We start from the raw sequence: 111,527 nt of genomic DNA, 5'->3' as shown, positions 1-111,527 counted from the left end.
CTCTCTGTGAACGTCTCAGCACATCACAGGGCCCCTACAGTCATTCTTTCTGTTGGGACTAACAACTTTTTTTTTCTTCTTCTTTGAGACAGGCCTTCATTCACAGACAGGGAAACTGAGGTGGGCTGGAATTTACAGGGTTATGCTCATAAACTTCTGTGCTTTCAAATTAATCAATCAAGTAATCCTGGAGGGAGGACCACCACTCTATTTTGATGGTAGTCCATGACCGTGCCTTTTGAGGTGAGCCCCACACAGGTGACGCCCCATTCTTCTGGTAGAAATGTTTATCAAATGCTGGATGGTTCAGAATCTGTACCAAACGTGTCTTGAGTTTGGATGGGCTTAGACGATAAGAAGTGCTTATCTCGGTATTTGGGTTAGCTACCCATGGGAAGATTAGAAGAACATAGGGGGACGTGAACACTTCCGTGTCTGTGGTGCTCTCTGGTCCTCACTTCCGCTCCTGGGCAGGCAGAGTAGGTGTCAGCAGGTGCGTTTCTCATGTGATGGAACTCAGGCTCTGCAAGGTCAAGTCATTTTTCTCCCCTAAAAATCTCACAGATCGTGAGTGAGCAACAGGGCTAGTAATTAGATTAGTAATCTAATCCAATCCTCCTGGCTCCAGATCAGTAAGCTTTCCTTGGTGGTTAACCCCATCCCTGCAGGCTGAATTTTGCTGTTTCCCTGGCAACCAGGTAGAACATTGAGTACCTGGAAACCATGACATTGTCTTCTCTGTGAGTCGCCAGGCTTAAATGAGGTCATCACCTGTCCCATTTTTTTGTGTGTGTGTGCTTCCTTTTAAGGTTTTTGAGGTTGGTGGCTTGGTCACCAAAAGCTGATTGATTCCTGATGGGCTTTTTGGCACATACAGCAAGTGCACTGCCATTTCTGGTCATGGTCCAGCCATCCTGTTTGTCTTGGTCCTGGGAAGTGGGCATAAAACAAGAAACCCCGAGACAGAACAGTGGTCTGAAGGGAGGCTTTCCCCCTTGGTCTTCAGTTTCCACCTCTTTTGTTATAGCCATTTGCCACCGAGCTGCTGTTGTGGGGGTAACTATCAGGCACAGGTAGTTAGAAGGTGTGCCTTTCTATTGGCTCCCAGTGGCAGACAGCCATTATCAATGGGTCTGTAACCCATGGCTATCCATAGGAGTCGGGTCAACTCTAGGGACACCAGGGTGCTCAAACCATTTGAGATCTTGCCAGCAGGTGGCACTTGTTCCCTGCTCTTACCTAATACAGTCTGTTTATTTATTACTGCTTTGTTTAACTAGGCTTACGCACTTCTCCTTCCCTATTGTAGTGTATAATATAAAATATAATATAATATAATCCCTATTGTATAACCACGGTGTCTGGTTATATATTGCAATACATTTATACTCTTCCCCCACAGTGGATTTGAAATGGTTTACTTATTTAGTGTATAATAGTAAAATTTGAAAGGAAGGGGACTATCACCGTAAGGAACATCCGATTTTATTAAGGTCTATTTGTAGACAGGGATAATATGGTTTCGTTGCGTCTTTTCCGAATATTTATTTTTGGGACAGGGTCTTGTTTCCGAATATTTATTTTTGGGACAGGGTCTTGCTGTGCTCTCCTGAACTCAATAGATCAACAAAGACAGACCTCCAGCTTATGGCCCTCATCAGGCCTCAGCTCTGGAATGCTTGGCCTGCAGTGTGGGCCACCCCGCTCCATCCTCGGGTCTTTGGATGAACGGGAAGGAGGGGACAGATGGCTTTTCTAGGATCTGAAATAAAGACGGAAGTGCACACCTAGGCACGTTTCTGATCTGCTTGTCCTCTCGCTAACCTGATGTACCGCGCTCTTCCTGACCGGCTCTTCATCTCTAGAGCTACATAGTCCACATCTTTCGTCCCATCAGCTTCAGTTTCCAGAGGGCCCTTCAACCGTGCTACTCATTTTCCAGATGGTTCTTGGGAACACAGGCGCACGACTTGGACGGGCCTGCGTTACCGGAGCAATCAGTGGGTCCCTTTGAGACAGAGTCCAGCTTCTGAGACAAAGTTGGAAAGTCAGTGTTACGGTCCTTTCTAGGCAGTGTACTGGTCAAATGTGAAATCTGCCATTACAGGATTCTCACATCGGTAAAACTCCATGCTTCAAGTTTCTCTGTAACAGGAAATCAGATTAAAACTGGCCTCTATTATCAATGGAGTTTGTATGTGGCTCAGTAGCTGGACGGGGTGGGGAGTGAGGGGGGGACTAACTATTCCTTCCCTTGAGAGGTTCTCGGTTGTCAATCAACCCTGCGAGAAAGACCTTGGTCTTGCCCCGCCCATCGCCGTGTAGGGTGCGGACAAAGATTAGGGGCGGGACCAGGCGGGGCAGGGGGCTCGGAAACCAGACGGCGGCGGAGCGTGTTCCCGGAGCCTGGGGGTCGGCTCCCTGCGTCCCGGCGCGGTGGTGGCGGAGGCGGCTGGCGCTCGGCTTTGTGGCGCGCGCGGGTTCCACCGGGCGTCGTGGAGGCACAGGCACCGGGGGCACTCTGCCTGGCCGCGGGTGCCGCATGGCATGGCCAGCCCCGCGCGGTCCGGCTTCCCGGCGCGCACGAACAGCCGTCTGGACGCGTTCCTGCGGCGGCACCTGCCGCCCGAGGTCTACGACGCCGTCCGCGCCTACGAGCCGTGCATCGTGGTGTCCGACGCCGAGAAGCACACGTTCAGGTACGTGGTGCTTAGCGACCGGCTCATCTACCTGACGGAGAACCCGCCCAAGTCCATCCGGAGGGTCGTGGCTCTGCGGGACGTCGTGGCCATTGACTTGGTGAGGATCGCGGGCGGGCAGGCTCCTTCCCGGGCTCTCGCATCCCTCCTCCTGCACCAGAGAAACGGGGAACACCTTCCCCGTCCCGCCCACTTCTTATTGTCAGTGAATGCTGCTGCGCGGGAAAGCTGGGGATGGAGGAAGAATTTCAAAGAACGATGTGCCCGGCTTTCCCATCCTGTCCACACCCTGCTTCCCCCGTTGGGCAGCAGATCTGACAACTGATCCCTCCCTCTATAGAAACACGCCTTCAAGCCAGCCTCTTGTTCATTAATCACCCAGTCTGTGCAGTGCGTGTGGGAGGAACCGCAGCTCACACCCGCGCAAACAAATGCGGCCAGTTGAGTGCTGACCGGCCCTTGTTTACTTTCTAGCCGCTCGGGGTTAGTTAACGTGTGACTGGTCCAGAATAAGTGAGGGAAGGAAGGAATTTTCGTGATGTGCAGAGGATGCTTGCTCCGGGTCAGGCTGCCACTTGATCCAAACGGGATGGGGAAGCTTCCTGGAAGGAGTGTCCTCAGAGCCGAGTCTCCGGAGATACAATCTGGCTGAGCTTGCCCCAGTTTCTAGTGTTGCCAATGTATCCCTGTCCTCTGGGAGGAGGCTGACTGTAAGAACCAGCAGCCGATTGGAGGCCCAGCCTAGCCCCCCCCCCCGTTACCCCTCCCGCTGCCTCCTGGTCTCTAGTCCGCTCTGCTTTCCAGGTGTTTCTTCCTTCTCCGCTGGGACAGGCGTCTCGCCTCCTTTTACTCTCCCTTGCTCAGTCTGTGGCCCCCAGGGAGAAGCTGGCGAGGCTCCTCATGGAGCTGTTTTGCCTAGCGAATCGTAACGGTTTCAATATATTTCTAAGAATAATAAAATTAGATGAAGTGTTTTTTTGTTTGTTTGTTTTTTGAAGTTCAGATTTCCCTTGTCAGCTGTGGCCACATTTGGTTTTTTTAAAACTTTTATTTAATACTCTTTTATTTTGTGTGCACATGTGTATGTGTGTGAATGTGTGTGTGTCATGGCGAGAATATAGAGGTCAGAGGACACCTAGTGGAAGTCAGCTCTCTCATCTTGTGGGTCCTGGGTTTGAACTCAGGTGGTTCAGTCTTGGCATTGAGAGCCCTTAGCTACCTCATCAGCTCTGTTTACTACTACTGCTTCTTCTTCTTCTTCTTCTTCTTCTTCTTCTTCTTCTTCTTCTTCTTCTTCTTCTTCTTCTTCTTCTTCTTCTTCCTTCTTCTTCTTCTTCTTCTTCTTCTTCTTCTTCTTCTTCTTCTTCTTCTTCTTCTTCTTCTTCTTCTTCTCTTCCTTCTCCTCCTCCCCCTCCTCCTCCCTGTCTCCTTCTCTTTCCTCTTCCTCTTCTCCTTCCTCTCCTCCTCCTCCTTCTTTCTCTCTTCCCCTTCTCCCTCTTCTTCTTCTTCCTCTTCCTTCCCCCTTCCTCCTCTTCTTTGAGTAAAAGAAACAAATCTTTGTCATTATTTCCAGTTTTTTGAGCTAATTTAAAAATTTAAATTGCCTTTACATTTTTTTTAATTGAACAGCCCAGCCAGAATGCAGAAGAATATTAATGCATGTTGACTAAGTTCAGTCTCCCATTTTGTAAGCAAGATGAAACAACTCTCTAAAGCAAACAACCAAACCTCCCAGAAGAAAATGTAACACGTGTATGTGGGCTGCACAGATCTCAGATTTCAACAGTTAGTAGGGCCATTGTCCCTCTTGAGTATTGTGGGTTAGTGTTGGAAACTGTGAAAGCAATTCCTCCCCCAGGATAATCACAGTCCAAATCTGTGACTATGGTTATAGCACATGACAAGGGAAAGGGAGAATGCCACTCACCTGACTTTAAAACAGGAGTCTGGGGGCTGGAGAGATGGCTCAGAGGTTAAGAGCACTGACTGCTCTTCCAGAGGTCCTGAGTTCAATTCCCAGCACCCACATGGTGGCTCATAACCATCTGTAATGAGATCTGGCGCCCTCTCCTGTATACATAATAAGTAAATAAATCTTAAAAAAAAAAATAAAATAAAACAGGAGTCTGAACAGGGCTTGGTGACCCATGCCTGTAACTCCAGCCTTCCAGAGATAGAGGCAGGAGGATCATGCGTTTGGGGCTAGCCTGGGGTACAGAACAAGACTTTGTTGAAAACGTAGATAAACAGGGGCTGGAGAGATGAGTGCTTACTGCTCTTGCAGAGGACCCGAGTCAGTTCCCAACACCCACATCCCACGGTCCACAGCCTCCTGTAACTCCGGCTCCAGGGGATCTGAAGCACTGCACGCTCACATATACACCCTCCCTCTCACATACACACATAATTGAACCCTTTTTTAAAAAGTAAATACATAAAATTAGATCAGGCCCAATGTAAGTGAAAGAGGGAGAGGCAGCCTGAGGAAGACCCGGCCAGCCATTGTTCGTTTCAGAGGAAGAAGGGGTTGGGAGCATGGGGAAGGAAGCTTCATGGAGAAAGCTGAAGACGTCAAGGAGACAGACTTCCCTAGTGGGCCTCCAGAAGGCCTACAGTCCTGCCAGTGCCCTGCCGTGAGCTCGGCAGGACCCTCTCTTGTCTCGGTGTTTGTTTCTCGTTGCTGGGGACCAAATGCAGCTCTGTGCATCCCAGGCAAGTGCTCTTCCCCTGAGCTCCCACTGACTGATCCCCACAGGGCTGGGGGCTCCTGGATGTCTCACCTCCAGAACTGCAAGGAAGTAGATTTGTGTTGCTAAACGCCAGCCTGGCTGTGGCAGTGTGTGATATCGGCCATACACACCATAGGCAACCGATTAAACAGTGTATTCCTTATGGCATTTCAAGTGAGTGAGCTGTTAAGATTCTTCTTCTTGAGAAATAACCCAGATTTTATAAGATAGTTCTCCGATTATTATGGTCAAGAAACTTACACTGGACGCCATAGGTTTCCCCTCTGAAATTTATTTTGGTTTTTCAAGACAGTGTTTCTCTATCTAGTCCTGACTGTCCAGGAACTCGATCTGTAGACCAGGCTGGCCTCGATCTCAAGAACTCACAGAGATCTGCCTGCCTCTCTGCCTCCCGGAGTGCTGGGATTGAAGGTGTGCATCACTGCCGCCTGGCAATTTATTTTTAGTTATGTTTATGTGTGCACACGAGAGCAGGTGATTGTGGAAACCAGAGGCATTGGATCCTGCTGGAGCTGGAGTTACAGGTGGTTATGAGCTGCCCAGCATGGGTGCTGGGAGCTGAACTTGGTTTCCCACAAGAGCAGAGCGTGTGCTCTTAGCCTCTGAGCCATTTTTCTGGCCCCTAACTCCATAGGTTAAATGAAAAATGCCCATCACAGAATTGCTTTACCTGATACCAAAGTGACTGGCTAATATAAAATGTGTAGAATTAGCCGGGCGGTGGTGGCGCACGCCTTTAATCCCAGCACTCGGGAGGCAGAGCCAGGCGGATCTCTGTGAGTTCGAGGCCAGCCTGGGCTACCAAGTGAGCTCCAGAAAAGGCGCAAAGCTACGCAGAGAAACCCTGTCTCGAAAAACAAAACAAAACAAAACAAAAATGTGTAGAATTATATATATATATATATATATATATATATATATATATATATATATATAATTTTATTTTTAAAGAAAGGGTCTCACTGATTTGCCCTGGCCAGCCTGGAACTTGCTATGTAGGGCTTGCTATTGTAGGCTGGCAGTCAGTTCCAGAGGTCAGCCTGCTGCTGTCTCCCATGGGCAGAGGTGTGCACCACCACACCATGTTCGAGTTTTCCAGCTTTTAAAAATTTAACATTTTTACTAGTTCTTTGAGAATTTCATAGTCCCTAACTTCTTGTGATCCGTGCCGTCACCCTCTGAGTCATGTCAAGGCAGTCACACTGGGACAATAAGTCACTGCCAAGCATCTTGAGAACCAGCCCTTCTCTCCCGAAAGCTAAAGTGGTCCCCTCTCTCCTCGCTCCGGGGCCTTCGTCCTCCCCATTGTCCCCAGACTTCTCCCCTTACTCTACAAGCTTGCCTTCTGGTTACTGAACGTCCGTCCGCTTGTCTCGGGTTCCCTGTCTGCGTTTGTCCTTCTGTCACAGGGACATCGATAAGTCCCAGAGCAAGCTACCCTCATGCTTCCGGGCCCCAGCTCTCCCTATTGGCTGTGTGGCTGGGCGCCTGTGGATCTAAGGTGTAGTTACATTTCAGGAAAAAACAACCACCCAGCCAACCAACCAACCAAACAACAACCCTGCAAGCAGGTAGATGAGATCCCATTTTCTCTTCTAAAGAAGAAAATAATAATAATTTTTTTTAAAAAAAGGATGGAGGCAGCAGCTATAAAATGTTAGATCAGAAATCTACACATGTTTTAGATAGGGTGAGATTTCTCTTTTAGAAAAAACAAAAACAAACAGACAAACAAACCAGAGTTTAAATGCACTCAAGGTCTTTACAGGTGTTTGGTATGGCTCATCTCAAAGTTTCCTAGAAAGTTTGGGTTAGCCTGTCTAAAGTGCTTTTAATGTTTTCATTAAAAGCTATTTTTTTGTTTTGTTTTTGTTGAGACAGGGTTTCTCTGTGTAAAAGTCCAAGCTGTCCTGAAACTCACTTTGTAGGCCAGGCTGGCCTTGAACTCACTGAGATCCACCTGCCTCTGCCTCTCAAGTGCTGGGATTAAAGGTGTGCGCCACCACCGCCCAGCAAAAGCTACTTTTGAAGGCATTCTCTAGAGTTCTGTCTTGTATAGACTATATAATTAGTTAAAGTCTTTCTAAGGCTAGACACATTCTTTTCTTTATTTTTATTTTTATTTATTTGTGTGGATACCCGGGAAGCCAGAAGTGGATGCCAGATCCCCTGGAGCTGGGGTTACAGGCAGTTGCCAGCTTCCAGTGTGGTGCTGGGAAGCAAACTTGATTTCCTATAAGAGCCTCGGCTACTCTTAAGCACTGAACCATCCTTCAAGCCCCTAGATACATTAAAATAATATTTAAATACAAAAACTATTACTTAATGCAAATAAATACGTGTGTGTGTGTATGCATGCTTTGTGGAATAATACTCTTGTACACTGTAAAGATTTATTACTCTAATTGGTTTGATAAAACACTGATTGACTAGTAGCCAGGCAGGAAGTATAGGTGGGGTGGCCAACTAAGGATGATGGGAAGGAGAAGGGCAGAGTCAGGAGTTGCCATCCAGAGACAGGACCTCTGGAAGAGCAGGAGATGAACCTGCCATGTTAATAAAGGTACCACTGGGCTGGAGAGATGGCTCAGAGGTTAAGAGTACCGACTGCTCTTCCAGAGGTCCTGAGTTCAACTCCCAGCACCCACATGGTGGCTCACAACCATCTGTAATGAGATATGGCACCCTCTTCTGTATACATAATAAATAAATAAATCTTAAAAAAAAAATAAAGGTATCACCATGTGGCAAAGCTAAATAGAATTATGGGTTAACTTAAAATGTAAGAGGTAGTTAGTAACAAGCCTGAGCTATTGGCTGAGCATTTATAATTAATATAAGCCTCTGTGTGGTAGTTTGGGAAGCAGCTGCTGGGTATTTGGGAATAGACAGTTGGGACAGGAAAACATCCACCTTTGTGTATGCATGCTGAGTGCATGGACCTGGGTCTGCACAGGGAGGCCAGAAGGATGCATTGGATGTCTTCCTGTATCACTTCCTGTCTGCTCCTCTGAGGTATGGTCCCTTCTAGAACTTGGAGTTCATGTCTCAGCAACCTCTGGAGACCCTCCTGTGTGGGGCACATTTTTTAAAATGACAAATAAAACCACAGAGATCTATGACTTCCCCACAAATTCATTCTTCTTCAAAGCTAGCGAGAAAAATTCTGCCAACCCCAGCAGCCCTTACCCCTCCTCCCTTTTTGGCTTTTCATTCTTATCCCATGACTCTGTGCCCCCCCCCCCAGCGGTCCCAGGCTCTAGGAATGAGAATAAAGGCTGACAGCACGTACATATGAAATCGCCACAACAAAACCCAGTATTTTATATACTAACTAAAAAATAATTTAAAAAAAAACTAACATGCGTATCAGTTTAAAAAGATTGGGGATAAAAGTGGGGCTGGAGAGATGGTTCAGTGGCTGAGAGCACTGGCTGCTCTTGCAGAGAACCTGGGTTTCGTTTTCAGTACCCATGTGCTTACAACTACCCATAACTCCAGCTTCAGGGGACTCTACGCACCTTTCTGACCTCCGCTGGCATCTGCGCTTATGTGCACACACACACACACACACACACACACACACACACACACACACACCACAAGTACACGTAATTAGAAATAAACTAAATCTTTTGAAAGAAAATGAAATACGTGACAAAGACATGATGTAAAAATTTAGTTTTGTTTGGAAAAACAAAAGATACTTCCTTTGCAGTAAGTTATCAGGAAGGCGGTTTTCCCAGAGTGAACTTTATCCTTTACAGTCAGGCTGCTCTGACTCCTATGAGTTCCTAAAATGTGGGAAACTCGGTTGCATATTCTGTGTTAGTAGGTGTCTGGTGGTTTGGATGAAAATGGTCCCCATGGGCCCATAGAGAGTGGCATTGTTAGAAGGTGTGGCCTTGTTGGAGTAGGTGTGGCATTGTTGAAGGAGGAAGTGTGTCACTGGGAATGGATCTTGAGGTTTCAGATGCTCAAGCCAGGCCCAGTGTCTCTCTCTCTTCCCACTGCCTGTAGATCAAGATGTAGAACTCTCAGCTCCTTCTCCAGCACATGTTTGCCTGCATGCTGCCATGCTTCCTGCCATGACAATAATGGACTAAACCTCTGAACTGTAAGCCAGCCCCAGTTGAATGGTTTTCTTTATGAGAGTTCCCATGGTCATGGTGTCTCTTCAGAGCACTAGAACTTTAACTAAAATGGGGGGCTGCATTCCTGCTTTTTCCTAATCAATCAATCAATCCGATTTTAAGTTGGGTCCAACTCAGGCAAGGTAAGCACATGTCTGTAGTTCCACTACTTGGAAGTGGAGGCAGGAAGGCTAACAGGACTTTGAGGCCAGCCTGTTGTCCATAGCCAGGGATAGACAGCAAGACACCATTTCAAACACAACCCAACCCAACAAAACATGTAAGAATGTATGGGGCTCAGGGTTATATTTAATAATAGGAAAGCAATAGGAACGAGAGACATTAGAGTAGTTATCATCTCTGGGCTGAGAATTTGAGGCCAAACAAAACAAAACAAAACAAACCAGGGTGTAAGAATCTGAAGTACTTGTGGCAGAATATCTGTTGGGTGGCAATACAGGACTGTTCATTCCACTCCTGTAATTTTCCCTCCTTCTCATGTTATCTTGTTTTATTTTTTTATGGTCTGATCATTTATTTGTTATTTTTAAAAATTAATTAATTTCAAGACAGGGTTTCTCTTTGTATCCCTGGCTGTCCTGGAACTCACTCTGTAGACCAGGCTGTCCTGGAACTCAGAGATCCGCCTGCCTCTGACTCCAGAGTGCTGGGATTAAAAGGTGTGCGGTACCTCCGCCCAGCTTTTTTTTTTTTTTAAAACTATACTTGGACTTAGAAGTAGAAGCTTTTACTGGGGACAGCCTGTGTCTCCCGACAATGTGCTCCGGGCATCTTGGCCCAAAGTTTTAGCACATTCTGCAGCCTCCTCCTGCTTGTTTTTTCAAAGCGTTCTATCACCGTCTTTGTTGCAGGACGTGGAGTAACAAGACACGGAATCTTGGGTGCTTTGATCCTCGGCTTCTTACTGTCTTTGTTTAAGGGTTTTCTGATAACGTATTGGACTTAATCTGCTTTAGAGACAAAGGAAAAAATGTTGGATTCTGCTAGTTCTTTTGGAACCCAACCATTGAGGAACAGTAGTATCTGTCAATCCAGGACTCACTCTCTCTCTCTCTCTCTCTCTCTCTCTCTCTCTCTCTCTCTCTCTCTCTCTCATATATATATACATATATGAGAGCTATATATGTGTGATATAATGAGAGATAATACACACACACACACACACACACACACACACACACACACACACACACACACACACGCACACACAATTAACCAAGTTGAGAACACTGAGAATGATATCCACAATGTGACAGACCTGCATTCCCACTTGTAGTGATAAGTTTCTCTGGTCCCGCCCGGCCCGCGGTCCCATAGTCGCGTATAAAATAAAATAATCACTCAGAGGCTTAATATTATTTACAAACTGGTCTATGGCAGGCCTCTTGCAAATTAGCTCTTATATCTTAAATTAGCCCATTTCTATTAATCTATGTTTTGCCACATGGCCGTGGCGTTACCAGTCTGCTGGCATGTTGCTCCTTGGGTATCAGGCTGGTGTCCCGCCTTTCTCTTTCCTGTCTCTCTCCTTGGATTTCCCGCCTGCCTCTAAAGTGCCTTGCCATGGGCCAAAGCAGCTTGTTTATTAACCAATGGGAACAACATATTTTCACAGCGTACAGAAAGCCATCCCCCAGGACCCCCTCTCCAGTTCACATTAGTCTCTAACCAGAATGCCCTTCACTCAGCAGCGGGCATATTTTGCTGTGAGTCGAGATGCCTTGCTTCATGGGAAAACCTTGTTCATCATTCCCACCACTGACTGGACCACACGACCTTACACGGAGGCTTTTCTCTCTCCTGTCCTGTTCTGCAGCTATTTCCAAATAGTCACTCAGAGGCTTGTATTGATTATAAATGCTTGGCCAATGGCCCAGGCTTATTACTTAACCAGCCCTTACCTTTAAATTAATCCATTTCTATTCATCTATGCATCGCCCTGTGGCCCGTGGCTTACTGGTCCTTTGGCACCTTGCTCCTTGGGCAGCTGGCTTGCGTCTACCCTGACTCTGCCCTTCTTCCTCTCAGTTCTCAATTTGATTGATTGTCCTGCCTAACCTTATCCTGCCTCACCATTGGCCAGACAGCTTTATTTATCAACCAGTGAGAGCAATGGATGTTCACAGCATACAGAAGGACTATCCCACAGCCCACAACCTTTTGACTCTTTACTTTTAGCATCAGTAACTATGCCTATGGCCATGCACGTCTCATTAAAAAGTACAAAGTTTGTGTTCATCCCAATTCAGTAGGTTTCTGACAGATGGTGGCTGGGAAGGAAGCAGTCTTGACACAGACCACCACAAAAAGCTATTTTTTAAAAAATCTATTTAATTTTATTTAACATGCATTGGTGTTTTGACTGTATGTGTGTCTGGAAGAGCATCCAGTGCTTTTAACTGCTGAGCCATCTCTCCAGCTCCACCCCATCCCAGGGTATTTTTTTTTTTTTAGGTATATGCGAGTGCCATAATGTATGTATGTGCACCATGTGTGTGCAGTGCCCTTGGGGGACAGAAGAGGGCGCCTGATCCCCTGGAACTGGAGTTATGGAGAGTTGTGGGCTGCCATGTGGGTGCTGGGAGCTGACTTGGGTCTTTTGCAGAAGCCGCAAGTACTTTTAAGAGCTGAGCCGTCTCTCTAGTCCATCTGCTCTTTCTCATGTTTGCTTTTTTTTTTTTAAACATAATTCTCTATTTGCCCTTAAGTTGTATTTGAATTCCTATTGGATGACAAATATTTTAAAATTAAATGTAGGTGTGAGGAGTCAGCAAAGCTAATTATGGAGTACATTGCTGGCACAGCTGTGCAGAATTAAAAGGCGAATTTCTTTGATTCTCTGGCTCTTGCACACTCCTATCTGGTCCTGTGTGGGAGAGGGATGAGTGGAGGCCATTGCTGTGGCGATATTTTGTGTATGCTCTAATAGATGAAGCTTGTCTGGCGATCAGAGGGTGGGGCTAAGCCACTAGCTAGCCATAGAGGCAGGCGGTGGTGGCAAACACCTTTGATCCCAGCCCTTGGGATCTCACACCTTTAATCCCAGCGCTAGGGAGGGTGAGACAGGAAGTGATAGGGGAGGGCGGAAAGAAGAATTTAAGGCGGGAGGAGACAGTCGCTCAGTCTCTCAGTCTGAGATTTCGTAGAGGTAAGAACTGGTGGCAGGCTGCTCTGCTTCTCTGATCTTTCAGCTCTCACCCTGATATCTGGCTCTGTGTTTTTATTATTAAGACCAGTTAGGATCTGTGCTACACCGTGGTCTGGAGCCTCAGTGCTTTGGGGGTTCTGGCATTTGGGGGAGGAAGGTTGTCGGTCTTGGTAGTTCTCTCCAACCCCTTCAGCTCACCATCGCCTCTTCTGGTCCCGTAGGTCGGGTGGAGTGAGGAGCAGTACTTCTCTTTCCGCTTCTGTGGGCCAGCTCTGGGTTTGGCTGACTGGAGTACAATGGTCTGTCTTCAAGTACTGTCACTTCTTTAGCTACCTGAAGCCTTCCTGGTGACCAGGCACATAGTGATTCATCGGCCTCTACTTGGAGCCACCTGTTTACATTTTCTTTTCCACTGCATTAGGCTCATGGAAGCTAATTAAAATGTGCTGAGGACCAGGCATGGTGGCGCACGCCTTTAGCCAGTCCCAGTACTTGGGAAGCAGAGGCAGGCATATCTCTGTGAGTTCGAGGCCAGCCAGGACTGTAGAGTAAGACCCTGAAAAAAAAAAGTGCTCTGGTCTATAGCTTATGTGACTGTTTACATTGTTATGTTTATCCTGTGACCCAATCAATCTTCTAAAACTTTATCCTAAAGTAAAAAGACACAGATCCAGGGGGAAGATCATAAAGTCTCAGAAAACCTTTTAAAAAAGATTTATTTTCATTTTATGCATATGAGTGTTTTGCCTGCATGTATATAAGTGTACTGTCCACATTCAGGCCCAAAAGAAGTCACTGGAGCTCCTGGAACTGGAGTCACAGATGGTTGTGAGCCCCCACGTGGTTGCTGGGAATTGAACCTGGGTCCTCTGGAAGAGCAGCCAGTGCTCTTAACCACTGGGCCACTTCTCCAGCCCCTCACTGGGTTTTCAATGGAAGGAGCCATGAGTGGAACTTCTGGGCTCCAATTGTGTCCTGATTTATTGCTAAAAAGTATTTCTTAAGCAAAGTATGTAAATGAATATGGAATATTTTCCACAGCCTGGTGTGACAACACACTTTTCTCTGAAGTTTTGATAAAATACTTATTCAGCACATTCCTGGTGAACTCCTACTGTGCAGGCAGTTGGTTACAGATCTAGGAATTAATCTGACTTGGAATTTTACAGGATTTATTTTATTTTACTCTATTTTTTGGAAACGAGGTTTCCTTATGTAGCCCTGGCTGTCCTGGATCTCACTATGTAGAAAAGACTGGCCTCGAACAGGGATCTGCCTGCCTTGGATTAAAGGCATGCACACTATACCTAGTGGGTTTTTTTTTTTAAATCTAAATGTATTACTTAAATTATCTGACACTATTGATATTGGGGTTCAGAGGACATCCTGAGGGGTTCCACATTCTTCTATTCACAAACAAGGAATTGGATAGTGAGTGATACAGTGGCAGAAGAAGCAAGGACAGTGTATTAAGAAAAAAAATATAGCTGGGCGGTGGTGGCGCACGCCTTTAATCCCAGCACTCGGGAGGCAGAGCCAGGCGGATCTCTGTGAGTTCGAGGCCAGCCTGGTCTACAAAATGAGTACCAGGAAAGGTGCAAAGCTACACAGAGAAACCCTGTCTCAAAAAACCAAAAAAAAAAAAAAAAAAAAAAGAAAAGAAAAAAATATTTTATATACTATATGTACTAGCTGGGCGCTGATGGCACATGCCTTTGATCCCAACACTCAGGAGGCAGAAGTAGGAGGATCTCAGTGAGTGTGAGGCTAGCCTGGTCTACAAAGCGAGTTCCAGGACAGCCAGGACTGTTACATAGAGAAACCCTGTCTTGAAAACAAAACAAAACAAAAAACAAATAAACAAACAAAAACCAAAACAACAAAAAAGAACAACAAAAAGAAAATATACACTACTGAAGAAGGGAGAGGGCCGGAAGAAGAGATAAAGGTTGATAGACCAAATAGCTACCCTGCTCAAACGGACCAGGGCTTGGCTAGCTCATTTGTAGAGCGAGCTTTCTTCTATTTCAGTTAGTGTGTGTGTGTGTGTGTGTGTGTGTGTGTGTGTGTGTGTGTGTGTGCGTGTGCGTGCGCGCACGCGCATGCGCGCTCGCGCACGCACAGTATTCATGCCTATGCATATGAAGTCCAGAGACCGACCTCAAGTGTGGTTCCTCAGCTATTTGTTTTTCAGAAAGGGTCTTTGTCTGGCCCAGCACTTGAGAATCAGATTGAGGAGACACAGGGAGCTGCCTTTCCCACCTCTCCAGTCTTGGGATTTTCCCACACCATCTTCTTCCTGAACAGAGGCATGTGCTGCTGAGAGAAGGTGAGGCCTGGCCTCTGGAAATATAATCTGCGGATTCACAGCTAAACATTCCACAATCGCTCCCATTCCGCTGCTGAGGAATCTCCTCCGCTGGCATGCTGTATTGCCTCTACTCCAAAGGGTGCAGATCAATATTCCTTCGGGCTTTGCTCTCGTCCTGCAGGTACTGAAAAATCATCTTGAGGACATCTGGTCTTTCCTGTCCCATCGAATCCAGATAGACAATATGCTTCTTTCTTAGGTCTACTACCACCAGGCTCCAGTGCACATCCAGGTGAATCGGAACCAGAATAGGTTCCTTGGCGAAGAGGTTTACTGCCTGGGTCCACCTTTTGACTGACCTGTAGCCTCCACACTTGAATTTGGTGTAAAAGAAGGTATTAAATGCGTGAACTGATGGGTATCCCTGATTTTGGTTTCTCTCCATGAGAAGATTCATGTAAAAATTGATGACCTCATCGTTGAGCCACTGGGTCTCCTTCAGAGTCTGGATGTCTCCTCGCGTAATTCGAAGTTTGAAGGCACAACTCAAGATCTCATCTTCTGGCCCTGGGCCTAATGCACTCCTAATTTCCTTTTCCATGTCTGCTGTGACATCAGGGCCATGGTCCAGTCCTCTGCCCTTCTCTTGATGTCAAGAGCCTTTTCCTTGGCCTTGGGTATTTTGTTGTTGAGAATGTGGTTGCTGACACTGTCTGGGCCGATTTGGACCTGGGCTCCTCCCAGAAAGTCGGGCTGGGGGTGGTGTCCTCTGCTGTCATTGTTGAGGTTTGTTGCAACTATCTCCTCTGCGTTGGAAATTTTCTCCTCTGAAGACCTCTTCTCACTCTTCACTGGTGACTGATCTTCTCTCGTGACAGCACAGGCAGATTGCTCTGGCTCAGAGTGAGTTGGTTCAGATCTGTGAATCTGTCCCTCCACACGGCCTTTGATCTTCTTCGAGGTGTCCACAGGGCTCGTGTGAGCACTGTGAGGGTCTGAGCTCACATGATCACCGGGTTGAGCAACAACCCGGTACTTTTCCAACAGCCTTCGGTACTTTTCTTTGTCATGTTCCTGAACACCATCCTCTGTGTTGCAGCAGGAACGTTTGCGACCCTTCCCACCATCCTCAGACTTCACCTCAGTCAGGGCCTCTTCCTGAGAGTCTTTGGCGCACTCTCCGGGCTTTAGCTGTGATCGATCCTCTTCCTGGGGTTTCCGTATCTGACCCTTGCCGGGTTCTTCACACTCAAGCTCAATTTCACCCCGTTCCTGTTTCACCCTCCTCCTAGGCTCAGCTGGCTCTTGAGTCTGTACAAGGGTTCCCCACTCTTCCTGGCGTTTCCTCTTTTGCCCTTTCCGGGGGTGTTCGGGGCTCATCGTTTCACGCTGCCGGCGAGGTTGCCACCCACAGGGACGACGTGCATTGTCTTTGCTCAGGTGTCTTCTGTCTGCTGTGGTGCAGCCTTCTGATTTCCAAGTTCAAGTGCAGGTCCTCCGGAGTCTCGGTGGGTGCTCTCGGGTGGTTGCCCTCTGGATGACTGAAGGATCACTTAGTCCACTCGGAGATGTCGTGTCCACCCTGGACATGTTGGTCCAAGGTCAGAAAGCACCAGGTGAAGAGCTCAGATTTCCTCTTTATCAGAGGAGGTCGCCTTGAGTGTGTGTGTGTGTGTGGGGGGGGGCAGTCTGAATGTGAAGTCACATGGAGGCGACAGTATCAAAGGGTACTTTTCACTCGGTGACTCAATCAATCTAAGGCCATCTTTAAGGTGACGGTTCACCAGTTCCCACCGTGGGAAAACTCCGAAGAGTCCAGGCCCTTGGGGACACAATCCAGAAATCACACCAAACCAACTAGCTAGTCGCCTTAAGGCACCAGGCCTTGGCAATGCAGCCAGCACACTGGAGACATGCTCCAGGACTGATGACCAGATCAACAGTTGTCTTGGCCACAGCTTCAAGGATCCAGAGCTGGTCATGATGCCATCTGACAGATCACCAATCCATGTTCCATACTGGACTGAGGCCCTGCATGGAGGTTTGAAAGAAATGGCCCCCCAAAGGGAGCTCTATTAGGAGGGTGGCCTTGTTGAAGTAGGTGGGGTCTTGTTGGAGGAAGTGTGTCACTGTAGGGGTGGGCTTTAAGATCTCCTATGCTCAAGCTACACCCAGTGTCACAGACTGCTTCCTGTTGCCTAAAGATATAGGACTCTCCAGTACCATGTCTGCCTGCATGCCACCGTGTCCCCCCATGATGACAATGGACTGAACCTCTGAAACTAAGCTGCCACCTCATTTAAATGCTGTCCTTTATAAGGGTTGCTCTGGTCATGGTGTCTCTTCACAGCAATAGAAACCCTAACTAAGACACCCTGCCTACTACCATCCAGGTCCAGGATCTTAAAGCTCTCCCCCCCAAAGTGGCACCCTAGTACTGTCTGCCCATGTCTGAATGGCCAAAGCTATTCCAAGGCCAAATCAACACAGAGAGCAGAGGTCAGCTCTGCCTTCAGAGAGAAAATATTGAGTAGTTCAACTTACTACACTTGGTTTGCATGGGATCTGAGGTCTGACAGATGGAATTGGAATCCTCACACTATACACACATTCCTATTTCTTTTCTTTTTTTTTTTGTTGTTTTTTTTGTTTTTTGGTTTTTCGAGACAGGGTTTCTCTGTGTAGCTTTGCGCCTTTCCTGGAACTCACTTGGTAGCCCAGGCTGGCCTCGAACTCACAGAGATCCCCCTGGCTCTGCCTCCCGAGTGCTGGGATTAAAGGCGTGTGCCACCATCGCCCCACCCATTCCTATTCCTCTCTGTTGAGCTCAGGTAGGGTTACCCTTAGACTCCTTCAGGTGAATCTACATATGTGTTCTACCTTGCCCATGAAGGTGCAGTGCAGATAATGTGTGGTTCTCCCAGGCAGAGGCTTAAGAGCCAAGCCATAATTCATCTCAGTCCCTTTCTGCTCCCTCAGCTATGGACACTGGGTCAAGGTCAGTTCATTCCTTGAGTGAGCGGTGACCCCTGACCTCTGTCAGTGAGCATTAAGGAGATGAGCTTCAGCTGTGTAGAGACGCTGAGCGTTGAGGGTGGTTTGTCCTCTCTATCATGACCTAGCCCACTTGTGTGGTGGCGCACGCCTCTAATCCCAGCACTCGGGAGGCAGAGGCAGGCGGATCTCTGTGAGTTCGAAGCCAGCCTGGTCTACAGAGTGAGATCCAGGACAGCCAGGACTGTTACACAGAGAGACCCTGTCTAGAAAAAATAAATAAATAAATAAATAAATAAATAAATAAATAAAAGAAAAGCAGGTGTCCCCCAGACTTGCCTCCAGCCAGTCTTATGGAGGCATTGTCTTAACTGAGGTTCCCCCCTTCCCAGATGACCCTAGCTGTGTCCAGCTGACAAAGCAAAGAGCCAGCATGCTAGGAAAGGCGCTGGAGTGACAGAGAGTTAAGGGCTTAAAGCAGTTCGTCTCCCGACTCCTACCAAGTGGTGGAATCAGAGCTTGAACTAGATGATCTGGCACCTTGCCAGAGAGATGGCTCAGCAGGCGCTACCCATCAGGCCTTACAACCTGTGCTCAAGGACCCCACATAGCAGAAGGAGGGAACTGGTTCTCCCAAGCTGTGGTCTGGCACCACCACCACCACCACCACACACAAAGTGGCACATGTCCTTCCTCATCAAATCAACAAACAAAATATTTTTTTTTTTTTTTTTTTTTTTTTTTTTTTTTTTGGTTTTTCGAGACAGGGTTTCTCTGTGTAGCTTTGCGCCTTTCCTGGAGCTCACTTGGTAGCCCAGGCTGGCCTCGAACTCACAGAGATCCGCCTGGCTCTGCCTCCCGAGTGCTGGGATTAAAGGCGTGCGCCACCACCGCCCGGCCAAACAAAATATTTTATAAAACCCTTCTGCAGATCAAAACAAGAGAGTTCCATGCTCTTGCTGTCTCTTTTTTCAGCTGCCTCAACATCTAGTTGGGAACTGGATCTTGAGTCTAAGCCCTTTGGGAGTAAAATCCCATTTTACAATTGATCTATCTCAATTTGGGGCTTTTTGTAGATGCTCAAGAAAATATGTGTGACAAATTAAACAAATTAGAAAAAAGATAATTAGCTGTCAAAAGGTTAGAGGTATTTTTTCCCCTAGTATTAAATTAAAATCTGATAGAAATCTAAGACCAGGATATGAGACCACTATGAAGGAATCAGGGTCATTGTGGACTGACTTGCTCACATCGAGAAAAATGTACTTGGTGCACTGTGAAAGCAGTACTTTAATACTAATCAGATAAATCAATACCAATTGTCAACATAAATCGGATAAAATAATATACATAGGTTCTTAATAGTTTAGTCAATGAACCAACCAAGGAGTATTGGGAGATAAATACCATCTCCTCATGGTAAGTCAGACTAATTTGAGATAGAAACAGACGGCCCCTCTGTCCTCTTCCACAGTTCCCTCTCGGCCATCATCAGAGACAAATGTGCTGAGGAGACCAGGAAGGTGGCTCAGAATTGCATCACCGTGGTTCTCATGAATACTCAGTGGTCATCGATGATAGCAAATGTCACTTGGGCATGTACTCTATGTCAGCCACATGCAAAGCACCTTAAAGGGCGCTTAGGTATTATAGGAAAGGCAGTACTATTTGTCTCTCACATAGGAAGAGATGGAGACTGAGAAGGTGATAGGGGGTAAATGCATTTGAAACACATGAGCTGGAATTTATTTACGCAGCTCTTTTGACCTCAAAGTCAGCTTCTTTAACTACTCAGCACATAACCATAGCCACCCCTCTGCAGAGGTATGTGATAGCTTTGGAAGGTTTGGGGGTTTGCAATAGGAAAAACATAGTTACCTCAATAGGCAAGTTATGGGGTTCCTGGGCATGGGGTACCAAAGGGAGAGGGGTTGAAGTTGGTGACTGAATCCCAAGACTAAGCCCTTTGGAAATAGAATCCCATCTTACATTTTATCTATCTCAAATTGGGTTTTTTTTTGTAGATGCTTTAAGAAAATATAGGTGACGAATTAAACAGACTAGAAAGTACATAATCAGACTTGCTGGCTCACTCTGTAATTTCAGCTACTTAAGGGGCTGGGAGGGGGTACAATCTGAAGGCAACATAACAAAATACTCCCATCCCATTAAAAAAACAAATCACCAGGAGACAATAAGAAGTCCTTTTAAATTCCTCCATACTGCAGCTCTCTACTCAAGGTTTTTGGTCTTCAAAGCCTGAGACAGGTCTCTTGCTAATGATGAAGTCTAAGGGCAGGCTAATTTGGAAGGCTCTGTTGGGTGTGGGAATCACGCAAATATTGAAGACAAGGTCACTAAAGTTAGATGAGCAGAAGCAATTTAATTTCATCTCTGTGGGGTACCAAACCTAACAAGTTAGGGCCCCAGTCAGGTGGATCTTGGCGTGAGGCAATTTGACTGAGAGCTACACCCTGAACCTTAGCGTGAGGCAATTTGAAATAGTCTAAAGGAGTCATCTGTATTTTAATGGACACAGCTCCATTCACAAAACTAGTCATTCTTTTTGGAATATGTGGTGGATTACTTTGTGCTAGCAATTTTCATAGATTTCAAAAGTAGCTCATCTGCTAAGACTTCCTTAGGGATTGGTAGACTGGAGCCCAAGTAGAGTGTAGTGGAAAAAAAAACCACCTGGTAGGGACCATAGTGAGATTTCTAATTACCCACTGGGTACATCTGTCACGTTCCAAATGTAAAAATAGCTTCTACTTAGAACTAAACTACAGATGGTGAAATGTAGGTAATTGTGGACATCGGGCATTTTGGAGAAAATCCACTTGGATATCTTCATATTTTGGACATTTTATCAGTATATTCCATGCTTTGGACTGGCTGTTTGTCCATCTTTTATACTGTCTTAGAAATACTCTCAAATAGGCAGTTAATTAAGCTGTAATTATCTAATTGCTGTCTTTCCCCGTTGCAGGTGGGAGGCTTAAAGTTGACTGTGCATAGAGAGTGTTAAGTCCTGAAAGGAAGTTGGCAAACGCTGAACATCTTAGCTTTTTCTAGCCTTACTTCTACTACTCAATGTCCCATTAGATACGTGGACCAACTGGTCCACGGTCATCTACCTGTACATGTCTATTAACTGGGTGGTGGATTTTGTAATGGGCATCCCACCCATATTTTCAATTCCCATGAAGTAAAAAATGAGACCTGATTTTGAATTATTTCAAGGGAGAAACAAGCAGGGAAGAAGAAAAGAAGTTATAACTAGTTATCTTAATGGAAGGTGAAAACATACACTAAATAGCATATTCCAGGAGCCCAGAAGAGGAAGTGACATTCTGTCAAGAAGACGCCATGGGCGCTTTCATGAGAAGGTGAAAATCTTTTTTTTTTTTTTTTTTTTTTTTTTTTTTTGGTTTTTCGAGACAGGGTTTCTCTGTGTAGCTTTGCGCCTTTCCTGGAGCTCACTTGGTAGCCCAGGCTGGCCTCAAACTCACAGCGATCCGACTGCCTCTGCCTCCCGAGTGCTGGGATTAAAGGCGTGCGCCACCACCGCCCGGCTTGAGAAGGTGAAAATCTTAAAAGACAAAGTGACTTTTCTAAACAGAATGAAAGTGTGTGTGTGTGTGTGTGTGTGTGTGTGTGTGTGTGTGTGTGTGTTCCAGAAGGAGAGAATTCCATGCTGGCACTTAACCCTGTAAGCCCAAGTCCGCAGAACCAAGGAGGGCCTCTTCAGGGATGGCCTGTGGCCTTTCTATTTCAGGATGATTTTACAGGTGGTTTGATTAAACTAGAATCTAGCCAGGAAGCATGTATTATATGCTGGATGCTTCCGTCCCTCCCTGCCTCCTTCCTACGTGGTGTATATATGTGTTTGTGTGGGTGTGTGCACAGGTGTGTGCGGGGTATAATATGCGCACATGTGTGTGGAGAAGCTGATGTTGCCAGGTGGTGGCCTTTAATCCTGGAACTTGGGAGGAGGATCTCTATGAGTTTGAGGCCAGCCTGGGCTACAGAGAGAGTTCCAGGCCAGTGGGCTACACAGATTAACCCTGTCTTGAAAAACAAAACAACAATGAAGTTGGTGTTGAGTCTTGATGGCTCCACCCTGAGCCTGGAGCTCACAGATGTGGCTAAGTGGATGGGCCAGTGAGCTCCAGGAATCCTCCGCTTCCCAGCAGTGGTGGGTTTGCAGGCGTACACTGTCAGACCCGGCTTTCACCTGGATTCTAGAGATCTGAATTCAGCACCCCATGCCTGTGTGGCAAACACTTCACCAAATGGACCACCTTCCCAGCCTACATATCGCTCACTACCCTTTTCATACAGACAATGTAACCCTAAACCAAATAAAACAAAGAGCACAGCGAACCTCCCAATGTCCATCATCACTTTATAATGACAGACAGCTGATCATTTTACCTACCTTCGTCTAAATATCCCACTGGAGTGTCATTTTAATACAACTCAGACCTCTTAGTATATCATCTGGAGATACATCGGTGTTGGACAGTAGAAGGACAAAATTCTAAAGCAACTGCAGTGCCAACATCACACGAAAAAACAACAGCAAAAGGCACATGTGTGTGCTTTAAATCCAGCATTTGGGAGTCAGAGGCTGCAGATCTCTGGGAGTGCGAGACCAGCCTGGTCTACACTGAGTTCTGGGACAACCAGGGCTGCATAGTGATACTGTCTCAAAAAAACAAAACAAAACAAAACAAAAAAATGGTTTCTTTCTTTCTTTCTTTTTGGTTTTTCGAGACAGGGTTTTTCTGTGTAGTTTTTGCACCTTTCCTGGATCTCACTCTGTAGACCAGGCTGGCCTCGAACTCACAGAGATCTGCCTGGCTCTGCCTCCCGAGTGCTGGGATTAAAGGCGTGTGCCACCGCTGCCCCGTCTTTTTTTCTTTTTTAAATCCCCCCTACCTAGTGTGTTTGTGAGTGCACATGTGTGTATTCGTGCTCTCCTGCACTCGTGTGTGTATTGATGTGAACACGTCACGCCATGTTCAGAGAACGGCTTACTGGATTTAGTTCTGTCCTTCTGCCTCGGAGTTCAGGAGTTGAACTCAGGTCGAGCTTTTATCCACCAAGCCCAGAAGTGTGTTGTTTTGTTTTTGCAAGTGAGCGTGTGTAGAGGGGGATCCAGCAATGCTTGGTTGGGTTTCTCTCTCAAGTTCCCTTTACTCTATGACAATTCTTCTTTTGCTTCTGTTCATATATTTGCTAGTAACACTGGGTCACGTGTCCTGCAAACCCTTCCACGTTCTGAAAATGCCCGATGGCTCCTTTATTGAGGCCTCCAATACTTTTCTTTCTCTTCATTTCCTATAAAGTAGGATGGTAGGGGGCAGGTTTGATGGTCTGGTGGAGAAAAAGGGAGCAAGTATATGCTCAGTTTCCACAGTAGTTACACGCCATTTTTTTTCCCTCCAATACTGAGAACTGACAAAGGCTAGGCAAGTGCTCTCCTATATGCATACATGGAAAGTAATTTTTTTTTGTATTTTGAAACAAGGTCTCATGTAATGCTGACTGGCCTTGAACTCACTATGTAGCTGAGGCTGGCCTTGAATTCTTGATCATCCTGCCTCTACCTTCCAAGTACCGGGATTAGGGGTGTGTGCCACGTGCCTGGCTCCTCAACGTTATAATTTTTATAAATTGAACTTGGGTAGATCCTGGTAACTTTTCATTGGTGTATTTGCCTCTCTTCAATACTCTAAGTTAAATATAACTTTTAAAATATAATTTTTAAATTTATTAATTTTCATTTTAGATCTTTAAGTTTTACGTGTGTGTGTGTGTGTGTGTGTGTGTGTGTGTGTGTGTGTGTGGTGTGTTTCGCCTGCATGTGTGTATGCATGCCACCACTTGCATTCCTGTTGCCCATGGCCGTCAGAGGAAGGCACTGGATTCCCCGGAACTGGAGTTCCGTATTGTTCTAAGTGACCACGTGGGCCCAGGGATCTGAACTCAGGTCCTCTGCAACAGCAGCCAGTGCTCTGAACCTCTGAGCCACCTCTCCAGCCCTGCTATTTCCTTTCTGTATTTGTGAAGAGAGAAGATGAAACCGCGTGTTATCAGGAAGAATTTTTATCTCATTTCTTAGTGCTGGAGAAGTCTGTAGCAGAATCCCTCCTGAGTTTTGAATGAATGGTTGGGGGTGTGCCTCTAATGATTCTCTGCTTTTGTCCTTGATTTTCCAGTCACATACACTTGCTGCTGGTCATTAAGTGGGAGGAGGTTAATAAATAAAAGTTCCAAAAGGATACATTGAGACTTTTTTCTTTTCTTTCTTCTTTTTCTTTTCTTTTCTTTTCTTTTTTTTAAATAGGAAACAGAGCACTTTGGAGAAAACAAAAAACAATTTCTAAAGCTTCAGACCTAGATTCTGTATTCATAGACTAACTATTGTGGCTCATCGTCTCCTGAACAGAAAAGTCTAAGTTTAAGCCAGTTAATCATGCGGTTTTGAAACATTTTGTTCCCTAAAGAATCTATTTTCAGCCGAGCATGGTGGTGCACACTTTTAATCCCAACACTCAGGAGGCAGAGGCAGGCGGTGGATCTCTATGAGTTCAAGGTCAGCTTTGTCTACAGAGTGAGTTCCAGGACATCCAGGGCTGTTACACAGAGAAACCCTGTCTCAGAAATTAAAAAAAAATTATTTTCAAAATGAAGTTGAAGGGCTGGCAAGACAGTTTAGTGGGTCAAAGTGTTTGCTGTGTGAGCCTGGGGCCGACGTTCACCCCCAGATCCCACCGTGAAAGAAGAGAAGCAACTCCCAAAAATTGTCCTTTGCCTTACACACATACACACACACACACACACACACACACTCACAGATACAAACACAGACCCACAGATACCCCCACACAGACACAGACACACACATCCACAAACATATATACACCCACAATAAACACACACTCACACACCCATACACAGAGATACACACACACACACACACACACACGCACACGCACACACACACACACGCACGCACACGCGCGTGCACGAAGTGGAGATGCACACAGACATGCACACACACACACACACACACACACATTAAAAACAATGAAGTGGAGAGGGATGTGTTTTAACAAGAACACCATTGCTATTTTTTGAATAATTCTGTAGTGTAAATGGTTTCTTGGCCTCTGTGGCCTGTTGTGTTTTTCGTAGGAACCAGAACAAATAGAGGAAGAATTGAGAACAAGAAGAGAAAACATGTCCCGGTGGAGAATTGTGAAAACAACTCCCATTAAATTTGCCCTTAGTATAGGGGATCTATTTCCCCAAATAAGTAGGCGTTGTGTTCAATGAGATCAACTTTTTTTTCCAGATTGACGATTACCCAGAGTTTTTGAATTCTCCAGATAGAGAAATCAACCAGCACATTCGTATTGTCTACTCCTCAACGGTCTTGAAAAAAGAGCGTGGAAAACCCAAAGGTGTGGGGAAATTCCTGTTTTCACTACACCACAGCAATGTGAACCCAAAAGGTAAGTAGTCCATGATATGAGAAAAAAAAAATCAGCTGCCTTTTTTTTTTTTCTTTTTTGAGACAAGGCTTCTCTACCTTTTGATACCCATAGCTTTTAAAAGTACAGCAGAGCCGGGCGGCGGTGGCGCACGCCTTTAATCCCAGCACTCGGGAGGCAGAGGCAGGCGGATCTCTGTGAGTTCGAGGCCAGCCTGGGCTACCAAGTGAGTTCCAGGAAAGGCGCAAAGCTACACAAGAGAAACCCTGTCTCGAAAAACCAAAAAAAAAAAAAAAAAAGTACAGCAGGTAACGAGAAAGCTTATGAACTTGGGTCTAGACTATCCACTGGCCATCCTGTGAGTCTTGGGTCTCCCACCAGGAAGGGAGGGTCATTTAACAGCTTTTGTTCTTCAGAAATAGTGTTTGGAACTGGGTGTGGGGGCACCTGCCTGTAATCTATTAGGTATTTTCAGAGACTTAGCATCTAGGATGGAGATTAACTCTGGCTGTGGCATGGACAAAGGGGATTTATAACCAAGGATCAGGATGGGGTCATTGGATGGGAAACTACTAAGAAGAAGCATCCAAGTCAGGGGCGTTCAGCTAATTTGACCAGTCAGGGGCGTTCAGCTAATTTGACCAATCAGGGGCGTTCAGCTAGCTAATTTGACCAATCAGGGGTGTTCAGCCAATTTGACCAATCAGGGGCGTTCAGCTAGCTAATTTGACCAATCAGGATTCTTGCTGAAGGAAGGCTGGGGTGGTCAGACATTCCCTGGGGAAATATGGAAGATGGGGGAATCAAATCAGATACACAGAATGACCAAAGATAGAAGATGAAGGGTTCTGGGATCCTTAGTTTTGAGATAGTTTTTGCTGCATAGCTCAGGTTTGTGGTTGAGAGTACTTGCTGTTCTTACAGAGGACCATGGTTCGGTTCCCAGCACCCACAGGTGGCTCGCAGACATCCGTAACTCTGGTTCCAAGGGATCCAGTGCCCTCCTCTGACCTCCATGGGCATCAGACAGAGAGGTGGTACACATACATACTTGCAGGCAAAACACTCCTGCACATTAAGTAAGTAAACAATAAAAATGATTGCATCCTTAGCACAGGAGGAGATTTGGAAATGGAGGTCTGAGGTGACCTGTGGATAAGCCCTTCTTTGAGCACCCAAGTAGAGCAACCTAGTCACTGTCCATTGACTCCACCCCGAGTCAGGAGGAGAGCCTTCCAGAGTGTCAGCGGCTACACAGTGGAAGGAAGTCGGATGATGTTTTTTTCCCTTTAATGGACCAGCCGCTCTGCACAGGGATAGCTACAGCATGGAGACTGTTTGTCCCCGGCATAATTAGCAGGGTAATGAAACCCCTGGTGGCTCACCTGGTCTCTTGTCACACTAATTAGGGTATCGAACTGGTGTTGCTTGCCTTAAACGCATATTCCACCCGCCTACAAGCACCGTTTTCTTGGCTCTTTTTCAGCATGGGTAGGAATGTGAAACCATATTAAAAGAACACGATGAAGTGGGTTGACGTTCAGTGAAATTGAAGTGCCTGGAAACTTGGCAGACGGTATTAAACAGTGAAGAAATGATGTCGTGTACTTGTGTGTGGCTAATCACAGAGTCCCTCTGTCATCTGCTCTTTACTTTCACCCCCAAGATATTATCTGACACATTTTTCATCAAGCTGGCCTCTGCCTCCTGAGTGCTGGGATTAGAGGCGTGCGCCGCCACCACCATTCCGGGCCCCTCTGACATTTTTGTGCAGATGTTCTTTGAAACGTCAACCAAAGAAAAGATGATACACATTAAAAGATAAAAACCATTCATCATGCCTACATTGATGTTCTCTGCATTTTCTGTTGTCCTGTACACTGTCTGGTTAGGGTATTCCTTTATTGTAGGACCCCATGGTTCACCTCCTGTAGGACTCTGTGGTTCACCTCTTAGATGCTGTTATGTGGTCCTACAGTAAGGGGTAGACTCACGCCTCTCTGACCAACTGTGTGAAAACAGTCATTACCAAAGTCTTTCATGTTAGGGATGATGTCATTCATGCCAAGAGAAGCAGCAAGCATTAACTACTGAGAAGTTAAAGGTAATCATTAGGACTAACACCAGCCTCTTGGGGGAAAGCCTGGGGAGTATTTTTATCATATGGCAAAGGTGTCCACTCTCCAGTCACCTTGATTATCTGAACAAAGGAAGCTCCAAGTACAGATCATCTGTAGAAAAACTACTCGGTTTAAATCATCAGACATGGTTGTTAGGCCCAGCTTCTTCCGGGGGTACAGAGAAAAAGCAGTTTTTGCCTTATGAGCATGCCTGTGTCCTTATGTGGGCCACAGTCAGCATTTGGAATTTTCTGTTTACATGCAGGGTGGTTGTTAAACGTGGCTCGTCGGGCAGTGATGGCACACATCTTTAATCCCAGTACTGGGGAGGCAGAGGCAGGTGGATCTCTGTGAGTTCGAGGCCAGCCTGGTCTACAGAGCGAGATCCAGGACAGGCACTAAAACTACACAGAGAAACCCTGTCTCAAAAAACAAACAAACAGGGCTGGAGAGATGGCTCAGAGGTTAAGAGCACTGACTGCTCTTTCAGAGGTCCTGAGTTCAATTCCCAGCATCCACATGGTGGCTCACAACCATCTATAATGAGATCCAGTACCCTCTTCTACTGGGCAGGGATACAAGCAAACAGAACATTGTATACATAATACATAAATAAATCTTTAAAAAAAAAAAACAACCAACAAACAAACCCAAAACAAAACAACAACAACAAAAAAAAACCAAACCAAACCAAAAACATGGCTCGTCAGCTTTCCTTTACTGACCCAGTTCATCTGAGATAAAGGAACTCTAAGGCAAGGCTTAGTTTGGTGCACACTTTCTGTCCACGGCCAGCTGATCCTCGTGTTTTGGGCCTTGGCATGGCGGCATGGGGTGAAAGGGACCATGGTAGAGCAAGTTCGGGCCAGTCCAGAAGGGCAGAGAAAGGTAGGAAGGGGTTCGGGTCCCGGTATCCCCTTCACGGGCACACTGTCATTTGTCTCTTCCCAGGCCCCACCTTGTGAGAATTCTAGCACCTTCCAGTAGTGATGCTGGCCGGGAGCCAGCCCTTGGGAGACAGTGCAGCCCAAACTCCGAAACTGTAGCAAGCTCCGCAGGAACAAATCCTCTGGTAACAGAGTGATGATGATGAGCCCTTCTGAAGTTCTGGAACAGACTGGACCAAGGATTACTTAGTTTCGGGTACATTCTAGCGCAGCATCAGCAGCAAGGCTTACTACAATCATGGGCATACTTTACATCGCGTTGAACTATGTCTAACTGCCACATTTGGCCATCGAACGTGAAGGCTGTTGAGTAACTGAATTTTGATTTGGGTTTAAACAGCTCCTTGTGACTAGTGGTTCCATGACATAGCTCTAGGATCACAGAGGGCATCACAGAGGCGTCAATAAAAAACAAAACAAAACAAAACAAAACAAAAAACAAAAAAAAAAACAGACTGACTCCCAAAGCAGAGTGAAATATAATTTAATGAAATGGAGCGGAATGAGGTGTGGTGGCTCATGCTGTGGTCCCAGCACCTGAGAGGTGGAGGCAGGAGGATCAGGAATTAAAGGTCACCCTTATCTGCATAGTGACTTTGAGGCAGGCCTCAGCGACCTGAAACTCAGTCTCAAAAATCAAAAGCAGGGGCCAGAGAGGTGGCTCAGCAGTTATGAGCACTGGCTGTCCTTCCAGAGGACCCAGCACCCACATGGCAGGTCACAGCTGTCTGTAACTCCATTTCTAGGGGATCTGATACCTTCACACCAATGCATATAAAATAAAAGCTAATTAAGGGGTTGGGGATTTAGCTCAGTGGTAGAGCACTTGCCTAGCAAGCACAAGGCCTTGAGTTTGGTCCTCACCTCTGGAAAAAAAAAAAGTTAATTAAATTATTTAAAAAGAAAGGAAAAAAAAAACCAAAAGCAAACAACAAAACAATACAAAAACAAAAAGAAAAGAAAAAAAAAAAAAAAAAAGAAAACTCCACATCCAGTGTGGTAGCACATGTCTGTAACCCAGCACTTGGGAGACAGAGGCAGGACAATCATTGCAAGTTCCAGGCCAGCCTGGTCTACATAGCAAGTTCCAGGCCAGCCTGGGATACACAGTGAAACAAGAACAAAAGAAATAGAAATGGAACAAAAAATTTGTATGCGTCTATATTTGTACACACACACACACACACACACACACACACACACACACGTGCATGCTCTCACACACACATGTATATGTAAGCTAAAACCTGGGACATTTCCTAAAGCTAGTGATATGGGGAAGATCTAAAATTGGAACCAGGCTATGCGGACTCTCCCAGGTTGGATGGGAAGTTTTTACATCAGTTTGACCGTCTTCACAGGAAGAGGATTTTTTTTTTCAGTATGATAAATCTCTTGCAACAGAAAGCACATTTGCTGTCCTGCGGTCTGCTCTGTGTCTGTGATAAGATGACAGAGCACTTAAGGAGAAGGACTCATTTGTCTTACAGTTCCAGGCTACGGTCCATCACTGGGAAAGCGAAGGCAGGAACTGGAAGCCAGTAGCCACACCCACAGGCAAAAGCAGAGAGAAGGTGCAAGCATGCATGCCCACGTTCAAATCAATTTTTCCGTTTCTAAGTCCAGGACCCAAACCCAGGGCATGATGCCACCCACAGTGGGAGTGTCTTCCCACATCTGTTAACATATCGAGACAACTTCCCGCAGACATTCTCACAGGCCAACCTGAGACTTCTTTTCCAGGTGATTCTGGGTCCAGCTGACAGTCAAAACTAGTCATCGCAGAGTCTCTTCTAAAAAGTGTCGTGTGTGTGTGTGTGTGTGTGTGTGTGTGTGTGTGTGTGTGTTGGAACTTCTTTGTACAAGTCTCTGTGTGTGGTATATGTACATGTTTCTGTGGGTGTATGCATGCGTGTACATACATGTTGAGACCAGAGATCTATATCCAATGTTATGGAATATTATTTTAACTAGCAAAGGTGTGTTACATTTGTTTATGCTGCAGAATATGACTTTACCTGTGTAAAGGTGTGTTACTTTTGCTTAGGCTGCATTTGTTTAAGGATGTGTGTTTAATGATGTACAGATGTGTGGCATCTGTTTTACCTTGCCTGCCTAAGGCACCTGATTGGTCTAATAAAGAGCTGACCGGCCAGTAGCGAGGCAGGAGAAAGGATAGGCAGGGCTGGTGGGCAGAGAAATTAAATAGGAGAAGACCTCTAGGCTCGAGAAGAAAAGAGGGATGAGAAAAGAAGAAGAATGAGAGGAAGAGAGAATGGCAGAGACGCCTGGGACAAGATGCCAGGCAGACACCATCCAGCCAGACACTGAGACGCAGTGAGAAAGTAAGATAGACAGAAGGAAGGAAGGTACTAAGCCCCTAGGCAAAATGCAAAAGAGAAACAGGTTAATTTAAATTAAAAGAGAAATATGCCCAGGCTAGGCTGAGCATTCAAAACTCATAAAAAGTCTGTGTGTCATGATTTGGGAGCAGGTTGGTACCCTAAAAGAAAAATCTTGGTATGTATTAGGTGTCTTCCTTGGTTTCTCTCCACCTTATTTTTTGAGACAGTGCCTCTCACTGGACCTGGAGTTCACCGATTCAGCTTAGCTGGCTAGCCGATGAGTTCCAGGGATCCTCCCCACAACCCCCCTCCCAGTGCTGGGGTCACAGACACACGCCACACCCCAAACTTTTACATGGGTGCTGGGGATTCGATCTCAGGGTCTTGTGTGGCAGGCCCTTTGCTGACTGAGCTGTCTCCCAGCCCCCTGAAGAACATTTTCAGCTGGGTGGGACTACGAACATCCCATCCAAAATCCACTGGGCTAGCTGACTGAAGACTCGGCGTCTAAGCCATTTGTCCTGCAGAAGATTTGACTGTTGATCTTGCCTTTACCTACAGACTTGGGTCCCTGGTGTCTAGATCAGGCATTCCACCAACCACAGAAGCAGACCGACTTCTACTTCACTTCCGGGTAGAGAGTGCAGTCTCCTGTCCCCATTACAAATGAAGACTTCAAGCCAACAGGCAGTGTCAGCGGCACTGGGGGTTTTGTGTCAACCTTGAATGACATTGGGTCCTCACGAACTCAAATTGTTGAATTAATGACCACATTTTTTTTTGTTTGTTTGTTTGTTTTTAAGTCAAGCAAGATAATAATGGACCTACCTTTTGGAGAAGAAAAGACCCCAGGAGTCAGAACCAATCCTCTCTTAGGTGAGATTATTTTAAGTTGCTGATCAAAACTGACATTGCAGTATGCTTTAAAAAAATACATACACACACACACACACACACACACACACACATATGTGTGTGTGTGTGTGCATGTGTGTGAATGCATGCAACTGCATGCATGAGAGAGTGTGTGTGCATGAGTGTGTGCATGCGTGAGAGTGCATGCCAGTGTGTGCGAGTGTGTGCATGCTAGTGTGTGCACAAGAATACACCACAGTGTGCACGTGGGAGTCCAGAGGGTACCTTGCAAGAGTAGGCTCTCTCCTACATTTCTTTTTTCTTTTCTTTTTTTTTGGTTTTTCGAGACAGGGTTTCTCTGTAGTTTTGGTGCCTGTTCTGGATCTCGCTCTGTAGACCAGGCTGGCCTCGAACTCACAGAGATCCACCTGCTTCTGCCTCCCAAGTGCTGGGATTAAAGGTGTGCGCCACCACCCGGCTCTCCCACATTTCTTCGTTGCTAGTTGGTTAAATTTAGGTCCTCTGCCTTGGTGGTTGTTACCTTCACCTGGTGAGCCATCTCACTGGCCCTCAATTAAAAAAAAATACATTTTTCTCCTACTTGCTTTAGGTGCATTCTGTGTATCTCGTATATACAGCAATGAAGAAAAGTATCTTGAGAAGACTTTCCCAAATCAAAATCTAGTTAGTTAAAATAACACAATATGATATTTTTCATTATCATGGAATATATAGACATCACAATGTCACTTTAATAGATTAAAGTTGAATTAAAAATAAGTATTGACCTTGAACTCTGTGTAGAGCAAAATGTTAGGACTTGTAATATTTCTTGTGGTTTTGCTTTTTCTTTTTGAGACAGGGTCTCATACATCCAAGGCTGGCCTCTAACTTGCTATGGAACTAGGGATGGCCTTGAACTCCTGAATGCCTGATTGACCTCACTAGCGTGTGGATTACAGGCCCCAGCTACCACACCTTTTTAAAAAATGCCGTGGTGATGGGAATCAAACCCTGAACTTTGTGCATCTGAGGCAAGCACTCTTCCAAATGGGCTCCATCCTGAGCCCCGAGCCCTATAATGGATCCAAAGGCAAGTGAGGCATGGTTCTTGCCCTTGAGAAGTCTAACCAGGTTTCATCACGTCTGCCTGGAAGTTATGTAGTGGGAAATATGGGATGTGCTCCAGATGAGGTGATGCAACTTGTCTAAGAGATTTAAAGAGGGGGAAATTACACTGAGCTGTGGGGAGAGGTCAGGATTCCAGGTGACAGTTGGGAATGGGATAGTTCCCCAGGAGATGGGCCGTCAAGGAGAGTGGATGTGAGGTCCGGGGCAGATAAAACATGGAATGTGAATTAGGCTCTGGTGACTCATCTGGATTGTCAACTTGACCCATCAGGGAAGAGACCTCAAGTCAAGAACTTCCTCCATCAGATGGGCCTGTGGGCATGTCTGTGGGGGCAATTTCTTGGTTGCTAGTTGGCGCAGGAAGGCCACTCCACTGTGGGTGGTGCCGTCCCCAGGCAGGTGGTGGGCAGGCCTGGGCTGTGTAGGAAAGCTAGCTGAATGAGCTGGATGAGGTTGTTCAGTGAGCAACATTCCTCCATGGTTTCTGTTTCAGGCTCCTGCCCACAATTCCCAGGGAAGGGCTTGTTCCCTTCAAATGTAAACCAAATAAGCCCTTTCCTCCCCAAATAAGCCCCTTAGTCACTTGTGGTCATAGTCTAGGGTGAGTTAGTAAGTTCTGATAGGATGTATTAGCCAAATAATGACCCTCTCTGATCATTGGACCCTGGTGTTTTGTCTCAGTAATGAGTCATTGACCAAACAGGGGATGGACCTTGGTGGCTAGCTCTGGGGATGTAATCTAATGAAAAAAAAAGGAATTTATTGAAATAACAGGGGTGACTCGCACAATTCAACACTCACACAAAAGGTAGGCAGCTAGAGAGCCCGGGATAGCGTTCTCTCATCTGTCGATCTAGTCAAACATGTCCTAGTTATTGGCTTTTCGTGTTCACTCTTGGGTGAGCAATGCCGAGCAAAATCAGCCAGGCTTAGAACTGAACCCTAGTGATCCAGGAAAGGAGAGAAGAAAACCAGGGGGTTGGTACGGGCGGCTCTGGGTGTGTGGGGCACAGTTCTCTGCTCTGATGTTCCCCGATGAGCCTCATTTTTGTCTCGTTAGATCCTGTATCCTTCATAGGGCAGCGAAGTTTGAAATGCACAGTTTCCAGCTCCCACTCATGGACGTGGGCCTATTCATACCATTTTGCATTAAAATTTGCAAATCCCGGGGCTGGAGAGATGGCTCAGAGGTTAAGAACACTTGCTGTTCTTCCAGAGGTCCTGAGTTCAATTCCCAGCACCCACATGGTGGCTGAAAACCATCTGTAATGAGATCTGATGCCCTCTTCTGGGCTGCAGTCATACATGCAGGCAGAACACTGTATACACAATAAATAAATAAATCTTTAAAAAAAAAAATTTGCAAATCCCAGGGAGGGTTTGTGACTATCCCCACTGGGGTAGCTGGCTGAGATCTACCCAGCATAGTCCGGGGACCAGAGACTCTGAAAACACGACAGCTTGCGTGTGCCCCACGTGGAATCGGGCAGTCTCTAAATAAAGGGCGTGGGGACAAAGTTGCCTGTTTTCTGAGCGTGTTCTAGTCGTGTCCTCTCCGTAATTAAACATCAGGATCAGAAACAAAAGGCAGGCTGGATGAAAACACTAATTAGAGGGACGAAGGATGCGCACAGGTACAGAGCCAGCTCTGCAGCACCTCTTAGATGTAGGCTGACGCCTAATTATGAGAAGCTGCCGGTCAGAAGGACGCTGCTATCTTGGGACGTCAGATTTACATAAGAGCGATCACTTTCAGGATAGTAATAAACAACAGGCCTTCAAGCCCCCAGGGGATGGAAAACAGACGAGATTGGTGTGTGGGTGTCTCTTTCCTTAGGATAACGTCATTTGTGGATAGTTCCACGCATTTGTAGATCTTACAAAAAAAAATGCAGGGAGGTATTTTATTTTTAAAAAATTCACTTGTGTATGAGTGAGCCTTTTTTTTGTGGGGGTGTGTCCTTGCATGGGTGGAGGCCAGACGAGGATGTCAGATGTCCTCCTTTGAAACGGGGTCTCTCACTTCACCTGGTGCTAGGTTGGTGGCCAGCAAGCCTCAGGGATCCTCCCTGTCTCTTTCCCCACCTCCTGAGGTTCTGGGGATCCTCCTGTCTCTGTCCCACACCTCCTGAGGTTCTGGGGACCCTCCTGTCTCTATCCCCACCTCCTGATGTTCTGGGGATCCTCCTGTCTCTGTCTCCCAGCTCCTGGGGTTCTGGGGATCCTCTTGTCTCTGTCCCCACCTCCTGGGGTTCTGGGGATCCTCCTGTCTCTGTCTACCTCCTGGGGTTCTGGAGACCCTCCTATCTCTGTCCCACACCTCCTGGGGTTCTGGGGATCCTGGGGTTCTGGGCATCCTCCTGTCTCTGTGTCCCAGCTCCTGAGGTTCTGGGGGTCCTCCTGTCTCTGTCCCACACCTCCTGAAGTTCTGGGGGTCCTCCTGTCTCTGTCTACCTCCTGGGGTTCTGGGGATCCTCCTGTCTCTGTCCCACACCTCCTGGGGTTCTGGGGACCCTCCTGTCTCTATCTCCCAGCTCCTGGGGTTCTGGGGACCCTCCTGTCTCTATCTCCCAGCTCCTGAGGTTCTGGGGACCCTCCTGTCTCTGTCCCCACCTCCTGATGTTCTGGGGACCCTCCTGTCTCTATCTCCCAGCTCCTGGGGTTCTGGGGACCCTCCTGTCTCTATCTCCCAGCTCCTGGGGTTCTGGGGAACCTCCTGTCTCCCCCAGCTCCTGGGGTTCTGGGGACCCTCCTGTCTCTGTCCCCCAGCTCCTGGGGTTCTGGGAGTTTTAACTCAAGTCTCCACATTTATGCAGCAAGCATTCTCCTATCTTCTGAGCCGTCTCCTTGGCCTTTTTGTTTTTGTTTTTTTAAGGGAAAGTATCTTCTGGCCTGGTTAAGAGTTTTGTAAACCTGGGAGTCAGGGACGAAAACCAAGCTCTCCCATTGTTTGTTAACAGAAGCCTGGATTGTTTAGTAGGACGGGTTAGAGCATCTACCTTCCTGGCCGATGTTTCTAGAGATGCCACTTGAACAAGTCTGTAAGCTGAAGGCATGTGAATGACATCATGTGGTCCACACATTTAAAGGCAGACTCTCCACATTGGGAACATATGACGTGTGACACATGATTTCATGTGATACATGATTTCACATGATTTCATGTAGTAGCAGCAATATACTGTGGGTTTCTTTCTTTCTTTCTTTCTTTCTTTCTTTCTTTCTTTCTTTCTTTCTTTCTTTCTTTCTTTCTTTCTTTTGTTTTGTTTTTCGAGATAAAGTTTCTCTGTGTAGCTTTGGAGCCTTTCCTGGAACTCACTCTGTAGCCCAGGCTGGCCTGGAACTCACAGAGATCCGCCGCCTCCGCCACCACCACCACCTGGCTGACTGTGGGTTTCCTACACAGAGGCTTTGGATATGTACTTCCGACTTCAGTGACCATGTTTCTCACATAGATGGGGCATCTTGCTGTTGCAGTTCCACAGACAGAGGAACTTGAACATCCAGGGCACAAATCCCATGCATGCAGAGACGCTCTGCCTTCTTTCTACTGTATCCGTATTTGCTTCCTTCCCAAGACTCCACTGCAAGCGCATCCTCCCTGAACTGAACAAACATTGCAAAGCAAGACAGAAGGGAATCATGTTGTTAGGGCAGAACTCGCTGGAGAAACGGCTCAATAGGTAAGGAGGCTTGCTGCCCTTGCAGAAAACAGCGTCGGTGTTGGGTGGCTCACAACTGCCTGTGACTCCAGCTCCTGTGGTTCCGGTACCACCTTAGGGCCTCTGGGGGTACCCACACGTGTATGCACATCCACACACGTAAGTAAAAATGGAATCAATCTTTTTTTTTTTTTTTTTTTTTTTTTTTTTTTTTTTGGTTTTTCGAGACAGGGTTTCTCTGTGTAGCTTTGCGCCTTTCCTGGAACTCGCTTTGGAGACCAGGCTGGCCTCGAACTCACAGAGATCCACCTGGCTCTGCCTCCCGAGTGCTGGGATTAAAGGCGTGTGCCACCACCGCCCGGCTGGAATCAATCTTTTAAAATAGGAATGACTACAGTAGAAAAGATTCGAACCCTCTCCCTTTCTTCTTGACGATCGTCGTAAGGTCCTTTTCTTTATTCTGAGCGTTCCCAGTGATGGCAAGCATTTCGGAGACGGCTTTTTCTTTTTTCTTTCCCATATACTGGATTTCCATAGTGTTGTGGCGGCACGTTATTAATCCAGGAGACAAGGACTCAGTCATCGCTGGAATCTGGTCACTATGTGGATGCCAAGCACTCAGCAGTGTGTTTGCTCATTTCATTGTGTGTTCCCAGCAGCGGCTTGACCCTCACCCTGAAACTCAATGCCTCATACACACCCTCAGTATTTACTGTGCTGCAGCGTTACCCAAGAGAAACTTCTTTGTGACTATTTCATAACCACCATATAGATGTTGTTATTGAGTTAAAATGGCTGCTGCCTAAATTTTAAACAAGTAACTGTAGCCACAGACTTTAAGGTTCGGAGAGGGAGTTGGAGATTGGAACTTAGAATGGTCAATAGCACTATACAGATAAGAATGGATGCCGTTTGTTTAAAATGACCCTAAGACACGGGCTGGAGAGAGGGTTCAGCAGTTGAGAGCCCTGGCTGCCCTTGCAGAAGACGCAGATTTCATTCCCAGCATCCACATGGCAGCTCGGAACTGTCTGGATCTCCAGTGCCCCCTTCTGGCCTACACTAGGCACACATGTGATGCACAGATAGCTATGTAGGCAGAACACCTATGTACATATATATTAAAATAAAATAGTAACGGCTGGAGAGATAGTTCAGTGGTTAGGAGCACTGGCTGCTCTTCCAGAGGTCCTGAGTTCAATCCCAGCACCCACATGGTGGCTCACAACCATCTGTAATGAGATCTGGCGCCCTCTTCTGGCATGCAGGCAGAACACTGTATACATAATAAATAAATAAATCTTTTTTAAAAATGCTAAAAAACAAAACAAAACAAAACAAAAAAACCCAAACCTAATCTAAGTATGAATTTTAAAAAAAGTGCCTTTCCAGTTTGGTGGAGGTTCTCATCTAATGAGAGAGAAAGGCACCCTGGCTATAAAAAAGTCAACCATGGGCTGAAGACATAAAGGGTACTGTTAAGAGCTGGCACTTAAGATTCCAGCGTTCCAAACACTTTGTAGGTATTTCCCTATCTATTCCTTACAGAAACCCTTGTGATTGGTGCCACCATTGTTCTTATTTTTAAATTAGGGGTTCAGGGCCAACTAAAGGTTCAATTGCCAAAATTACCACCTTAATATTTTTATTTGTGTGTGTGTGTGTTGTTGTTGTGTGTATACCCATGTATGTGCAGTGCCTGTGGACACCAGAAAAGCGCGTAGGGTCATTAAGCTGGAATTCCAGGTGGTTGTAAGCCGTCGGGTCAGTGTGAATGCTCGGAACAGGTCTCTGGTCTCCTGCAAGAGCAACAGGTAGCTCTTAACAACCCGCTGAGCCGTCTCCCCAGCAACCCCCCCCCCCAATTTTAAAGATATAGTTGGCTGCTTTTATTTGAGATTCTAGAACCAACCACCACCTCATTCTATGAAGTAAAATTATTCTGATGAATGAGCAGAGAAAGGTGAGTTTTAAGGCAGAAAAAGACCAAAGAAAGCAGACACAGAAAACAAAGTCTGCCCGGGTCTTCACAGTGTCTGAGGAGGGAGAAAGCAGAAGGCTGTCCTCCAATGCTGAGTGAGGTTGAGTTTGGTTTCAAGGCACTTAGCACAAGTGACTCCATTCCGGCCTCTGCTGGAGCCTCACACAGGAGGGTAGATCCACACAGCACCTGCTCTTCATGTAACAGTGTGTGGGAGGGCCAGGACCCCTTTGGGTCTCACAGGATGACTTTCCATCCTGTCTCTCTCTCTCTCTCTCTCTGTCTCTCAGCTTTTCTAGCTTACTTGCTCTGTGGCGGAGTACAGAAAATGGGATGGGGTCAAGAATGGAGACCGTAATGGTGGGACACTGATTCTGAGGAAAGGGGCTGATAGTATCAGAAGACTGAGAGTTAAAGCATTAAAAGTGAAAACCCTCTCTATATATCTTTATTTGCATTTTTCCTCTATAGGATCCATTAACAGTTACAATGAAAGAACAATCAGGTTGAACTCAAGTGAAAATGCCCTTTCAGTACAAGTATTAGAGTCTCCAAGAAGGCCCAAAGTGTCCATCATAAAAAATGCCATTGCAGGGCATGGTAGTGCAGAGGCAGGTGGATCCCAGTGAGTTCAAGGCCAGCCTGGTCTACCTAGCAAGCTCCAGGCTAACCAGTGCTACATAGTGAGACCCTGTCTCAAAAACCAAAATAACAACAAAAACTGAAATCCAATAAAGTGCTTCTTTGTATGTGTCGTGGTTTGAAAGATAATGACCCCCAAAGAGAGTGGCACTATCAGGAGGTGTGGCCTTCTTAGAAGAAGTGTGTCACTGTAGAGACGGGCTTTGAGGTCTCATATGCTCAAGATACTGTCCAGAGTCTCAGACCACTTCCTGCTGCCTGTGAGTCAAGATGTAAGAACTCTCAGCTCCTTCTCCAGCACCATGACTGCCTGCATGCTGCCATGCTTCCCGCCATGATGAAAACGGACTGAACCTCTGAAATTGTCAGTCACCCCAATTAAGTGTTTTCCTTTATAAGAGTTGCCATGGCCATGGTGTCTCTTCATGGCAATTGGAACCCCAACTAAGACGGTATGACGTCGGTAGGGTTTTTATTTCTGAAAGCAAAAGAGCGCCCTAAGAAACAGCCACGCTGTATTTCCATTCGTCGGTAGCAATAGTAAGTGCATTAGTTATTTATTATCACTTGTGGTTTTAGACCTTTCGGCCCACCATGGAGGGAAAGGCTCGGCAAAGTGGCTCAGTCTTTGGCATTGTGTTTTGGTGGCTGCTCACATTGTGGTAGACAAGGGAACAGAGAAGCAGGCCAGAACCAAGGCCAGGTATGGCTTCCAAAGGCCTACCTCTGGGACCTACTTCTAACATCCAGGCCCCATGGCCAACAGGCTCTACAGCCTTCAAAATGATGTCATAGCCGGGGAGTGAGCACTCATTGGGACACTTCAGATTCAATCCATCCCAGCAAGTGAGGTCTGGTCACTCCCTGCTCGTGACGAGCATTGCATTTACATGAAGTTAGGAGTTGCTTTCGGAGTCACGGGCTGCCGAACCTGGCGGCTGGATTCTCTTGCTTCCTCACTGTTAAACTCCAAGTCTCACATTTAATATTCGTTTCTGCCCACAGGTCCCCCCAGGCGAACAGCATGCCATTCAAGGACTCAGCACCCTGTCCTTCAGACCTCAAGCAGCTGTTCCTTCCTGGCCAAGGAGCCTCTCGGCCTTTACCTACTCTCTCCAGGACTTCTCAGTCCACAGCAGCCACTGGCCAGGCTGCCTGCTCACCACCACCGCCTTTTGCTTCAAACACCGGACAGCAGGAGCCTCCAGATTACAAAGACACCCCAAGAGAAATTCCTCTCAGGTTTGATGGGAACAGAAATGAGTGTCGCTTAAGAAATTCTCTCCCAGCTTCTCCTTCGCGCAACAGCTCCAGCGTAGAGAAGGAGGAATCGGAACTCCACCTGTATGTTATTTCTGAAACCTCATCAATATTTCTGCACTTAAAGAGTTCATGGAACAACTACATTATAGTAAGTATCCTTACAAGGTAGCGTTTTGTTTTTTTTTTTTGAGACAGGGTTTCTCTGTGTAGCCCTGGCTCTGTCCTGGAACTTACTTGTAGACCAGGCTGGCCTCGAACTCACAAAGATCCACCTGGCTCTACCTCCTGAGTTCTGGGATTAAAGGTGTGAGCCGCCGCCACCACCACCACCACCACCACCCGGCCACAAGGTAGCCTTGACCTCAGTGTGTTTGGTTTTCGGAGGGAGGGTGGCGGGGACAGACGTGTGTGTGTGTGTGTGTGTGTGTGTGTGTGTGTGTGTGTGTGTGTGTCAAACATGCTTCCTGTTTGAGGATTTAGCCTTGGAATTTAATGGTTGTTGTGAAAGATAGGAATGCACCAGAGAAGTAAGGGAGCTTTTTCTTCAGGTGTTTGCAACAAGGAGAAATGCTTATTGATGAACACTGTCTTGGGGGCTGGAGAGTTGGCTCGGCAGTTTGGAGCACTGCTGTTCTTGCTGAGGGCCTGGGTTCAATTCCCAGCACCCACATGGCAGTTCACAAGCATCCGTAGCTCCAGTTCCAGGGGACCTGATGCCCTCTTCTGGCCTCCTTGGGAACCAGCATGCATGTGGTATACATACATACATACAGACAGACAGACATGCATACATATATATATATGCAGGCAAAACAGACATACATATAAAAGAAAGAGACAGAGTGAGAGAGCGAAAGCAGAGAGAGAGGGGGAGGGAGGGAGAGAATAATAGTGTCTCAGGGGAAAGAGAAAGAATCTGGTTTTGGGGTTTTTGACAGTCATGACGGAGTCTTTCCAGGGGGTTTTGCAGTTAGCTGGGTGACACAGAACTCAGATAAAATTCAACCCTGACGACTGTATTTCTTTCTTTCTTTTTTAAGATTTATTTATTTATTATGTATACAGCGTTCTGTCTGCACACATCCCTGCAGGCCAGAAGAGGGCACCAGATCTCATTACAGATGGCTGTGAGCCACCATGTGGGTGCTGGGAGTTGAACTCAAGACCTCTGGAAGAGTAGCCGGTACCCTTAACCGCTGAGCCATCTCTCCAGCCCCCTGTATTTCTGGTTTTTAAACCTTATTATCATCATCATCATCATCATCATCATCATCATCATCATCATCGTGCGCATGTGTGTGTGTGATGTGGGAGGGGCACACGCGTGGAGGACAGCTTCCTGGAGTTGCTTCTCTCCTCCGTCTTGACGTAGGCTCTGGAGACTGGACTCAGGCTGGCGGAACAAGTGTCTCCACCCGCTGGCCCATCTCCAAGGCCTGTTCTTGTGTTTCCTTATTGCACTAGTCTAGCAGCAACCGGGAGGTCTGTCCTTATCTGGATATTGTCTGAGTCTCTGGTCTCCTTCCCTCCCTCCCTCCCTCCCTCCCTCCCTCCCTCCCTCCCTCCCTCCTTCCCTCCCTCCCTTCCTCCCTCCCTCTCTGCCTCCCTCCCTTCCTCCCTTTCTTCCTCCCTCCCTTTCTTCCTTCCTTCCTCCCTCTCTCCCTTCCTCCTTTTCTCCCTCTCTTCCTTCCTCCCTTCCTTCCTTCCTCCATCCCTCTCTGCCTCCCTCCCTTTTTTTTTCTTTCTTCTTCTTCTTGTGCTTATTCCATAAAGACAGACCAGCCTTGAATTTGCAGTAATACTTGTGCCTTGACCTTCCCAGTCCCGGGATGCTAGTCAGGAGCCGCCACACCAGCTAAACCGGGACTGCGGAAGCAGGGACGAGTTTAGGTGCTTTATTCGGCATTACAGAGGACTTCGAGTGAGGAACTTTTAGCCAGAACTCTCCCTATTGGCGATAAAGCAGTGGCGGGCGGGCCCTGGACTGCTGAGCCCCCTCCCGATCTCCGTTATGGAGACTTCACTACACTAGCATCAGTTGAAAAAGCACCTTACTAGCTGGGGTGCTGATGCACACGCTCGGTCCCAGCACTCAGGAGGCAGACCTCTGTGAACTCAGGGTCAGTCAGGTCAACAGCAACAACAAAAACTTACGAAAAATATATTTGGGGGCTGGAGAGATGGCTCAGTGGATAAGAGCACTGGCTGCTCTTCCAGAGGTCCTGAGTTCAATCCCCAGCAACCACAGTGGCCCACAAACATCTCTCATGGGATCTGAATCATATACATAAAATACATAAATAAGTCTTTAAAAAATATGTATTTTGAGTTATCTTAGGTGATTACTAATTTTTATTAATATTCTTCCAATATAATTTTAATAAATATGAAACATTATCTTGTACAGAAGGAACTAGTAAGGAGGAGTTTTATCAGTGGCTTAAAATGAAATATAAACCAGGTGGCAGCGGCAGCGGCAGCGGCGGCGTGCACGCCTTTAATCCCAGCACTTGGGAGGCAGAGGCAGGCGGATCTCTATGGAGCCAGGACAGGCTCCAAAGCTACACAGAGAAACCCTGTCTCAGAAAAACCGGGGGAAAAAAAAAAGAATACTCATGTTTGCAGACCTAAAACTTATAGCTGAACTTGATAAATCATTTTTAAAATATAGAATTTGGCCAGGCATGGTAGCATGTGCCTTTAATCCCAGGGTTTGGGAGACCGAGGCTGGTGGGTCTTTGAGAGGTTTGACTTCAGCCTGGTCTACAGAGTGAGTTCCAACCCAGAGCTACAAACTGAGACCTTGTCTCAAAACAACAACATTAACAACAAAAAAACAGAATTTATGCTGGGCGGTGGTGGAGCATACCTTTGATCCCAGCACTCAGGAGGCAGACCCAGGCAGATCTCTGTGAGTTCGAGGCCAGCCTGATCTACAGAGCGAGCTCCAGGACAGGCACCAAAGCTACACAGAGAAACCCTGTCTCGAAAAACAAAACAAACAAACAAAAACAAACCAGAATTTGCATGTCATCCTCGAGCAAAGGCCATGCCAATCTGGGCATTGTTCCAATTTTAGGACATGTGCAGCAGAATCGAACATGAACATAAATCATTTTAGAGTGAAGAACTGTTATATTTAAAACTTTTAAAAAGCCCAAATCATGAAAAAATTCCTTGTGATGTTATCAGCTATCAGAATGAGTTCTCTAGGTAAAGCATATGGATACCATAGCAGGACTAAGGAGTGCATGTATGACATTGGTCAGAACTTGAGACCATTTTTAGTAGCCAGACATCCTCACAGTCCCTACTCTTTTCCTCCTTCAGAGAGCTACTCTCTCACAAGACCCTCTGTGCTCCAGTGAACACGGTCACGTCATCGGGAATCCAAAGCCCTACAGGTAGGGTGCGATGTGGGAGAGACTCATCGGAGAGTTTTCTCTGCTCTTCACTTCTAGCTCTATGCTGTGTGTGTGCATGCGCATGCGCATGAATGTGCGTTTGGTGCGTGCATGCGTGCGTGCGTGCGTGCGTGCGTGCGTGCGTGCGTGTGTGTGTGTGTGTGTGTGTGTGTGTGTGTATGTGTGTGTGTGTGTGACTGCCATGTTTATACCCCTACCTCAACATCTGCCATAAGTTTTAGGTCTGCAAACCCAAATATTCACTGAGCCAACTTGAGTACCAGAGGACGTAAGGACCAGGGTGTCTGAAACACAGAGAATAGATAGATGTGTGGTGGTCCATCATAGACGGTGCCTCCCTCTGCTCCCTCCTCACAGAAATAAAACACAGTGAACTTGAGGAGGACCTTGGGCACCGGTCCTTCTCTATAAAAACAGCCAACTAATGGCAAGAATTGCGCCTTTCCCATAACCACTTCTGGGTTACCAAGGAGCCCTGGCTGGTGCCGGCAAATTCTCTTTTACCACACTTCAGCTAATGAATGCAGATTTAATAGAACTAGACAATTAACCATTGTTTGCGACCTTTGATGAGATAATAGATCTATACTGCAATCCTCAGCGGATAAAACCAGAGGAAGGTGTTGGGTCCTTTGAAGCTACAGACAGTTGTGAACCACCATGTGGGTGCTGAGTATTAACCCTTTGTCTTCTGGAAGAGCAACCAGTGCTCTTAGCGACTGAGCCATCTCTCCAGGCCCTTTATTTGAATGATAGTTGAGGCCGATGCTATAATAAAATGTACTCTTAAGTTTGTGAAAACTACATTCTGTTGTTTCTGGAGTTCTCAAGAGAGTATAAAGATTTTATAGTCTTTTCAATTGAAATGCAGGAATCAGAAGTGGATAAATGAATAGAGAAACAGGACCTCAGACTTATTCCAGTTGTTTTTTTTTAGAGATAACCATGCAGTGGGTGCTGCTATCATCCCCATTGTACAGACTTGACAACTGAGGTCCAAAGAGGCGAGGCGACTTTCCTGTAGTTATTATCTAGTTTAATAATAGAGCCGATCTAGGATGTGGCCTTGGCCCTCAGGCTCATAATCCTTGTTTTTCTGCCTGAAGGATTGCTGACATTATTATGCTAATCTTTTTCCCACTGGGAAAGAACTCATCTCTTCCTCCAGAAGTTGGGTTTAAGTTGGGAACGCTCATTGGCTGCCTTGAGGAGAGCATCAGATGCTTTTTGAATAACGAGGAGGTAGTGGGGTGGGGTGGGGTGGGGTGGGGTGGGGTGGGGCGGGGCGGGAACCAATGTTGCTTATAGAAGTGGTGGGGTAAATGAATGTATCCAGGTCTCTGGAGGAGATGATAAAATTGTTTTCACCTGAAGTCAAGAATGTCAAGAGTTCGCTAATCTATGGAGAACACCAACTGTCCTTCCTGCTGTTATTTTTCCACACTAATATTCGAGATAATTACCTATGGGAGCCTGGGCAGGGTGTTTTCCCCCTCTTACTTCTGTATTCTAAAGCCACAAAGGGTCCCAGCTCAGTCTGCACGGGGCGGCAGAAGCTGCTTCCGTGAGGAACGGGTCTCTGAAAAGCCCCCAGCCTGGAGGTTAACTTGAGCACCCCTCCTACAGCAAATTGTGATGTCTGAGCATGGCGTGACGTGAGGGCCATTTTTAAAACAGATTCATTTGTTTAGTGTGTGTGTGTGTGTGTGTGTGTGTGTGTGTGTGTGTGTGTGTGTGTGTGTGCATTCCTGTGTCATGGCATTTATGTGGAGGACAGAGTCGACTTTCTTTTTTGTTGTTACTTCTTGTTTGTTTGTTGAGACAGGGTTTCTCTGTGTAGCTCAGGATGTCCTGGAACTCACTCTGTAGACCAGGCTGGCCTCAAACTCACAAAGATCCACCTGCCTCTGCCTCCCAAGTGCTGGGATTAAAGGTGTGCGCCACCACTGTCCGGCTTAGAAGACAATTTTTGGGAGTCATTTCTCTCCTTCATTATGTGAGGCCTCCAGATTGAACACAGGTGTGCTTCACCACAAGTGCCTTAGCCTGCGGAGTCCCCCTCCCTGTCCCCTCCGATGAGAACAATTTTTGTTCAAGTTCCCAAAATTTAGCTGAGGGGCGCAAATAATCCAATAGGTAAAATGAGATTAACATAGTACTAAAGTATGGGGGGGACTGCAATGTGGGGGGTCTGGAGAGAGGGATTAGCAGTTAAGAGTGTATACAGCTCTTGCAGAGGACCTCAGTTCAGTTCTGAGAACTCCCCTGGGGCCGCTCACAATGGCCTGTCCCCTCCTCCAGGGGATCTGATGCCTCTGACCTCCAAGGGCATCTTTACTCATGTTCACACACATGCCTGAGCTCACACACACCTGCACACACAGATACATAATTAAAAAAAATAACAAAGATAAATGAAACTTCCATGGAAGAGACGCTGCACTGGCCTGGGGCATTCTAGAAAGTTCTAAGATAGGGCTGTCCAGGCTTCTGATGCTTCAACATGATGTCGTCTGCAAAGTCCATTCCTGTAGCTGTTTAATCAAGTTGCAAAACTGAAATTTTAAGCTGGACCTCAGTCACGACTGTCTTCTCTAAGGAGAACTCAGTATCTGTTTCCTGAAGACTGGAGAACCTGTGGGTCAAGGACCAGAGATGATTTCTGGTGGTGCCCACACAGAGTAAGGGAACTTTGAGCTCCATGGAGAAGAGCAGTTCTTACTGGAAAGTGTGCTCTCATCAGGAAACACCTCTTTCTTTTTTGGTTTTTCTGAGACAGGGTTTCTCTGTGTAGTTTTGGTGTCTGTCCTGGATCTCGGGATTAAAGGCGTGCGCCCCCACCGCCCGGCCAGGAAACACCTCTTAGCTTGATGCTCTGCCCTTTCTGCCCAGCAGTCGGGCCTGTCTAAAACACAGACCATCTGCATGCTACATTTACATTTAATTACATGTAATTTACATTACGTTGCCGGCCATTTGTGCCAAGTTCCACTGGTTTCCCTGTCAAGTAATGATATGGAAATTCATTTATAAATACACTTACCTCAGCCAAGCAGTTCATGGAAGGAAAACATTAAACAAATAACGTTATTTAGGGCTCCTGGACTGTGTGAGTGATACACCTGAGCCCATGGAAGAGTCTACCAGAGCCAGCTGGTCAAGGGCCGGGGTGAAAAGTGAGTGAGAGAGCGACAGACACCCTTTTGTGGGGGTGAGGCGTCACTGCTTTTCCCTACGAAGGTTGGGAGTTCGAAGTTCGGCTAAGATCCTACCAGTCACAAACTTTTATAGACTTGTCAATAACTGTGATATTTGTGAACCACCGTTTGGTACGCTTTACATGAATCTGTGTGTGTGTGTTTCTGTAGATCCGAGGAGAAAATTAAGCACTTCAGCCAACTTAAATCTGAACTTTTTCTTCAAGACAACACTTTGAGTAAGATACTGTGCTTAATTACGGAGCTTAGAGTAGCAGCCCAGAGAAATTTCATCCTGAAAAGACTTTTCTGGAAAGTAAGTGTCTGGTTCTTCGTCTTTAAAACTTGTCTTATCTGGTTAATCAAATCTAACCATGAGTTAGAATAGGAATACAAGTCGTATTCTGGTGCTGTATTTTAAAATGGTGGTTATATTTAACGTCGTCGTCGTGTTTTAATATTTAAAATCTTGTGAGGTACTCGATATCACGCATGTCTATGGGGAAAGATGGGACTAAATGGAAGCCACCATACCAAGCAAGTGGAACGTGGAGTTGATATTGTCCAAGGAGAGATGGTAGGCGGCCAGCTTTTGGCATGGGAGATGGAGGAAAAGGAGATTTTCACAAGTTTCTCCACACACATTTTTCTTTAGTAAAAATATATATTAAAAAAACGCCTTTAAGCACAGGATTGGTATTTTTTTTTTTTAAAGAAATGAGATCCCCAGTGAGTCCTGGCAGCTTGAGTCTCACATGGTAAGTTAAAAATGCTTCGTTCTCAGTTTTTACTGGGAGGCATTAAGAAGCCACGGTAAGAAATGGTGAGCACGTGTTAGGGCGGCTGCGGTGCCCCTGGCCACACATGTCGCTGCCTCCTTCTTAGAGAGCAGCTGTGACAGAGTGCACAGACACTCAGTCCTTCAAGCCGTTGTGAGGTGCTTGTACGCTGGTGAATAACCATGTTGGTTTTCCAGATGAGAGCGGCCTGCTGTCTTAGTGTGGGTGGCTCTAAGGAAGTCCCTGGGATGTGGGTTCGCTGGGCCAGCAGCCTCAAGCAAATCAAGATGGTCAACGACCTAATGATTTGAAAGGGCAGCTAGAGAGAGTTAACTGGTCAGTTTATCACAACAGGGTAAGGGCATGGCGCTGCACCGTCTGAATAGTCAGAAGTGGTAGATCCTATTAGGAACATGCCGTGCACACTTTGACTCTAGGATTCAGAGAGTTGTGGGGAAATAGAGATAGGCACCAGGCACTAAAATAACTGAGGACGTTGATTATGAAAATGAAATTCATACAGAAAAGCTAAAGACATTGGGTTATCTCCTCCCCAAGGACCCAGCAGACCTCCCCTGCCTGTGCATTATCCATTTCATCTACCCTAATTGTGTGGATTTGTTTGCCCAAAGACCTTCTGCAGACTTCCTTAGTAAACTGAACACGAAATGCGTGGCTGTAACCTTTAAAAGGGCCGTTGTTTTGGCAGGGCAGGGTAGTCCGTGGGGAGCCGTGATCTGGCCGATCTGGCGAGGGAACTAATCCAGCTGTAGATTTTCCTAAGGAAGGGTTCGAGCCCAAGGCTGCACCTCTAAAGAGAAGTGAGCAAACTGAGATGGGAGCTGGTTCAGTGCCTGAGTGAAATTACCCTTGAAGACCAAGAAATCGCTTAGCACCGAGAGGTTCTGCTTGGTTGGGGGGCAGAAGCCGGCTCTCTGCAGAAGGACACAGAAGACCGTCAGATGGTGAACCAGGGCCTGGAAGAGGACTGGAGGGGCGGGCCCAGAGAAACCCACCTGGACAACCCGAACACAGGATTTGAAGTGGATTTTTAAGTAGAAGAACAGGCGCTACCTGGGGTTAGAGAGGAGGAAGCGTGCGGATGTTGGTGGCTGTTTTAAGCACCTCCAGTCTTAAAGCAGGCCTGATGTAGGGAGTGTTGCTGTGGAGCAGAAAGAGGGCAGAGAATGAGGCCAGGCTGAGCTCATCCACCCCAACCCTTCATCTCTCTCATCATGGTTTGTTTGTTTGTTTGTTTGTTTTTTCGAGACAGGGTTTCTCTGTGGAGCTTTGGAGCCTGTCCTGGAACTAGCTTTGTAGACCAGGCTGGCCTCGAACTCACAGATCTACCTGCCTCTGCCTCCCAAGTGCTGGGATTAAAGGCGGTGCGCCACCACCGCCCACCCTGAGCTGGGTGTGATGATTCCAACACCAGGTGGTACTCTCCAGCCGCATCCGCTCCTCTATTCTTTGCTTTTTGTGGTACACATCTTCCATTTTTTTTCTTCAGTGAGGACCTACCTGTCCTTCAAGGCTCAGCCCAAATGCCACGGTTCTCCTCCCTGTTCTCCTCAGTGAGGAGCCGAGGCACCTTGCTCCTTTGGATTTCCGGACCTAGTCTGTGCCTACCACTCTTCGCTATTTGTAGTCCGTGGCGCTCGGTTCCGGAGACACTATCTGCACGTGACTATTAAGCGTTTGGATGTGGCCAAGGATGGAGGCAGTGGAATTTTAACTCTAGTCAATTTAAATAGCACCCCCTGGTAGCCGGTGGCTACCGTACTGCGCCATGTCAATTTTCAACATTACCCGTAGCATTTTAATAACTCGGCAAACATTTATTACATTCCTAATCAGTGTGAGGCGTGGTCACAGGCATTAGACATGGAAGTGTGATTGGGACAGAGTCCTTACCCTCAAGAACTAAGCATGGCAACTCCAGCTGTTGGCTCGGGGCTCTAACCTACCACGGCACGCTCAGGCCCAACACAGTGCATGTATATCCCATGTCCTGGAAGCTATTTTTGTTAAATCGAAATCGTATTCTCCTGTGAAAAAATTAATCTGTTGTGAAGTTTAGGAATAAAACCACCCATTTCATGCTTCACACTTGAAAATACTAGTCATTTTCAGCATAATGCCATTAGCTGGACTAAAAGAGATCTTTGAGTTCCGTTTGTGGAACGTTGAAAGGACAGAGTGAATAGAGGTCACGGGGGTATATCTTTATTTTAAGTCTTTCCATGTTTTTGTGGCTCCTCCATGGTCCTGACCATACGCATCCACAGATAATCCGGGAGTTTTATCCTCACTGTCTCTCTTTGCCACAACCTGGATCTGTTCTCATGTTCATTTACTCAAAAGTTAGCATCTCTGACCAAGGAAGACAGCATTCTCAAATCCTTTCTGGAGGATTAACCTTTCTATTAAAAAGATTATCTTTCACGGCTGGCCGAAGCTAAAGCCCTGGTAGGCTTTGGGAGCCAGAGCCTGGCTAATGTCCCCTGGAGCTCACACTGAAGCAGGGAGATTAGAAGTACTTCCAGTGTTCGGGGCTGGGTAAGAACATCAACACTTCCATCTACATTTCCTCTTTGGAAGTGAACCTGGTGGGCCAGGAGAGATGGTTCAGTGGTTAAGAGAGCACACTGCCCATGCGGAGGACTGGGGTTCAGATCCCAGCACTCTACAGGTCAGCTCACAAGCACTGGCGTCTACAGCTTCAGGGGATCTGATGCCTTGTTCTGACCTCCCCCGGGCACCCCATCTAAGTAGTGTGAGCTGTCGCTCGTCCTCAGAGGTCCGGGGCAACCGTGAACAACAGGGGACTAGGAAGGAGAAGCGATTGGGCACCTCTTGTACCGACTTCCTGATTTTATGGACGGCTTATTTTCGTGCTTAGCTGGTAAACTTGAACAGGAACACAGAAACATGAGTTGCTCAAATCTAAGTGTGTGTTTGGATAAAAATGACAGTCTGTATTTCAATCGTATCATCAAAAATATTCATGTTTTCCACTGCTTTTATTGGCTATTATTACACTGTTATTATACTGTTATTACACTACTATTACATGGCACACTTGGCTTCGTGTCACTCAACTCTTTTCGTGGCCTTACGATGGCCTTACACGTACTTCTGGATGGCCTTCATCGATGCCGGGGCCAGGACTCACTGAAATCCCAGCTCTTGGTATTTCGCCTGGATGGCAGTGTCTTCTGTTTGAATTCCGCTAGTTTTAAGAAACCGTTGTAAATCACTTCTTGATCGAAGAGATGTTTTCTCTGTCCTATTATGTGTGGGTGGAGTTTTAACAACTGGCGGCTTCATGATTTCCTTCCCCACTTGCTTTTGCAGACCAGTGAGCTTTTCTACTTCCTAGTGAACAAGCTTCATGAGTATTTGCCGGAGTCCAGAGATAAGAGTGCTCTTCAAAATAAAAGCCAAAGAGCCAACGAGCTGGTGTAAGTACTAACTAGAGACTCAACGAGCTGGTATAAGTACTAACTAGACATCCATGAGCTGGTGTAAGTACTAACTAGACATCAACAAGGCTGGTGTAAGTACTAACTAAACAATCAACAAGTTGGTGTAAGTACTAACTAGACAGTTGGATATTAGTCCTCTAAGGCAGAGGTTCTCAATCTGTGGGTCGTGACTTCTTGGGCTTCATACCAGATATTTACATTATGATTCATAATAGTAGTGTAATTACAGTTATGAAGTAGTAGTGAAATAATTTGATGGCTGGGGGTCACCACAACCTGAGGAACTGTGTTAAAGGGTCACAGCATTAGGAGGGTTGAGAACCAGTGTTGTAAGGTGTTAAAAATAAATGGGAGATACTGGAGAAAATATATGCACTATTAACGATTAGGGATACTGCAACTTTTGCTTTACATAGATTTTTAAATTTTTATTTTGTTTTGTTTTTTGAGACAGGGTTTCTCTCTGCAGCTTTGCACCTTTCCTGGAACTCACTCTGTAGACCAGGCTGGGCTCGAACTCACAGAGATCCGCCTGGCTCTGCCTCCTGAGTGCTGGGATTAAAAGCGTTCACCACCATCACCTGGCTTAGATTTTTAAATTTAAAAATTATTTCTTTATTGTCATTTAATTTTCTGAAACAGGGTCTTGTACTCTGGAATATCCTAGAACTCACTATGTAGACAGGCTGGCCTCAAACCTGTTTCCCAAGCGTTGGGATTGTAGATTATGCTACCAGGCCATACTCTCACATGAATTTTTTAAAATAGCATTCAAAACATTTTTAGTGCACACACAAGGAATTAGTAATAAGGACTGCCCTCAAATAGGGAAATAGCTACCTCCGAGACAGACATATTTAAAAAAGGAAAATTAGGGGTTGGAGATGTAGCTCAGTGGGGTAAGAACACAAAGTGCTCTTGCAGAAAACCCGTCGTCAGTTCTCAGCTCCCACATCTCACAAGCCCCTGTGACTCCAGCTCCGAGGTGATCCAGTGCTCCTGGCCTCTGTGGGCACCGGCACTCAGGTGCACAAACCTACATTCAGGTAGACACATACAAATATTTGAAAATTAATCATTGGAAAAAATTACGCATTCAGAAATGCTCACGCTTGATCCTGACACGAAGCTCTCATTCAGTCAGTAGGCACTTTTTGACCTCCTCCTGTATAGCAGCCCCGGGCAAGGTACTCAGCCAGGGCTGGTAATTTGGTGCACAGAATTTGATGGACAGTTTGCTAAATGAATATCTGAGAGCAGTTCTCTCAAGGCTTACTGCTTTTGTGGGATTCCGACCTTGTGGAGCCGTATCGTTTTCATTATTTTTGTTTTGTTTTCTCTCATTTTCTAGGGCATGTATTGAAATTACACAGACCCTAGGACTGATGTTCAGAGAAACGGAAGTTGAATCATCACGACTGAGCACACTGGCAGCTAAGAAGTAAGGATTTGTGTGTGTGTGTGTGTGTATGTTTTTTGTGTTTGAAGAAGACGTTGGGACCATGTAGTCTCTGCCAATGCTCTTACTGTCTTCTGTTTACCGCTCTAGTTGGCGGCGTGAAGGGGGGAGACTAAAGTCTCGTGCAATGGCCAGCTGAAGTCAGAGTCTCAGGCAATGTATACACTGAGCGTTAAGAAGAGTCACCCGAGTATAGTGTACAGTCACAAGGACCAGCTGCACATGGCAAAAACATGTTTTCCCATGGAGTCATATGAAAAACAACAGCTGAAGTGAACTCACTCCTGTCTGCTGCACCTGGGTGAAGACGAATGCTAACCAGTCTTATTAAATAAAAAAAACAAAAAAAAAAAAAAAAACAAAAAAAAAACCCAGAGCCAGATATCAGGGTTAAAAATCCAAGAGATCAGAGGAATAGGAAAAGCCACAAGCCAACCTCACCTCACCGACACCTCAGCTTCCAAAGAGAGACCTACTTCCTGTCTACCCACACCTATATGCCTTTCTGTTCTGCTATCTCATTTGCTCTCTCTGTCCAGCTGCATCACTTCCTCTTCTGGCCCAGCTCTGTCACTTCCTGTCTGTCTGTACAGACCTCCAGACCTTTATGGTTAACTAGTGCTGGAATTTAAGGAGTGTGCCACCACGCCTGGCTCTGTTCCCAGTGTGGCCTAGAACTCATCGAGATCCAGACAGATCCCTGCCTACCGAATGCTATGATTAAAGGCATGTGCTACCATTGCCTGACTTCTATGTTTACTATAGTGGCTGACTCTTTCCTCTGATCCTCAGATAAACTTTATTAGATTGCACAAATAAAATATCGCCACACCTGGGAGGGGCCTGGAAGCACATTCAAAGAATAATTCTGTGTTTTTTTTTGAAGAAACTGAGGTCACAAGACTCTCATTTTTTTGAGTTTTCTCACAAGCACCGAGAATTCCCCTCACACCTCTCCGTTCTTGATCCATGTTCCGTTAGTCTCCTAAAACTCCCTGCCCTCTATCTTCCCTGTTCAGCCCCTTGTGGGCACATTACACTCCTGTCTCCCCGTGTCCTTCTGAGCTGTGGAGATTAATTGGCGCCTGCTAAATTCTTTCTGCCCCTCTGCACCAGTAAGGGTACAAAGGTTTTCTTAGCATAACACCTTTTGTTATAGTTCGGTAGACTTGAAAAAGACCAAATGACCCATCATCATACAGTAAAAACCTCGGAAACAGAATCTCCATTAGAATTTATGCACAGCAGAAAACTTTATTTGCTAAAGCAAGAGTTACTATAGTCACATTTTTATCCATAATTATGGGCTGCTTAACCATGGGAATGTGTCTACCTATAGAAATTTAGATAGCACAGACTACTAGACACCTAGACAATATGGTGCATGTATATGTATACACACACATATAAAACATGGAAGGTATATGTATATGTATATCTGTTCATATATTCATATCATGCTGCTTATTGCCCCTAAGGCCATCATCAATTAAACAATAAGTGATTCAGTCACGAAGAGAACATGATGCAAGTGAGATTCAGTAAAGAGATGCATGAGATCTATGAAGGCTGTTGCCTTCATCACATTGCATACTCTTTATTTTATGAGTGGTTTGCTTGCGTGCATATATGTCTGCACACCATGTGTACGCAGTTCTGGCAGAGGCCAGAAGAGGGCGTCAGATCACCCAGGACTGGAGGTGCAGGAAGTTGTAAGCCAGCCACCCTGTGGGTGCTGAGGATCGAACCTGCATTTCCCTGGGGAAGAACAGCCGATGCTTTTAAGAGCTGAGGCCTGTCTCCTGCCCCAGCATACTCTGTTTTAGCAAACTACGTACACATAGGCACACACTCTAAGATAATGATTGAAAGCCGTAGCAGAGTAAATCCATGAACCAGTAACATCGCTGTTATAAAAACCAAGCATTATGTTGTGATTAGTAGAATTCTTGTGCTATATTTTTATAAGACGTGAAACACAGCATGTTGATTAGTAGCTCTTCGTCACGTGTGTAATGCTGTGGAGGGAGAACACTGATAGGATGGCTGTAGTTCCATCATGCCATAGGAAGGGTGTTTTTCTTAAATATATATATATATTTTGAGACAGGGTTTCTCCATGTAGCCCTGGCTGTCTTGGAACTGGCTCTATAGACCAGGCTGGCCTCGAACTCAGAGAACCCTCTGCCTCCCAAGTTCTGGAGTTAAAGGTATGTGTCACCACTGCCCAGCGATGAATTATTTTTAAAAATGTGTATGTGTGTGTGTGTGTGTGTGTGTGTGTGTGTGTGTGTGCCTGAGTGTGTATACGTGTACCACATGTGTGCAGGAGCCCTTTGAGGTCAGAAGAGGGCGCTGGATGCCCTGAAACTGGAGTTCCAGGCAGTTGTGAGCCTCCATGTGGGTGCTGGGAACTGAGCCAGGGCCCTCTGCAAGAGCAGCCAGAGCTCTTACCTGCCAAGCGGCCTCTTTAGCCCCAGGAACGGGAAGTTTCTGCTTTATCATCTCACGAGACCATACTTCAGCATGCTGTCACTGAGGACAGTGACATTGCCATGTAGCACATGACCGTAACTGTGACCTTTCTCGTGAATGACCTCGTAAGTTTTACTAATGGGGAGGATGCAGTGTCAAAGAAAGGTATTTTAATGTGGTCTAACTGAGAAGTGTCCCTTGACCCAGTAAAAGGAAAGAAAAGAAAACAAAGCAAAACCTCCCCTCCCCTCCCCTCCCCTCCCCTCCCCTCCTCTCCTTCATGCTTATGCAAACAACCCTATTTAACTTAGTGGACACACACTTGCACACACACACACACACACACACACACACACACACACACACGAAAGCAGAGAGGAACTTGTTGGGGAAGAGGGGTTTCATCGGGGAGGGGAGTGGGGCAGGGGAATGGGGAGTGAAAACTGCTAAAATTCATTACCAACCTTCATGAAACCGTCAAAGGATAAATAAGAAGCATGCGTCCACAGGAATGTGGAAACGTGAACCTTTCTCACACAGCTGTCTAGCGTGGGTGGTGAGGCTTTCCTCTGCAGGGCCAGCCGGGGCCCAGCTTCCTCCTTTTTGCTATTCTGTCACGTTAAAAACGTTTAATTTAGCCGGGCGGTGGTGGCGCACGCTTTTAGTCCCAGCACTCGGGAAGCAGAGGCAGGGGGATCTCTGTGAGTTCGAGGCCAGCCTGGTCTACAGAGTGAGTTCCAGGAAAGGCGCAAAGCTACACAGAGAAACCCTGTCTCAAAAAACAAAACAAAAAAACAAAACAAACCAAAAAAACCCCAACGTTTTATTTATTTATTCAAACCCTATACAGTGTGTTTTGATCAGTCCCTCCCAATGCCTCTTCTATCCCCACCCCCATCTCCTTCACTACTTCATGTACTTTTTTTTTTTAAACCACTGAGTCTGATTGGTGCTATGAGAGAGAGAGAGAGAGAGAGAGAGTGTGGCGCCATCTCCTGCAGCATGGGCTGCCTATCATGGATGGCCACATCCAGAAGAAAACTTGAGACCCCCTCCCCCATTAACCATCAACTGCCCAGAGTGCCTGCTCCGGGTGGAGGTTTGTGAGCCCTCCCCTATCCTTCCTGGGATTTTGATTGGTTCGATCTTACGCAGAATTTGTGCCACTGTGAGTTCACGTGTGCACTGGGCCCGTCAAGTCCAGAAAAAAACAAACTTGAAGCTTCTCTTCCCAGCGTTTCCCTCTTCCTGCCCCTCGTCTGCAATGATCCCGGAACCCCGGAAGGAGGAGGTGTGACTGATCATAGATGTCCCACGTAGGGCCGGGCTCGCCACAGTCTCTTCACACTGCAGGTCGATGACCAGTTGGGGGTCTCTGTACTAGCTGCCATCTCCGGTGAAAGAAACTTCTCTGGTGAGACTGAGAGAAACAAAACAGTGATCTGGTGGTTCAGGGAGGTCAGATCCCAGAGGAGCTCGGTGCGCCTGGGGTACGGAGGAGTGGGGCTTGCCTGGCAGAGCCTACCATGTGTTTTTCTGGTTTTTAAAGATTGATTTATTATTTTGTATTTGTGTGTGTGTGTGTGTGTGTGTGTGTGTGTGAGAGAGAGAGAGAGAGAGAGAGAGAGAGAGAGAGAGAGAGAGAGAGAAAGAGAGAGAGAGAGAGAGTTTATGTGTACCGTGTGTGCAGTAGCCCACAGAACCAGAGAGGGCGTGTGGTCCCTGGGAACTGGAGTTACAGGTGGTTGCGATCTGCCCGACATGGGTGCTGGGAACCGAACCCAGGTCCTCTACAAGAGCACTGTTGACTGCTGAGCTATCTTGCCAGCTCCCTTGCTCTCCAGCCGTCTTTCTCATGCTGTCCCTGTCCTCATGATTGAGGTGACCTTCGAGGGAAGCAGAAGGGAACAAAGGGCAAGCAGATGTCCTTCTTGAGCAAGGCCTATGGCAATTCTACCCACCTTTGATTGCTTTCCGCTATCCCAATTCAAAACAAAACCAAAACCACACCCTCCCTTGGCGATAAGGGTGGCCTTTAATTGTTCTAACTTGGTTTGTGGTAAGAATGATGAGCGGCGCTGGTTACTGCACGGAAAGGTCATGAGCCGCGACAAAACCCAGTATCAGAGCTTTGTTAGGAGGCGGGAGGCAGAAGAACCAGGCCTGGGGGAGACGCACATGCAGAGAGCAGAGAGAGAGACAGAAAAGAGATGGGGGGGGGAGAACAGAGAAGGGAGGAGGGGGGGGTCTGTGTCTGGCTTTTTAGGGTCCCCCGAACATGCGCAGGTGGGTTTACAGAGCTACACCACACATGCGCTGATTGCGTGACCTCGCCAGCCATGTGTAGGTAATCGCCAGTGCGCACTGATGAGGTAAGATGCAGGACCCCTTATTCAGCTCCTGAACTGCGCATGTGCGGTCATGCAGCTGGGGTGAGGGCAGAATCCTAACAGTTTGACCCCATCAGCTTTAGCAAACCTTCCTCCCAGACAAGGCTAGCTCTTTTCCTAGCCTTCAGTATGTCTGCTCAAATAGCTGCAGTAGGGGTGTGGTGATAATATTAATTTTTAGGCACTTTTGATATGCGCAGGGTTACCACGAGAACAAAGATGTAATGGGATAGCATTAAATCTACTGCCCTGTGACAAATTCCATAAGCTTAGCGAGTTAAACGTTTAATTATTCTCTCCCGTCTCTGTGGATCAGGACTCTGGGCAGAGTTAGCTGGGTCCTGGGCTCCTGAGTCCAGACATTCCCATTGTGGGGTTGACTGGATTCAGTTCCCTCCTAAGCTCATGTGAGTGGTCGTTGAGAGAGCAGTTATAGTTGGCAGGCTCCGTCCGTGAGTTCTGAGAAGGCTCACTTCTGCAGGATTAGATCATTCCCACCCAGGATCATTTCCTCTGAACTGACTGAAAAGTCAATTAATGATGGGCCTTGGTTTGTATGTGACGAGTCCTTCATATTACAATCTAACATAGCCCGGTCATGAGTGACAGCCACTTACAGTCACAGGCTCTGAATTCTCCTGTGGGATAGGAGTGTTGGAGACCATATTAGAATGCTACCTTCCACAATATCACAGACTACGTAACCTCCAACATATGTACTCTAAAATAGAGTGTAATATACTTAAAATCCATTTATTATAAGTGATAACAATCTGAATAATAAAATCATTCAATTGTTGGGACAGTTTTTAAGTCTGTGATGTCAATCCTAGAAGTCGCTATTTTCGGGATGAAGCTACATTTTGACTAAAATTGTTGGCCCGGAGAGTTTTAAAGTAAGTCAGTTGGTAGAAGGGGTGGATTTCAAATTAAATTCCATTTGAGGAAATAAAGAAGCGGTATTCATTTAGCGTTTCCTCTTTATTGTTTCCAGAAGCGGGAACTTCGTTAGTTCAGCCCACCTCGCTGCATTCCTGAAATGCGCCGGGTTCTTTTGTACTTTGGTGGCATTGTGGTCGAATTCATATATTATCACAGTAAGCCACCTAGAACTTCCGAGTTCTTTCTCTCAGATTTGAAAAGAAACTGTTACTGAAAACGAAGGACTGTAATTAAATAGAACCAAGAACAGAATGTCAGTTCAAACCTCAAAGCTTCAAAAAGGAGTGTTCTTGGGCTGAGGCGATGCTTTAGTGGGTAAGGGGGCTTGCTGGAAAAGTGTGGGGACCTGAGTTCAAATCCCCAGAACGGACATAAAAGGCCTGGCAAGGTTGTGCTTGCCCCTAACCCCAGTGCTGGGGGGCGGGGCCAGGGAGATGGCTGTGGCCTCCAGCCAGCCCAGTTCCACGTTCAGTGAGAGACCATGTTTGAAGGAATAAGACAGAAAGTGATAGCCTAAGATAAGAGACTCCCTCTTCTGCATGAGCACAGGAACACACCCAAACACGCTTGTGCACGTACAACACACACACAAACACACAGAAGAGTATTAGAAATAAAAAAGGAAAGTGAGTTTGACTGTTTTGTTATTTTATTACTTGAGAACGGGTCTCATGTTGCCTACACTGGGCTCGACACTGTGTAGCTGAGGATAACTGTGATCCTCCTGCCTCTGCGCCCTCAAGCGCTCAGCCTGTAGCCTTCATGCCCATCTGTGCCGATGCTCACACCCAGGGCCTGTACATGCTGAGAAAGCACTCTGCCATTTGAGTTACACTCCCCGCTCCAAGACTGGCCATTTCAGATCGCACAAATAAAGCAGTAGATAGTATGAATGACCTTTACTGTTTGTGTGTGTGTGTGTGTGTGTGTGTGTGTGTTTAGAAATATAGTGCATATTAAGAATTAGACTAGTGCTGGGAATGTCATTCTGTATGTTGTGAATGTGTGGTGCTCTGATTTGGTTGATAAATAAAATGCTGATTGGCCAGTAGCCAGGCAGCTAATACAGTATAGGCAGGATAAGCAGAGAAGAGAATTTTGGAAAGAGGAAGGCTGAGTCAGGAGTCACCAGCCAGACACAGAGGAAGCAAGATGTGAAGGCGGAACTGAGAAAAGGTACCAAGCCATGTGGCTAAACATAAATAATAATTATGGGTTAGTTTAAATGTAAGAGCTAGCCAGTGGTAGGCCTGAGCTAATGGCCGAGCAGTTTTAATTAATATAAGCCTCTGTGTGTTTACTTGGGTCCAAGCAGCTGCAGGGCCACAGGAGCTGGGCAGGACCAGGAAAACATCAGCTACAGACTAGCTTTTTGAGTTGAAAAACAGAACTGTATATTTCTTAGCATTTTGGTTGACTATGGGCTTCTGATCATGGTAATGATTTAAATGATTGTGAAAAGCCTAGGAAGTTTATAGTGTTCCTTGTTTCATTGTGAAAAGTGCATTCATGCTCATAGAGAATGTGTGTGTGGTCCTACCATTAAATTATTTCACTACTGCTATACCTCAAAGCTACGTTATTGTCTCCTGTTTTATAGCTGATATTCCTTACTTCTTCCCACTCTCCCCTCCTACCTCTTCACTTCTTCCCTTTCTTTGGTTTTTACTTAAGACAGGGTCTCATGTAGTTCGGGGATTGGCCCTGAACACACTTCAGCTGAGGATGACCTTGAACTCTGTAATCCTCCTGTCTCTACCCAACTGACTATGCCTAACTTCCTCCCACACCTTTTTAATTATTAAATGACATCTTACTGTGCTGCCTAAGAAGGTTCTAGATTTCTGGGTTCAAATGATCCACCTCCTTCAGCCACCCGGCTAATGAGGAAGACACCACTGTGCTCAGTGAGTTCATAGTCCTGTGGCCTGCTTTCGGCTCCATTTCAGTCACAGCGGACTTGTATGTAGCATCTGAAGATACTCTTATAGACTCAGCTGTTCAGGATGCACAGTTTGAACTGTGACTTTTTTTTTTTATTGTTAGGTAATTAGGTATCACATACTGTCAGTCATGTGTACGACTTGTTTGTGCAGGTTAATGGACAGTTACAGTGCATCTGAAGGAAAAGACCTCAGCTTTAGACTGGATTTATTCACCAATAGCTAGTAATGTTTAATGGTGCAGCAGATCCTTAAAAGTCTCAGGTTAAAAAAAAAAAGGGGGTGGGCGGGCTCTGGAGTAAAAACTTTGGGTCAAATGAGCATTTTAAGAAGTATTTCAGCCGGGCGGTGGTGGCACACGCCTTTAGTCCCAGCACTCGGGAGGCAGACCCAGGCAGGTCTCTGTGAGTTCGAGGCCAGCCTAGTCTACAGAGTGAGTTCCAGGATAGGCACCAAAACAACACAGAGAAACCCTGTCTCGAAAAACAAACAAACAAACAAACAAACAAAAGTATCTCACTTTAGGGATTGGGGATGTAGCCCAGTACATGTCAGGTGCTGCTGAGACTTGACCTGACTGAGGTAGGGAGGGAATAAAGAATGAACAGACACACTGGGGTCACGTGACCCATGCTTGCTCTGACGGAGAGTGCCTACAATGCACAACAACCCAGAACCTTATCAAATTTATTGTATATTGCAATTTTATTTAAATTTCAACAAAAAATTAAAATAAACTCATTTTGAGATAGTCACCTGTTTGTCTAAAGGTCCAAAAACTCAGTTAATTATCTGGAAAAAAAGAGAAAAAAAAAGATGTTCCATGTCAGTTAGGAAAATTCAAGCCAAGCACAACATACATTTAGCAGGGCGGTGTTGGTACATTCCTTTAATCTCAGCACTCAGGCAGAGGCAGGCGGATCTCTGAGTGTCTGTAAGTTTGACTCCACCGTTTTCCTTCTAAAAGCTTTACCCATTCGTGGCTTTTTATTGATTTTTTTTTTTTTTTTTTTTTTAGGGGAACACTGTTTAATCTCTTAGTGATCTTAGTGAGCAAGCCTAAGCTTCCGAAGTCTTGCTCCTCATCGAATGCCCAGACGCCGTGTGATTCAACATCAGCCGACATCTCCTTCGACGCTCAGGTGAGAAGAGAATTGGGGGGGGGGTCGACGGAATGCAGCATATGGGGGCTCTCGTTTCTCTGTTCTAACGTGGAGCGTGATGCTGTAGAATGCAGCAGTATGTGAACGTTAAAGAGGACTTTAGTTTGTTTGTTTGTTTTTCTTTCTTTTTTTTTTTTTTTGTTAAAGATTTATTTATTTATTATCTATACACAATGTTCTGCTTGCTTGCAAGTACCCGAACACCAGAAGAGGGCACCAGATCACATTACAGATGGCTGTGAGCCACCATGTGGTTGCTGGGAATTGAATTCATGACCTCTGGAAGAGCAGTCAGTGCTCTTAACCTCTGAGCCACCTCGCCAGCCCTGTTTGTTTGTTTTTCGAGACAGGGTTTCTCTGTGTAGTTTTGGTGCCTGTCCTGGATCTCGCTCTGTAGACCAGGCTGGCCTCGAACTCACAGAGATCCGCCTGGCTCTGCCTCCCGGGTGCTGGGACTAAAGGCGTGTGCCACTACCACCCAGCCAAGAGGACATATTTTATTATTAACCTAAAATCTTAGCTATTTGGCCAATATTAATGTATCTATGTTTTCAGGTATATAAACTAAGGAAAATAATACTGTTTAAAAATGACATTCATCTGCCCAAATGTCTCTATGAATATTATTCAAATACATGTAATTCTATAGCAGAGATTTTACCAAAAGACAAACAAACAAAAAAACCTGCAAAAGAATGTCTTCCATATGTTCAGGTCAACTTGGGCTGTATTTTATCCTAACAAGTGGTTAGTGCTCATGCAATAAGACTCACTTCTTTTTCTAATGTTTTAGCAAATCATTAGATATAGCAAACTGTATAGAAAGCATATTTCCAAGCGAACATACCAGCTTATAATCAATTTATTTTGAGCCAAGTCAACATTGATTTTTTTTTTCCTAAAGGGTGGGATATGGTTTGATGTTTTTTGTTTGTTTGTTTTGTTTTGCTTGTTTGTTTTTGAGACAGGGTTCCTCTGTGTAGCTTTGGAGCCTGTCCTGGAACTCACTCTGTAGACCAGGCTGGTCTCGAACTCAGAGATCTGCCTGCATTTGCCTCCCTAGTGCTGGGCTTAAAGGCGTGTGCCACCACCGCCACCTGGCTGGTTTGACAGTTCTTAAGCAGACAATTAGAGTTATGTTTTAGAAGGTGTATCCCCTCAGTACGTTTTTACTGATTCATCTATTTGAGCAAACTGTGCTGGGCAGAGGTCCAAAAAGTAAACAAAGCAGACGTAATTTCTGCAGCCACAAGTTCGACAACACTCACCATCAAACTAGTTCATAAGCTGGCGAGAGGGACAGATGTCCATGAGACAGACCAGGCCTGTACGTTGAACACCTGACACACTCCTTGAAATGGGAGAGTGTGAATAGAGACTGGAGAGTCGGGGAGATGCGGCACGCATCAAGTTCAGCTGTTAAGCTACTGTATGCATGGTGTGGGGACGCGTGCCCGGAAATCCCGCATTTGAGAAGTGCAGGTGAACGGAGGCCTGTAGGTCAGCCTTGCACTGTATAGTAAGACCTTTTTGAGGAAGGGGAGGAGGAGGAGGAGGAGGAGGAGGGGGAGGGGGAGGGTGGAAGTGCAGCTTAGTTGAGGGATGACGGAAGTCAGAAGGAAGCCCTGGAGTAGAGAGGTAGTTAAGCAGTTAGGAGCACTTGCTACTCTTGGAGAGGGGCCAAGTTCAGTTCCAAGCACCCACATTACCATTAACTCATAACTACGTGTAACTCTAGTTCCAGGGGTCTAATGCCCTCTGTGGTGTACATATGTACATGCAGGCAAAGCACACACACACACACACACACACACATATATGTATATGTATTTGACTTTTTGAGACAGGGTTTCTTTGTGTAACCCTGGCTGTCCTGGAACTCGCTCTGTAGACCAGTCTGGCTTCGAACTCACAGAGATCTGCCTGCCTCTGCCTTCCAATTGCTGGAATTAAAGGTATGTGTCACCCAGCTAAAATAAATTTATCTCAAAAACAAAAGAAGAAGAGGGAAGCTTTTCCTGGCCCCCAGAAGAGACTAGCCCTCTTCAGAGCTGTCTTGGCTTGCTACGTTTTTCTTTTGGACCTTTGACTCAGTTCATATCTGTGCCTTTCCTTACTCAGTTGCTAGCTTGGCCCTGTTTCTTCAGTAGGCTGTGTATTCCATGAGGGTAGGCAGGGAGCCTCCAACGTCTAACAGAGGGTCTGATGCATATTTGTTAAATACATGCACAAAGAGGAAGAGAGATCCTAACTCATGAAGAGGGTAGATTCCAGAATATCTTAGAAATCTGAACTGACACCTGACATGAAAATCAAGTATGGAGACTAGAAGACACGTTTTAGAATCTGACCTATGAGTCAGATACGAGCCACAGCAAGAAGGCTGGTTTCATGGGGGAAGCCCTGAGCTTGGTTTTGGGTTTGTTAGACGAAAATGTCTAGTGGGCAAAACAGATGGGTGTAGGTTTCATGTCTGCAGGACGTTCAGATCTTCTGTGTAGATGTAACCAACCATCTTATTAAATAAGAAACACAGAACCAATGTAAAAGAGAAAGCCAAGAGATCAGAGCTCAGAGCTAAAATCTCACCCTTCCTCCTGCGGTGGTCCTAGCTTCCCAAAAGAGAGCTATTTCCTGTGTGTCTGTCTTTTCATAGTTTTTTTGTTCTGCCTTCTTATTGGTTGTAAACCCAAACACGTGACTGCCTCGTCACTGTCTGTATGTACAGCCCTCTAAGTCTTAAAGGCATATGTCTCCAATGCTGGCTGTATCCCTGAACACACAGAGATCTATGGGATTAAAGGCGTGTGCCACCACTGCCACACTCTTGCTATGGCTCTAATAGCTCTGACCCCCGGGCAACTTTATTTATTAACATACAATTAAAATCACATTTCAGTACAATTAGAATACCACCACACTTCTGCACTGGGCAATCCGTGTGGCCATCAAGAGACAGTACAGATTTAGGTCACCAGGTATAAGAGGACAGGAGACACCAGAGCTCATCCTGCACATGGTATGACGGCAGCGCCTAGGCCTGGAGCATGTCCACAGGCAGTTCTTGTGACCAGAGTGGCTTATGTGCCCTCTCAGCTGCCTGGAGATCTCGTGAGCAGAGGTCTCTGAGTCCCGTATATGCCCATTCCACAGAAGGAATAGACATTCAAGCTGGCACAAGCCCAAATCCCTTAGAGAACCTCTGGCCTCAATCCTAAGGAGCATGTTCACACCGTGAAAGGAAGTAGGATTGTTGATCTGACTGATCCTGTGGACCCCAATGTGCAGATTTTTCACGTTTTTGTCTAGATTATTGTATCTTTCCCTTATCCACATGTGGGTCATTAAAAATTTTGTCTCTTCACTGGAGTAGCTTTGTTCTGGTGGTCCTGGGGACTGAACACACGCGAGGAAAGCACTCTAGTAGCATTAAGCTGTGTTCCCCAGCTCTCTTTTTACTTTTCATTTTGAGACAGGGTCTCACTAAGTTGCCCATACAGGCCTCGAATTTGTGGCCTCCGTGGCCCAGGCTCTTTAGTGTCTGGAATGACGTGCCTGAGTCAGCCAGCCCAGCATGAAAGCCCCCTTTCTGGGAATGAAAAGTGGACATCCCAGATTAAAAATTTACGTCAGAAATCCTTTGCCGAGGACCTGAAGGGAAATGGCTTTTGTGGCCCGGCCTGTGGCAGCGCATTGATGATTACTGGAAATTCTAGTTACAGGCGCTCATCCTGGAATACACAGACACAGCGACAGCCCTGCTCTATGAGATCCTTCTTGTCTTTCAGCAGGTACAGCGCATATTTTATTATAATTCTAATTTGATTAGGTTATGGTCGATAGCGTAACATTTTTGGGAGGACAGTCTCTAAAACTGGTTGGCCTCAGGGATACTCCCTTCTCCTCAAGGCTATTATAGGTTTACAGATACTGATGTTTAAAGATTTGATTGATGCCCGGCGGTGGTGGCGCACGCCTTTAATCCCTGCCAGCACTTGGGAGGCAGAGGCAGGTGGATCTCTGAGTTCGAGGCCAGCCTGGGCTACCAAGTGAGTTCCAGGAAAGGCACAAAGCTACACAGAGAAACCCTGTCTTGAAAAACAACAACAAAAAACAAACAAACAAAAATGATTTGATTGATGAGGATTGGATAAAAACGTATTGGGGGGGGGGGAGAATTCGTTTAGATTCGACTTAGACTTCAGGAATATAACTTGTGTCCTTGAGTTTCTAGGGAAATCTTGCCTTGGGATCCACAAAGTTTGCTATCAGCTGGATGATGTCCTTTCTACAAAGCTGCCCTCCCACAGTGAGTACTGAGCAGAAAAAGGCCCGGCTTACTCGATGCTATGTGTTTAATTAATAAAGCGCAGGCATTGTCCTAGGATTTACTGGAGTCTACAGAGCAGAAGCAAAAGATAAAACTTGATGATTTTAGCCGGGCGGTGGTGGCGCACGCCTTTAATCCCAGCACTCGGGAGGCAGAGCCAGGCGGATCTCTGTGAGTTCGAGGCCAGCCTGGCCTACCAAGTGAGCTCCAGGAAAGGCGCAAAGCTACGCAGAGAAACCCTGTCTCGAAAAACCAAAAAAAAAAAAAAAAAAAAAAAAAAAAAAACTTGATGATTTTATTACTTAATGAAAAGAAAATGTTTTTATATTTGAGACTGGAATTAAACCTATTAAAGTTAGGGCTTAAGATTAGCTTTATTCTATTAAAAAAAACTTTGAAGGTATACGTAGCAAAAAAAACGTTTAGCTATTGGCTTGTAATTTGATTAAAACGATGGACATTTGCCATAAGTAGAAAACGAACAGAACACTTGGGATTGCTGTGTGCTCTGCCCCTGCAGCCAACACCCTGGTCCCCAACTCTGACCTCTTCTAAGATTCCATTCACATCCAAATGGTCCATGTCTGTTGTTCTGCTAGATCACAGCCAGAGGGAGCTATTTAAGAGAAAAAATGGGATGGCCGTGCCTTGCTCTTAGCTAGCTGGGTGATCTCTGGGCAGCTTTTCCCTTTGCCAGCCTCCCTCCCAGGCCCCCAGGGCGGGACATCTTAGAGCTTTGCCGCCTCATCTGTTCCCTCCTTCATCCTGCACTGCACATCTCTCACCTCAATGGCCTCCCCCACTGACTCCACTGCAGGATCTTTCCCTCTGGGTAGGTCTTATTCTGGGTAGGTCTTATTCTCTTAGGTTACCACAGAGTGCCACCGAGTGGGTGATTTATAAAGGGCAGAGGTTCATTTGGCTGGCTCATTTTGGAGGCTGGTTGGTTCAAGATGGAAGAACCATCTCTCAAGCGGCTCTTGTGGCGTCCTTCCATGTCACACATGGGGGATTGGTTTTCTAACATCTGAAAACACAAGCTGTAGCAATCTGTGTCTGAAATACTCCGCCCCCTTCCGGCCAGTTAACCCTCACTCATCTCTGAGTCCTCAGTGCCACTTCCTGGAGCGGGAAGGCAGAAGATGATTCTCTGACCTTCTCACTGGGTCAGATCCCCCATCACAGTCACACAGTGGACACCGGGGCGTGCCTTCCTCCTCCCCTTGAGCCTGTCACTGTGGCAGTTTGCACTGGCTTCTGTGGTTATGTGGTTCTGTCCTGTGGTAGCTGTCGGTGGCCTGTGTCTCCCAGCACACTTTCCACTAGGCACCTGGTGAGATCGGACCTCTCTCTTCACTCGATGACTTTGGCCTGAGTCACTCTGGGCAGAAGTTGTGCAAGCTTGTCTAGCACACTCCTCTAGGCTCACTTTTCCTGCTGGAATCCTACCTATAGCGTTTCCCACGGTGACGGGCCCACCCACTGGTGTTCCCGAGTGACCTGGAAGGGCTGTGTAGTGTGAACAAACAGAGATTGTTCTGTTCCGTACCGAGCACTGGTGAGCTGAGGTTTGTTACAGATTAGTCTATCATGACAGAGACAATGGCTGTCTCCATGGGGCGTGGAGACAGGAATATGTCTAGAGTGCCAGGTGCTCAACAAAATACCTAATGCACTAATCTTCGTGAAGCCTTCACCCCTCAAATCTCTTCCCACTTCCCTGAACTTAGTTTCCTTCTGCTCATTCATGTGTTCCGTGAGTCAACACATGTTTTTACCGGACATCTCTTCAAAAGGTAGTGTTTGGGGCTGATGAGCTCGCTCAGTGGGTAGAGGTGATTGTTGACAAGCCTGTGGAACGGAGTTTGCTCCCTGGACCCAGTGCACACACACACATACACACACACACACACACACACACACACACACACACACACGCAGTAAATGGAGTGCACACACAGATAAGGTAGCGAGTGGAGTTCTTGTCATGAGGTCATGTATTCTCTTTCCATATGTGAGCGTATGCCCTGTGGACCTGTTCCCAGCTGGGAACTACTTTTCCGGAGCGATGACGTTGAGTGTGTTCTGAAGAGTCTGTCATCCCTTGACAGATCCCTATGACACAGTTATGCAAAGCTGGCCAGGGCCACGGTGTACATTTATCAGTAGACTAGCCTACTGCCCAGAAGAGTTTAAGGCCGCCATGTTGGCTCCTTCAGCAGCGCGCAGAGCTCACCTAGTCTCAGCTTCATCTGGGAGCACCATAATTTTTACTTATTCATACGTGTATATGCAATATGAAAGACGTCTACTTACCTTATGCAGCGATTGTAGGCTCTACGATCTGGCTGAGTTCCTAAGGATCTCAAACAAATAGGGAAGTCCCTCAATCACTCTTGAAAGGAACAGAGTCAAGTATGAGGCCAGTCTGTGACCATGAAGCCTGTCAGGATGAAAGGCGCCCCGAGGCAAGGGAACATGGACACGTGGCGGTATTAAGCCAGCTCTGAGCAGTAGGGGGCAAAAGAAGACCACCTGAGAGAAACTTGCAATAGAAGAAACCATTAAGGGGGTGTGGCCATTGGACGTAGCTACTTGTCAGCCAGCCCTGATTATGTTACCTAGTGAAACCAAGGTGCTGTGAGCCGAGGAGATGGTTCAGCAGGTCATACACTTGCTGCCAACCTGAATTCATTCCCTTGGGAGAGACCTGCCTTAAGTAAGCTGTCTGCCGGCTTCCGTGTGCACACTGTGGCATGCACGCATAACATGCCCCTCCCAAATAATTAAAAACGCAATTTAAAAAAAAAAGAAAACAACAACAAAAAAAAATCAAAGTGCTAAAAATTAAAATGGTAATCACTCTTGATCTGTGGTCTGGCGCTGAGTACCATCTCAGAGGGAACTAGCCCCTAAGCCTTGTTGGAGTAAGCATGGCAAGGGCCTCACCCCAGACTTGTAGTCAGTGAGGCTGACAGCTGAAATCGGGTGCGTGCGTGAGGGTGGGCGGTACCCTGTGCCCACGCATAGCGGCGTGCTTCTCCCCGTCTAGGTGGCTTTTGTGGCCAGCATTGTGAAGCGGGTGGCGAGGGGCCTCTCGGCCTCGCTCCAGCTGCTGACCCCCTGCCAAGCGGTCCTCTTGTACCAGCAGTTCTACATCCTCAGGAGCTGCTTGCAGTACAGCAAGGCTCTCGCCGAGCACATCAGGAGCGACCACAGCGAAGAGTTCAGGTACGGAGGGAAAGAGCGCGCCCAACCAAAGGGCTCGCCGCCGGCTCGCCGCTCATTTTCGCGGACACCGCCCACAGGACCCGGTGTTTAGGGGGAACCGTGATGGAAATCCCACGTTTGTTTTTAGTAATACTTTAATTGGATCGCATCACAGGTACGGTGGAATTGGGGACAGTTCTAAGAACCTCCGAGGGGTGTCCCTAGCCCAGAATCTACCTGTCACTCATCGTCACCGGCTTGTGCACAGTTTACATTGCACAGAGGTGTAATGATGTATTCCAGGGTAACAAGCCCTCGTGATGAAGGGGATGATACACTATGAACCGTGAGTTCAAGTCCGTTGCTGCACATGCATTGGGGGTGACCAATCAGGAAAGGGGGGCAGTAAACAAACGCACTGGGGGATCTGTTGTTGTTTTATTTACACTTGTCACCCCCAGCGAGAGAACAGTAAGCAGCAGCAGCCAGGATTGGTTCCGTCCATCTGTCCATCCAGCTCTGCTGCCCCCCAGGGTTCCACTTTGGCTTCAAGGCTAACAAGGCCAAATGCACTTAGCAACGCACCCTGAGCTAACACGTATTCGAGAAAAGCTAAGGTGGTTTTTGCCATCAACGAGAAGGACGTGGCTTCACCCTTGGTTCAGAGGGAGACATCAAAAGATGCGGAGGCATACACGATGGCTTTGTATTGGCTTCAAAAGGAGTAAAGTCAGCCCTCTGTGTAGACTCTCTTTTTCCAGCATGTGCCATTACACCAGAAGGTCCACTCTGGATACCATAAAAGGGATTTATCTGGCTCCAAGTGGATCCCACAAAGCAGTCCCAGCACACTCCCCTTCCCACTTTCTAGCTTCCTTTTCTTTCTCATTAGGAAAAATTGACATAGCGTGAAATTTACCCCTTCGGAGCATATAATTTGGTAGCTTTGAACACATTTCACAATATTTTGCAACTGTCATTACTGAACTGCAGAACATTGTCATTATCTAAAGGAAACCCAGGACCAGTTAAGCAGGCATCCCATTTCCCCCCTCCTTCTCAGCGGCTGGTGGCCACTTACTTACACTTCCTCCAGACAATCATCCAACAAGTGACCTTTGGCCTCAGGTCTTTCGTTTACCATATTTCCAAGGTTTATCCATGTTGCAGCATGTATAGCACAAAACTCCTGCCCTAACCTGCTTTTCCATTCTGAGACAAGGTCTTGCAGTGGAGCCCAGACTAGTCTGGAACTCACTCTGTAGCTTCAGTTGGCTTTGAACTCATTGCAAACCTCTTGCTCTAGCCTGAGTGCTGTAATTATAATTATGATCGCATGTGTCCTCATGCCTAGCCTAATTATACAAGACCTAGTTATAAACTTTAGAAACAATCAGGACAGCTGGCAAAAATGGTGTCGTACTCCTGGATGGCCACAGCTGGCTGGAGCTCCCAGCAGGACCCTGTCAGGAAGATTGTGTGCCCTTTGGCTAATCTCCCCCCCCCCTTACTCTTCCCACCTTGATAGTTTACATTTCTTGTGGACATTCAGGTTTGTAGTCTTTATTTTAATCTAGTGGTTTTTGACTTACTTTGCATTAGAATCATCTGGGTAGTTATAACACTGAGCCAACCGTGGGCCTTCTGTTCTGGTTCTCCTAGGGGCATGGTCTGGGCACTGACAGTCTTTAAAAGCTCCCCCAAGTGATTCTGTTATTCACTCAGGGCTGAGAACCATTGGATGCTACCCTAGGGGATGGCTGAAGGCTGTCTGTATTCTTATGGAGAAGCCTCTATGTAGAGGATGTGGGAGCTAATCCCTTGCTCTTTCCTCTTGACTGGTCCTGATGGGTTATCTGAGCTTGCCCCCCCCCCCCTTTCTGTGCACTGCCTGATGAAAACAGTCCTGTCCTGTCTTGTCGTCTTGGTTACTGCCTCCGTGGCAGTATTAATTCCTTTCCACTATTTCCACTATTACTTCCTTTCTCAAGTGAAGTACGTATGCTGGCTGAAATGCACACATAGCAAAGACTTTTCTCGGTCCTGAGTACAGGAGGTTGGAAGTCTGAAAACGTTGCGCCTCGTGGCTAAGACTCCCCCGAACCCCCCCACCCCCGACCTGGTGCAGTGAGTGTGAAGGCACTGGCTGAGCCAATGTGAAAATTCTCGTTTCTAATGTGTGTTTTGTTTCTCTGTGACTTGCAGGTACTTCATTCATATGCCAGCCTTGGAAAAGAGGCTCCCTGTGAGCTACCCTATTACGGAGCCCACCACTCAGCTCTGTCACGAAGTTCTACAATTGATTGAGCAGAAACAATATGCAAGATTTTAGAGGAGATAAAGTATAAAGTGTTCAATGAAGTCCCATATTTACGAGAAACAGCCTTTTGACTTATTTAATATCTGGCTCTCCCCCGAGAGAATCTTGTAAAGCTTTTAGTTAAATATTCATTAGCACCTCTTTTAGGAAGCCTGAACTTTTTAAGTAACTGTGCCTAGGCTGAGAGCATGCAGCTCAATGGGATAGCCCTCGCCACGCCTGTGAAGACGTGGGTTCAAGATCCCGCACAGGAAACCTGGAACAAAAAGCTAAGCGCCACAGACACCGTCTAAATTTTTCTTGATGTACGTAAAGTGGTGTGCCTCTCCAGAATGAAAGGTCCCTCACAGGTGGGAAACACAGAAGCACAGAGCAGCTCAGTGTGCAGAATCTATCTGGTGGGCTCTGTCGCTGCGATAAGGGTGATTGGTAGAAGCCACTGGGACACCCCCAGCTAGACGGTTGTAGGAAGTACAGACGACACAGTGAGCTTGAGAGACATGCCCAGCAATGCACGGCACCTTCTCCTCCACCTGGAAACCTCGTACGGCCGGAGTATCCGGGCAGCAATGGGCAGGGAAGCAGTCACAGGTGCACAGACGAAGAGGGGAAACGGGCCGGACTTCCTGTGGCAGAGCACCTGCTTCCTCCTGCCTAGGGGGTGGGCAGTCTGAGCCATCCTGTGGGGCCCTGTGGAAGGGAGGCTACTCTTGAACTTCACGGCTCTCACAACCACTCACAAGAGGCTTCCACCACACTGTGTGGCCATACACTAACAGAGTCCCCAAATCCTCCCTGTGAGCAGTTGGGTTTGGACGTCTTTTTTTTTTTTTTTTTTTTTTGGTTTTTCGAGACAGGGTTTCTCTGTGTAGCTTTGTGCCTTTCCTGGAGCTCACTTGGGAGCCCAGGCTGGCCTCGAACTCACAGAGATCCGCCTGCCTCTGCCTCCCGAGTGCTGGGATTAAAGGCATGCGCCACTACCGCCCAGCTGGGTTTGGACGTCTTAAGAACACCAGAACTGGGTTTTCCGTTCAGCATATGACGGCCTGAGGAAGGACCAGAGGAAAGTCTACCTCTGAAGAAAGCGCTCCCTGGCCAGCTTGGCCAGCGGCGGCCAGCAGAACCACAGCTGGGACTTCGCCAAGGAGGTTCTCTTAGCTTCTTGCCATTAATTTGTCCAGCAATATTTAAATCAATTATTTTACAGTGACCATTTTTTTATACTCTAACATTTGCATAACTTTTGACTGATTGTCCAAGACATTTTTTTAGATTTAATACTTATACAGCTTTGTAAATATTCTGAACACAGACCTAGTCTAGCTGTCAATGTAACTCAGATGATGGGCACTTGCCTAGTGTGTTGGAGGCCCTGGGTTCAGTGCCCAGCACCACACACACACACACACACACACACACACACACACACACACACACACACACTGTAAAATCGGCTTCTAAATAAGAGATTTTGTGTTTAAAATGTACACATGGAGACACTTTTAGCTTCTCAAATTGCTCCACTGAGAGGCTGTAGGTGGGTGAGGAGGGATCCTTCTTATTTGTTCCAGATCTCAGATGCATCGAGCCGGTGCGCACCTGCTCCCGGCAGTGGCAGCCGCCTCCTCACCCTGCTCGGCTCCCCACAGGCCGTCCTCACAGCTCCAGTCATGACTTAATTCGCCAGCGTCACAGGTTCCCACCATTTGCAAGTTCTTATGTGCCTGTTTTATTGTCAGCACAATACTAAGTACACAGAGGCAGAGCTATTGTAAGACTTTTCAGAAAAACATAAACGCAGGCCTGAGCTTTCCACTCGGAAACAACCTGGTATACTGTTACTTGCAAAATAATGTTTTGACACATCGATAGAAATATTTTTGTTTGCAGATTATTTATAATAAATTGTTAGTCTTATTTGTTAGAGTTTTTTTTTTTTTTAGTTTGACTTTTTAAAGGTCTTAGGTATTACAATATTGCAAAAATAAATGTGCAGGAAATGAAACCTTCATTCAGGAATCTCGTTTCTAGCTCTGACCCACATGACTAACTATTTGACCTCAAGCCAGTAGGTGCTCTTTCTAGGCCTTGTCTGTCTCTTTCTGTTCCTCTGTTGTGTAGCAGGATGAGGCTGGATGGTCTCCAACTTCCCATTAGTGTTCCCTGCCTGTGAACAACTCTTTGCTTATTGAAACAGGGTCTCACATAGCCCAAGCCTTGAGTGCTCCATATGGCCAAGGGTGATCTTGAACTCCTGATCCTCCTGTCTCCATCTCCCAAGCGCTAGTATGAACCACCACACCTGGCTTTGGACATAACACTCTTTTTGTATTTTTTTTTTTTTTTGGTTTTTCGAGACAGGGTTTCTCTGTGTAGCTTTGTGCCTTTCCTGGAACTCACTTGGTAGCCCAGGCTGGCCTCGAACTCACAGAGATCCACCTGGCTCTGCCCCCCAAGTGCTGGGATTAAAGGCGTGCGCCACCACTGCCCGGCCCTCTTTTTGTATTTTTATGTGTGGGTTTGTAGAGGCCAGAAGAGGGTCACATTGGATCCCTTGGAGCTGGAGTCACAGGGAGTTGTGAACTCCCTGATATGGATGAACTGTCGTTCTCTGGAAGAGCAGCAAGTGCTTTGAACCACCCAGCCATCCCTCTGGCCCCTGTACATGAGACTTAGCACTCTTAAATGGTGTCGTGTGTTCCTCTGCTCTGTTGGCTTAGTAGATTCCAAGTAATCCTGCATCTCGGTGTCATCAACTCTACCACAAGGTCTCCAAGCCTCCTTCACTACCACAGGGTCTCCAAGCTGCCTCCATCACCACAAGGTCTCCAAGCCTTCTCCCTCATCACCATGCTGTCTTCAAGCCATCCTTCATCACCCACCAAGAAGTCTGTATCTGGTGGTGGCCTTGGGTCTCTTGAGACCCCGTATGCTTTCCTGCCCACCTTCCTTTTCCTCATGCTTAAAATCATACTTACCAATTTGTGGGAGCAAAAGCATCAGAGTGTTAGAAGGTACCAGCATCTCCCTCTTTTTGTTTGTGAATTTTACCATCAATGACTCTGTGTCTTTTCAGTTGTAGCCTGTGGAATAAGGAACCGGAAATTAGTGTTAGGAAGGTTTTCTTTCTGTTATTTTATGCTATGTATAGTTTATTTGAATGGTTCCCAAAGGCAAGAAGATCACTAAATAATCTTTCTCTGTTAGCGACCAGACACAGTTGACACTGCTAATTGTTCTTAGACACAAAATAACTGTTTTTCAGGTGGTGTAATTGCAAGAAAAGCTTGACCATGAAAATCATGTAAATAGATCCCCATCTCCCAGCCTACCGCCATACCCTTGGGACTCATGATATGGACTCGGGGTCCCCTGGTTCTTTCTTGTCACCCTGCTCAGTCATTCCTCTTGGCCCATGTCCATTCCTTTGTGACTTCCCTTTGACCTGCTCACCCAGGGACCCCAGAGAGCTGCCACACTCGTTTCTCGGGCTCAGGAAAGTTACTAGTTTCTTCCATTCTGTTCTCTCTAGGGTACTATCAGTCCATCCCATCGGTATACTCTAGTTCTTTCCTCCCAGGCTATCTCCATTCTCTCTGGGCTTGATGCCATTTGTGACTGGACTCGGGGTACCCCTAGCTCTGCCTCTACTGCCCTTTGTGGAGCTGGACCCCAAGTCCTACTTAAGAGACCTCAGAGTCAGTCTTCTTCCCCTACCTGCCAGCCTGTGTCCCCACCTCACTCACTCCACAGGTTGGGGACTTTGTGGAATCTGAACCCAGAGTTCCAAACAAAACCTCTGATCTGAGCCCATTCCAAGCCTGAACTCTAAAAACCCAGAGTGACTCCAAGACTGAAAAGCAAGCATTATTCTTCGGATCCACAAACTATCGGATTGGAGTAACACCCATCCAACAAAGGAGAGACCAGATATTCATACAAGATATAAACACCACGAACATTGTAACTCCAAATGCCTAAATCCTTTCAAAAAAAACAAACATGAACAACCAAAACAACCCGATTCCTCCCAAAGCTAGTACCCCTTTTGTAACATACCCTGAGCAAAGCAAATCATCCGAAGTGCAAGCCAAGAACTCTTAAGAGAAGAGGGCTGGAGAGATGGCTCAGAGGTTAAGAGCACTGGCTGCTCTTCCAGAGGTCCTGAGTTCAATTCCCAGCAACCACACGGTGGCTCACAACCATCCGCAGTGGGATCTGGCGCCCTCTTCTGGCCTGCAGGCAGGCATACAGGCAGAACACCATATAATCAATAAATGAATCTTTAAAAAAATAAAAAAGAACTCTAAGAGAGCAACTGTGACTATGTTCAAGGACCTTAAAGAGGGTATGAGTAAGTGTCTCAATAAAGACTGAAAACAGAAACTCACAGGTGAATAAAGTAAAGCAGTTCCGGATATGAAAGTGAACCTTAACAAAGAAATAGAATTGTTGCTAAAGCCAAACTGAAATAGACCCGGGAATGAGAAACCAGCCCCTACACCGAGAAAGCTCCCGGTCTCTGTGGCATAGGAGAGGAATTCTTTTGACTATTTAAGTTGAAAATTCCTCTTCAGCATCCGTAGGAGTGTGGTTTAATGGACAGGCAGGCGTTTCTATTGCTGATTGCCACGAAGGATGATGCTCTCATCGATGCCATCCACACAAGAACTACAAGGGTGGGCAGACAGCTTTGCAGCCACGTGACAGTCAGCTTTAGGTCACTGCAACAAGCAGCTGAGATAACCAGCTTAAGCTTATTTCGTCTACCATTCCTAGGCTCCAGCCTAGATCAGGCAGCTCCGTTGTGCAGGCCTCTCTGGTGGAGGTGCTGGGAGAGCACAGGGCAGAACCACATCCGCTCCCCTCACCATGAGCTGAGGGAGCAAGAGGAATCAGCAGAGCGTGCAGGGGGCTGCTGTCCCACAATCCCGTGCAGGGACATGCCCTTCCTGACCGAGAGACCTTCCACCAGGCTGTATCTCTTGGTTTCTCTACCTCTCAAGAGTGCCAGCCTGGGCTCAAGTCTTTGTTAGTTTGAGATTGTGTGTGTGTGTGTGTGTGTGTGTGTGTGTGTGTGTGTGTGTATACATACATGAATATATATGTATACATATATGTTCATTGAGAATGTAATACGCACACACAATGTATTTTGATGTATTCACCCCACTCCTTAGACCCACTCTATGTCTACAACTTTGTGTTTCCTGTGTGTCTCTTTCCTGTGTGTCTCCTGTGTACCACTGAGCACCATTTGTGCTGTTCATGGCCTCACAGGGGTGGGGCCGTTCGCCCCCTGACAGATAACTGACTTTCCCTCCCCTGGCTGCTGTAATCTATAAACAGCTCCTCAGCGAGGAGGAGTCGGGCTTAGGACCCCCCCCCACCCCACCCCACCCCCCCACCCCCCTGCTCCCCTTCTCCCACCCTCCACCCCTCCACCCCTCCACCTGCCTGCTGGAATGTTGACCGGTTGGATCTTGTGCAGGTTCTCTGCAGAAAACACCAGCCGCTGTGAGGTCGTGAGCACAGCTGTCCTGTGAGCTGTACAGAAGACACTGTTGTGCCCCAATCCTCCTTGGCCTCTGACCCCTTACACTATGACCCCACTTCTGAGATCATGACTGAGCCTTGGAGATGTGTGCGCGATATAGATTTCCCATTTGTGGCTGCTGAGCACTCCATACACACGTATTTTCTGTACACGGATTAGCTGTTGGGATCAAATCTTTAAACACATGGGCCTTGGGGTTGGGGGTGGGGGGCATTTAAGGTCCAAACTATAGAAAGTCCTGTAAAGCCCTGCCCCCGGCCTTTGATTTGAACAGTTCATTGACAAGTGAGCGACCCTATCATCATCCACCCTTTACAGAGTTCCTAATTGACCGGTCGCACGAGAGCCTATAAACACAGTGTTCCTTGCCTTTACTGAAATCCACACACCCTACAGAAAAGCCTAGAATGCCTATAGCTGTGAGCATATTTTGCATATCAGCATGCGGCCTCTCGCTCCCTGGAAGTTCTGCTTTGACTGTGCATATGAATCCTTGTGAATGTATTCAACTATGTGCCAGAGCACCGTCCAGGACAAAAGTGAAAGCCTGCCGCCTGCCTGTTGAACTGGCACCAGTGGCGTTTTCTTTTCTTTCTCTGAGCCTGAAACCCCTTTTTTTATATTTAGTGTATTTGCAGAGTAGACGTTTTGGGGAAAATTATGTAGTTAAAAAGGAGGTTTATTTTGGGTTAACTTACAGCCAGTAAAGGGGTTGGTTACAGGATCCGGGAGAGGTGAGGTGCAGTCCCGCTGGGTTCTCTTGAGAACTCCGCCCAGTCTACCATCCAGCATCCAGGATCACCAGTGTGGTGGTATTCTAATTGTACTGAAATGTGATTTTGATTGTATGTTAATAAATAAAGTTGCCCGGGGGTCAGAGCTATTAGAGCCATAGCAAGAGTGTGGCGGTGGTGGCACATGCCTTTAATCCCATAGATCTCTGTGTGTTCAGGGATACAGCCAGCATTGGAGACATATACCTTTAAGACCTGGGGGGCTGTACATACAGACAGTGACGAGGCAGTCACGTGTTTGGGTTTACAACCAATGAGAAGGCAGAACAAAATACTATGAAAAGACGGACAGACAGGATATAGCTCTCTTTTGGGAAGCTGGGACACCACAGGAGGAAGGGTGAGCTCTGACCTCTCGGCTTTCTCTTTTACATTGGTTCTGTGTTTCTTATTTAATAAGACAATTGGTTACATCTACACACGAGGAACCAAGAGACCCGGCACATCTGGATCTCAGGTCTTAAGGGCTCCTGTCTTGGCCTCACCCCAAGGGCGCATCGTAGGTAGGCGCAGCAATTACCAGAAGCCTCACTAGGGATAGTTCTTCCAGGTCAAAGCTGGAAGAGCTACCCACTACATAGATGGGTCCCCAAGTAATCATAGAAAAGAAACTAGAAATTTCCAGACGAATTTCAGAGTTTTGTTTTTCAAACTCCTAGGCGCATGTCATCGCTGCCTGATTTCTCTTTGCTGTATTTACCTCTAATCTGTGGTCTATGAGATCAACAAGGATTGATGAGTGGAAAGAGCAGGTCCACAGTTCACCATCCGATCAAACCGAACACTCGGATGTTTCTGTGTGTGCTTTGGATCTGAAGCGTTCGGTGGCGAAGACAGCAAAAGTCCTTGTCTGAACATCAGGCTAGCATGACTTTGTGATAGACTCTCAATGCTGTTTAGACCCTGGTCTACCTGCTTACCTGACAAGAGAGCTTGGTTAGCCAAGCTTTTTCAGAGCCTCTGTATAATCAATTATAACATGAAACCCTTTGAAGAGTTTCTATACATAAGAATATTCATACAAGTATCTATTTCTGTGGTTAGTATGTATTAGAATGAAACATATGTCCTTGCCAAAATTGTTGAGAGCTTCAATCCCATGGAGCCCCGAGAAGTAGAAAACCCTAGAAGATGGGGAGGTTACTATACTAACGGAATCGCTAACTTGCTTAGGGTCTTTGTTTTTAAATGTTTATCATTCAGTCTAATTTTCAAGGTTGTATTGTACTTTGTTGTAACATAGCTTATTCTCACACAAGTTTGGATAAACCATGAATCAAGTCTCGTATCCCAGTTACAAATCATTGAGCAGGCATAGCATGCTTTATCTGAAAATAAAAAGTATTTCTTCTACCAGTGTTTCCCCCTCATCCATTCACCTCACTCTTCAGAGGTTACTGAGAGGTCTTTCCCTAAATGTAATCCTCCAGCAGTGGTTAGAACAGTCCCTTCAGGACACATTCCTGACCTGCCGACATCTCACCCTCATCGGTGCCAGCTTATGTTCTTTTTTTTACAATTTATTTTTATTTTATGTACATTAGTGTTTTACCTGCATGTATGTCTATGTGAGGGTATCAGATCTTGAAGCTACAGACAGGTATGAGCTGCCACATGGGTGCTGGGAATTGAACCCCGGTCCTCTGGAAGAGTAGTCAGTGCTTTTAACCGCTGAGCCATCTCTCCAGTCCCATCCAGCTTACATTCTTAAGCCCTGGAATCTACTCTCTCCAAAGAGGGAGTGGAGTCAACTGACCAGCAAGAAATCAGTAAAATTTTTGATAAAAAACTGGTATGTAGCCGGGCGGTGGTGGTGCACGCCTTTAATTCCAGCACTTGGGAGGCAGAGCTAGGCGGATCTTTGTGAGTTCGAGGCCAGCCTGGGCTACAGAGTGAGTTCCAGGAAAGGCGCAAAGCTACACAGAGAAACCCTGTCTCGAAAAACCAACAACAACAACAACAAAATAAAACAAAACAAAAAAAACCCAAAACAAACCAAAAACCAACCAACCAACCAAACCAAACCAAACCAAACCTGTATGTTACTTCCTATTGCTCAAGATTCAGTCCTAAGCCCCTTGGTGGCTCTCCCAGCCTTTGGAAACCTCGTCTGCTGACTGCCGCTGTCATCCATGTTATTCTCACTCACAGCTCCCCTCTCTTCTGGACCTTCAGATGAACACCCCGAGCTGTTTCCAACCCTGGACGTTTGCACCTAGCGAACTTATCCCTTGACCTTCAAATGCCACTTCAAAAAGGCCTTTGCTCACTCTAAGGTGGCCTCCCACACACGACAATACATCTTAACACATTCTATCACTTTGTCTGTTCTTTGCCCTGTAAGAATTTAAACTCCGAGACAGTCAGGCTCTCCTTCACTGTATCATATATTCCCAGTTCCTACAATATTGCCTGGCTCACAGTGCCTTCCCCACATCGAATGAATGAAATAAGAAAACATTAATTAGTCTGAGGATTAATTAACGGCCCTAACATTTCATTTTAATTTGTTTTTAAGTTCAGTGTAATCTATGTTCTCCAACGATGACCAAAACGATATTACCAGTCACGACAGTTACTCTCGGCCCCCCACCTCAAGAGTTGGAGCTTGGGGCTGGAGGGCTGGCTCAGCAGTAAGTGTTTCCTGCACAAGAATGAGGGCCTGGGTTCAAATCCCCAACACCCATAGAAGAAGCCAGGCGTGGTTGTACATACGTCTGTCACCCCAGGGCTGTGGTAGACCGGTGGGTAGACAGGTGAGCTGGGGGCAGGAGAATTACTGTGGCTTTCTGGCTGCCAGTCTATCTCCAGGTTCAGTGAGAGACCTTGTCTTAAGGGAATAAGGCCAAGGTGATGGAGCAGAATTCCTGACATCCTCCTTTGGTCTCTATTCATGCTCATGGGTGAGTCTATATGTATACACGTGTTCATACACTACACAGTACAGCACACACACACACACACACACACACACACACACACACACACACAGAAGAAGAAGGAGGAGGAGGAGGAGGAGGATTAAGACCATGGGCCTGAGTGCAGGTGTCTGAGATGGTCTGCACTTGGCTCTGCTGGGGGAGGAGGTCTTTTGCTCCACCCCTTGGCGTCTCTATAAAAACCCTGGGGCAGAGACAGTTGGGCTCATTGGAATAGTTTCCAGGCCCTCTTGAAGCTATCCTTTATTTTCTGTCTATTTATCTCCACAATCTAAATCCTTCTATCTAATATTTCCTGCTGCTCGCACTCAAGAAAACTCTGGGGAACTATGGAGTTGGTGGATAAACACCCCTCAAACCTACATCCCTTTTTTGGGGATGGACCTGTGATATTCTGACTAAGATTACGTGGAGGAGTAAAGTTCATGACTGCAGAGCCTAGGTGCTGTAGAATAATCCTTTTCTACACTATGAATATGTATTACTCTTGTTGGTTAATAAAAAGCAGACAGGCCGCTAGCTGGGCAGGAAGTAGGCAGAAAAGCCAAACTGAGAATGATGGGAAGGAGGGCAGAATCAGGGGAGATGCCAGCCAGCTGCCCAGGAAGCAAAACATGCTAGAGGACAGGTAAAGCCACGAGCCATGTGGCAAAATAAAAATTAATAGAAATGTGTTAATTTAAATATAAAAAGCTAGTTAGTAATAAGCCTGAGCTATCGGCCGAGGATTTTCAAATAATATTAAGTCTCTCTGTGTTTGTTAATTTGGAAGCAGCTACCAGGACAGGGAGGGGGCAGTCAGGACAGGAAGGTCCATCTACACCTAGGTTTGTTTGTTTGTTTTGTTTTGTTTTGTTTTTGTTTTTTCGAGACAGGGTTTCTCTGTGTAGTTTTGCACCTTTCCTGGAACTCACTTGGTAGCCCAGGCTGGCCTCGAACTCACAGAGATCTGCCTGGCTCTGCCTCCGAGTGCTGGGATTAAAGGCGTGCGCCACCACCGCCCGGCTGTTTTGTTTTTTTAATATGCAACTCTGTGTATGTCTGTGCATGTGAGTACTCACATGATCCCTCAGAGCTGGGGTTGCAGGTGATTGTGAGCCACTGTGTGGCTATTGAGACTTGAACTCGGGTCCTCTTCAAGAGCAGCTGGTGCTCCTTGCTACTAAGCCATCTCTGCAGACCGCCCCCCCCCAGTCTAATTTTTAAGGTCTCTTTGCTGCCCTGACCCCTTAGAGACTGAGTCACCATGCATGGAAGACGGAAGACAGCACCATGGGCAGACAGAGACCAACAAGAATATGGTACCAGCTGCCACGCTTGCTACGACCTCAAAAGAGATCCTGCGGGCTGTCCAGAGTTCTAAGATGGCACCAGGTGTGGTTTTAAGCCTGTCGGTGGTTTGTTACATAGCAATATTCAGAACAATCAAGAACAACCTCATCTGTTGCTCCTCAGAAGTAAACCTTTTAGCCGTGTTAGAGTAATTCCAAATTAAATAATTCACCACTGACAGGCCACGCTAAGCAACCCAAGGGATTCACCTGGCCACGCTCCCCCAGCTTCCCCCTACATCACTAAAATCACAAAGATCTCCTTTTACTGTTCTGAGTGGATTTGAGAACATCCTGCATGGCTTTTATAGCCCCTTGATTTTAAGAATATTTGTTTGTATACTGGAGTCTGTGTCCTAACTGTCCCTTTACAAATGATAGCTGACCACCTTAGCAGCCAAGTGTCCACCAGGTCAACTAAGATTGCTTCTTCCAGCTGGGCGGTGGTGGCGCACGCCTTTAATCCCAGCACTGGGGAGGTAGAGCCAGGCGGATCTTTGTGAGTTCGAGGCCAGCCTGGTCTTGCCTCTTCCCTCTCAGCCCTTCCCCTTCCAGCTTCTGGAAGGGACTGTGGGAAAGTGTTACAAAGTGTTACAAAGCTGGGGACCAGTGTCCTTGGTGGGGACGAGTGTCCTTGGGTGTTCCTTGGCCGTAGGTCTGGGAACTTCTTGGTGTGAGGAAACCTTGTATGGAATGATTTTCTTTCCCCTTTCCCACCCCTGGTCTCCTTTCCTTCTCCTGTTGCTCCATCGTAGGACGGTGTCTTTGGTTCTGGAAGGGCCAGGGGAAAAGAAAAGCAGGGCTTGTAAGTGATTGCCCACGATTCCGGGAAAGGCAGAGGGCCTCTTGGTCTCCTTCACTCTCACCCCCTGCCTCCCTTCTCTCTACTTCTGGGGCGATGAGGGTGGATTTGTCTTGTGGTAGCAGCAACTGCAGATATGGTCATTATTGCCAGCAAGGAGAGCAGCAGAGGAAGGTGGCGTAAAGCAAGTGACATGGGATTGCTATTAAAGATATGTCAGGGGCTGGGGACACAGCTCAGTGGTTGGGTGCTTGCCTAGCCTGCCCAAGGCCTTGGGTTTGATGCCCAGCCCTGAAAATAACTGTAACTGTTGGACCCCAAAGTTTAGGGTCTCAGGTGGGCGCCCCAAGAACCCAGACTCCAGTCCAGTTGATGCAACAGCAGGAGGATTTATTAAGCTTCTATACAGAAGGGTTCTTCTGCTCCCAAGAGCAAGAGTCAAATCTTACTACAGCCACATGGGGGTAAAGGAAAAACCCACAAAAGCCATAAGATTACAATTCCCATACAATTTCGTTTCACAAGATCATAGTCTGGGTACAGAGTGATCACAGAGGGGGTACAGTTATGTCAACAGGTACATTCTTCCTGAAACCTCAAGGGGGGGTATCAGGGCGGGAGTGGAGTTTACACAAAGGTCACCTGCAACTATCCCAGTCACAGTTGAACACATCTCTTAACAGAAATCTTTTTACATTGTTACATTGTTACAGGTTGAATAATGGCTGAGTCAGGTGGCCCTTGGAACTAGATTTTTAGTTTCTCATTTCCTGGTGCTTGAAGTTTCTCCTTTCCTGAGGCTTGGAGGTGTAAGCCTGAAGGGTTAGGGTCTTTCATAACAACAACAGTAACATTTGAGTACTACTTACTGGGTTTTGATGGGCCATCTTGCAATATCTACCATGGCTTATGTTTCTACAGGGAATCTACCTGCCCTCCATAGGGCTGGCCTGCAAACCCCTGGGGACGATATGGTTATTGTTATGGGGTATCTGCCAGAGAAGACTGCTCAGACATAGGTCTAAGCCAGTAGAAAGTCTTTATAAGTAGCCAGTTGGCCACTACACTGGGTTGTTCAGATCCCAGTGTCGCCCCACACCTTTCTCAGGAGGAGCTTTTAAGCACAAAACCCGGGTTGACGTACTTCAGTTAGCAAGAACAGTTAGCCAGAGTGGAACTTCAGAAGCCACAAAGCAAGGTTAGGACCTTTAGGGACTTTCCCAGAACTATGGACTTTGATGGATTAGATTTTTGTTCTTGTTTTGGCAGGTGGTCCTGTCTGTGTGCTGAGGTTTACGATCCGGATGGTACTTCCATCATGGGGTCAGTGGTGCTAAGGTCTGGGGACTCTGTTACAGCCATAAAAAGGAGCGTGGCATTTCGCTTCCATGAGCAACCATAGCCAGCAGAGGGCACAGGTGGATTAGGAAATAAAGGCAGAATTATGTTCCAACAATGGAGCAATTTTTAAATCATAAAAAAAAATCATAATCTTAGGCAGGTTAGTTTGATTGACTACGGGATCCATTTTTTTTGTATATGCTTCTTATAACGCAATGTATATACCTCAAGCATACACAATCAGATGTGTTCGTTCACCCTTGGCAAATGCTTAAGGTTTTTCTATTGTTAGCGCCTGCACGTGTCCTCTAGAACTTTCCATTTTGTGTGGCTGGACAGCAACCGACGCCCCTACTCTGGCAGCTACAGTCTACTTTGATTGTTTTGGATGCCTTACCGTGACAGACTATGAGGCTTCTGAAATCGGATTACAGTTTGCCTTGTGAGAGGAACCTGAGACTTTGGGGACAAGGGATGGGAGGTAGTGATCTAAAGAGATGTGTTTCATTGTCAGAGTGAAGTTGCCATGGTTGATCTCAGTCTTGAACTCGGTAAGACCTAGAATGCCCAATGGAGAATTGTCCTGATTGGATCAGCTGAGGTGAGAGGATCGGCCCACCCTTCCCTGGGTGGAGCTGCTGGTGCTAACAGGAGAAAGTGAGCTGAACGTGAACATGCATTGCTCACTGACTCCTGACTGTGGGTGTGATATGATGAGCAGCCAGAGCTTCTGTTTCCATGATTTCTTTGCCGTGATAACCTATTCCCTCAAACTATAAGCTGAAATTAACCCTCTTCTCTCTCTCTCTCTCCCTCCCCTCCTCCCTCTCTGTCTCTCTCTTCCCCTCCCCCATCTGGGTTTTTTGAGACTGGGTTTGTCTATGTAGCCCTGGCTGTCCTGCAACTCCCGCTGTAGACCAGGCTGGCCTCGAACTCAGAGATCCAACCGCCTCTGCCTCCCCAGCGCTGGGGTTAAAGGCATTCACCACCACTGCCTGGCTGACCCTTCTCTTAAGTGTTTCTTGTTTGGGGATTTTTTTTGTTTTTTGAGACAGGGTTTCTCTGTGTAGTTTTGGTGCCTGTCCTGGATCTCCCTCTGTAGACCAGGCTGGCCTCGAACTCACAGAGATCCGCCTGGCTTTGCCTCCTAAGTGCTGGGATTAAAGGCATGTGGTGGTGGCGGCCTTTGTTGGGGATTTTGTCTTAGTAACAAGACAAGTAACTAATGTACTTACATAGGTAGAATTATACAGTCTTTGTTGTCTTGACACTAATTTACTTAGCATAATATTCTCAAAATCGGTACCATAGCATCTAGCAGCATCCCCTTCTCTTTTAAAGGCTGAATGATATTCCGATGTATGTATATGGCATATATGAATATGTATGTATGCATTCTTTTTTTTTTTTTTTTTTTTGAGCTGAGGATCGAACCCAGGGCCTTGTGCTTGCTAGGCAAGCGCTCTACCACTGAGCTAAATCCCCAACCCTGTATGGATTCTTTTATTCACCCTTTGAAAGATGGTTGAATTGTTTCCACTAGTGGACTATTTTGAATGCTGCTACATTTTTGTACAAGTACAAAAAATTCATAGTAAGTTTTTGAAGTCTTGTTTTCAATTCTTTTGGGCACATAGCCTGAAGTGGTATTGCCAGGTCATGCGATCCTTACTAAGGGACTGAGAATGTAGCTCAGTTGGTAGGGTGCTGCTCACCTAGCATGCACAAATTCCTGAGTTCAATCCTCAACTCCACACAAGACTAGGTATGGTGGTATATACCAACAATCCCAATGCTCAGGAGGCAGGAGGATCAGAAGGTCAAGATCATCCTTGATTATTTCATGAATTTGAGGCCAGTCTGGGCTATGTGAGACCTTGTCTCAAACAAACAAAATGAAAACAACCGCCTCAGGCTTTCAGGTTGGAATCTAGAAACCCTCACTCGAGAGTGTCTGTCAATAGCAGGAAGGGAGATCCGTGTTTGAGGCACGGTGATCCAACAGGATGGCTGGCCTGTGTGGATCGGCTTATGCCTTGTTCCCCGGCACTCTCTTTCAGTCTCAGAAGCACCCTCATTTTGATGATGTGTGTGAAGTTTTTTTTTTTTTTTGGTTTGTTTGTTTGCTTGTTTATTTTTTTCGAGACAGGGTTCCTCTATGTACTTTTGGTGCCTGTCCTGGATCTCACTCTGTAGACCAGGCTAGCCTCAAACCTACAGAGATCCGCCTGGCTCTGCCTCCCAAGTGCTGGGATTAAAGGCATGCGCCACCACTGCCCGGCTATGTGTGTGAAATTTTATCCCTTTAGTCATGAATAACTTCTGGCCCAAGGCTTTTAAGATCAAGAAAGACTCGAATCATAGTAATAGGAGGGAACTATGGAGCCACGCAGATTTTCCTCAGAGAACATAGCTAGTTTATATGTGAGCAGCTCTGGGTGTCCAACCAAATTCAGACATGTTCTTCGGATCACTCGTTATGTTCTAGACTTCAGTGGTTCCCCCCTTGTTCTCCACATCCCCAAACACTATTTTAAACCTGACAGAATATAAGGTCATTCCAGGGTAGGAGTAGCAAACTTCCGGAAGGGTCCACATTGACTGAGAGGATATGGAAGATGAGGACAGTTTTGTAACCATATGACACAATTTGGCTGACACCGTGGACAGGATTGCTACACAACCACATGAGTCGTCGATGAACGCCAAGTTTCAAGCCTGAGTCCAGCTGCCAAGATGACTTCAGATAGTTCAGTGTGAAGAGTAAGACAAAGATGTTATAAAATAGTGATTTTTTTGAAACTGAGAATGATTTCTTAAAAAAAAAAAAATGAAGTGTTTTGATGGCAAGTATGTGTGTGTGTGTGGGGGAGGGAATGAAGTGTTTTGATAGCAAATGTGGGGGGGGGGGGGGGGGGGGTGGAAGTATGTGTGTGTATGGTGGTGGTGGTGGTGTGTGTGTGTGTAACCAGACCAGAATCATGGTGGTATCCAGACTAAAGCAAACTGAGACTGGTTTGTTAGAACAAAACTAACGTGCGTATCCTGGCAGCCTCAGGCCCTCATTCCTTCAGAGGATGGCTATTATTAGCACTACTTTATATTAAGTCCCAACCGGGGCAACTTCTCATAGTGGACATGTCAAAAAGAGGAGATTTACCATCTGTCCTCGGAGCTAGCAAATGGTGGGGATAATATTAAGTTGTCTGGCTGAAGCCCCAAAGGTTAATCATAATTTTGAAAGGTCTTACTAAAAATACTTTTTCCCTCCCCAGACAGAAGTCATTTCAATAAGCATCTATTGTGAGTTTGTTGGATGGCTAGGGGATACAAAAGAAATAAAACCAAGTCTCTCTTGTCCAGGATGAATAGTCTAGTAAGTTAAGTTTTCTATGGTAAATTAGTTGGGTATAACATTCAAAATTCTTGCCATATCCTCTTAATTGTTTACCTGATATTTTTCTAATCTTATTTACTACAGTAATTTTTTAATATACCAACTTACCTTTGTCTTAAAGAATGTTTGAGGACTCACAGAATTAATGTTCTAGAAATATATTTTATATATGTATGTACATGCGTAGACATTTAACAATAAACACATTTATTGGACATTTAACAACAAATGAACTTTTAATAGTGTCAAATGTTTTCTCCTGGATAATCTAAAGCTGTCCTGGTATTGCTCCATGCAGAATGCAGACACCATAATGACAGAATAAGTCAGCTCACGGTTTTGGAGATAGTAGTCCGTGATTGGTTGAGCCCCTGGCTTCGGGCATGTGACGAGGCAGCATACTGTGCTAGAAGCAGGAAGTGAAGTCCATTTCATGACCAGGAAGAAAAAGACGATGAGGGGTCCCCAGATCCCACAACGTTTTTCAAGGGTACACCTCCCATGACCCAAAGATGTCCTACCCAGCCCTGTTTTCTTAAAGGCGTCACCACCACAATCCACCATGCTGAAGATGAAGGTCACATGGACCCTTGGAGGACATTTAAGATTCAAACTGTAGCAATGAGATACAGCCTCTCAACCCCTCAGATGGCTCTATTGGAAGAGGCAGATAATTACAACTGTCGTCAAGAATCAGAACCTTCATAGATTACTGGTAAGAATGTGAAATGTCACAGATGGCCTTAAAAAGAGGTTGGCAGATCGTCAAGTGGTGAGGTACAGAGCTAGCAAGCACTCTAGCAGTTTCCTTCCTAGGAGCATAAGTGAGAGAAATGAAAATGTAGATCTACGTGGAAGCCTGTACATGGATATCCATAGCAACACTATTCCTAATAACCCCAAATGGAAAAAAATCCACAGGTTCGTCAGCTGATAACTGCATAAAGGAAACTATTATCATGCTATTGTTGATACAATGGATCAATATTTGGTGTACAGAAAGGGATGAAATGTTGACTCATGACAACATGGGTGAATCCTGAAAATACGCGGCATGAAAGAAGCCAGTCACAAACTACATGATTATTCTTTTATAAAATATCCTGAGAAGGTGAACCCATAAAGAGAAAAAGTAAACCATCAGTTGCCTAGGGCCAGGGGAAGTGTGGGACTGGGGGAGGGTGACTGCACACTTGTGGGGGTTCTAGGGTGTGGGATGCGATGTTATGAAACTGGGATGCTTGCACAATCCACGAAGCTGTTACAAAACAGTTTGAGGCGTGAGCCAGTTGGTCCCCTGACCAGGAGCTTGCCAGTCTTTATTCTAGACACATTCATAGAGGATAACAGGTGAACTTTCTCGAGCTTTCTAGTGGGTTCAGTCATTTGTCTCGATGGCTATATCCCCTCGGGTCTACTAAGGAGGGGGCTTGCATATCTTAGAGCTGTGGGATGAATGCAATAGTGACGTAGTGTCTACCTGGTGGCTTTGATTAAAGCCAGGAATTTAGGAATTTAGTCTGTAAATTCAGATGGCTCGCTGTCATATCCAGTTGGTGCATTGACACTAGATTGTGAGGGCCTTAACTTAGTCCCAGACAAGCAATCATCCTGCCAATCTCTCCTATTCTAGACTCCTTCACCGCTGTCTTACCCTGTTTAGGATACTGTAACAAAATACCATCAACCTGGCTTATAAGCAACATAGACCTATTTCCTCACACACAGTTCTGGTTGCCGAGAAGTCCAAGATCAAGCCCCAGACAGCCTTGGTGTCTTGTAGAGACCATATATCTGGTTCATATACAGCCATGTGTTCCCTGTATCCCACAAAGTGTAAAGTGGGAGCTCTCTGGTACGGTCTGAATATGGTTTGCCTTCCCCGAAACTCCTGTTAGAGTTTAATCTCCATGGTTAGGTATTGAGATTGAACACTTAATTCAATTATGGTGTTTGAAAGCAAGAACCCTGTAAAGTGATTAGGATTAGCCACCAGTCTAGGATATTGGAGAAATTATTTTGGCCACTCCACGTAGTTAAAAGGATATTTATTTAATGGCGTAACTCACACATTAAGTGAAAGGTAGGTCGCAGGGTCTGGGGAAGGTGTATCGCAGTCCAGCGGTGTTCTCCGGAGCTCTGCACAGTCCACCTTCACCGTTCAGCGTCCTGGCACAGAGAGAGCGCTGGCCCATCCATCTCTCTGGTCTCCAGGCGCCTTCCCTCGCCCCGCCTCATAGGCGTGACAGTTGCCAGAGTCTCAATGGGGGTTGGAACTTCCAGATCCAAGCTGGAATGGCTACCCACTACACTAGAGCCTCTAGGACTTGACTGCAGCCTTAACAGGAAGGGGCCAGCCAGTTTACACATATGCACACCCTACCAGCGTCTCCTGCTATGTGATGGGTACCCTATGCCACCTTGGGATTCTGCATGCAAGAAGGTCATCACCAGATGGGGAGTTGACCTTGAACCAGAACTATGAGTCTTCATGAATTTCCTTTTTTTTTTTTTTTTGAAAAAAGAATACCATCCATAAAACAACTTAGGGGAGAAAGAGTTTGTGGTGGTTTGAATGAGAATGGCCCCTGTAGTCTCATATGTTCGAATGGGTCTCCAGTTGGTGAAACTGTTTGAGAAGGATTAGGAGGTGTGGCCTTTGTTGGAGGAGGTGTAGATTGGGGGTGGGCTTTGAGGCTGCAAAAGCTTGTGCTATTCCAGTTAGCTCACCTTCAGGAACCATGACCTCCAAATCAAATGCTTTCTTTCATAAGCTGCCTTGGTCATGGTGTCTCTTTAGAGCAATAGAAAGGTAACCCAGACAGGGTTTCATTTAGCTGACAATTCCGGGTGACAGTCCATCTTTGAGGGGAAGTCATGGTGGCAGGGACCTGAAAAACCAGGCACATTATATCCGCTATGAAGAGCAGAGAGAGTGAATGCAGCATGCTGGTGCTCAGCTGACTCTTGCCTTTTCTTTCAGTTGAGGGCTTGGCCCACAAAATGGTTCTACTCTACCTCATGTAACACAATTTAAGAGAAAAATCCTTCCCAGGCCCACCTCAGTGACCCCCTTCCAAGGTAATTCTAGATTATATCAAGTTGACAATTCAAACTAACGAATGCTATATCTAAACTTATGGGATCAACATGCTTAAGAAGAGCTAGATAGGCCAACAATGATTCTCTGAATGCTGGAGAGGCTGAGAACCCTGAGGTCCTGAAGCTGCTCAGTTCATGAGGCTGGATGCCTTGGCAGCACCCATCTGGTACTGAAGGCCTAATGGATTTCTGGAAAACCATTGGTCTTCAGTTAATGTTAGAAGGCCAAAGAGTCTGGAGACTGGTATCAGCCTGGCAGCAGCAACAGCAGCAGCTACAAGAACAAGAATAGCAGCAGCAGCAGCAGCAGCAGCAGCAGCAGCAGCAGCAGCAGCAGCAGCGATAGGTAGTTGCACACACCAGCAAGAGGTGAAGGTGGGCAGGCAAAGCCTTACTGCTTTTTCTTGCGCATCTCTTCACACCTGGGCTGTTGGAAGTCACTGCTCCTGCTGTGGGAGAGCCTGTCATCACCTAGCTCATCCTTCCTAGAAATGACCTTACAGATGTGTTACTGTCCTGCATTGCTTTCCATTGCTGCAACAAATGCCACAGTGAAAAGCAACTTGGAGAGGAGAGGGTTTATTTTATCTTTCACCTTACTATCCACCAATCAGGGAAGCCAGGGCAGGAACCTGGAGGCAGGAACTGAAGCAGAGGCCATGAAGGAACAGCTGCTTGCTGGCTTGCTCTCCTCTGGCTCATGATCAGCCTGCTTTCGTATACACTTAAGTGGGGATGATACCACCCACAGTGGGCTGGGCTCTTCTACATCAATCATCAACCAGGAAAATGTCCCACATCTACATCCACAGGCCATCTACGGTGGGCAATTCTTCAGCTGCAATTCCCTTTTCCCAGATATTTCAAGTTGACACGTAAAGTGAACTGTAGCAGCTGCTGAGTTGATTCCAGATCTTGTCAAGTTGGCATCAAGATAAACCATCACAGGGCTAGGGATAGATGGCTCAGTTGGTAGAGAGCTTTCCTAGCATGCAGGAAGACCTAGTTTTGACCCCCAGAGCTGCATAAACTCATCAAGGTGGGCTATGTTCTCAGTACTCAGGAGGTGGAGGCCAGAGATCAGAGGTTCAAAATCACATCAACCACACAACGAGATCAGTCTGGAATACAAGAGCCTCTGTTTTAAGAACAAACAAAATGAAACAAAGACCATTACAGAGTGCTGGGCATTTTAAGAAATAAGCTGTCATTTCCCTGCTTTTCAATAACTCATTTATGCTCTGAATTCTAGGGTATTTTGTGTTCAATCTCTCTCTCTCTCTCTCTCTCTCTCTCTCTCTCTCTCTCTCTCTCTCTCTCTGTCTCTCTCTCTCTGTGTCTCAGGTGGTGCTAGCTAAGAAAAGGAAAAAAACCCAGAAGAGACTCTTTGGTTTTATCAATGTCAGGAGGAACGATTTCTAGAAAGATGTAGATCAACATGCAGAAAACACAGCCCTAAGAGTCTGTGCTGACCCTTGGTTCATATGTACATGGATGAATAAATGGAAATGCCCATCTTTTAGTAAAGCAGGGAAGACTGACAGGACTAAATATTTGGAGGGATTCTGAATTTAATGAGTCATCCACGCTTACGAAAAATACTGAGATTTTCCTCTGAGGTAAGAATTTTAATGGAGCTAATGATGCTACTAAAAGAATCCAATCTGAGCTCATTTACAGTGCAGGGGGAGCATCCTGATGAGCAAGTGCTCTGATCTTCTGCAGAATTAATTGGAAAGAAAATGTTGACAGAGGTTATTTCCAATCCAATTCTGGAGTTTAAATAACATCTGCCTATGAGGACAACACTTAGGGTTCCGACACACGATGCATGTATTCGCTGGGTCATAGACTGTCATAAGCACTCCCATAGCTAATCACGGAGTGCTAAATGCAGAGAGACCAGACCCATTGCCTATTTCAGGAAGCTCACAGTGTAGTGAGGGGAAGAAGCTAATCACAAAGTAATTGCACTATAAAGTGGCATGTGTAATATGTAGGTAATAACTGTACTATGAAGTAGCAGCTGATATGTGGCCAGACTTTGGCACTATAGACTAAGAAGGAGGCATCTTATATCTTACCCAGTCAGAAATGTGTTCACAAGGAGGAGGCGTTGTTGACGAGGCTTAAAACACGCCATCTTAGCCAGAGTTCTACTGCTGTGAGGACACACCAGGACCACACGGCAACTCTTATAAAGATTTAACTGAGGCTGGCTTACAGTTCAGAGCTTTAGCCCATTATCGTCATGGCAGGAAGCATGGCGGCATGCAAGCAGACGTGGTGCTGGAGAGGTAGCTGAGAGTCTGACATCCAGATTGGCAGGCAGCAGGAAGAGAGAGAGAGAGAGAGAGAGAGAGAGAGAGAGAGAGAGAGAGAGAGAGAGAGAGAGAGAGAGACGCTGGGCCTGGCTTGGGCTTCTGAAACCTCAAAGCCCGTCCCCGGTGACACACTTCCTCCAACGAGGCCACACCCACTCCAACATGGCCACACCTCCTAATCCTTCTCTCCTTGATGACTTAAGCGTTCAAACATGAAGGGGCCTCGGAGTTTGCAGGGGACCCACCCAGATACCCGATTCTCAGCACGAAGGGATTTATTACTCTGGAGGGACAAGCGGGTGGGGTATGGCCTACCTCTGGATTGGGCAAAGACAGCAGCAGGTGTGTAGCTGGAGAATTTCCCTCCAGCTCCTGCCAAGTCCTGCCAGTCCCGGAGCCCACTTATAAACACACAGACTCTTACATTGTATAAACTGCTTGGCCATTAGCTCAGGCCTATCATTGTCTGGCTCTCACTCTTATATTTAGCCCGTTTCTATTAATCTATACTTTGCCACGTGGCTCGTGGCTTACTGGTACCTTACATCTTTCTTGTCCTGGCATTCTCACCTTTCCCTTCCTGTTTCCTCCATTCTCCTCTCCGTTAGTCCTGCCTATACTTCCTGTCTGGCTATTGGCCAATCAGTGTTTTATTTATATAGAGGGATACCCACAGCACAGGTGGCTGGGTTTTTAAGGAGAAAAGGGTAAGTCTGTGCTAGGATGAGTTGGTAAGTCCTGATTAAACCTGTTAACCAGGGTAGCCAAATAATTAATCTTGATTTGCTGGTTTTGACCTTGGTGGGTTAGTCAGGCATAAGGAAATGACCAAATAAGGGAACAGACATTGGTGGCTAGCTTTAGGAATGTCATCTAATGGTTTAGCAAGGGGGAGAGAAGGGCGTGGGCAAGACCTGCCCACCCGGTGTTTGCAATGCGCCGGCTTATTAGAGAGCCCTTCAGACTATATGAGCCTGTGGGGGTCATTCTTATTCATCCACCACACACACTAACACGTCCGTCGTCTAGGCCCAGGGGTATGAAGAAAGAACCTTCCAAGGAGTGGGTGCCATAACAGCAAAGGCAAAGTGATGTCCAGGAAACAGTTGTTATTATGCTGGGCTTATAAATTAAACACAGCTCGGAAGGAGGGCAGCAGAAAGCGTGGCTGGGAAGGTAGGCGGGAGTCAGACCCTGAAGAGCTTTCATTCATTCATTCATTCATTCATTCGTTCGTTCATTCGTTTGTTCGTTCATTCATTCACCCCACAGATATCCACAGTACCTCGCACTGTACCTGACACAGTGAGTAAAAACCCACGCAGGTACCCGAGTGCTATCCCTTCAGGGCCTGTCCTCACACATCTGCAACCAGAAACCCAGTCATCCCTGTGGGGAAATCAAGTTACATTGTGCATTTGTGTCCCAACTGTCATTATTGACTTGGTCAGCCTTACCGATGGTGGATGTGTGTGCACACCAGTGAGCACGCCACCTCCTCCTGGTCTTGTAGGGGTTCAGAAGAAATCCCGAGGAAGACAGAAGCACATTTGCCAGCAATTTTATGTTCAAGCTACGTCCTTGCGTCATTGAGCTGGGTCAGATTCCTTAGCAGGTTTGCGAGGACCTGACCCATCCTCGTCTGAGAGACCGCGCCTTCTGCAGTTCATTCTGCAAGAGGCTGGGCAGGCTCTTTCTGTCCCAGAGAGGGTGAAAATATAGCAACGACCCCCATCTTGGTGGCCGATCCACTAGACAGGCCAAATTTGGTCGTCGGCAACCGGACTGCGGCCCGGAATTTCCAAGGCCAAATCCTTGCAGCTGTGTTCAGCCTTGAACTTGGCTCGAAGGTCAGTCTACCAGCTGGGCTGTGGCATGCATGCCTCAAGGGGCAGTTGAGACTAGAAGAACCCAGATTTTTTTTAAAGTGGGGAATACGGATGTGCAGGCTATTGAAGAGGTTATGTCTATATTTAAGCTCTTTAAAAAAGAAATGTGAAGTAACAAAATGTTAGAGAGAGAGAGAGAGGTGGGGATAACTGAAATGTGCGGCAATTATATACCAGACAATTAAAATGAAATGGAAGAACGCATCCAGGGATGAAGGGAGATGATCAGCCACTCCAGGAAAAATAGGAAAGGACGCTTCCCAGGCTGTTACCGGGGTGGAAAGGCGGAGGCGGGGGTGGGGGGGAGTGGGGGGTGGGGGGTGGGGTGGGGGTAGGCTAGGCTTTCTCAGTCGGATGACCTGGTGGAAACTCCTTGTCCCTGGGTCCAACACTGAACTCTGGGGACGGTAAGGGAACTCATCATGGCCCTTGCTGATGAATGGGATGTACTGAGTCTCTTCCTTACCGCTCACATGTTAGTTTTCAAATCATATCGTTTCTGGACATACCGAGTCCTTCTCGAAGCCCCTCAGCCTGAAATCCATATTGGGCTTGCCTCTCTAGGAAAACAGCCTTGGTCTGACCCCCCAGCTAAATGTAGGAACTACAGCAGCCTTTCTTTGGGCCGCCAACGAGCTCCGAAATAAAGACACCGATATTATTAGCTATGAATGCTCGGTCTTATCTTACGTTTGTCCCACTGGCTCTTATAACTTAATTTAACCCATTTATCTTCATCTACATTGTGCCTCAGGCCTCTTTACTTTTCATTCTGTATGTCCTACTTTTCCTCCGTGTCTGACTGGCTGGTGGCTGCCTGGCTGGGGTGTCTTCTTCTTTCTCTCCCTCTTTCTCTCCTCTCTCTTGAGCCTGGATTCCTCTTCCTACTCATTCTCTCGGCCTGCCAGCCCCGTCTATCCCTCCTCTGCCTAGTTACTGGCCGTTCAGCTTAGGCAGGTGCCTCAGGCAGCAAGGTGAAACAGCAACACACCTTTCCGTAATTAAACAAAGGCAGCAGAAACACGGGCGGCATACCTCTACATAGTTAAAGTAATATTCCCCAACAAGGAACCATTTTTCAAAGCCAAGTTCGTGCTCAGAAGACTCTCACTGTTCTCGGTGATGTAAGGAGGAGTGTTAGAGACTAACAGCTAAGGAGATAGGACCAACATAATTAGGCAAAGATATAAGACAGTTCACGATTGACTGTTAATTTCTGTACTTTGTATCTTCTGTGTTGGGAAGGTACCCTTGTTAAGCTGCCTCGCTCCCATGGTGATAGTTACTAAGAAATACAAAGATGCATATCTGAACAGGTTACAGACCTCCCTGTGAGATATATATATATATATATATATATATATATATATATATATATATATATATATGGCTTTTACAGAAAAGCGGCTTTTTATTACATTGTTATGCAGAGATGAGGATTGAACTCATGGCCTTCGCCCCTGCTAAGCAAGCTCTCTATCACCGAGAGCTACATCACAAGCACAGAAGAGTGGCCCTTACATCCAGTCCATGGCCTGCACGACTCTCTGCATTCAAATCCTTAACAAAATTGGACTTAGAGCATGCGGACACATGCAGGCTGACCCTATACAGTCTGGGGCTTATCCTGCTGCTGAGCATCTCCTTCTCCAATTTATGACAGCGTGGAATCATTGGGGGACTCTCCCATCACTCTGGAGGACCTCGGGATGAGGATAAGAATGTACTCTCCGCAGGAAACTACCCACTGTGTCTATCTCTACAGGTTGAGGCCCTTTCATGTGCTCTTGGCATAATTTTCCCCCAAGAGGCCTTTCTGCCTTCGGTGACAGTAGTAATTCCTTGGACTTTGAAGATCAGTCTGTATCCATGACGACGGAACTGAAGGACATGGCTAGTGCTGGCTTCTTGGTGGTGACCCATCTGAGGGTTCTGTTTGTTTCCCCCAAAGGAAGGTTACACGTGACAAAGAGCACAGCTTCTTGTGAAGAAAGATATTTCTCCTTGGCCAAATGTCATGTATGCCTCTATAACGACATATACACACTGTGAGCTTGTTGTATACTATACAGAGTGCTAGACTAAGTACCAGAGAAGACAAGAGAAAACCGTCGGCCAGGCATGCTGGCTTACACTTGTAATTCCATCATGTGGGCTGTAGTGGGTGCTGTTTGAGCCCTGCCTTGAAGGGTGGCCGCTAGTGAGGCAACTGTAGCTGTTACATCTGCTTATGACCTTGAGGTACCGGCCTCTTGGGTGTGGCCCCCGGGGACCCTTAAGATCTGGGATGCACTTAGGCTGGCCTCTCTTGGCTACCTCATGGTTCTGGATGCTGAGATCTTGGACCACGCCGTTCAGCGTGGGACATAGTTCAGATTTCCTGGACCCTACGGTAAATCTCCCATGGTTGTGAATTTACCTTCAAATAAATTCCTTTGATCATTAAATAGACTCAGTGGATTTATCCCATTAGTGGGCAGCTGAGGCAGGAGAATTGCCACGAAGAGAAATGAAGACTGGGCCACATAGTTTTGGCCCAATCTAGACTACAGAGTGAGACCTTATCTCAAAAATAAAACAAACAAACCCAGGTACTACAGAATGTAGAACAATGGAATAGAATAGGGAACCCAGAAATAAACCCTCACAGGTACAGTTATCTAATTTTTGACACAATTGCCAAAAAAAAAAAAAAAAAAAAAATGTGTTGGAAGAAAGACGGTCTTGTTAACAAATCCGGGGAGCTGGATTTCAACACAAAGAGGAATAAAACTGGAGACATAGTTCTCAAGTTAAAGGTCTTAATGTAAGACTTGGAATTTGCAAGCCGCAGGAGGAAAATGTAAAGAAAGTTCTTCAAAATAGGCACAGGCAGGATTTTCTGGGAACGACCTTGATGGCACAGAAAACAGCCCCGGGAACTGACATAATGTGGTTAATGAAAACTTAAGATGCCTCTGTGCCACTAATCAAACAATGACCAGAGTGAATAGATGGCCTTCTTAATTGAGGTTCCTTCCTTTCAGATGACTTTAACTTACGACATTGACATACAAGTTAACATGTAACTAGTCAGCCCAGCGAGATGGTGATATCAGAACTATTAACCATTCTCAACATATACCAGTTACCTCTACAACAATGAGTAGACTGAGCTCCTTTCAAAGCCTGCTCAGGTCAGGAAGCAGCTCTCGTGGAATAGCAGGAACCAAGGCTAGGATGAGAGGGACCGGCAGACATATTAAAGGGCTGGAGTCAGAGCTGTGGAAGCTCACCAAAGGACATCCAAGTCAGTAAAGTTGGAAGGAGGAAAGGGAGTGTGAGGTGACCTTTCCCAAAAGGATGAAGAACTAGTCACAGATGGAAAGAGCATAATGCCACAACCCACGTTGTGTTGGTACTCTGAACGGGCCCTGGCTGTCAGCGTCCATTCCAGACTTCTAGTGTGCTTTCTTAAGCTGCACACTGTAAAAAAAAAAAAAAAAAAAAGGAGGAACCACATGTCTTCCATCATCAGGTAGAGTTCTGCTTCTGCAGTGAGATGCATTTGGAAGGTGGATCCCAGGCCAATGCCATCTGCTTGGTTTCTGCTGGCAGATGTAGGTTGGACACATTGGACTTCACTGTAGGAATATAGTAGTGTCTAGGAACTAACTCTGTGGGCGTTGAGCAGTAGATGGAGAACAGAGTTGACTCCATTACCCTTGGAGTACGTCCTTGAACTCAACAGTCTGGTGGCTGCCCGACACTGCCTGCTTGCCTAATTACTGCAGAGGTCGAAGCTCTCCTGGAGACTTATTTTTAAGAATCATGACTCAGGGTCTGCTAAAGAATGCCTTTTGGCTTTCTAATGATTTTGCAAGCTCCAGGTACCTTGCCTCCAGTTTCTTTTTCTTTCTTTCTTTCTTTCTTTCTTTCTTTCTTTCTTTCTTTCTTTCTTTCTTTCTTTCTTTCTTTCTTTCTTTCTTTTTCTTGCTAAGAATGGTTTATTGCACCTGATTCTTTTGCCAAATATACTGACAGATTTTTCTTTCAAAATAAAAAAAGGTGCCATGAATAATGAACACCATTTGCAGGGGTCAGAAGAACGACAATTTTTCTTTATCAAGGGCCAAGATAGAAAATATTTTAGGTTTTGTGAGCCACATGTGATTTCTCCTCCTCCTCCTCCTCCCCCTTCTTCTCTTTCTCCTTCTTCCTCCTCCTCCTTCTTCTTCCTCTTCCTCCCCCCTCCTCCTCTTCTTTCTTAATAAACCTAAAAGGCATAAAAACCAAAAACCATCCTGAAAACCTGAAACGTTTCAGACTTTGGTTTGCTAACCCTTGATAGAGCGTGCTGGCAGTATGAAGAAATATCAAAAAAAAAAAAAAAAAAACCCAAAAAACCCAAAAGTTAAAAGCTCCCCAATTCTTCAAACTGCAGTTATGGTTGATATTGTTACCAGATTAAAGAGCACATCAGCAAATCCTAGGACAGGATCATTGGCTGATCAAGGGAGACAACAGAATTCAGTAAATTAGAAGCTGCCCCTTGCCTACGCAACTCAGACATCCAGTCTAGGGATTTTAAAAAAAAATGTGATGCTGGGGAGATGGCTCAGTCGGTCCCGTGTTTGCTGTGGAAGCGTGATGGTCTGAGTTGGGGATCCAAAAGCTGTGAGAAAGCCCCAGGACCATGCTGCTAATCTGCAATTTGATTGGTGAGGAGGTAAAGGCAGGCAGATCCCTGACATTCACGGGTCAACCAGTCCAGCTGACTCAGTGAGCTGCGGGGTCGGTGAGAGACCTGTCTCAAGAACTCAGGTGGAGAACAATACAAAGTCACCTCCCATAGACTTCCGACCTCCACATGGTACTGGTGGAGGTGCCGGGATTAGAAGACATCCACTAAAGATCGTTGCCATCTAGGAATGGAGGTACACGTGCTGCAGGCTGTAGAGCTGGCGGGGCCGGATTACTCCTGCCCTCTGAGGCCGGGATGATTCCGTCATGAGCTCCACATGCTCATCAGGGCTGCAGGACTTGGTGTTGGCCTCGTCAATCTTGCTTAAGCTCCGCCTTTCCCTGCTGAGCTCCCATCCTTCCCTTTGGAGTGAGAAAGTTTACTTCGTATGTTGGAAGTACACACCTTGCTTTTTATTTTATAGGGGCTTACAGTAAGCCCGATAAGCCTCTCCACGGACGCAGCAATCCAAATCAGACCAAATTAGAAAGAGCACTGTCTTAATGGGTAAAGTGTTTCCAGATGATTCCCCAGCCCCCCAGAGAGGAGACGGGATGAGAGACCAGAAAACCACTCGTCTGTTTTCTGGGATGTAGCTTTTATACCCTATGGGAGTGGAGCTGTGTTTGGCGGTGCTGTGGGATGGTCTGTATGTCAAATTGCTCTGATTTTGTCAATAAACAAAACACTGATTGGCCAGTGGCTAGGCAGGAAGTATAGGCAGGACTAACAGAGAGGAGAATTGAGAGAACAGGAAGGCAGAGGGAGTCACTGCCAGCTGCCGCCATGACAAGCAGCATGTGAAGATGCCGGTAAGCCACAGGCCACATGGCAAGGTATAGATTTATGGAAATGGATTAATTTAAGCTATAAGAACAGTTAGCAAGAAGCCTGCCACGGCCATACGGTTTGTAAGCAATATAAGTATCTGTGTTTACTTGGTTGGGTCTGAGCGGCTGTGGGACTGGCGGGTGACAAAGATTTGTCCTGACTGTGGGCCAGGCAGGAAAACTCCAGCTACATGGCGGGCTTTGCAGGGGTGGGTTTGGGGAAAGAGATGGGGGAGGGGAGTTGAGGTGGATCTTCCACCAGAACATTCCAGACTCTTTGGGTATAGGGATGCCAGGGTGCCAGGGGCTGAGGTGGAGCTCCCACCCAAACAGACAGTGGAAGCAACTAGGAATGTATTTTCATCATGAGATGGCCATGACCCTGTGGAGCCTAGGGGTAGAATGTTGTGCTTTGGCTGTGTCCGCAGTAGGTTTATGTGTTTGAACACTCGATCCTTAGTGGGTGGTACTCTTTGGGAAGGTGTGGAACCTACCGGAGATGGAGCCATGCTAGGGGAAGCGGGTCACTGAGGGAAGGCCTGGAGGTTTTAAAGCTGGGTTCCATTTCCTGTCCCCTCTCTGCTTCCATAGTGTTGCTGGCTACCTGCTCCCGCCACCATGCTTCTCTGCCTGCTACTGTGCGTTCTCTGTCTTAACAAACAATCCCTTCAAACTGTAAGCCAGAACAAAAGTTCCCATCTCTGACTTGGTCAAGCGCTTTGTTCAAACTGCGAGGCAAATGACTGAAGTGGGAAAATACCTTCCTAGAACTCTGTTCTCCATCCTCCTGTATATATGTCCAGAAGTAGAACTGTTGAATGGTAGAATAGTTCTGCTTTTATTATTGAGCAATCATTGCATTGTTTTCCAAAGCAACTGCATTATTTGGCATCCCACCCGCAGAGCACAAATGTTCCAGTTTCTCCGGATCCTCAGCGTGATGGTTGATCTTGTCAACTTGATTGTATGGAGACATGCCTAGGTTAGTAAAGGACATAAAGAGTGTATGGGGATTTCCAGAGAAGGTTGGCTGAGGCGGGGAACCTGCCCTGAGTGTGGGCAGCAAGCACCATGGGCACCACAGGCTGTATGTCCAGCTAGAATAAAGGGGAAAAGGAGAAAATCCAATAATTAAGGCATTCTCTCTGTCTCTGTCTCTCTCTGTGTTTCTGTCTCTGTTCCTCTCTGTCTTCTCTCTCTGTCTCTGTCTTTCTCTGTGTGTTTCTGTCTCTGTTCCCCTCTGTCTCTCTTCTCTCTCTGACTCTGTCTCTCTTTTGTCTCTGTCTCTCTGTCATCTCTTTTTGTTTCTCTGTGTGTCGGTCTGTTTCTTCGTGTTTCTAAGTCTCTCTCTCCTGATCACCATAATGTGAACTGCCCTGCTCTGCCCTGCTACCACGATGGACAGAACCCTTTGAACAATGAAAAGGAGCCTTTATTCTTCTAAGTCAGTGGTTTTCAATCTTCCTAAGACTGTGACCCTTTAATACAGTTCCTTATGTTGTGGTGACCCCTGATAATGATGACATTATTTCATTGTTACTTCATGACTGTAATGTTGCTACTGTTATGAATCATAATGTAAACATCTGTGTTTTCCAATGGTCTCAGGAGACCCCTGTGAAAGGGTCATTAGCCCCCACAAAGGGGTCATGACCCACAGGTTGAGAACTGCTGTTTTAAGTTGCTGTCACGGATCTTGTTACAGTATTGGTAAAAACTCGAACACTCCAGAGAAGTGGAGGCTGTGACCACCTGACCATGGAGTTCAGGAGCCTTTGGAGAATTGAGAGGTGCAGGCTCTCCAGGCAGATCTCAGAATGCTGTAAGCAGAATGTGGTTTTAGTGGTGCTTCCGATGACCAGAGTTGTGGTGGTTTGAAAGAAAATGGCCACCAAAGGGAGTGGCACTATTAGGAGGTGTGGCCTTGTTGGAGGAAGTGTGTCACTGTGGGGGCGGGCTTTGAGGTCTCTTCTGCTCAAGCTTCCCTCAGTGTGACTTTCAGACCATTTCCTGCAAGATGCAGGACTCTCAGCTCCAGCACCGTGTCTTCCAGCACACCGCCATGTTCCCTGTCATGATGATAATGGACTGAACCTCTGAACTGTAAGCTGCCCCCTCAATTAAATGTTTTCCTTTATAAGAGTTGCTGTGATCATGGTGTCTCACAGCAATACAAAAAAAGAAAAAAGAAAACCACCACCACCAACAACAACAACAAACAAAACAAAACAAAAACACTTAAGACACCAAGAGTTGTGGGATCCGGGCAGAGCACCATGGCACCCACTGGAAATGTCAGCAGTGATTATCTTTGGGTCTGAAATTAAGTGTGGTGGTTCTTCTATTCTTTATTTGTATTGTTTTGAGTTTGTCATAGTGAGCATAGACTTGCTCTAAGGATTAAATGAAGTAATTCAAATAAAGCACTTAGCACCTTCACTGACTTTATTACATACACAATAAATTGACCTGTGATATTTTGTATGTAGCTTTTTATTTGCTTTCAGTGTTGGGGACTGAACCCACAGCCTCCTGCATGCTGGGCAAATGTTCTGCCCCTGAGCTGCACTCCTGGCCCTAGATTACATTTAGAATACAAATAGCCACAGGTAAGTGTATTGACTACTTAATGAACATATCTAATTTAAAAAGAAAATGTCAGTGTAGCTATTGTCCGGAAGAATGAAAGTGGGAAAAGGTATTTGAAATAATACGTGGACCTTGCTCTTCCCTTTGCTTTGTTATGAGCTGTGGAGGTCTTTCTTCTTCTGACACTGTTTCTCTCCAGTACTGTCCAGTAGGACGTTTTGTGACAGGAAGTTTCTCTGTCTGTGCTGTACGGCACCCACTGTTTGTGGGTAGTTAGCAACAGCCGAGATGTGGAATTTCAGTTTTCATTAGTTTCTCTGCTGGATATTTTTTTTTTTTTTTTTTTTTTTTTTTGGTCAACTTGACGCAAGCTAAGGTCATCTGAGAGGAGGCAATCTCAATTAAGAAAATGCCTCTATAAGACTGGGCTGTAGGCAAGCCTGTTAGGCCATTTTCTTAATTAGTGATGGATGGGGGAGGGCCCAGACCATGGTGGGTGGGGCCATCCCTGGGCTGGTGGTCCTGGGTTCTGTAAGAAAGCAGGCTGAGCAAGCCATGAGGAGGAAGCCAGTAAGCAGCATCCTCCATGGCCTCTGCAGCAGCTCCTGCCTCCAGGATCCTGCCCTTGACTTCCTTTAGTGATAGACCTAGATGTGAATGTGCAAGCCAAATAGACCCTTTCCTCCCCATCTTGCCTTTTGGTCATGGTGTTTCATTACAGAAATAGTAACCCCAACTAAGACAGTTTTTAGTTTCATTTGCTTACATAAACAACCACCTGGCTACTTACACAGGGCAATGCAGCTTAAGAGCAGTATTCACTAATGGGTAGAGAACAGAATCAGTCTTTCTTGAATTTGGGTTAGTCCCTCAGCCCATGGCTTTGTAATTCCCCCGTCTTGACTCCAAAAGCTCATTATAATTAGATGTGTAGGAAAACAAAATTGGAAGAGCTAATTAAACATCAAAGGCTGTGTATGTTTTGTTAAACAGATGCTAATTTATTTACATATAAAAGTAAAAGGAACTCCGTCGGAAGTTAGGTGCCAAAGAGCTATCTAGTGCACTGCCAACTGGGTAATAACTTTAGTAAATTACCCGAGGGGACAATAGAAGAGGTTGCTGTCCATCAAGAGTTTGGTCCCTGTTCATAAGCCAAGGAAGGCTTCTTGACAAAAATCTGCTTCAACTACACTCCTGATATAGTAAGAGGCGCTGGCACAGACACTTTGAAAATGCCTTCACGACAAGAGAGAAGTCTCTTACTGCTGAGGTCCAGGCTGCATGTAGGGCTAGCTCAGAGCCAGCCTCCTGCCTCTGCCGGGTGCTGGGTTTTAGCCCTGGGCCATTCCATCTAGCCGGAAAGACTGATCTCAGTGTGTACTCTCAGCCTTTCTGGTCCCTTTGGTTTTGCACTTTGGACAAGGTGCTTACATTTTCAGAGACTCCATTTCCCTGAATTCAGAAGGCACTGGCCACACCGGTCTTGACTCAGAGGAGTGTTAGTGAGGCATGAAACACTCAGTACGTAGTAAGTGCTACATCACCCAGTTTCACTTGGTGGTACTATGTTCAGAAACTGATTAGGAAAACGGAAGTAAATCCAGATAACACAGTTTAATTTAATTTAAGTAATAAACATATAGTTGTGAAATTATAAAATCATTTTATGCTCCTTAAGCCAAAGACTGAATGTCTAACCCCATTTGAAAATTAGTATTTTTATTCATTGAAAGTTTCATACATTAATATTAATATGTATTAATTAATATACTAATATATTGATCTTATCCATCCACTACTGCCTACCTCCAACTCCCCCAAAGTACCCTCTACTCCCATTTCCCTCCCAACTTTATGCCTTTTTAAGTTATAGCTCCTGGAGTCCAGTTAGTGCTCCCCATACGTGCATGGGTGTGTGCCCATCCACTGGGACATGAGCAACCTCCCAGCAGTCACCTTCTGAGGGTGGGGAATGACTCTCCCTTTGTTAGTGCCATCAACTGTCAATCATTCCTCTGATAGGTTGGAACCCGGAGGAGGGAGATTCCTTTGCCCGTGCTGGAATTTTGACTAACCCCACGTTTAATGTCCTTTTTCAGCCAAAATGACCTGCTCTGCCTAAAGTGGTTATGACAGTACACTCACTATCCCTAGGGGAATTCTCAAAATCCCGTAAGGAACGATATCAAGTCAACAGTTTTGAGCAGAATTGTTCTTTTAGACTTAACGGGGGAGATTTTGGTTGAAATGCAAAAGCAACATTTTTAGCAATAAAACAACCCTGCAGGGGCCATTAGGGGCTTCTACTTATGATATGTTTAAGATGACATTAATTCTCTATGGTCACAATATTGCCATTTGTGCCAGCCAGTCTCCAGGACGCCCCCAGGGATCCTTGCTTCTTAGCATTCGCATTCTCCTGCTCGAGTTAAATTCAGGCTGGCTCTAAATATGGCAGAGAGATGACTTCCCAAACACAAGCAATATGAAGCGTGGCAGCTCATGCCTTGGCCTGTGGTATTAATCACTTGGCTCCGGATGAGCCGTGAAGGGACTCAGGCAGCCCTGTGGAGAGGCCCCTGTGGGGACAGTCTGCGCTAACCCACCAGCATGTGGCAGAGTCACTTTGGAAGGAGAGTCTGCGTCTCCAGTCAGGTTCTCAGCTGACTAGTGCCAACGCCCGACTGCGGGACACAAGGGACCGAGTCACAGCTGCCAGCTGGAGCCACTCTCCATTGCCCTGAGTCACTGAAATTGTGAGAGGGAATACATAGCTTTTATTGTCCTAAGCCACTAAATGTGGGAGATATTTTATATGCAGCAGAAGATAGCTGGCCCTTATTGAAGGCATTAGAATATTTGGTTTATGGGCCAAAACGTGCAATCAATAAAGGTAACTTCTTGCCTTCCAACGTTAATGTTTGTTTGATAAGTTGTTAACCTGTCATATCTTTAAGTCTACATATTTTCTTATAACATTCTCACAAACAGAATGGCCAACCCCAAATTTAAAGAACATAGATTCAGTCTGAGGTTTTTTTTTTTTTTTTTTTTTTTTTTTTTTTTTTTTTTTTTTTTTTTTTTTTTTTTTAGGCTGTCCCACTACACTCTGAAGCTCTCCATTGCCAGTGAGGATGAGGCCCCTGGTCAATGAAACACAGCAAGTCACGGAGCCCAAAAGCAAGCCAGGGGAGTGATTTGATCACCGGCCCACAAAATGGAGACTAATCAAGGGAGAGCGTGGACAGAGGCAGGTTCAGCGTGTGATCACTCTCCGAGTGGACACGCACCTCAGGACCGGCTCTCAGCTTGGGATGTGGGAGACACTCACTGGTTCTGCCTGTGATACGCTCAAAGGATGATATCAGCTCGTGCACATAAACCACACACACACACACACACACAAGTATGTAAATAGATATAATTAAAATATTTTTTAAAGAACAAAGATGGGGACACATTTTATTTCAAGTTACATTACAGAGCTATCTAGACACAGCCTTCTGTTTGCATGGTACTGTCATGAAGGCCAACACAGACCAACAGAATGTAACAGAAAGCCCAGAAGCAATCCCTGAATGCCTGGTCATTAATCTTAAAAAAAAAAAATTGTTCTTTGGTAATTTCACACATGCATACAGTATATTTAGATGGTATCAATCCCTATTCCTTCTACCAACTCATCCTGGACCCTGCCCTCCACAGTCACCTCCTAACATCATGTCCTTTTAATTTATTTTTTATAACCCCGTGTGCACATCAGCATAGGAACGTCCACTGGAGCACGAGAAACCTGTCATGGGTCGCATGACTCTCCCCTTCCCGGTGGTGATGGACTGCCAGGAGCACCTCATGGGCCTCTCCCCATCCATGCTGGAATGAAGACTAGCTTGACTTTGTGAAGGGCTGCAGCGGGCAGCCACGGCCACTGTGAGTTCACGGGGGCAGTAGGCCCGCCATGTCCAGAAGACATGATTCTGCAGCAGGCTTCTGAAGTGTAAATCTAATTAATCTTATCAATAGAAACCCGGAGTCAGATATCGGGGTAAAAGCTGAAAGATCAGAGAAGCAGGAGAGCAGCCACAGTCACTTCCCACCTCTCTGAATCCTCAGACCAAAAGGGATCTCGTCTATGCCCCTGCCTTATTACTTCCTGTGGCCTCTCTGTTCAGACCTCCAAACCTCTATGGTTAACTAGTGGCTAGCTCCGCCCTCTGACTCCAAGCAAGCTTTATTTGTCAGCACACAAACAAAATACCCCACAACAGGCTTTCCCATGTTCTGGCTCGTGTCCTCTTCCTGTCTCCTTGCCTGCAATGTTCCCTGTGCCTTGGTGAGAAGGGATGTGATGCAGATGTCCACTTCTGGCTGAGCCTCCCACAGTCTGACTTACTCTTTGCACTGGGAACAGTTGTGAATCTCTGTATTAACTGCCATCTACTGCAAATAATAGTAGTAGGTTCTCCACCAATGCCCAGATCTATCGGTCTTTGATAAGAACATAAACATGCAGAGATGGGAACCTATAGTTTCTTCAGTCAGTGGCACTGGAAAAATTGAGAATCTAAACAAAAAACATAGCCCTATCTAACAGCATGTTCAAAATGAACTTGAAATGGGTTAAAGACGTACACGTAAAACTGGAAGTTGTAAGACTCCTTGGAGGAAACAGAGAAGTTCCCTGGCATCAGGGAGCCAATGACTTTGTTTTAATGAGGATATCGAAGTATGGGCGACAATAGCAAAAACAAACAAGATTTTGTCAAACTAAATGATCAGCAAAACAAAAAAGTAACCTTTAGAAAATATTTGCAAGCTACATGTCTGATCTGATAGATTAATAACCAAAATATATAAATATTCATGCAGTTAACAGCAAAAAGCAATCTAATTAAAAAAAAAAAAAAAAGGTCAAAGGAGCTGAGTGTGATGAGCTGGACTTCTGAGCCGGCAGAAGGATTTTAGGGAGCTGTCCCAGGGCCTGAATTACATAGTGATTCAAATGGAGAGAGAGAGAGAGAGAGAGAGAGAGAGAGAGAGAGAGAGAGAGAGAGAGAGAGAGGTTGGAAGGTGGGGGAGAGAACTCGGTGACATTTTTCCAAAGAAGACGATCGGCCAACAAGTACATATAAGTGTACTCAGCACTGACTAGGCAAAGGCACATTCAAGCCATGAAACGAGGGTTGGAGGGATGCCTCAGTGCTTAAGAGCACTTACTTCTCTTTCACAGGACCCACGTTTCATTGGCTCACAACCATGTGTCAGTCCAGTTCCAGGGAATCAAATGCCCCTTTCTGGCTTTCATGGACACCAGGCACGGACACAGACTCAGACATACATATACGCCAACACCCATAAAAATAAGTATAGGGGAAATATAATAAGAATAAGGTAGGAGAAAATTAAGGAAGACACCTCAGATTATAACTGGTCTCTACATGCAAGCACACACATGTGCATGTGCACTCCAACACACCTGCACAAACTCATGTGACTATATGCCACCACAAAAAACTAGTACATTTACAGCCTTTCAAACATTGTTTTGTGTGTTGAGTACACATGTGTGCTTACATGGAAGTCACATGCAGGATTAAGTATGTCCTTCTAACATGTAGGTTCCCAGGATCCAATCCAGGGCCCCAGGCCTGGCAGCAAGTGCTCTTGCCTGCCTAGCCATTTAAACAGCTCCATAACCTCTTTTTTTTTTCCTTCTGGTTTTCCAAGACAGGGTTTCTTGGTGTAGTCTTAGCTGTCCTGGAACTTACTCTGTAGACCAGGCTGGCTTCGAACTCACAGAGATCCACCTGCCTCTGCCTCCCGAGTGTTAGGATTAAAGGTGTGCGCCACCACCGCCTGGCCCATAACCTCTTATTTTCACTGGTTAGAAAGAGGTCCATTAAAAGCACACTGTGTCTGGCACATACTGTGAATTGTCTTTCTCAGGGTTCCGTCGTGTTCCCTTGAGGTGTGAGAAGAGGGACTCTTAGGGGAGTGGGGAGGTGCCAAAGGAAGGGAGTGGGAGAGGAGAAGGCAAGGGAGAGGGAAGGGGAGGGTGGACACGGTCAATGCATGCATGACATACACATGCATGGACAGGTCACAGTGAAACTCACTAACTTGTACCATTAACATGTCAATATATTCACTTCTTTATACATCAAGTCAATTGGACTCTTCCAGTGCATTTATAGTTACGAGGTTTTCTTTCTTTAGACCTAGTCATGCTTACTTTCCTCAGCATATGGTTTTTAAATGTACACTTTGTTACAGGAAACAAGTGGACAGTCTTTCCCACGCATTCATGTCTCCTTCACTATCCCTAAGTTTCTTTCCCCTTGTGATGCTGATGCCGACTTTATCGTCTGAATCAGTGGTTCTCAACCTTCCTAATGCTGCGGCCCTTTAATACAGTTCCTCATGCTGTGCTGACCCCCAACCATGAAATTATTTCCATTGCTACTTCGTAACTCTAAGTTTGCTACTGTTGTGAACTGTAATGGAAATACCTGATATGCGGGAGATCTGATATGTGACCTCTGTGAAAGGGTTGTTTGACCCTCCCCCCAAAGGGGTTGTGACCCACAGGTTGAGAACCACTGGTCTAAGGATTTCTTGTGTTCTTGGGGAATGCTGGGAATGAACATTGTCTCTGGGTATGGGTGGCAGTACTACACTTTTGACTTTTAACTTTCGTTCATTCTTCATGAATGGCGCATTCTCAGGAAGCTTCCCCGAGTCTTCAAAAAATGGTTGTTCTTCTCCCCTTCCCTACCATTGTCAAGCATAAAACCCCGTCTTATACACAGGCTCGAGCTTATCCAAGTACATTCTTGAGGGCAGGAAACAAATGCACAATGGTGGCCAAGCCTTTAACCCCTGTAGTCCCAAGGAAGAGCAAGCTGGTCTCTGTGAGTTCAAGGCCGGCCTGGACCACATAGAGAGTTCCAGGCCACTCAGGGCTATGCAGTGTGACTGTGCCTCATATGACCTAAACCAAACGAAACAAAGAAAACCAAATGTTTATATAAAACCCATAGGTAATGATGATATAACAGCTCTAGTTTTTTTTTTTTTTGGGGGGGGGGATGAAGATAGGCAGCTCTTTCAGTTGTTCAGCAAACACCCTCGTTTCCATTACGAACCATTAAAATGGTAAATAGATTCGAGTCTCTGCCGGAGTCAGATCACCACTGACGGGAAAGAGACGCGTAAACACAGACACACCCACACTCCGTGTGACTGGTGTACAATAAGCATGTATGTCTAAAATACAAAATATGCAAAGGGAATAAGAAACACTGAGTGGGTCGTGGGCAGCATTTCAAGATAGCAGACACATACGCGAGCTGAGCTGGACGTTCTTCTTCTTCTTCTTTTATTTGGTTTTTCAAGACAGGGGTTCTCGCGTAGTTTTGGTGCCTTTCCTGGATCTCGCTCCATAGCCCAGGCTGGCCTCGAACTCACAGAGATCTGCCTGCCTCTGCCTCCCAAGTGCTGGGATTAAAGGCGTGCGCCACCACCGCCCAGTGAGCTGGAGGTTCTTAAACGTCACACGAGTAGAGCGTGAAGAACCTGCAGGGCAAAATGCACGGACTTAGGTGCATTTCTCCTCGGACTCCTAGGACCCGAACCAGGGAGCTTCATCGAGTTTGAGAGGGATGGGCAAGGTGGAGATCTGGCAGCGGACCCACACAGCTCTGGCATGGCCAGGCGGTAGCTGATGGCGTGTGTGTGTGTGTGTGTGTGTGTGTGCAGGGATGAAAACCAGACTTCCACCTAACAACCTCCATGTGATTGAGGGGCTGATCAGGGCTATGATGTCTGCGTGAGAGCTGACATCAAGCCCGCGTGACGTCACCCTCGCTCAGGGGCTGGACGCCGCAGGGGGCCTGGAGGCGGCCAGCCTGGGGGCGGGGTGGTGGCTCTGCAGCGGGTCCCTCACCTGCGTCCGCGGAGCCGCCTCCTCCCTCCTCCCGCGCCCCCGCCACGCCCTCCGCGAGGTCCCGGAGCAATCCCGCTGCACCCCAGCCACCCAGCCAGCCACCCAGGTAGGTAGCCAGCAGCAGGCTCGCCCGCGGGCACGCGCGCGCATGCACGCACGCACGCCCGGCCGCACGCGGCGGCGCAGGCGCGTCCCTCCCCCGCCCCCTGCCTCGGAACCCGGAAGTGGCGAGCCGAGCCACGTGGGTGGAGCTGGCGCCGCGCGGGTCGCATGGGGGAGTCTATCCCGCTAGCCGCCCCGGTGCCGGTGGAACAGGCGGTGCTGGAGACGTTC

General features: G+C 46.4%; 2 protein-coding genes across 4 annotated transcripts in view; both read left to right on the top strand.

Moving 5' to 3' along the window:
• Positions 1-803: 803 nt before the first annotated feature.
• C18H12orf56 (chromosome 18 C12orf56 homolog) lies at positions 804-71,769 on the top strand. The gene is made up of 13 exons (XM_028869648.2): positions 804-2,799; positions 25,423-25,582; positions 31,777-31,849; positions 40,250-40,655; positions 43,838-43,911; positions 47,301-47,445; positions 51,266-51,372; positions 52,748-52,837; positions 61,624-61,747; positions 65,485-65,559; positions 66,003-66,077; positions 69,151-69,329; positions 71,514-71,769. Exons 1-13 carry the CDS (start codon positions 2,548-2,550, stop codon positions 71,638-71,640), a joined length of 1,887 nt encoding a protein of 628 aa, XP_028725481.1. The 5' UTR covers positions 804-2,547; the 3' UTR covers positions 71,641-71,769.
• A 39,643-nt stretch (positions 71,770-111,412) lies between these two features.
• The window catches only part of C18H12orf66 (chromosome 18 C12orf66 homolog), a 16,272-nt gene continuing 16,157 nt past the window's right edge, over positions 111,413-111,527 (top strand). For 2 of the 3 annotated variants that reach the window (XR_003734527.2, XM_028869597.2), the window contains exon 1: positions 111,413-111,527. This exon is cut by the window's right edge and continues 172 nt beyond it. Coding sequence is in view for 1 of the 3 variants with exons in the window: in XM_028869597.2 (XP_028725430.1) it covers positions 111,465-111,527 (63 nt within the window). In the remaining 2 variants the exon portion in view is untranslated. The other variant, XM_028869598.2, reaches the window with a different exon arrangement.

This window comes from Peromyscus leucopus, chromosome 18 (genome assembly GCF_004664715.2).
Source record: "Peromyscus leucopus breed LL Stock chromosome 18, UCI_PerLeu_2.1, whole genome shotgun sequence".
Lineage (NCBI taxonomy): Eukaryota > Metazoa > Chordata > Mammalia > Rodentia > Cricetidae > Peromyscus > Peromyscus leucopus.
This window is presented reverse-complemented; position numbering and strand designations above follow the sequence as displayed.

Bases quoted from the DNA above. Each gene is read 5' to 3' on its own strand.
- C18H12orf56 (XM_028869648.2), top strand. From the start codon at position 2,548: ATGGCCAGCCCCGCGCGGTCCGGCTTCCCGGCGCGCACGAACAGCCGT. The intron at 25,583-31,776 runs GTAAGTAGTCCA...TTTGTTTTTAAG, and splicing joins CAGCAATGTGAACCCAAAAG to TCAAGCAAGATAATAATGGA. The intron at 43,912-47,300 runs GTAGGGTGCGAT...GTGTTTCTGTAG, and splicing joins GGGAATCCAAAGCCCTACAG to ATCCGAGGAGAAAATTAAGC.